Source organism: Cotesia glomerata, linkage group LG7 (genome assembly GCF_020080835.1).
Source record: "Cotesia glomerata isolate CgM1 linkage group LG7, MPM_Cglom_v2.3, whole genome shotgun sequence".
NCBI classification, from domain to species: domain Eukaryota; kingdom Metazoa; phylum Arthropoda; class Insecta; order Hymenoptera; family Braconidae; genus Cotesia; species Cotesia glomerata.
This window is the reverse complement of record NC_058164.1, coordinates 26813789-26955692: the sequence shown is the minus strand read 5'-3', so window position 1 is coordinate 26955692 and position 141904 is coordinate 26813789. Positions and strand designations below refer to the sequence as shown.

Below are 141904 nucleotides of genomic sequence, written 5' to 3'. Positions count from 1 at the left end.
TCGGAAATCATGCAAGCTATGTTTATACCGTGATTTCTATCAATATAATACTCAAAATAATGTTCTTTAAAAAATAAAGTCGATTCGAATATTTTGAAAAAGTACCCTCACTCGGAAAATCAATTATTTCCGTTTCAACCGCAATAAACCCAAAGTTATCTGTAATTCTGTAAATACAAAATGGTAGCCACACTTATTCGTCCAAATCCGCGCTTTTTGGTATTTTCCTGTTTTACTGACTGATGGTAAAACAGGTATCTGTTTTACCGACTGATGGTAAAACAGTGTTATAACCATCAGAAATCGTACAAGCTATGTTTATACAGTGATTTCTATCAAAATAATACTCAAGATAATGTTCTTTAAGAAATAAAGTCGATTCAAATATTTTGAAAAAGTACCCTCACTCGGAAAATCAATTATTTCCGTTTCAACCGCAATAAACCCAAAGTTATCTGTAATTCTGTAAATACAAAATGGTAGCCACACTTATTCGTCCAAATCCGCGCTTTTCGGTATTTTCCTGTTTTACCGACCGATGGTAAAACAGGTATCTGTTTTACCGACTGATGGTAAAACAGTGGTTTAACCATCGGAAATCATGCAAGCTATGTTTATACCGTGATTTCTATCAATATAATACTCAAAATAATGTTCTTTAAAAAATAAAGTCGATTCGAATATTTTGAAAAAGTACCCTCACTCGGAAAATCAATTATTTCCGTTTCAACCGCAATAAACCCAAAGTTATCTGTAATTCTGTAAATACAAAATGGTAGCCACACTTATTCGTCCAAATCCGCGCTTTTCGGTATTTTCCTGTTTTACCGACTGATGGTAAAACAGGTATCTGTTTTACCGACTGGTGGTAAAACAGTGGTTTAACCATCGGAAATCGTGCAAGCTATGTTTATACAGTGATTTCTATCAAAATAATACTCAAAATAATGTTCTTTAAGAAATAAAGTCGATTCAAATATTTTGAAAAAGTACCCTCACTCGGAAAATCAATTATTTCCGTTTCAACCGCAATAAACCCAAAGTTATCTGTAATTCTGTAAATACAAAATGGTAGCCACACTTATTCGTCCAAATCCGCGATTTTCGGTATTTTCCTGTTTTACCGACTGATGGTAAAACAGGTATCTGTTTTACCGACTGATGGTAAAACAGTGGTATAACCATCAGAAATCGTGCAAGCTTTGTTTATACAGTGATTTCTATCAAAATAATACTCAAAATAATGTTTTTTAAAAAATAAAGTCGATTCGAATATTTTGAAAAAGTACCCTCACTCGGAAAATCGATTATTTCCGTTTCAACCGCAATAAACCCAAAGTTATCTGTAATTTTGTAAATACAAAATAGTAGCCACACTTATTCGTCCAAATCCGCGCTTTTCGGTATTTTCCTGTTTTACCGACTGATGGTAAAACAGGTATCTGCTTTACCGACTGATGATAAAACAGTGGTATAACCATCAGAAATCGTGCAAGCTTTGTTTATACAGTGATTTCTATGAAAATAATACTTAAAATAATGTTCTTCTAAAAATAAAGTCTATTAGAATACTTGAAGGAAGTACATTCACTTGGAAAATCTCCGATTTTCGGTCCAAACGCAATGAATCCAAAATAATCTGTAATTTCTCGAATATAACCATCAGAATTCGTGCAAGCCATATTTATACAGTGATTCCTGTGAAAAAATGACTTAAAATAATGTTCTTTCAAAAATAAAGTCGATTTAATACTTTAAGGAAGTACCTTCACTCGGAAATTCGTCGATTTTCGGTCCGGACGCAATAAATCCAAAATAATCAGTAGGTTCTGGAATATAACCATCAGAATTTGTGCAAGCTATGTTTATATCGTGATTTCTGAGAAGAAATCATTTAAAATAATGTTTTCTAAAAAATAAAGTCGATTTGAATACTTTTAGAAAGTACCCTCACTCGGAAATTCGTCGATTTTCGGTCCAACCGCAATACATCCAAAGTCATCTGTAATTCTTCGATTATAACTATTAGAATTTGTGCAAGCCATGTTTATATCTTGGTTCCTAAGAAGATATCATTTAAAATAATGTTTTTTAAAAAATAAAGTCGATTTGAATACTTTACGATAGCACCCTCACTCAGAAAATCGTCGATTTTCGGTCCGAACGCAATAAATTCGAAATAATCTCTAATTTCTCGAATATCGTCATGAGAATTTGTGCAAGCCATGTTTATACTGTGATTCCTGAGAAGAAATCATTTAAAATAATGTTTTGCAAAAAATAAAGTCGATTTGAACACTTTACGATAGCACCCTCACTCGGAAAATAGTCGCTTTTCGGTCCAAACGCAATAAATACAAAGTTATCGGTAATTCCTCGAATATAACCATTAGAATTCGTGCAAGCCATGTTTATACTGTGATTTCTGTGAAAAAATTACTCAAAATAATGTTCTTTAGAAAATAAAGTCGATTTGAATACTTTAAGGAAGTACCCTCTTTCGGAAAATCGTCGATTTTCGGTCCAGACCCAATGAATTCAAAATAATCAGTAATTTCTCAAATATTACCATGAGAATTAGTGCAAGTCATGTTTATACAGTGATTTCTGTGAAAAAATTACTTAGAATAATATTCTTTAAAAAAAAAAGTCGATTTGAATACTTTACGATAGTACCCTTACCTGGAAAATCGTCGATTTACGGTCCGAACGCAATGAATCCAAAATAATCAGTAATTTCTCGAATATAACCATCAGAATTCGTACAAGCCATGTTTATACAGTAAATTCTGTGAAAAAATTACTCAAAATAATGTTTTTCAAAAAATAAAGTCGGTTTGAATAATTTAAGGAAGTACCCTTCTTCGGAAAATCGTCGATTTTCCGTCCAAACGCAATAAATCCAAGGTAATCAGTAATTTCTCGAATATTACCATGAGAATTAGTGCAAGCCATGTTTATACAGTGATTTCTGTAAATAAATTACTTAAAATAATGTTCCTTGAAAAATAAAGTCGATTTGAATGCTTTAAGGAAGTACCCTCTTTCGAAAAATCGTCGATTTTCGGTCCAGACCCAATGAATCCAAAATAATCAGTAGTTTCTCGAATATTACCATGAGAATTAGTGCAAGCCATGTTCATACAGTGATTTCTGTGAAAAAATTACTTAGAATAATGTTTTTTGAAAAATAAAGTCGATTAGAATACTTTACGATAGTACCCTTACCTGGAAAATCGTCGATTTTTGGTCCAGACCCAATGAATCCAAAATAATCTGTAATTTCTCGAATATAACCATCAGAATTGGTGCAAGCCATGTTTATACAGTGATTTTTGTCGAAACATTACTTGAAATAATGTTCTTCAAAAATAAAGTCGATTTGAATAGTTTAAGGAAGTACTCTCACTCGGAAATTCGTCGATTTTCGGTCCAAACGCAATAAATCCAAAGTCATCTGTAATTCTTTGACTATAACCATCAGAATTTGTGCAAGCCATGTTTATATCATGATTCCTAAGAAGAAATCATTTAAAATAATGTTTTTTAAATAATAAAGTTGATTTGAATAATTTACGATAGCACCCTCACTCGGAAAATCGTCGATTTTCGGTCCAAACGCAATAAATCCAAAATTATCAGTAATTTCTCGAATATTACCATCAGAATTCGTGCAAGCCATGTTTTCTACAGTGATTTTATAAAAAAATTACTTAAAATAATGTTCTTCAAAAAATAAAGTCGATTTGAATACTTTACGATAGCACCCTCACTCGCTAAATCGTCGATTTTTGCTCCAAAAGCAACGAATCCAAAATAATCAGTAATTCTTTGAATATAACCATCAGAATTTGTGCAAGCCATGTTTATACAGTGATTTCTGTGAAAAAATTACTTAAAACAATGTTCTTTAAAAAATTAAGTCGATTTGAATACTTTATCGTAGTACCCTTACCTGGAAAATCGTCGATTTTTGGTCCAAACGCAATGAATCGAAAATAATCAGAAATTTCTCAAATATTACCATCATAATTTGTGCAAGCCATATTTATACAGTGATTTCTGTGAAAAAATGACTTAAAATAATGTTATTTAAGAAATAAAGTCGATTTGAATACTTTAAGGAAGTACCCCTACCTGGAAAATCGTCGATTTTTGGTCCAAACGCAATGAATTTGAAATAATCAGTAATTTCGTGAATATTACCATCAGAATTCGTGCAAGCCATGTTTATACAGTGATTTCTGTGAAAAAATTACTCAAAATAATGTTTTTCTAAAAATAAAGTCGATTTGAATACTTTAAGGAAGTACCCTCACTCGGAAAATAGTCGATTTTCGGTCAAAACGCAATGAATCCAAAATAATCAGTAGGTTCTCAAATATAACCATCAGAATCGGTGCAAGCCATGTTTATACAGTGATTTCTGTGAAAAAATTACTTAAAATAATGTTCTTCCAAAAATAAAGTCGATTTAAATACTTTAAGGAAGTACCCTCACTCGGAAAATCGTCGATTTTCGGTCCGATCGCAATAAATCCAAAGTTATCTATAATTCTTCGAATATAACCGTCAGAATTCGTGCATGCCATGTTTATACAGTTATTTCTGTGAAAAAATAACTTAAAATAATGTTCTATAAAAAATAAAGTCGATTTGAATACTTTACGATAGTACCCTTACCTTGAAAATCATCGATTTTTTGTCCAAACTCAATGAATCCAAAATAATCAGTAATTTATCGAATATAACTATCAGAATTCATGAAAGCCATGTTTATACAGTGATTTCTATGAAAATAATACTTAAAATAACGTTCTTTAAGAAATAAAGTCGATTCAAATACTTTCAAAAAGTACCCTCACTCGGAAAATCGATTATTTCCGTTTCAACCGCAATAAACCCAAAGTCATGTGTAATTCTGTAAATACAATATGGTATTTACACTTATTCGTCCAAATCCGCGCTTTTCGGTATTTTCCTGTTTTACCGACTGATGGTAAAACAGGAATCTGTTTTACCGACTGATGGTAAAACAGGAATCTGTTTTACCGACTGATGGTAAAACAGTGGTATAACCATTAGAAATCGTGCAAGCTATGTTTATACAGTGATTTCTATGAAAATAATACTCAAAATAATGTTCTTTAAAAAATAAAGTCGATTCAAATACTTTCAAAAAATACCCTCACTCGGAAAATCGATTATTTCCGTTTCAACCGCAATAAACCCAAAGTCATGTGTAATTCTGTAAATACAATATGATAGCCACACTTATTCGTCCAAATACGCGCTTTTCGGTATTTTCCTGTTTTACCGACTGATGGTAAAACAGGAATCTGTTTTACCGACTGATGGTAAAACAGTGGTATAACCATCAGAAATCGTGCAAGCTATGTTTATACAGTGATTTCTATGAAAATAATACTCAAAATAATGTTCTTTAAGAAATAAAGTCGATTCAAATACTTTCAAAAAGTACCCTCACTCGGAAAATCGATTATTTCCGTTTCATCCGCAATAAACCCAAAGTCATGTGTAATTCTGTAAATACAATATGGTAGCTACACTTATTCGTCCAAATCCGCGCTTTTCGGTATTTTCCTGTTTTACCGACTGATGGTAAAACAGGAATCTGTTTTACCGACTGATGGTAAAACAGTGGTATAACCATTAGAAATCGTGCAAGCTATGTTTATACAGTGATTTCTATGAAAATAATACTCAAAATAATGTTCTTTAAGAAATAAAGTCGATTCGAATATTTTGAAAAAGTACCCTCACTCGGAAAATCAATTATTTCCGTTTCAACCGCAATAAACCCAAAGTTATCTGTAATTCTGTAAATACAAAATGGTAGCCACACTTATTCGTCCAAATCCGCGCTTTTCGGTATTTTCCTGTTTTACCGACCGATGGTAAAACAGGTATCTGTTTTACCGACTGATGGTAAAACAGTGGTTTAACCATCGGAAATCATGCAAGCTATGTTTATACCGTGATTTCTATCAATATAATACTCAAAATAATGTTCTTTAAAAAATAAAGTCGATTCGAATATTTTGAAAAAGTACCCTCACTCGGAAAATCAATTATTTCCGTTTCAACCGCAATAAACCCAAAGTTATCTGTAATTCTGTAAATACAAAATGGTAGCCACACTTATTCGTCCAAATCCGCGCTTTTCGGTATTTTCCTGTTTTACCGACTGATGGTAAAACAGGTATCTGTTTTACCGACTGGTGGTAAAACAGTGGTTTAACCATCGGAAATCGTGCAAGCTATGTTTATACAGTGATTTCTATCAAAATAATACTCAAAATAATGTTCTTTAAGAAATAAAGTCGATTCAAATATTTTGAAAAAGTACCCTCACTCAGAAAATCGATTATTTCCGTTTCAACCGCAATAAACCCAAAGTTATCTGTAATTCTGTAAATACAAAATGGTAGCCACACTTATTCGTCCAAATCCGCGCTTTTCGGTATTTTCCTGTTTTACCGACTGATGGTAAAACAGGTATCTGTTTTACCGACTGGTGGTAAAACAGTGTTATAACCATCAGAAATCGTACAAGCTTTGTTTATACAGTGATTTCTATCAAAATAATACTCAAAATAATGTTCTTTAAAAAATAAAGTCGATTCAAATACTTTCAAAAAGTACCCTCACTCAGAAAATCGATTATTTCCGTTTCAACCGCAATAAAATCAAAGTTATCTGTAATTCTGTAAGTACAAAATGGTAGCCACACTTATTCGTCCAAATCCGCGCTTTTCGGTATTTTCCTGTTTTACCGACCGATGGTAAAACAGGTATCTGTTTTACCGACTGATGGTAAAACAGTGGTTTAACCATCGGAAATCATGCAAGCTATGTTTATACCGTGATTTCTATCAATATAATACTCAAAATAATGTTCTTTAAAAAATAAAGTCGATTCGAATATTTTGAAAAAGTACCCTCACTCGGAAAATCAATTATTTCCGTTTCAACCGCAATAAACCCAAAGTTATCTGTAATTCTGTAAATACAAAATGGTAGCCACACTTATTCGTCCAAATCCGCGATTTTCGGTATTTTCCTGTTTTACCGACTGATGGAAAAACAGTGATATAACCATTAGAAATCGTGCAAGCTATGTTTATACAGTGATTTCTATCAAAATAATACTCAAAATAATGTTCTTTAAAAAATAAAGTCGATTCGAATATTTTGAAAAAGTACCCTCACTCGGAAAATCAATTATTTCCGTTTCAACCGCAATAAACCCAAAGTTATCTGTAATTCTGTAAATACAAAATGGTAGCCACACTTATTCGTCCAAATCCGCGATTTTCGGTATTTTCCTGTTTTACCGACTGATGGTAAAACAGGTATCTGTTTTACCGACTGGTGGTAAAACAGTGTTATAACCATCAGAAATCGTGCAAGCTTTGTTTATACAGTGATTTCTATCAAAATAATACTCAAAATAATGTTCTTTAAAAAATAAAGTCGATTCAAATATTTTGAAAAAGTACCCTCACTCGGAAAATCAATTATTTCCGTTTCAACCGCAATAAACCCAAAGTTATCTGTAATTCTGTAAATACAAAATGGTAGCCACACTTATTCGTCCAAATCCGCGCTTTTCGGTATTTTCCTGTTTTACCGACTGATGGTAAAACAGGTATCTGTTTTACCGACTGATGGTAAAACAGTGTTATAACCATCAGAAATCGTACAAGCTATGTTTATACAGTGATTTCTATCAAAATAATACTCAAGATAATGTTCTTTAAGAAATAAAGTCGATTCAAATATTTTGAAAAAGTACCCTCACTCGGAAAATCAATTATTTCCGTTTCAACCGCAATAAACCCAAAGTTATCTGTAATTCTGTAAATACAAAATGGTAGCCACACTTATTCGTCCAAATCCGCGCTTTTCGGTATTTTCCTGTTTTACCGACCGATGGTAAAACAGGTATCTGTTTTACCGACTGATGGTAAAACAGTGGTTTAACCATCGGAAATCATGCAAGCTATGTTTATACCGTGATTTCTATCAATATAATACTCAAAATAATGTTCTTTAAAAAATAAAGTCGATTCAAATATTTTGAAAAAGTACCCTCACTCGGAAAATCGATTATTTCCGTTTCAACCGCAATAAACCCAAAGTTATCTGTAATTCTGTAAATACAAAATGGTAGCCACACTTATTCGTCCAAATACGCGCTTTTCGGTATTTTCCTGTTTTACCGACTGATGGTAAAACAGGTATCTGTTTTACCGACTGGTGGTAAAACAGTGTTATAACCATCAGAAATCGTGCAAGCTATGTTTATACAGTGATCTCTATTAAAATAATACTCAAAATAATGTTCTTTAAGAAATAAAGTCGATTCAAATATTTTGAAAAAGTACCCTCACTCAGAAAATCGATTATTTCCGTTTCAACCGCAATAAACCCAAAGTTATCTGTAATTCTGTAAATACAAAATGGTAGCCACACTTATTCGTCCAAATCCGCGCTTTTCGGTATTTTCCTGTTTTACCGACCGATGGTAAAACAGGTATCTGTTTTACCGACTGATGGTAAAACAGTGGTTTAACCATCGGAAATCATGCAAGCTATGTTTATACCGTGATTTCTATCAATATAATACTCAAAATAATGTTCTTTAAAAAATAAAGTCGATTCAAATATTTTGAAAAAGTACCCTCACTCGGAAAATCAATTATTTCCGTTTCAACCGCAATAAACCTAAAGTTATCTGTAATTCTGTAAATACAAAATGGTAGCCACACTTATTCGTCCAAATCCGCGCTTTTCGGTATTTTCCTGTTTTACCAACTGATGGTAAAACAGGTATCTGTTTTACCGACTGATGGTCAAACAGTAGTTTAACCATCGGAAATCATGCAAGCTATGTTTATACCGTGATTTCTATCAATATAATACTCAAAATAATGTTCTTTAAAAAATAAAGTCGATTGAAATATTTTGAAAAAGTACCCTCACTCGGAAAATCGATTATTTCCGTTATAACCGCAATAAACCCAAAGTTATCTGTAATTTTGTAAATACAAAATGGTAGCCACACTTATTCGTCCAAATCCACGCTTTTCGGTATTTTCCTGTTTTACCGACTGATGGTAAAACAGTGGTATAACCATCAGAAATCGTGCAAGCTATGTTTATATAGTGATTTCTATGAAAAAAATACTTAAAATAATGTTCTTATAAAAATAAAGTCGATTTCAATACTTTCAGAAAGTACCCTCAATCGGAAAATCGTAGATTTCCGTTTCAAACGCAATAAATCCAAAGTTATTTGTAATTCTTTGAATATAACCATCGGAATTTGTACAAGCCATGTTTATACAGTGACTCCAATTGAAGAATCACTTAAAATAATATTCTTAAGAAAATAATGTCGATTTGAATACTTTAAGGAAGTACCCTCTATCTGAAAATCGTCGATTTTCGGTCTAAACGCAATGAATCCAAAATAATCTGTAATTTTTCGAATGTAATCATCAGAATTGGTGCAAGCCATGTTTATACAGTGATTTCTGTAGAAAAATTACTTAAAATGACCGAAATTATGTGAAATTACATGTTTATCTGTTAAACAAATCGATTGAAATTATGTGAAATTACATGAAATTATGTGAAATTATGTGAAGTTTCTGTGAAAAAATTCTTTACAAATTTTTTTCTCACAAGAAGATTTCTGTGAAAAAATTACTAAAAATAATTCTCTCTGAAAAATAAAGTCGATTTAAATACTTGAAGGAAGTACCCTCTTTCGGAAAATCGTCGATTTTGCGTCCAAACGCAATAAATCCAAACTAATCAGTAATTTCTCGAATATAACCATCGGAATTCGTGCAAGCCATGTTTATAGAGTATTTTCTGTGATAAAATTACTAAAAATAATGTTCTTAAGAAAATAAAGTCGATTTGAATACTTTACGATAGCACCCTCACCTGGAAAACCGTCGATTTTCGGTCCAATCGCAATAAATCCAAAGTAATCTAAAATTCTTCGAATATAACCATCAGAATTTGTTCAAGCCATGTTTATACAGTGATTTCTGTGAAAAAATTACTTCAGATAATGTTCTTTAAAAAATAAAGTCGATTCAAATACTTTTAAAAAGCACCCTTACTCGGACAATCGATTATTTCCGTTTCAAACGCAATAAACCCAAAGTTATCTGTAATTCTGTAAATACACAATGGTAGCCATACTTATTCGTCCAAATCCGCGCTCTTCGATATTGTCCTGTTTTACCGACTGATGGTAAAACAGGTATCTGTTTTACCGACTAATGGTAAAACAGTGGTATTACCATAAGAATTCGTGCAAGCCATGTTTATACAGTGATTTCTATGAAAATAATACTCAAAATAATGTTCTTTGAAGAATAAAGTCGATTCAAATACTTTCAAAAAGTACCCTCACTCGAAAAATCGATTATTTCCGTTTCAAACGCAATAAACCCAAAGTTATCTGTAATTCAGTAAATACAAAATGGTAGCCATACTTATTCGACTAAATCTGCGCTCTTCGGTATTTTCCTGTTTTACCGACTGATGGTAAAACAGTAGTATAACCATCAGAAATCGTGCAAGCTATGTTTATACAGTGATTTCTATGAAAATAATACTCAAAAAAATGTTCTTTAAAAAATAAAGTCGATTCAAATACTTTCAAAAAGTACCCTCACTCGGAAAATCGATGATTTCCGTTTCAACCGCAATAAACCCAAAGTTTTCTGTAATTCTGTAAATACAAAATGGTAGCCACACTTATTCGTCCAAATCCGCGCTTTTCGGTATTTTCCTGTTTTACCGACTGATGGTAAAACAGTGTTATAACCATCAGAAATCGTGCGAGCTATGTTTATACAGTGGTTTCTATCGAAATAATACTCAAAATAATGTTCTTCAAAAAATAAAGTCGATTCAAATACTTTCAAAAAGTACCCTCACTCGGAAAATCGATTATTTCCGTTTCAACCGCAATAAACCCAAAGTTATCTGTAATTCTGTAAATACAAAATGGTAGCCACACTTATTCGTCCAAATTCGCGCTTTTCGGTATTGTCCTGTTTTACCGACTGATGGTAAAACAGTGGTATAATCATTAGAAATCGTGGAAGCTATGTTTATACAGTGATTTCTATGAAAATAATACTCAAAATAATGTTCTTATAAAAATAAAGTCGATTTCAATACTTTCAGAAAGTACCCTCAATCGGAAAATCGTAGATTTCCGTTTCAAACGCAATAAATCCAACGTTATTTGTAATTGTTTGAATATAACCATCGGAATTTGTACAAGCCATGTTTATACAGTGATTCCTATTGAAGAATCACTTAAAATAATATTCTTAAGAAAATAATGTCGATTTGAATACTTTAAGGAAGTACCCTCTATCTGAAAATCGTCGATTTTCGGTCCAAACGCGATAAATCAAAAATAATCAGTAGGTTCTCAGATATAACCGTCAGAATTTGTGCAAGCCATGTTTACATCGTGATTTCTAAAAAGTAATCATGTAAAATAATGTTCTTTAAAAAATAAAGTCGATTTGAATACTTTACAATAGTACCCTAACCTGGAAAATCGTCGATTTTCGGTCCAAACGCAATGAATCCAAAATAATCTGTAATTTTTCGAATATAATCATCAGAATTGGTGCAAGCTATGTTTATACAGTGATTCCTATTGAAGAATCACTTAAAATAATATTCTTAAGAAAATAATGTCGATTTGAATACTTGAAGGAAGTACCCTCGTTCGGAAAATCGTCGATTTTGCGTCCAAACGCAATAAATCCAAACTAATCAGTAATTTCTCGAATATAACCATCGGAATTCGTGCAAACCATGTTTATAGAGTGTTTTCTGTGAAAAAATTACTAAAAATAATGTTCTTAAGAAAATAAAGTCGATTTGAATACTTTACGATAGCACCCTCACCTGGAAAACCGTCGATTTTCGGTCCAATCGCAATAAATCCAAAGTAATCTAAAATTCTTCGAATATAACCATCAGAATTTGTTCAAGCCATGTTTATACAGTGATTTTTGTGAACAAAATAATCAAAATAATGTTCTTTGAAAAATAACGTCGATTTAAATACTTTACGATAGTACCCTTACTTGGAAAATTGTCGATTTTCGGTCCACACGCTATGAATCAAAAATAATCAGTATCTTCTTGAATATAACCATCAGAATTCGTGCAAGCCATGTTTATACAGTGATTTCTGTGAAAAAATTACTTCAGATAATGTTCTTTGAAAAATAAAGTCGATTCAAATACTTTCAAAAAGTACCTTCACTCGGAAAATCGATTATTTCCGTTTCAACCGCAATAAACCCAAAGTTATCTGTAATTCTGTAAATACAAAATGGTAGCCACACTTATTCGTCCAAATCTGCGCTCTCCAGCATTTTCCTGTTTTACCGACCGATGGTTAAACAGGTATCTGTTTTACCGACTAATGGTAAACACATTGTATAACCATCAGAATCCGTGCAAGCCATGTTTATACAGTGATTTCTATGAAAAAAATACTTAAAATAATGTTTTTTAAAAAATAAAGTCGATTTGAATACTTTACGGTGTAACGGGGTGGTTAGCCCTGTCCAATTGGTCACCCCTTTCCTCTTTGAAAAGGGCGCCACTGAGATTTTATACTCGGTGTCCCAGAAACCGGGGAGCATGAGAAGGAAAGATCGGGTCGTGAGAAGTTGAGAAAGGCTGAAAAATTAATACTGAGAAACAATTATTAACAATTTAATTATTTATTCAATATAAACAATTTTATTTTAACAAAATTCCTTAATAATATTACCCTTAAAATTAACCTATCAATTACTTAATTGTGAGGACCTCTCACCTACGCAGGCACTTGCCAAAACTTATAACTAAATATCCTTAAATTCTTTCAACTATAGATCATTACGCATCTATCTTCTTAAATTCTAAATTTAATCATAGACCATTACGCATCTAGATTCCTAATTTCTTAAACCCTCGTCCAACTGACGGAATAACAAACAACATATTTTACCCAATAAAAACTTCTTAATTATTCAATTATCTGAACTAATTTCACATAAACAACCTCGTCTACCTGACGGAATACCATATAATCTTATTCAATTCCATATAAAATCATCCACCGGACGTTAACTTGATTTCTCAAATTTTCTTAAATAAAATTTTAACCAATTTTCCTTAAATAAATTTAATCTCCAGATTAACTAAATTTACCAAATTCACCAAATTTTCTTATCGAATTTATCTAATAAATTTTCCTTAATTCAATCAATTATTTAATAATTGATTTAGCACTTTTCTAACTTAAACAATTCAATTACATTTATCCACCGGCCTAAATTTAATTTTCCAAAACTTTACAATACTATCGTAATCTACTAAATTTTACGTCAACACTTGTTTACTGCAAATAAATCTTACTACATTACATAATCACTAAATTTCTGTACTAGTTCACTTACTAAATTTTCTACTAATATTTTCAATTAATAAATTCTACTGAACTCATTACAGGATTTACTAAATTTAATCTTCCTAGACAAAATTCTAAACATCAACTATTCGAATCCTAAGCGTCTCAATACAACTCTTAACTACATACATTCTAGAATGACCTTCACTGACTTAATTACGCATTTTCATTTCTTATTCAAATTTACTTTTCTTTATATCCCGAAAATTATTAACTAAATTAATTTATTATAGCCAGCAGGCCTATAATAAATTACTGATTAAATTATCTACAGTAAATTCACAAATAAACTATTAATCTCATTCTTTTAAAATAAATATCCAATAACAAAACTAGCTAAATGACCTTGGCGCATGAATCTCTAAAGTACAAAACTTGCTAATATAAAAATGACCGCTCGAGAAATTAATTTAAATTATTTCAGCCTCTTAATTAAATTAATAATCAATTTTGGCCTAAATTAATCGAAAATACCTAGAGACTCAATTATTGTTTTATCCAACGACGACTGATACTCCGGTCCAACTTGGCTCCGCCGCTTGACGTCTTGTCGTCTCAAACCACTATGTTAGCTTCCGGTCAGGGCTTGTCCAATTCCAAATACCGTAATAAACTCCTCAGTAGTTGCTTTCTATCGTCGGCGTTCAAAACTGCACTCTCTTGACTTATCTAATCTCAACAAGGTCACTGATTCACAAAAGGCAAAAGGCCACTGGCTTCCAGAAGGGAAAAAGCCTCGATGTTTTTCGTGCTCGCTCTTTTATAACCCTCAGCTCAGGCTCTCGAACTTTCCTATTGTTACGCCCCGCTTCATTTTCCGGGAACAGTAGTGGGGAATCTTGATTAGCACGCCCGGTGACAAGTCGAAACTCTTGTCAAAAATCGAAAAGTAAGGGAAAACCCTTACCTACCGTGCGTCAATTATCGGGGTCGATAATGACCCCGGGAAGTTCGATTTTCCCTGTTACAACGGAAGTACTCTCACTTGGTAAATCGTCGATTTTCGCTCCAAACGCAATGAATCCAAAATAATTAGTAATTTCTCGAATATTACCATTAGAATTCGTGCAAGCCATGTTTATACAGTGATTTCTGTAAAAAAATTACTTAAAATGATGATCTTTAAAAAATAAAGTCGATTTGAATACTTTACGATAGTACCCTTACCTTGAAAATCGTCGATTTTCGGTCCAAACTCAATGAATCCAAAATAATCAGTAATTTCTCGAATATAACCATCAGAATTCTTGCATACCATGTTTATACAGTGATTTCTGTGAAAAAATAACTTAAAATAATGTTCTTTAAAAAATAAAGTCGATTTGAATACTTTACGATAGCACCCTTACCTTGAAAATCGTCGATTTTTTGTCCAAACTCAATGAATCCAAAATAATCAGTAATTACTCGAATATTACGATCAGAATTCGTGCAAGCCATGTTTATACAGTGATTTCTGTGAAAAAATGACTTAAAATAAAGTTCTTTAAAAAATAAAGTCGATTTGAATACCTTAAGGAAGTACCCTTTCTCGGAAAATCGTCGATTTTCGGTCCAAACGCAATGAATCTAAAATAATCTGTAATATCTCGAATATAACCATCAGAATTCGTGCAAGCCATGTTTTTACAGTGATTTCTGTGAGAAAATTACTTAAAATAATGTTCTTTGAAAAATAAAGTCGATTTGAATACTTTAAGGAAGTACCCTTACTCGGAATATCGGCGATTTTCGGTCCAAACGCAATGAATTTAAAATAATCAGTAATTCTTCGAATATAACCATCGGAATTCCTGCAAGCCATGTTTATACAGTGATTTCTGTTGAAAAGTTACTCAAAATAATGTTCTTTCAAAAATAAAGTCGATTTGAATACTTTAAGAAAGTACTCTCATTCGGAAAATCGTCGATTTTCGGTCTAAACTCAATGAATCCAAAATAATCAGTAATTTCTTGAATATAACTATCAGAATTCGTGCAAGCCATGTTTATACAGTGATTTCTGTGAAAAAATTACTCAAAATAATGTTCTATAAAAAATAAAGTCGATTTAAATACTTTACGATAGTACCCTAACCTTGAAAATCGTCAATTTTCGGTCCAAACTCAATGAATCCAAAATAATCAGTAATTTCTCGAATATTACCATTAGAATTCGTGCAAGCCATGTTTATACAGTGATTTCTGTAAAAAAATTACTTAAAATAATGTTCAAAAAAAATAAAGTCGATTTGAATACTTTACGATAGTACCCTTACTCGGAAAATCGTCGATTTCCGTTTCAAACGCAATAAACCCAAACTTATCTGTAATTCTGTAAATACAAAATGGTAGTCATACTTATTCGTCCAAATCTGCACTCTCCAGCATTTTCCTGTTTTACCGACCGATGGTAAAACAGGTATCTGTTTTACCGACTGATGGTAAACACATGGTATAACCATCCGAATCCGTGCAAGCAATGTTTATACAGTGATTTCTATGAAAAAAATACTTAAAATAATGTTTTTTAAAAAATAAAGTCGATTTGAATACTTTACGGAAGTACCCTCACTCGGTAAATCGTCGATTTTCGCTCCAAACGCAATGAATCCAAAATAATTAGTAATTTCTCGAATATTACCATTAGAATTCGTGCAAGCCATGTTTATACAGTGATTTCTGTAAAAAAATTACTTAAAATGATGATCTTTAAAAAATAAAGTCGATTTGAATACTTTACGATAGTACCCTTACCTTGAAAATCGTCGATTTTCGGTCCAAACTCAATGAATCCAAAATAATCAGTAATTTCTTGAATATAACCATCAGAATTCTTGCATACCATGTTTATACATTGATTTCTGTGAAAAAAAAACTTAAAATAATGTTCTTTAAAAAATAAAGTCGATTTGAATACTTTACGATAGCACCCTCACCTAGAAAACCGTCGATTTTCGGTCCAATCGCAATAAATCCAAAGTAATCTAAAAATTTTCGAATATAACCATCAGAATTTGTTCAAGCCGAGTTTATACAGTGATTTCTGTGAAAGAATTACTCAAAATAATGTTCTTTGAAAAATAACGTCGATTTAAATACTTTACGATAGTACCCTCCCTGATAGCCACAGTTTCAGACCAACCAAGTTGGTGTCAGATAGTTGCCACCAACTTAGCGACAACTTGCGGTCAACTTCCGAATTTGTAACTGTTGGCGCCAAGTTGGCTACAAGTTTCTGAGAAAAAAGAGACCAATCTACTGCCGCAATATGTCGCCAAATTTCTTGAGAAACTTATCGTCAACTTGGTGTGAAAAAGTTTCAGAGCAACTTTTGCCGACAACTTGGTGACAACTTGGTGAACAAGTTGACACCAACCGAGTTACTTTCCAAGAGTTGCCGCCAAGTTGGTGACAAGTTGCGGCAGTAGATTGACAGAAAGTTGCGGCCAACTTGGCTATCAGGGCTTACTTGGAAAATTGTCGATTTTCGGTCCACACGCTATGAATCAAAAATAATCAGTATCTTCTTGAATATAACCATCAGTATTCGTGCAAGCCATGTTTATACAGTGATTTCTGTGAAAAAATTACTTCAGATAATGTTCTTTAAAAAATAAAGTCGATTCAAATACTTTCAAAAAATACCCTTACTCGGACAATCGATTATTTCCGTTTCAAACGCAATAAACCCAAAGTTATCTGTAATTCTGTAAATACAAAATGGTAGCCATACTTATTCGTCCAAATCCGCGCTCTTCGATATTTTCCTGTTTTACCGACTGATGGTAAAACAGGTAAAACAGGTATTACCATAAGAATTCGTGCAAGCCATGTTTATTCAGTGATTTCTGTAAAAAAATTACTTAAAATAATGTTCTTTAAAAATTAAAGTCGATTTGAATACTTTAAGGAAGTACCCTCACTAGGAAAATCGTCGATTTTCGCTCCAAATGCAATGAATCCAAAAAAATCAGTAATTTCTTGAATATTACAATTAGAATTCGTGCAAGCCATGTTTATGGAGTGTTTTCTGTGAAAAAATTACTAAAAATTATGTTCTTCCAAAAATAAAGTCGATTTGAATAATTTAAGGAAGTACACTTTTTCGGAAAATCGTCGATTTTCGGTCCAAATGCAATGAATCCAAAATAATCAGTAATTTCTCGAATATAACCATTAGAATTTGTGCAAGCCATGTTTATACAGTGATTTTTGTGAAAAAATTACTTAAAATCATGTTCTTTATAAAATAAAGTCGATTTGAATACTTGAAAGAAGTACCTTCACTCTAAAATTTGTCGATTTTCAGTCCAATCGCAATAAATCAACATTTATCCGTAATTCTCCAAATATAACCGTCAGAATTTGTGCAAGCCATGTTTATACAGTGATTTCTGTGAAAAAATTACTTAAAACAATGTTCTTTAAAAATTAAAGTCGATTTGAATACTTTAAGGAAGTACCCTCTTTCGGAAAATCGTCAATTTTTCGTCCAAACGCGATAAATCCAAAGTAATCAGTAATTTCTCGATTATAACCATCAGAATTCGTGCAAACCATGTATATACAGTGATTTCTGTGGAAAAATTACTTAAAATAATGTTCCTTGAAAAATAAAGTCGATTTGAATACTTTAAGGAAGTACCCTCACTCGAAAAATCGTCGATTTTCGGTCCAGACCCAATGAATCCAAAATAATTAGTAATTTCTCGAATATTACCATGAGAATCAGTGCAAGCCATGTTCATACAGTGATTTCTGTAAAAAAATTACTTAAAATGACTGAAATCATGTGAAATTATGTGGAATTACATGTTTATCTCTTAAACAAATCGATTGAAATTATGTGAAATTACACGAAATTATGTGAAATTATGTGAAGTTTCTGTGAAAAAATTCTTTACAAATTTTTTTCTCACAAAAAGATTTCTGTGAAAAAATTACTAAAAATAATTTTCTCTGAAAAATAAAGTCGATTTGAATACTTGAAGGAAGTACCCTCTTTCTGAAAATCGTCGATTTTCGGTCCAAACGCAATAAATCAAAAATAATCAGTAGGTTCTCGAATATAACCATCAGAATTTGTGCAAACCGTGTTTATATCTTGATTTCTAACAAGTAATCATGTAAAATAATGTTTTTTAAAAAATAAAGTCGATTTGAATACTTTACGGAAGTACCCTCACTCGGTAAATCGTCGATTTTCGCTCCAAACGCAATGAATCCAAAGTAATTAGTAATTTCTCGAATATTACCATTAGAATTCGTGCAAGCCATGTTTATACAGTGATTTCTGTAAAAAAATTACTTAAAATGATGATCTTTAAACAATAAAGTCGATTTGAATACTTTACGATAGTACTCTTACCTTGAACATTGTTGATTTTCGGTCCAAACTCAATGAATCCAAAATAATCAGTAATTACTCGAATATTACGATCAGAATTCGTGCAAGCCATGTTTATACAGTGATTTCTGTGAAAAAATGACTTAAAATAATGTTCTTTAAAAAATAAAGTCGATTTGAATACCTTAAGGAAGTACCCTTTCTCGGAAAATCGTCGATTTTCGGTCCAAACGCAATGAATCTAAAATAATCTGTAATTTCTCGAATATAACCATCAGAATTCGTGCAAGCCATGTTTTTACAGTGATTTCTGTGAGAAAATTACTTAAAATAATGTTCTTTGAAAAATAAAGTCGATTTGAATACTTTAAGGAAGTACCTTCACTTGGAAAATCGTCGATTTTCCGTCCAAACGCTATGAATCCAAAATAATCAGTAATTTCTTAAATATAACTATCATAATTCGTGCAAGCCATGTTTATACAAAAATTTCTGTGAAAAAATTACTTAAAATAATGTTCTTTGAAAAATAAAGTCGATTTGAATACTTAAAGGAAGTACCCTCACTCGAAAAACCGTCGATTTTCTGTCTTAACGCAATGAATCCAAAATAATTAGTAATTTCTCGAATATAACCATCAGAATTCGTGCAAGCCATGTTTATAGAGTGTTTTCTGTGAAAAAACTACTAAAAACAATGTTCTTTAGAAAAGAAAGTCGTTTTGAATACTTCACGATAGTACCCTCACTCGGAATATCGTCGATTTACGGTCTAAACGCAATGAATCCAAAGTTATCTGTAATTTCTCGAATATAACCATCAGAATTCGTGCAAGCCATGTTTATAGAGTGTTTTCTGTGAAAAAACTACTAAAAACAATGTTCTTTAGAAAAGAAAGTCGTTTTGAATACTTTAAGGAAGTACCCCTATCTGGAAAATCGTCGATTTTTGGTCCAAATGCAATGAATCCAAAATAATCAGTAATTTGTCGAAAATTACCATCAGAATTTGTGAAAACTATATTTATACAGTGATTCCTGTGAAAAAATTACCTAAAATAATGTTCTTTAAAAAGTAAAGTCGATTTGAATACTTTAATAAAGTATTCTTACTCGGAAAATCGTCGATTTTCGGTCCAATCGCAATGAATCCAAAATAATCTGTAATTTCTCGAATATAACCATCAGAATTTTTGCAAGCTATGTTTATACAGTGATTTCTGTGAAAAAATTACTTCAAATAAAGTCGATTTGAATACTTTAAGGAAGTACCCTCACTCGGAAAATCGTCGATTTTCGGTCCAAACGCAATGAATCCGAAATAATCAGTAGGTTCTCGAATGAAAATATCAGAATTTGTGCAAGCCATGTCTATACAGTGATTTCTGTATAAAAATTACTTAAAATAATGTTCTTTTAAAAATAAAGTCGATTTGAATACTTTAAGGAAGTACCCTCACTTAGAAAATCGTCGATTTCCGCTCCAACCGCGACCAACTCGAAATAATTGGCAATTCCATCAAGATAACCATTAAAATTTGTTTAATCTATGTCTATACAGTGATTCTTGTGTAAAAAGTGGAGACAATTATTCAATTATCCAAATTAAGTCGATTTGAATATGTTACAGTGGCTACACAAACCCGAAAAATAGTCGATTTTTGCTCTAAACGCGACCAACTTAAAATAATTGGCAATTCCATCAGGATTACCATCAAAATTCGTTTAATTTATGTTCATACAGTGATTCTTGTGGAAAAAGTGTAGACAATTATTCAATCGCAAGAATTAAGTCGATTTGAATACTTTAAAATGGAGACCCTCACCCTAAAAATAGTCGATTTTTGCTCCAAACGCGACCATCTTGAAATAATTGGCAATTTCTTTAGGATTACCATTAAAATTTGTTTAATCTATGTTTATACAGTGATTCTTGTGGAAAAAGTAAAGAAAATTATTCAATTATCCAAATTAAGGCGATTTGAATATGTTACAATGGGTACCCTCACCCAAAATATGGTCGATTTCAGCTCTGAGCGCGACCAACTCGAAATAATTGGCGCAATTCCATCAGGATTACTATTAAAATTTTTTTCATTTATGTTTATACAGTGATTGTTGTGGAAAAAGTGGAGACATTTGTTCCATTATCCGAATTAAGTCGATTTGAATATGTTACAATGGGTACCCTCACCCGAAAAATGGTCGATTTTCGCTCCAATTGCGACCAACTCGGAATAATTGGCAATTCCATCAGGATTACCATCAAAATTCGTCCAATCTATGTTTAGACAGTGATTCTTGTGGATAAAGTGGATAAAATAGGTTTTCAATTATCTAAATTAAGTCGATTTGAATATGTTACAGTGGGTACCCTCGGCCGAAAAATAGTCGATTTCCGCTCCAATCTCGACCAACTCGAAATAATTGGCAATTCCATCTGGATTACCATTAAAATTCGTTCAATCTATGTTTATACAGTGATTCTTGTGGTTAAAATTGAAGACAGGTATTCAATTATCCAAATTAAGTCAAGTTATGTGAAGTTATCTCTTGAACGAATTGACTGAAATTATGTTAAATTACCCTGACTTGGAAAATCGTCGATTTTCGGTTCAAACGCAGTAAATCCAAAGCAATCGGTAATTTCTCGAATATAACCATCAGGATTCGCGCAAGCTATGTTTATATAGTGATTTCTGTGAAAAAATTACTAAAAATAATGTTCTTTAAAAAATAAGAATTTTTCGTGTCTATCGAATTTTTAGTGTCTTATCTTGACTATATTTTAGCCTCCTTTTCAATAATTTAACTATATTTAAGCTTACTTTTTAGCATTTCGGGTACATTGCTCAATAATTCGACCATATTTATGACTTTTTTTTTTTTTTTAACTTTTTACGTTCATTTTAACCATAACGGTATTGAAAAGTAATTAGATGCCAATTTTACGGTTGATTAATTTTGATTAATTCTTCAATGATCTCATAATGTTATTAGCATTTTTAACCTCGTCTTCACTATATCTAGACCTATTTTACATTAATTAAAGATTAATCAATTGATTAATCATCAATTAATTAATTAATGATTTTGCGCAATTTTGAGCTCAGTTTTAACATTTCCCCAATTATTGACATACTTTCATAGCGTTTTGGATGTTTCGACTAACGGTTTAAATAATACGCGCAACCGAGTTCTTGATTCCTCAGTTTTAATTATTTATGTGGCGCAGCTTTTTGACGGACGAATTTGCCACACCTTTGTTGCAGACTAAGCACGGATTTACATTGAGAATAAATGCACTTTGATACCAAAGTGGTGTTCGATTGAAACTTAGAAAAAGTGAATATTCACTTATTCCAGTGAATTTCTACTAATTCATGTTTAGAGAGTGCATCCGTGAATCCGTGGGGCCTCTGTTAACACCTTTTTCTTTGATGGTCCCTTTGATTGCTCCTTATATGTAAAAAATGGAGTTGGGTGGGGATTCGGGCTGCTTATTATTATTCTAAAAGGGCTTCTTATTTTATTAAATTAACTAACTCCAACAAATCTTGACTTTTTTTTTTTATATTCATTTTTATAAACGCCGAAACTTTAAACTTTCACAAATTTTATTTTAACGTAATTAATATTCATGAATTTTATTTATTTTAGCTAACGTCATCCAGTCCCTCGTAGGGTAAAGTGCGTAAAATTAGCTTTTAAGAGATTTTAATAAACTTACTTATTGAGTGAATTCTCGCGTAAGTACACAGCAAATTAAAATTTTGAGATTTCGGTTCTCATCTATGATTATAATAATTGATAACGACGAATAAGGTAGTACGAATAATAACGAATAAGCGACTTTTACAATAAGGCATAGGACCGTAAAATTAAAGGCCAAATACGAATAAAATAACAAAGACCAGGAGTTATTGGCTTATTCGTTCCTCGTGTTTAAATTTTTGCGGTAGTGAGTTTGCAGGAGTCCCAGCTATAGCTAACCAACGGTCACGTAGATTACATTTTATTGTGGCTTTCGCGCGTAGACAAATCTTTCATCTGCACAGATGATTTAAATTAATAGATAAAAATTACGGTGGGCATAAAATTAATAATTGAAAAATATAATTATATAAGATAGTTTAATAAAAATTAGAAAGTAATTTCTGTAGAAAATTTACGAGAAAATTATGTGATTTTTAAAAGCAGAAAGTCGATTTAAATACTTTACGATGGGTACGCTCACCTGTAAAATCATCAATTATCCCAGTTCTAACGCGATAAATTTACCATAATCAGTAATTCCTCGGCGAATATTACCATCAGAATTTGTGTAATCTATGGTTATCCAGTAATTTATTTAGTAAACATGGAGAAAACTAGGTAATTTGAAGAGTTAAATCATCGATTTGAATATTCTACGATCGGTACTCTTACCTTTGTTTGTTTGTTGGCGATTAGGTCTGGCCTTTTTTATGCGAAGACCATGTGCTTTGCACGATCTTTTTTGACGTCATGTGCTCGAAGTTTACCACTTCTAGGCCGATATTTCAATTACAATTGACTTATTAATTATTGATTAATAATTAACTATTTGCTAATTAATTGATTTATTGGTCATTTAATTATACTAATTAATTGATTGATTATCAAATGGTCGATTTTCTATTTATACTATTTTTATTTGGGTTGAAATAATTTTTATTGATTAAAATTTTTTACAAAAATTACATTGACATGGCATCATCTTTATCATCACTGTGAGGTGCTGTATCCGTACTAGCTTCGCTATTTATACTTTCATTGTAAGAGGTATCAAGTTTTTTATTATTTGACGTTAGTGAATCATTCATTTCACGCATAAGTCCGGCAACATCATCATCTGGATCTACTTCACCATTTTCTTGTTGAATAGTATCTATTTCCATTAGTGGGATAGCAGAATTAAATTTCATCGGTTCTACTTTACAAAATGATGGCAAATCCATATGAAATACACAATTTGAATCGAAAATAACAGGTACTGGTTCATGACATTCGATATCTGCTCGTATTGCTCCACAAGCTTTGAATAATACTTGATTTTGATCCTTGTAAAAAAATTAATATTTTTTATTTAGTTATTATTTTACCATGTTTTATAAATAATAATCAGAGAAATAATGTAAATGACAAACCTTTAAAATATGTTTTCTACAGTGTTTAGCGGAAGGTAATGTTCTTTCTCCACACTTGACACCACCTTCAGTGAAAATGCATTTTGGAATATTTGGTGTTTTTAATACCGCCCCTTCGGTTGATTTTGACCTACGATCTATTGATTTTTTATATAAAATAGCTTCAACACCGCTTCTCCGATGATAACGATTTAATGCCTTTAATTTTTCATATATTTTTTTTTCTCTAGCCGTTTCTTTTCCTTGATCGTGAACACTACCTAAAAATAATAATAATAATAATAATAATAGTAATTATTGTTATTGTTATCATCAATTATGGTATTTTTTTATTTCACATTTTAATTATATATATATACTCACATAGAGTTTCCTTTTCTTTTTTCAAAGCATGCAAGTATTTTCTACGTTTTTCTCGTAATGTATATTGCAGTCGTTTAAATTGATCTATGTAAAGTGCTTGTAATCTTATCAATTTTTCTCTTGCGATGTAAATAACTTCTTCAGCTGTAAATACGCCAGCATGCCTTAAAAAATTAATGCTAAAATTTAATCGGCAGGTAACAAGATTGTTCGTAAAATAAATAGCTTTTAAAGCAACTACAAATACAGAAAAATTAAAAAAAAAATATATATTTTACAGTCTAGCGATTGCTTAGCTCAAGCCAATTAGCAGCAACTATTTTTTTTATAACTATCATTTAATGTTACAATAAAAAAAATTATTTATAATTTTTTTTTATTTTATTTCAAATTAAAAAATGGTACTTACTTTAAGGGGTCTTCTTGTGGACTGTGAAAACTTTCATTATCGCTATCATCCAAGTATGTTCCACGTAAAGATTCACTTGGTACAGTTGGTTCAACGTCGCTGTCTGATGAGCTACCATAATCTAAAATATCACAGCCACTTGCATTAACTTTCATTGCATCAACATCAGCTGAAAAAAAAAAAAAAAAAAAAAAAAATATCAATTATTGTTACTATTGCAGGCATTATGAATTTTATTAAAACTTACTAAAAGGGTCTAAAAATTCTGATTTTTCTGTTATTTCACCATTTACAATAGTTCCATTATTTAAATTTTGTTTAGTATAATGCTGTAAATTAAGCAATAATCCTTCGGGTGTTTGGGGAAACATATGTTTTGATGTTGACTTTATTCTCGCCAATTGTGCTCTTCTGGTATGCTCACTACAATAAGCCGTATCAACACTGTTAGGATTACAACACTTACGGCCATTAGCATTATAGATAAATGCACATTGTTTGTACGGTGCATTTGGATCCTCTAAAATATGCCGAAGGCAATAATTATAGTTATCCAAGCATTGCTGTGTACAATCATAAGGACCATAACAGCATTTTTTTTTTATTTTATTATTTGATAAAGATGATGTCATTAATAGTTGTGGTGATGATGATGATGATGATAATGAGGATGTTGAAGATGACGATGATGATGAGGATGACGATGACAACGATGATGATAATGATGATGATGATGATGACGATGATGAAAATAGTGATGATGAGGATGATAATGATGATGACACAATGGACGTTGTTGTTACCGTTGGCATTGTTTTAGGAACTCGAAACATTCCTAAAAATTTAATTCAATTAAATAGAAATATAATTAATTAAATATTTTAATAGTAAACTTACCAAAACAACACAATAACTTAAATATAACCACTCAATATTCAAGTTATTTTACATTGAGAATTATTTGTAAATCCGAATCAAGGGAGAGAGTTCGTCGGGTTGTATATACATATACAATAAATATAAATATATTGTACAGAATTGTATAACTAAAAGACTATAAACAATTATAAACAATATTATTGAATGATATTGTGGTAATTACGTATATAGGCTATGTTTTGTTGTTTTGTGTTTTCGTATTTACAGAGATAATCGTAAGATGTCATTAAACGTTATTTCCAATCAACACATGTATTACAGTACCCTATGTACAGTTATAAAAAAAAAAAAAAAAGTGGCAGTCCATGTTATTTCTTAAATTCTCACAAGTTTAGTTTACAGTGTGTGTGATATATATATATATTTATTATTATAAATATAATAAAAAAAATTTGTAACCTAAAACCAAACTAAAATTCTAAAAATACAACAAGTGTATATATTAATTTATATAAAAGTACATATTTGTAAAATAAGCTTAGTTATTTTTAATAAAGGAATAGTTTTTATAAAAATGATGACTGACATTGGAGAAGCTGCTGCTGCGAAAGTTCAACACAATATCAACGAATTGTAAGTTTTTTTACTTATTGTCAATTAACTATTTCTCTATTTATTTAATCAATGTATTTTTAGCGACAAAGTTATTAAAGTGTCAGTGGATGTTGACAATTTAGCTCAGGGCTTACTGGATACCTACAAACCGCCATTAGAACAAATAGGAAAAGAATTACAAGAAATATTGCAAGTATTTTTACTTAGTATTCTTTTGATTAGTTATAGTTGAACATTATTTTATTGATATTAATATTAAATAATAATTTTTTTTTTTCCAATAGAAATAAACAAGAAATACTTGACAATAAAATGCAAGTTGAAAATCAACATCTTACAGCCACTGCTGAAGATGATGAATGTGCTGCTATGGTAATTTTATTATTGACAATTAGGTAAATATTATTATACATTTTAATTCAGTTGGAAAAAATTACTTGTTTTTTAGTACATAACAGTACAAGCTTATCAAGAAAAATTGAGCCGAATAAAGAGAGAAATGGCTTTAATCCATGACAGAACGACAAAACTAAAAGTAGGTAGTTGAATTATTTATAAATGATTAATGTTTAATTTTTTTTTTTTTTTTCTTTTGTCTTTTAAGAAACGTGCTATTTATTTACAACAAGTAAAACAAAAGCAAGCTTTAGCCAAAGAACAAAAACGTGAAGAAGAACTTCGTAGAGAGCAAGAACTTATTGGTAAACCTCCGTCAATTTAATATATAATTCGAGTGAATAAAAATATTTTTTATATAAAAGAATATTGTAAATTTTTATTCATAAATAATTGTCCATTGGCTAGATTTCGGGCACTTTTTTTTTCCACAAAACGTATTAAATGTCGATTTTATAGGTAATCCCAATATTTCTCGATCCTCTTGAATACGAAACGTAAAAGTTGATTCATATGTTCCTATAAAATATCTTAAAAAAAAAAAAATGTATTTATTATTATTACTAATAAATTAAATTAAATTATTTATATAGTTTTGAAAAAATAACTAAGAGTGTACTTTGCGTGTGAACTAATTATTTGATCAATTATAGCAATTCCACCGTCTTTAAATTTATTTTTGTGATATTCAGTGGGTAGATATTTGTAAACATTGTATCCAGTCAAGTGTTTTGTTAACTCAATATATTCTAAAAAAAAAAAAAATTTATCTGTGTATTTAATATTTTAGATGTTTTAAATTATTTAAAAATTTATTACCAGAATTTTCTGCATCAGTAGCCACAAAAACGGTTTTTAATTCAAGTTTTTTCAGTTTTTTTATTACTTGATTAGCAGCATTTTTTATTGTCGGTACTGTATCTGATCTGCCTATTAAAAAATCACCTCTACGAAGATGAATTGCCAAGTAGGGGCCTCCTACAGCATTTCTTTTACTCTAAATAAATATATTAATCATTAGTGTTTATTTATAATGTAAAACAAAAAAATAATAAAAAATTTTAACCTTTTCATCTTTCCAATCAGGTGGTCTTATTGTTTTATCGTTTTTGTCAGTAGAATTAAGATATTTTTTTCTAAATTCATTGGCTATTTCATATAATTCCTTATTGTATCGCATACTACGTCTTGCCAACCAAAAATCAACAGAACCATAATAATCATGCAATGGAATTTCCATATGATCAAACATGAAAGATCTGCAAATAATAATGTTAATACACTACATTATCTACTACTATTATGATTAATAGTTAATATTAATAATATTAACTTATCAACTGAAGGATTCAAGTTAACGACTAGCTGTGAAGCGGTTCCATGAAATTCAATACAAATAATTTCATTAGCAGTAATATTGTTATATCCCCAAAATAATTCCCTATTTAATCTCACTTTATTGCACTCGACAATTTTATTTTTATCTTTAAAATCTCCAGTTTCAAACATTTTTGGATCGTTTTGTAGAACAAATACTTTATCCACAGTGCTTCCATTATACTCTGTAATAATGATAAAATAAATACATTTTTTTTTTTTTTCTTTTAATAATTTAAATAATGAATATTATATTACATAACTTACCTTCAATAAATTCATATAATTCAATAACTTTTACATATTTATTTAAACTTTCAATATCAAAAAATAAACTCCAGGGTAATTGTTTTTGTTTAATAGTATTGCTTTTCCAATGGTATAGATTTGCTTAAAAAAAAATAATAATAATAATAATAATAATGATGATGATTAGTTAAATTTTAAAATAAAAGAATATTATAATAATGAAGAATAAATACACCAAGGAGGTAAAACCAAATGCCATTGATATTTATGATCATGGTTTATTAAACTTTTAATAAACACTGCTATCCTGATGTAAACATCTCTCCTAAGATTAAATCCTTCTGGTTGATTGACGTCATATAAAATATATCTTTAATAAATAATAAAATATTTTCATATCTTTATTGTTATATTGTATTTTAATATTAATTTTTAAGATAAATAAATGTTAAAATATAAAAATAAAACCTTTTATTGTTAATATATTTATTTCCACAACTCTCTATATCTTTCGAACAAAATTCTACCTCATTTGTATTTACAAAATTTATTAAAATAATGATAAATAATAATAAATTAACTAATAGTACCATTTTATTCTCTTTATAAAAAAAAATTTCAATTCATGAATTAATATATAAAATAAAACTCTCTGATATGATGATAAATAGCCGCAGTAAAGTTCTATTTTATCAACAGTAGATAAATTTGGATTTAGGTACCCTACCTGATAGCCACCTTACCTATAATAACTTACTGTCAATCTACGTCCGCAATTTGAAGCAAACTTGACGGAAAAAGTTGGCAAAGCGAGAGATAACTTATTAAGTAAAGTTGAAAGGAAATTTAACTACAAGTTTGATTGTTAACTTGTATTGAAGTTGCGGCCGTAGATTTCCGTAAATTTGCTTACAACTGTTGTTGAGTGAAGAATTACCAACTTGCCAACTTGATGTATAAATTATATACGTATAACTGCTGGAAGTCAACACTTACTGAGAAAGCGCTGGCTATCAGGGTAGAAGCCTGAAATTTTTCAAGTTTTAAATTTTATTTTTAAATCAACTATTACATAAATACTTAATCTTAATCTTGATAAATATATCATGATCATATTATTATTCTTATTGTTATAATTTTATCTAAAGATTAAAAATATGTTAAATACGAAATCTGTTATATATAAAAATTATTTTTTTAGTTATAAAACTTTTATGTTAATGTTCGCAAACTGTTAATCCAATTGAAGAAAAAAACCATACTTATTACCGCGACATTGCAAGAAAAGGCTTTTAATAAAATCTATCGTAAAATTAAAAGTATTTTAGACATGCAAAAGAAACCATACAAGATGAAAATAACAAAAAAAAAAAAAAAAAAAAAAATAACAGAAAAAAAGGTTGATTTACCTGTGTAAGCGCAGACGCATCCAATTTTCTAAGCATTTTTATGTTTGTCAATCTCTTATTTTTTTCTGGTACTGTAGTCACTGAACCAGTTTTAATTTACTTTTGCTATTGTATAATATTATCTGATTTCGCTAAAGCAAATGTTAAGTTTATCAATTATAATAATAAAATTATCAATTAACAGAAAATATATATTAAATTTTTTTTCTTCTTTTCATTACTATATTATATAGATAAATATTTTATTCAAATTAATCTCAACAACAAAGAGTGATAAAGTCTGGGTCATGTTATATAAATAATTTAAAACCCAAGTGTGAAGTGCAAGGTATTAAAATGAGGAAATCTGTTATTAATAATTAATAAAAAATAAAAGAGTTGTTTTTCGTCTTTTAGATATAAATGACGTCACAATAAAATGATATCTTAACGATTATCATTATTGTTATTATACACATATTGTATTTATATAAAAAAAGTAAAATATTAATAATAATAACGACTGTTATCTTAATAATAAAAACCGGGGAAATAATTAATTGCATTATTACGTTATCTCTCTCAAGAACTCAGCTTCCATCAACGATTCCAAGAAGACCATACATAGTCCCCTACATTTGTAATCCATCAGTCGTTAATTAAAACTCGTACCGATCGAATCTCATTTTAGATTTGAATTTATTTTTTATTTATAATAAATAAAAATAGAAAAAAAAAAATTTACTTTCTAATTTTGACAGTTGATTTTAAGATTTTTTTTTTCTATACATATATCAAAATGGAAACACTGGAACTTAAAGAACTGAAGGTATATACTTAAAAAATATTATTATTGGGTATAAATAATATTTTGATAATTGTTATTTACTTATTTATTAGATTGTAGCTGTATCAGATGAAGAAATAAAAAAACAACAAAAGAGAGGAGTCATTTATCAGGTTTGTAAATTTTGTTCTTTTATATTTCTATCAAATAAAAGGTTTAATTTTGTTAATATAATGTATACTTAGTAATTAAAATAATAATTATTTGTAATGGTAATGAGTAATGAGTAATGAGTAATGAGATATTATGGTCATTGGAAGTTGTCGACTCGGTTTCCCCAGTAACGACTACTACTCGCATGTCTTCTTGTTTAACCGGTTTTAGTATATCATCACATCATATCAGTTTTGTTCAAAATTTTTATAATATTAACCGTGTTTTCTGTTTTCTCCCTCTATATTTTATTGTCTACGCACGTTTATATGTCTATAGATAAATAAATATTGTAATCATGTAAAATATTAAAAAATATAATAATTATCATGATAATATTAATCATCATCAATTTGTTATGACTTATGACTAATAATTTGTGAGAATGATGATTTTTAGTACATATTACGCAAATTTAATTTTATTTTGTTTTAAAGATAATTACTTGAATTTTTTTTTTTTAGTAGGTTATCATATGATATGCCACTTTTTGAAATAAAAAAAAAATTGTTAAACTTTATTCTACATTATTTAGTTGTATTTTAATTCAATGATAATTTTAATGCTTTTTATTTATGGCTAATATCACCAAATTTGATAATAAAATTTAAATATTATTGAATAATCCCATAAATTATAAAACAATGGTTAAATAAAAAAATTAATTAATGAGCATATATATATAATATTAATGGTTGATGATGATGTAACACCCAAACAATTAAATCTTAATTTTTTCCAATTCCAAATAATTACAATTAGTTAATAATGTTGAATATATTTATATTTTTTTTTCTATATGTATTAAAATATAATTTAAGATGTCGATGAGTTTGCTGGCAAATTTCACAATACTTGGTCCAGCGATGTCTTTGGGGTACAGCGCGGTAATCCTCCCGACACTTCGATCTGCAAATAGTGACTTACCAATAACCGAGGATCAAGCTTCATGGATTGGTAATAATAATAATAATAATAATAATAATAATGTTAGATATAAAAATGATTATGTTATTTTAATGAATATTTATGATTTTATTAGCTGGATCGGCGGCATTTGGTACCCCAATAGGTTGTATGTTGTCTAGTTTAATAATGCGTCGAGGTCGGCGACTAAGCTTGATGGTGACATCGACCTTCTCCCTGATTGGATGGGTTTTAATTTACATGTCTACGAATTACGAGAAGCTTGTAGTCGGAAGAATAATCGCCGGGATTGCGACTGGTTTAGCTTCCGTTCCAGCTACTGTTTATACCGCTGAAGTTGCTGATCCTCTATGGCGAAGTGTTATGGTAACTTGGAGTAGCATCGCTATCGCCTTAGGCATACTTTTGGTCTACGTATTTGGTTACTTTCTTCAGGTAATAATAATAATTATTATTATTATTATTATTTATATTATGTTAATTATTATTTATTATTATTTTCAGGACAATTGGCGTCTATTAGCATTAATTTGTGGCCTTTTTCCTGCTATTTCTATAATAATGATGCTACTGGCACTTCCAGAATCCCCACTTTGGCTTCGAGACAAGGGTCGAATTGACGAGGCTCGCATTTTAATGAAAAAATTTCGCGGACTATCTAAAGATAACGCAACAACGCCTGCTATTGAACAAGAATTGAATAATCGTCCTCGTATTAGTAATAATAATAATAATAATATTATGATTAATAGTGATAAACAATCAGTTTTCAAGTATTTAACAAAAAAAAGTTCACTAAAACCTTTTGGAATAATGATAGGTTATTTCTTTTTTCAACAATTTTCGGGTATTTTTGTCGTTGTATTTTACGCCGTAGATATTATTGAAGAAGCTGGTATACAAATAAATGGTTACTTTGGGGCAATTTTAATAGGAATAACACGACTTGCAGGATCTATTATTGTAGCTTGTGCGTCAAAAAAATGGGGAAGACGGATTCCATCAATAATATCAGGTGTTGGAATGACTGTATTTATGGGATTACTTTCAGTATATCTTTATCTTATTGACCGCGGAATAAATATTGGTGACACTGGTATAATACCAGCTATTTGCATTCTTGCGTACATTTTCATAAGTACAATTGGATTTTTGACTCTTCCATTTGCAATGGTGGGGGAAATATTTCCTACCAAGGTTAAGGACATTCTCTCTGGTTTAACCGTCTGTTTGGCTTACATATTTAGTTTTATAATTGTTAAATGTTATCCAGATATGATTTTAGTAATGGGTAAACATTCGGTATTTATATTTTTTTCATTGATATCTCTTTTGGGGACTGTTTTTGTTTTTCTTTGTCTGCCAGAGACCAAGGGTAAAACTCTTAGAGAAATAGATCAACTTTTTTCAAGTAAAAAAAATAGTTTAGAGTTGATTCCAGAAAAAGAAAAGATTGTTATTGACAAAAATAAACACACATCAGATGTTTAAATAATATATTTTATAAAAAATAAATTTTATTAAATAAAATAAAATAAAGTTGTGGTACTATAGTGCCACGTTGTTCGCGGTGGTCAGACACCTGATACTTAATGATTAACGTGAGATAGCTGTTGCCTAAAAATTATATTCATTGAATATGCGATTTAAGACACGCAATATGTTAACGAAATATGATTAAGTACTCAATGTACATATTCATAAGCAACCACCAACCACAGACAATCCAATCAGAAGGCACATTCATCGTGTATTTCGTTTTTTGGCTGCTCTTTTAATAGTCATATTTCAACTCAACTTTTTTAAACGTCCCCGTCATTATCACCACCATCACCTTCGCGAAAGGTCCCAAGTTATATATATTTATTTTTATACCTACCCAAGGCCAAGGATTCCTCCAAGGACTTGTGGTACAAATTACCAATGTGTTCATAATAATATTACTAAAAGACTTTTAATTATTCACTTAATATTTATAAATAAACAACAATTTTATATTTTTATTTTGTAATAATTTTTTTTTTTTTTTTTTTTTTTTTTTTTTATTATTATTATTAAAATGTTTCTTAAATAATAAATTAACTATGATAACAATGTATTAATAATTAAATAATAAAATTATAATGTACAACAAATAAATCATATAAAATTAGAAAAAAAAAAAAATCTAATAGCATTTGTTTTAGTCAACAATCAACAATTATTAAATACTTAAGATGTAAGGCAGATTTTTTTATACATCATATTTATCATTTTTAAAATTTTTACATATTTTTTATAACATAAATAAAAAAAAAAAAAAAAAATCTTCATTTTCAATAATATGAAAAGTTTAATATGCTTAACATAAAAAAATTAATTTGTTCAGAAAAAGTTTAACTAAAAATAACAAATAAAAATAACAAAAGCTTAAAATTATATATCAAACTAAATTAAGTTCATTCTTTTTTCTCTCATTTCTGAAGAAATAAATTATTAAGTAATTCACGATGACGGTGAAAATTATTAATGATGAATTATTTGAATGTATGAATGAATCATTTAAAAGTATCATTACTATTATTATTATTAATATTATTACTATTGTTATTTTTTTTTTTTTTTTTTTTTTTTTATTATCAGTATTATGATAAGAAAATTAACCTAACAGTCTATATCAATGCCAAACATTGATAATAAAATTGACTAATTAACAATCTAATAATTTCATTAAAAATTTGAGCCATTTTCTTTTTTTTTCTTTTATCTATTCCTTTTTTTAGTAAATGCATCAATCATTTTAGTAGGATTAATCAAGTTATTTATTTATTATCTATCGTCGCTCAAACCTAAAGTTGAAAGTTACTTCAGGTAACGCTAATTTACCAATTGGTACTTTGTAAACTTGATTTTCTGACGGAAGAATTGTAAAATTTTTGAGTAAACTTGCAAGTACCGAAAAACTTACGTAAAGTACAAGTTTGTAGCCCATACAGGATCTTCTGCCTCCTCCGAATGGAAGGAAAAAGTCTGGTTTTAAAATTTTATTCTCAGACGTTATGAATCTTGTAGGGTCGAAGGCTTCAGGATTTTTCCATAATTCATTAGACATGCTTAGCTGATAATTATTTAAGAATATAAATGTATCTTTTTCAATTCTGTATCCTGTAACATAAATGGGAAAAGAAACAATTAATATTTAAATAATTTTGGTAATAAAAACAAAATATATAAATAAATTAAAAAAAAAAAAAAAAAAAAACATACCAGCAACAGAACTATCCTTGTTGGCAACGTGAGGGACTATTGGACTTGCAATTAATCTTATTGCTTCTAAAATAATTCCCTCAATATATGGTAAGCTTTTTTTGTACTCCAATCCAACAGTATTATCATTAATATTTAAAGAATCAATATCCTTTTGGGCTTGTTTTTGTATGTGCTGATGGGTGACCAAGTATCCAAATATTTTAACGAGAAAATTTCCAATAGCCGCGTGACCACCAATAATATCTTCAAGAGCGTAAAGAGCATTATCCCAAGTCATTTGGGGAGAACCATTGGTCTGTATATGTTCAATAAGATTATCCAAATAGCAGCCTTGCTCTTGGTTAACAAATCCCCCCGACTCAGACTCATCTGTATTTTTCGGAATCCAATTTTGTTTTCTATCAGCAACAATACGTTGAACGACAAATTTACGAATATCGTGAGTAGCTTGAACTATTTTTTTAATATTATTACGGTGGAAGGGTAGAAGCATTGGTATAAAATCGGCAGCATATCCTTCATTAACTTCCCAGAATATCATATCAAAATTTTTAACCATCTGACGGAAACAATTGTCGGACCAATCAAATGTTTGTCCACATAAGTAACCGGTGAATATATTAGCGCATGTATTAAGTACAAGCGGTTTGACCGCGACCTTCATTGGATCCACTGGTCTGTCAAGGTGAGCCAACAGGTTTTCCACTTCCGAAGCAATCATTACATTCAACTCGTGATACCTATAAGTGAAGGCACGAGGGAATGTATGGTTGCGGAGCATCTCGCGACGAGATTTCTGCAACTCTGTCCAATCTGAGAACGCAAATGCTACCGAAAAAAATAACAAATAATAACAAATAATCACACCGACTATTAATTTTTATAATAATAGAAAAATAAAATAAATACTTACAGTTGCCTTTATCACCACCAAAAAGTCTGTTGTATCTCACAAAATTAGGACGTGAATCAAAATCATAATTTTTCGTAAAAAGTACTTCTTTAATGTTATCTAATCCGTTAATAATAACACACGGAAGTCTTCCTAAAGTTATTTTAATCACTTGACTGTTGTAATAGGTGGCCAGTTCACTAAATGACTTGTAAGGAAAATCGTGTTTACCAAGAATATGAAGCGAGCCTATAATAGGAAAGGGTCTCGGTCCAGGAGCCTCAATAAGATTTTCTATTTTGTTATTATTTAATTTTTCACCCCGATCCACGACTACGCGACTAAGTCTTTTTTGTTTTTTACCATTAGCTTTACGGTCCTTAATGATAAGGGCTATCAACGAAAAGACCACAATAAGGATCAAGTATGTAGTAGCACTAAACATTTTTCCAATTTTCTTTTTTATTATTTAATAAAAAAAATTAAAAACAAAAAAAAAAAACAATTTTTTTCAAATTTTGTGATTTAATTTTTTTTTTCTTTTAAATATTTTTATTTTATTGGAATTATTTTAAAACAATAATAATAATAATAATTATTATTATTAGTTTTATCGATTTAGTGGGTGATGAGGAACGAGCCTCCAAACTGTTTGACGAACGAAGACCGTATGAGGATAGCATAGCCATCGGCTTCTTTTATATACCGCTGTTACCGGGCTGAATGTAGTCAGCACATTTACGCCGAGCACCCTATACATATGGATTCGTGAGAAGACAAGACAGGACACAGAGAGACTACTGACTTAATATTTAATACTTAATACTTAATATATTACATAAAAAGTGTATGTCATTTGTTGTACACGGAATTTAAAACCAATTCTTGAGATGTAACACGGACAATCTAGTAATAATGGGTGCACTAATTACACCAATACGATAATTATTTTTTTTTTTTTTTCTAAACTCTTTAATTGTCATTTAATAATAATAATAATAATAATAATAATACGTTAAACCGATAAAATTAATTTTCAAAAAAATGTTCCAGGAGTAGCATTTGTTACGAGAAACATGTTTTTCTTGTTAAAAACTTAAAACTGAAAATTCTGCCCCCCTCCCCCCCCCCCCGGTATTTATTTTAATGCATTTAGTATTTAGTACTTTGTATTCTGTAAGTATGTATAGTGTATGAGAGGCTTTTTCGGACACGTCTCGGCATGTACCGAGTATTACAATAATAATGTGATTTAAAAAAAAAAGTGAATTGACAAGAAGGGTGGCCTGTCACTGGTGACTGGACACTGGAGACTGGAGACTGGGCACTGGGTAATCTTGTAAGCAGTCTTTAAGGAACAAACTTCTTGTCCTTGACATCTACTTAAGGTCTTGCTTAGTCCACTTTGGGAAGCTGGATGCTGGATCCTGTTAACGTACTTGTCGCTTGTCGTATTATTTATTCTTTATTACATATTGCAGGTGCAGATACCCAATCCTCTGTACGCTTATATTATTATTATTATTATTCACAGACTGACTTACCACATATAGAGGTGATATAAACATAAACGTTTTTATTTTTATCAGTTTTTATTACTTTTTAAGTAAATTAAACTCCAATGATTAATGTTACGTTAAATAATGAAAAAATTATATTTATATATTATTGTTACAATTATTGAGTAATGCAATAACGGTATTTATATTTGTGTATTTATATAAATTTATATAAATGAGTATAGAAAGAGACTAGAATCGAGAAGCTTCGATGAGACCCGGAACTTCAAAGAATGTATAGTGATCTGATAATAATTGACGTGCTGCGACGCACGGATCGACCCACTTTTAGACAAGACGTAAATGTATTCCTCGAATTTACTCTTTATATACTTGTTTCTTTCTCAGTAACGTCATATCAACACTGTTATCGTATCTTATAACACGTGGAAAACTGTTAAATCACCATAAATCACTTAATTTAACATTTAACTCTACAATGTGTAAACTTTCCACTGTTATTCGGGTCTAACGGGTTAGAAAAACCCTACCCTATCCTCCTCCTCCTCCTCTTTCTCTAATGGGACTATAACAACCTGCATTCGTATCTATTTATATATTTACATAAGATAACAATTTTCTATCATGTTGCAATTATGCAGACTTATATATTTTACGAATTAACTAATAAATACCTTTTTTTTTTTTTTTTTTTTTTTTTTTTTTTTTTTTAATTTCTTTATTTCTTTATTTCGATTATGATGACACCACCGAAATTTGATATTTGATATAATATGCCTAACTAGAAAGAAGATCATGTTCACTTGATTATGTGAACATTAAATGTTGATATTCATATCCCCACATATCGGTTTTATTCTGAAAACTACAAATAATTTAAATTACATTCTCAACTTTTTTTTTCTTCTTTTTCTTGTTAATATTCATTAACCTAATTTTCATTTATTTTTTGTAATTAATCATCTCAGATTATATCATTCTCAAAATAATAAAAAAGTTTTTAATTTGAGTATAGTTTTAATTGATATCGTCTAATTGTATGAAACATAATTATGCAAGCTTTTGATTTAGAGAAAAAAAAAAAAAAAAAAAAAAAAAAAAAAATGAACAGAAAAATGGAGAGCAAAACAGAGCAGAATTGATATAAAACAACAGATTTTAAGTATTGACTCAAGATTACTTCATTCGCATCGAGAGTCAATTTCTGAGAAGTTAGCGGTATCCAAACGCCCCTGTAACAAGCCAGACATAACGGGAAAGCACTCACTTTTGCTGCTATACCTTTTATACACGTTTCATATATATATAAAAGAGTGGATATATAAGTGGTTGTTTGTTGATGATGATGTTTTGTATCTCATCAGATTCACCGGTATCGGAAAAGAAAGGGAGAGGAGGCAAGCGAGACCACGCATCTTGTTCCATTTGCTTGATTTTCCCTTTCTTTAACTCCATATATACATATAAACATGTGTACAACATAGTATCTTTTTTTTTTTTTTTTTTTTTTTTTTTTTATTTTATTAATTAATCTTGTTACTTTAATTAAAAAATTTTATTATTTTAGATCAAATGATTTATTTCCTCCGATATCCGGTTAGTGTTTTAATTATTATCAACTAATTTTGTCTATACATTAATAAAGAATTGCTTTATCAAAAAATATTAAATTTTTTTTTTAGATTTTAATATCTGAAATAAAAAAAAAGTTGTATTATTATAAATAATTTTATCTATGTGGATTAAACTTAAAAAAAAAAAAAAAAAAAAAAAAAAAAGTAAAAGAATGGTCACTATAAATTTTAAAGCGTGCAAGGTCATTTTTAATAATATCGATACAAACAAAAGTAATTACGACTTAATCATTACTAAAATTGAACAATGTAATCACCATTGCTTAGATAAAAAATATAACAACGCTTGTTAACGTAACTCTTTAATAATTGGGAGAATCTTTTGATTTCTATCTAAAAGAAAAAAAAAAAAAAATAATTTTTATTACTCAATAATAATTGTCTCAAGTTTTTAAATAATTGCTATAAAAATAAATGGCCTTGAAGAAAAAGTAATAACAATTTAAAAATACCCTAGCCTTGTAGAAATTTTTCGAGTAATTAAAAAACTATATAATATGTAATAATCAGAAGAACAAACAAAATATAATGAATCGTTATCGTTATCAAAGGAAGCATTTAAAATAAAAATTTAATAACCTATTACCGCTCATTGATAACAGCCATTAATAATTAAAGTATAGTTACAAAAAAAATCAACTAAAAAACTGAGGAAATGCGAGACACCGAAAAAAAAAAAAAAAATACAATAAATGGTTTTTAAAATTTATTTTGAATTGGTCGTTAAAATTATTTTTAAAATAGGCTTAATTGGTAATAGCGACCTTAAGGTATTCCGTTAATGAAAATAAAACTACAAAAATTAATAAATTTATTTGTATGTTATGTATATATATATATATAATTAATCTGATTATTGAGGAGTTAAATATTAAAATATTAAAAAGATCAATAGCAAATTATTAACAAAAATATATATATAAATATATACATATAATATTTGTTAATATGATTTTCAGGGTTATTATTTCGGCCTTATCTTGTGGTGGTTTGGATTTACGCAAGGGACCTTGTCTTTAGAGAATGACCTCTTTTCTGCGTAATTTAGCGCTAGTTCTCCGAATGTATATGTACAACCTCGGGAACCAGACGTGTAACATGTTAGACATTTATATAAATATATATACTTGTGTGGTGGTTCATTCTGATGATTATATATGGCAAGTCAACCCAGAAACAGATACAGATACAGAAGCAGAAACAGAAGCAGAAGCAGAAACAGAGACATAAAAGTATTTATCAATAGAGATAAAGATTGAGAGGCTGATGATCGATTGTAAGTCACCGATTTTAAGCAAGGTTTAAGCTACCAAAATCAAGGTTGTCCCGTACCAACAACCATTATCAAACAGATAGAAAAAAGAAAAAAAAAAGAAGAAAAAGAAAAAATAAAGATGGTTAAATGCAGTATAGGTATATGCTAATGTAATAGATAATAAATGTCTGATGGGAGATAAACATTTCCGTTGGTCCCTGCAGGTATGTCTACACATATATATATATATTTTTAGATTTCATTTTTCTAACTCGTATTATTATATAAGATTTTTTTTTATTTTTTTTAGCATTTATAATTTATTAAAAATAAGGGCACTCTTAAATGTCTAGACACAGAGAATGAATAGACTTGGAAAGATATTTAGATTGGTAACGGTAGTGCGTTTATATAACACAATAAAATTATAGCTGATAGTTATGCGGTATATATTGAAATGCTAGTTTACTTTCGACTTTTTAACCATTTATTTCATTATCAAATGATTTACTGAATTGAATTTTCTTATCTTGTACGTCGAGTGTCTCTCATTGAGACAGAGCTTCGGCCTGAATTTTTTATAGCGAAAAATAATCATTGTAACGGAAAATTTATTCATTTTATCCCATTTATCTCATCAAAAGGATCACAAATGTTTTTTACAATTGAAATAAACCTCATAAATGTCATATTGCTTTATGTACTTGATTATTATGGTCCTTATAGGGATCATTTGCTCTAGGATCAAAATTTTATAAATAAATAAATTGCTGTAAAAAATTTTAGTTTAGCACAGATTGAAAAAAATATTATGAGTAAATTTTGCCAAAGTAAAAAAAATTTTTTTTCAAGTCAAAAATCAATTTGAAAAATTCACAGTTAATGTATTAAAATAAAATTCTTATATAGTCCTGCGAGCAGGAGCATTTAAACAATTTATTAGAACAATGAATAAAATATAGTTGTATAAATTTTGAATAGTGTAGGCGTCTAATGCTATAAGGAGCTGGTTAAGGACACTGATACTGATAATATACTGTTGTATCAACGGAATTTCGGAATTTAGTCTAAGGATATAGACGGATTTGATTAACGATACGCGATACGGAATACGCGATACCATCTTTCGTTATTTATTTTTTATTTTTTATGTCAGTAAAGGATCGATGCATTTGTCTGACGGTAGTTGTTCGGTAGTTTTGGTAGGCTGTCCGAGCTTAAACGGATTCGGTTGCAAATTTATTTAACAAAATCTTTTTACCGATCTTTAATTTTGGTAAACTAAACGGGCTAGATGTTTAGTGACAATATATATTATATATACACTACCGAAACTCATATATAAATGAGTAAATAAACAATAAATAAAAGATTTTTTATCATCCAGTTTTTTATATTTTTTTAATAATTGAAATATTGTAATTATGAATGGATGATTGAAATTATGATGATATCATTCTTAATATAATGATGATAGTATTTAAAAAAAAAATTGCATCAGTAATTGGGATAAATAAATAATTATCAATAAAATAAACGATTAAATAGTATAAATATAAAATGATAGCAGCCAAAGGAAATTAATATTGATGATTTTTTTTTTTTTTTTCATTTTTTCTTTATTTTATTGATTTTCTTTAGATAATTAACCTAGTTTCTTAACTAATATAATATACGACAATTCCAAAAGAAAAACAAAAAAGAAAAAGGGTCCTAATACATGCTCTGTACTATTAGTCTACTAATAATTATCATTTTACATATTATCTTTGGGGATTACATAATAAAAGTATAACCTGGCAACGAAGAGAAATCGTTGATGATCTTCTGGTACCCTCACATCATAACTACTCAAACCACATTCCTCTTTTATATATATATATATTTATATTCATGCATGGATGGGTGTATCAGCGACAGCAGTGATCGTAAATTTTTATTCTGAGGTAATCGTCCGAGCTACTGTACCAATACTGTAACTTGGACAATATATAAATATACACAATATCACGGTTACGTCTCAAATATATATATATATATTATAAGAAAGTCCCCCTTTCGCTGGTCATCATATAGATATTAACAAAACTCCGGTACCGAGCAACTTCCCAGCCGGCCTTGACCGACGATCGACCAACGATTATTATTATTTACGTTTTTTTACTCTTAATTTTATGTTTTTCTTTCTTTTGATCGTTAATCTTGAGACAATATTATTAACAATATATACCTGTAATTTAATAATATTTTTTTTAAAAGTAATTTGTTGTATTTTTCAGAGTCTGAGAAATTAATCGATAAAAATAAATATAAATACGTTTTTTTGTTTAGAGTAATTTTTGAATAAAATTATTAAGATTATTGAAAATAACAAAATAATAAAATCGGGTCACTAACCCTGAATATGCTAACGGTAAAATTGAGCGGCAATAACAACATTATAAAATAATAAATAATAGTAAAAAAGGCGTAGATATTATATTTATAACTTAAAAAAGGTATTCAATATAAATATAAATTTAAGACAGATGTATATTTTTTAAGTTGTTTGTAATTTTGATTACCAATTGACGCAGAGTGTAGTAGATTAACATAGCTATTATTAATGTCTTCTGACACAAACAACTACAAACAACTTGATCTAAACGTGCCTGATCTAGTTAAACACGTTTTAACGATTTTTTTTTTTTAATTTTTTTACTATCAAAACAAAAAGAAAATAAAAAAGATTGTTGACGTACTATGCCTTTCAATGATTCGTACCGGTAAAGAATTTTACGAAAAATGGAAACATCAAAATTTGGTCAACTCTAAATAAAGAAATCACTAAGTAAAAAATTTATATAAATATTATATTAGAAATAATAAAAAAATTATTTGTCTTAATAAGGATAATTCAAAATTTCGATAATAATAAAGGTAGTAATGTAAAAATTTAGTTACCAAAAAAATTGGAATTATTTTAAAAAAGATAAGCATAAAATTATAAAATTTATTACAGATATTACAGATATTTAAAAAAATAGAGAATAATAAATTTAGAAAAGTCAATAAAAAGACAATTGAAAATTTAGAAATATAAAAAAATTGACAGTTTTATTAATTATTCGTAAACTTAAAAAATAGCCATATCTAAATATAGACCAGTAAATTTAGATATATGTTTAATTTTGGACATCTCTAAATATTTACAAATATAAATTTTTACAATTGATAACAAAGACGATTAAAAACATAGTAATCATAAAAAATAAGTATTAAGAAATTTAAAATACAAAAGATAGCTAAAAATTAATTAATTTTCCTGTGTGACCGCTGCTCCAGGAAGTTATTAAGTTATTTGCGATCAATTGTCCTGTTATTTTTAAAACACACCAAGATTTTGCTTTTAATCTTGGTAAAAAAATATTTATGTAGACCCGAAACTACCAACAGCTCCTGTGACCGCTGCCCTAGGAAGTTGTTAAGTTATTTGCGATCGATTTTCCTGTAATTTTAAAAACCAACAGAGATTTTACTCTGTCTATTAAAAGAGATTGTCTAAAAGACAATCGATCAAAAATAACCTACAACTTCTTGGAACAGCGGTCACAGGAGCTGTTGGCAGTTTTGGGTTTACGTAATTATTTTTTACCAAGATTAAAAGCAAAATCTTGGTATGTTTTCAAAATGACAGGACAATCGAACGGAAATAACTTTACAACCTCCTAGGGCAGCGGTCACAGGAGCTGTTGGCAATTCTGGGTCCTCGAAAATATTTTTCACCAAGATTAAAAGCAAAGTCTCTGTGGATTTTTTAAATTAAAAGACAATCGATCGCAAATAACTTTACAACTTCCTGGGGCAGCGGTCACACAGGAAAATTAATTAATTTTTAGCTATCTTTTGTATTTTAAATTTCTTAGTACTTATTTTTTATGATTACTATGTTTTTAATCGTCTTTGTTATCAATTGTAAAAATTTATATTTTTAAATATTTAGAGATGTCCAAAATTAAACATATATCTAAATTTACTGGTCTATATTTAGATATGGCTATTTTTTAAGTTTACGAATAATTAATAAAACTGTCAATTTTTTTTATATTTCTAAATTTTCAATTGTCTTTTTATTGACTTGTCTAAATTTATTCTTCTCCATTTTTTTAAATATCTGTCATTTCACTTGTTTGTTTTTATTATTTGTCGAATTTCATATAGATATCTTATTTTTAAATTTTATAATTTTATGCTTATCTTTTTAAAAATAATTCCAATTTTTTTGGTGACTAAATTTTTACATTACTACATTTATTGTTATCGAAATTTTGAATTATCCTTATTTAGACAAATAATTTTTTTATTATTTCTAATATAATATTTATATAAATTTTTTACTTAGTGATTTCTTTATTTAGAGTTGGCCAAATTTTGATGTTTCCATTTTCCGTAAAATTCTTTACCGGTACGAATCATTGAAAGGCATTGTATAAATAATTATAATTAATTTAATAAATTAAAACTTTTCGAATAAATTTTTGTTATTTATTTTTTAACCTAAAAACATAGTGATCGATTGATCAATTGAACCGATTTATCAGATTTATCTCGACTTATATTGTTAGTGATAACATCATATGCATAAAATTGTAATATATGTATGACTTCCGTCAATACATTAGACGAAAAATAGACAGTATGTACTTTTATAGTATAATAATTCAAACAAGTATAATATGCATACCCATCTGCATCGCATATATCGTGGTTGTACATAGTATATCTCGTTGCATTTAAAATTTTATGATTCAAGCTCGAGATATTGCAGTCGTTTAACATGACGACAAGTCTTTGTCTCTTGTTTTTTCATTTTTTCATTTTTTCATTTTTTCGTCTTTTCGTCTTTTCGTCTTCTCGCCAGATCGTCCCTGTCCATCAATGAATGTCGTATGTTTATTTCATTTTCTTTGCCTCTGCAATTACCCAACAAAACCCATAATTTACCTCTTATCAAAAATTTACATTTTGATCCTGCTATTACCATTAAATTAATATAAAAATACAAATATAAATAAATAAATAAAAAAAAAAACATCCTGTATATTATATTTTTTTTTTTTATTATCGATTAGATAACGAAATCTGCGTTAGTTTATAGAGGCCGCCGTCACTCAATAAATAATTAATTGTAATAAATTATTTAAATTATCTGGATTAAATAACAACGAAATTGAATTACAAAGTCTTAAAATTAGTACACAGTCTATTTACATCACTTTTATAATAATAACATTTTATTGTTATTATTTTAAAATTTATCAATTATTATTGTAGGTAGTTAAAATGGAAGAAGAAGAAGAAGAGGAAGAAAAAAAAAGTGACATTGTTTAAAGTGAGAGTAATGGGAAAAAAATAAACCTGATAAGTGATAAGGATCTATGTTGATGCGATGGTATTGAATTATAATTTGAATTGGGATACATGAATAAAATTGTCTGGATGTAAATTAAAGTCATGGAATAATTTTATAAAAATTTTCCCAGCAGGTACACTGGTGTTTTGTAAAAAGAAGAAAAAATTTAAGGAAAAAAAAAAAAATTAGAGTGTAAGATGGAAGACATATCTGATGATTGATCAGTGATCAGTGATCAGAATAGCGTATTGGGTGGTGACTTGCTGACCGGATTGTTGCACCAGCTACATACAAAATCAGTTAAATCATTTTAGGGCTGTCTGAATATTTATAGGTCAATTTAGTGTCCCTGAATGAATTATTAATGAACCTTTTGTTATCATTTCGCATTGTATCGAGTCTTGTGTCTCGTCACTAGTCACTAGTCACTATGTGAGAACAGAGGACAACTTTGTGTTATGCTTTTAGTTAAAAATTAAATACTAATTGTGAGTCATAGTCATAGTATAGCTTTTGATATATTTGGAAATGTAAGTGTTATCATATATGACAGTTATATAACAGTTGAATTCAGGTGAAAAAATAGGATATAGTTATAAAATAAGTATCTAGCCGACTTAATAGACTTGATAAATAAAATATATATACCAGTTGAATGAAAAATCAAGGCCAAGGAGTCTAATCTAGTTGGTTAATTCCGCAAACTCTTTCATAATACAACTCTTTCGACACCTATATGTATCCTAAACAACCGTTCCTACTTTTAATTATGTTGGCCCCTAATTAATTATCCTCCTGATTTTAAATATCATTCTAGTATCGAGTGTCGTGTCTCGTGTCTCGAGTCTCGAGTCTCGAGTCTCGAGTACCGAGTAGAGTTTTGCCTTGAGAAAAAAAAATTACATAATCCTGTTACGTGGTAAAAGTTTAGAGGTAAAAGATTCGTTAAAATTAAAATCGGATTAGCAACGCTAATACCCCATACCAGATCAAAATATCAAATTACAAATTACATTACTAAATAAATTAATCAATTAAATAATTAAAAAAAAAAAAAAAAAAAAAAAAAAAAAAATACAATACTTTTAAATCTATTATCAGGAAAAAAACTTGTCTACATAACTTTCTTCAGCGCGTGTCTGTAAATCGCGAAAGTATGTAAATAAATAAATATATATTATAATAATTTTTAGTTTTTAATTGATTAGTAAAATACAAATAAATAATTTTCAGACTAAATAAATGACAGATCTGTTAAATGAGGTCGAGCTTGATGCTCCAGAAATTAAAGCATATGCGTTTAACGTAAAAGGATAAATAAAACAAAATATCGAAAAGTGTACCAGCCACGCGCGACTACCGACCAGTAAGTGACCAGCTACCAAAACCAAAATAATGTATATGAAAGGATCAAGGATCTACGTTTAAAGATGTATACATGTTTATATATATATATATATATATAATTGACCGATAAAAATTTATGAAAACAAAAGGAAAGTACCGCTATTCTTAGTCAGAATTTAAGCTTGTCCTGATGCCTGTCCTGGACCGAGTAGACATTTAGCCACTTGGTGCCTGTCGAGACTCAAGGCTCAAAGAAGATCAATATCATATCAAGTGTTGGAGAACTTTTTACATTGCTAATTTATTTTTTTTTAACCGAAAAAATTCCAAAATAATATTCGTTTGAGTAAATCCAAAATAGCTATCTATAATGCTCGAGTTTTTAGTAAAATTTTTTTAAAAAGCTTACTAAAAAAATTTGATGTTTTTCAGATATTTAGATACCGATTATCTGTTCTACTTTTCAATTTGTTTACAAACAACTCAGACGTATAAATTGTGTGAATGTGTCATGTGAAAGTATTACTTGTTTGCTTGTAAAATAAAATACTTATTAAATATAACCTACCATCCTAGATTTTAAATCAACTGGTGACTAGAAATTTGAATAGCGCGCCTAAATTTTAACCAATAATGAATCGTGGCCCGTTTTTTGCGAGTTTCAACCTTTGACTAACTTCAAGACTTTCATCTATTGCACGCCTCATAGCGCGAAGCGCGTGAGGTTGTGCTTTATACTCGACTCGTCAAGGTCAAGCAATTTTGTGATCTTTAAATGTCTCTATCACAACCATATTACACTTATACAATAATATAAGTAGATGTACACGGAGAAAACACTTAAATTAAACCATCTTTTACTTTCTAAAATCATTTCATGTAGCTATTTTGAAAAAAAAAAAAAAAAAAAAAAACGTTTTGAAAAAAATTTTACGTGGACGTCCAGATGTCACCCCATTTTGGATGTACCAATGATTACTCCCGAACAAATTGATATTTCAAGACCGAACTTTTTTTATTAGTTTACGAATGCGATGAACTGGGTCCGTATTTCATATCAGTAGCCTAGTTTACGTATTTTGTTTTTTTAAATTGAATTTTTATTAAAATTTATTATGATATAACCGTACAAAGACAAACGAATTTTTCTTATTTGTCACGCGAAAACTATGACGCCACTTGATAAAGCTAGATTTTTTTAGACTGCGTGCGCATATAACAAGAAAAAAGGGCGCTGATATTTAAAAAAAAAAAAAAAAATACTCTGTAAGAAATTACTTAATTATAATTTTTTTTTTTTTTTTTTTTTTTTTTTTTTTTTTATGGGTTGGCAATAGCCTAGTCGGCTCGGTGCCCGCTTTTCGAAAGAGTGGGACCCGGGTTCGATCCCGGCACGCACCAATATTTTTCAGTGATTATAGATAAAAATATGTGCGTTAAGTTGCCAGCCTCTGAACGTGGCAGAGATAGCCGGGCGGCACACATCTGACTTGAGCGATCACCCATTTTAAGCAACAACTTGAATGAGTGACCGCTCTAGTCAGCGTTGGCTAGCGCGAGGGATCTCTGTACACTAGGAGAAGGGCCTAATGCTTCAGTGGTCGATAAAGAAGAGTTTCTTATCAATCACTGTAGACTTAGCCCAGCTCCAACTGTACTATCATGGGTTTTCTCTGTGGTTTCCCCATGATTCTGTTCCAACAGCCTGAGAGGCAAGGTGCAGGGTAAATACGGTACAGAAAGCACAAGTCGGACCACAGCCGCAAAAATAAAAGCAGGAAATTCGATAATAAAGCAGGAAATACAGGTTGAGGATATAAACAATTGTAAAATGTAACAGAGTTATTAAAATAACTGTACATCTGGAAACAATAAAAAAAAAAAAAAAAAAAAAAAAAAAAAAAAATTTTCTTTTTTTTTATCAGTTACACAATTTATTTTTTCTTAAAAAATGAATGAGCGTTATGAGGCGTGCACTTTTGGATTTTCCAAACTTTTTTATAATATAGGATTATATTATATAATAATCTTAATAAAAAATAAAAGTTTGTTAATTTTTTTTTTTTTTTTTTTTTTTTCCAGGAATATTAAAAAAAAAAAAAAAATTCAATTTTTAATTTAATGCGAAATAAAATATTTTCAACTTATGTTAATTTTTTAGGTGAATTATATCCTTATATATATTATAATAGAAATTATATTAAGTCAATAATAATAATGATGATACAAAAGTTGGCTTTAAATAAATTCGATCGACAAAAATGAATTTGCATTTAAGCGAGCCGTATAGTAGTGACCGTGACCTCCAGATTTGTCTCATAAATGAAGTTTAATATTTCACAAGAATATTTACCCGGAAGAGCATCTTTAAATTTTATTATTTAAACTTGCCATCTGATTTTATATAATATAAAAAATAAAAAAAGCTGATATAATAAAGAACAGGGATTATACAAATATACAAATAAAAATTTAAAAGATACGATAATTTGTAATGCATTATGTAATTGAAGACGCATTGGATAGTCTATCGATTGCGAATGCTGAAACTGAAGGATAAAAAAATAAAAAAAATTTTAAGAGACTTGAGACTGCTTTTTGAATAGCAAATTCAGCGTAGGTGCCCTCCAACGGAGAATTAATCATTATTTTTATTTTTTTTTCTTCTTCTTCTTTTCCTTTTTTATTGTATCTTTGTATCTCTTTTATTTTACAAAAAAAGTTTGCAAGTCACGTGAACAGAGCGCCCGAAAAGATGAATTACATTTAAATATTGAATTTTTTATTTTAACATTTGAATTGTCTCTAGTTCATCGTTTGACCATGAAATTGATAAAAAAATTTTTTTTTTTTATTTTACTTTTATTTTAAGTTACACATTTTACTTTGTAATTTCAGCATATATTTTTTTTGATTTTGATTTTGATTTTGACGAAGAAAAAAAAAAACGAAAAAAAAAACGACAATCAGTGTAAGTAAAATTTAAAATCAAGAAAAATTAAATAAAAATGATTCCTCTATTTCTCTGTTTCACTCTTGTTATATATCGACCAAACACGCGATTCGCGGTTACCATGACAAGACTCGCGACTTGCTTGTAGTCTGACTCGTATCGGCATTGTCACTTGTTTACGGTCAATATTTATTTTATTTATTTGGACAAACCATCACTACTATTATTATTTTTTTATAACAAATTAGACTTTGATGAGTTGGTTGTTTGAGTAAAAGTAGATTTTGTCAGCAGTTAAAAGACTTTTTAAATGGAAACCAATGGTGCTCTTGATTTACAATCGCTCGACCAAATAGATCTTGATGATCTTGAAAAAGTTTATAAACAAGATAATTTAATTGATATAAAAAGTTTTACCAACGTCGAAAAAAGTATTGACAAAAATAATTCTCAAGTAAAAATTATTATTAATAATAATAATAAAGAGTTTATCAGCAAAAACATTGATGGTGAAATAAATGATAAAGCTCCTGAGCTTATTGGAGAAATAATAAAAAATAATTATTGTTTTGATCAACATATTTCGGATGATAATAATAAAATAATAAAAGATAAAGTTTATCAATTCAACGAAAAAGAACATGGAATGAGGTAATTATTGTGTATTAATATAAATCGTTAATGTTTATAATAAAATTTTGATTTAAGGATGACAGAAAATTTAATAAAAAATCACTGTAAAAAAGAGGGTTTATATGTTACGCCTCATCTCAATGACGTCCTCTATCTCCATTATAAAGGATTTTCATACATTGAAAATCTGAGCAAATACACGGGTCTTAAGTGCCTGTGGCTGGAGAATAATGGAATACGGGAAATCGCTAATCTCAGTAATCAAGCTAAATTAAAATCTCTCTATTTACATCATAATTTAATCAGTAGAATTGAAAATCTTGAACATCTTACGGAGCTTGATACGCTAAATTTAGCTCACAATACTATAAAAAAAATTGAAAATTTAGGCAAGTATAATATTTCAATAAAAATACTTAAAAGTATTTCTTACCTATTTATAAAATTATAAAATTATTTATAGATTGTCTAAAAGTTCTCAATACCTTAAACTTATCCTACAATTATCTCAAGAGCGTTGAAGATATTGACCATCTGAAATATATTAATTCACTGTCAGTTGTTGACGTGTCGCATAATCAAATCGAGTCACCAGAAGTTATTGAGGTATGCATCTACCTACACATTTAAATAATAATAATAATGATTTGTGTAAAAAATAAATTGACACAGATTCAAAATTATTATTTTTTTTTTTTATCTAGATTTTTAGCGCTATGAAATCTTTACGAGTACTGACATTAATGGGAAATCCGGTTGTAAGAACCATTAAGCCCTACCGTAAACTAATCATTTTAAAATGTAAAAATCTTTGTTATCTTGACGACCGTCCGGTATTTCCCATCGACAGAGCCTGTGCACTAGCTTGGTATTTATTTTTTAAATTTACATTTTAATAAATATTCATAAATATTTATTTGACTTAGGGAACGCGGGGGTGCTCAACAAGAAAATCAAGAACGTCAACGGTTGACTAAAGAGGAGCACAAAAAATTAACAAATAGTATATGTGCTTTAATTAATATTAAAAGTATTGAAGAAAAAAATTTTTTTCAATTAAACAATTAAAACTTGGCAAGTAATGTTTATTATCTATCTTCCGAAATAATTTCAATTAATAAAATTTCTTTGATTATTTATAAATTAATTATGATTTGGTAAAACACAAATATAATTAAAAAAAAGGTAAATTTTTTTTTTTTAATTATTAAAATAATCAACTAAAATTCACACAACCAACTAATAAACTTTAACCAAAATTTTCAGAGGTCAAGGTAACACAAAATAAATCAAACAATTATAATTATTATTCATATTATTATTATTTTTCTTTAAATACCTACATACATTATTGTTATTATTATTATTATTATTATTATTTTTTTTTTTTTTTTTTTTTCATTATCCACATTCACATTAAATATACTGACGTTTGATGGCAATGAATGAGCCTCGGTGAAGTAATGATAAGGTTATTAACTTATTATCATTATTATTATTATTATTATTATCATCACTATAATAAACAATAATAAAAATAATAATTTATAATTGTTGTTAATTTGAGATTACAACGCCAATGATGAATGAATATAAATAATTTCGCCAGTATCAGAAATTTATACGTTACTTATTTTAATATTATTATTATTATTATTATTATTAAAACACGGTACAAGTTAATTGTTTCCCATTCATACTAAAGAGATAAGAAAAGTTTTTTTTTTTTATGCAATGGGCGCTGACGCTGTCGTAATTATTGCGTCCATATATTACTATTTGTATATATTTAATTATTATTATAATTATCATCCACTTAATTGGCTTGTTTTGTGAATATTAAAAGCCGTAGACAAAATTATTCGTGTAATATCACGCTCATTCTATTTTATTTATTTATTATTTTTTTCTCATTAATAATATATTAATTAAAGTTTAAATTAAAATAACAAACTAACAAAAAGAAATTAAAGCGCGAGTTTTATTCACTTGGACCATTTAATTATTATTATTATTATTATTATTATTAACAAAATGATAGACCTATAATTACTACACCCCTTTGTCATTTTTTATTTTATCGCTCTTGATTGGATCAATTTGATATTGTTTATTTAATATATTATTAGATTATTATTATTACCAAGCTTATATTTTTAAGTAAATTATAATGTTTATACTTATATAATTGATAATAAATAAATAAAAAACTAAAAATTTAATTCAGTATCAAATCCTTGAAAAACCTAATCTTGTCAGTTTAAAATGCAGTACTTGGGGTTAAAAAATTTAAAAAAGCAAGAAAATTATTACATATGTAGATTGTTATTATAGTGTTGTACCACTTTAGATAAATCAAGCGTTAAATATCAATTATTAAATATTCATTTATAATCGATAATGTTTGTCCGTTAACTATAGTAGCTGATAATCCCGTATAATACGTATATAATAATAGTTTAAATGTTATATAAAAAATTGTTGAAACCGTCTTGTCTATCTACCGTTTAACAGTAAAGACACGTACCCTCCATACATCATTATTATTATTATTATTATTATTATTTATATTATTATTTTGTTAGTTAATATACACATTAATTATTTTTTTGGCTTGTACTCCTCATTCGCTTAACTCATTCATATTTTTTCGTATTCGGTAATTTTTTTAAAAATCGTTTGCTTGAAATTTTAAACTCGAAAGAGGCAGTTGTTACTGACGTCGAGCGTCATTTTGCAATTTTAGAAAAAAATAAATAAATATTTGGCGTATAAATATGTGTGATATATAATTACTTGGTGCGTTAGTCAATGAAATAGGACTCAATTAATAAAAATTTTACTTAATTAAATAAAAAAAAAAAAAAAAAGTAAAAGGTATTTAATTAAATAACAAGTTTGTTTATTTATCTTTTTCACTTTTTTTTTCTTTTTATTTTTACTATGACTAGATTTATAAATTTAGTAATTTTTACTCAAATTTTAATAAACATTACTTAGTTAAATGATAAATTAAAGGACCAAATGTGAATGAAGCTCGCGGATAACGCGTTAGTACAAAAGGGTTTACAAGATCTAGATACAAAAAATCGCAGATCATACTTGTGCTTTTGCAGTTATTATTATTATTATTATTATTAATATTATTTTTAATTATTATTATTATTATTATTATATAGATAAATTATTTATTGTTTACATAATAATAACAATATGATCTTAATTACGGAAAGGCAAGATTTGATTGAAAAACGCAGGAGTAAATTGACCGAATTACAATCTTGTAATTAAAATTATTTTAACAAAGTTTATTTATAATTTTAAAATTTAAGATTGATTTCAAATTATCTAGCCCCTGTCGTAAATAATTAAATACCTTACATACTAATTTATTATTATTAGTTACTTATTAATTAATAACTTACATTATTATTATTTTAAATGCAGTCACTAAAAATAAATTTTCGAGTCCTATTTCATTAATTATAACTGTAAATAGTGGGGAAAAAAAAAAAATAATGAATTTTAAAAAAATGTCAAAGTTTAGTATGATTTATTTTTTTCTATTTAATTATTAATATGAATTTATTATTATCTGGACTATTTTTGTTAAAGATTTAGCTTATGGCAAAGGTCTATACAAAATAAATAACATATTAAAATAATTAACACCGTAATTAATAGTAATCATAGTATTAATATTATTAATATTTATTGTAAAAATGAATGTTTTTAATTAATATATTTTATTGTTTTGTTATTTTGTGTGATCGTATGTGCGCGAGGTTGCGTGATTTAAAGTGCTCTCGATTTATTAAACGTTAAGACGTTTTTAATCGATACGGATATTGCCAACAACATTTCGAGATTATTCGAGAACAGTATATTTGTTAATATTATGTATATATATAATATATATATATATATATATATTTAATATTTTTATCCTTAAGTCACGTGTGTATTGAACACAAAAAATTGATTTATTATCTATTAAATAAATGTTAATACCAACAAAATCCAGTGACTTATAGAGCTTTTTTCCAGCGGCACATGCAGACGAACTGATACTGTTGGTTCTGTTTACACTTTTTTTTTCTTTTTTCTTTTTTTTTTTTTTTTTTTTTTTTTGTTTGTTTGTTCTTTTTCTTTTATATACTTGAATTAATTAAAAACTCACAAATTCTAATTCCAAATACGTAAAAATGAGTCCCATGATCCCGTTGCCACTGCCATTCCATCCTCGGTTACTCCAAGACAAGAAACACGATTATCATGCCCCGCAAGTATTCCTGAATTTTAAAAATATTATTCAATAAAATCCTATTTAATTGTATTAAATATACACTAAGAAAAATAATTTATATTTTAAAAATATAATAAACAATATATAATTAGTTTATTATTTTTGTTAGTGTAATTGAGAAGGACTAATAAATATAAATAATTCACTTCTCAAGATAATTAATAAAAAAATAATTGATATAAAAATGACTACCTGCACGTTCACTTTTCATAGAATCCCAAACATTACAATTAAAATCATCGTAACCAGCTAACAAAAGTCTACCACTTTTGCTAAATGCTACACTTGTAATACCACAAATAATGTTATCGTGACTGTACATTGCTAATTCTTGATCAGCACGTATATCAAAAAGTCTGCAAGTTGCATCATCAGATCCAGTAGCAAATGCATAACCATTGGGGAAAAACTAAAAAATATATAAATATTATTTAACAGAAACTTTTAATAATAAATAAATATTATTAATTACCGTAACGGCATTTATATCACTTTCATGACCAGGGAAAGTTTGTTTGCAGGAACCTTCACGTATATCCCATAATTTAGCGCTAGCGTCACAAGCACCAGAAACAAAAGTTCTCATGTCTGGTGCTAATGATAATGACATTACATCCCCGGTATGACCAATAAAAGATGTGCACTGTTGGCCAGTTTCTATGTCCCAGAGTGCACAAGACATGTCTCCAGAACTGGTGACTATTTGATTATCATCGATAAATCGACAACAGGATAAATATCCGGTGTGTCCAGGTAGCTCACGGCTAACACGTACGTTACCCTCTCGAGTTTTCAGACTGTATATAGAGCAAATGTTGTCAAGACCTCCGCAAGCAACATAGCTTCCAGAAGGAGCGTACGCGCAGGTCATTACCCAGGATGACCTAAGTGGAATTGCGTGGACCTTATTCGTGGTATAACTGTCCCAAACAATTAATTTACCATCCTGGGATGCTGATACCAAATTCCTGTTGGTGTAATTGCTATTATTATTATTGATATTAAAACTTGTAGAGAGTTGATTAATACATACCTTGAATCACTTCCCCAATGCATAGCGTAGATTTTTGCCAAGTGACCACGTAACGTACGTCTTGTTCGCATTTGTATTCGACCAATTGGTTCCATTCCTGCTGTTGCTTGGACCAAACTTGTGTCACACGCCACTTTTCTTGCATCCTAAAAAATTTTTATTATTTAATGCCTATTTATTTTTAAAAATAGATTAGCTTTAACAGTAATAATGTTAATTTAAAAGTGATATTCATTGTTTAATTTTTTTTTTTTTTTACAACAATCAAGTGTCGCCGGTACTAGTATGATATATCAGAGTTGTAATAACTCACAAAAGCACAAAAGCACAAAAGCACAAGAATACAAGAATACAAGAATACGAAAACGAAGAGGGATGATGGTGGTATTGATCAGTGTTTTATGCCGCGCCCTACTACAAGCTCCCTCTTTACCCTAACATTTTTCAATGATATAAAAACTAAAATTAATAAATTTACCAACTTACTCGAATAGCATTTTTCAAAGTTTCCGCCTCCTGGCGAAGGCTATCTAATTCATTCATGTTGTTTTTTTTTTTTTTTTTCTGATTAAATTCACCAAAATAAGTTTTTTAAATTATTTTTCTTCTTCTTCTTCTTGTCGTGCTTTTATTTTAGTTTATCTTCTTCGGAAGCTCCAATAAATTAAAGCCTGTTTATTCTAAACGGCTGGCGTCCTCTTTTCCTTTGCCAGTTAATATTCTTCTGTCTGTAATTTCTCCAACACAGTCACCTGCTGACGCCAGCCGAAGTCGTTACCAGCTACCACTTTTTCAGCCTTTTCCGCCCCTGTAAAAAAAAAAAAAAAATAGCAAATGTATTCGATATCTTATGATGATAATAATAATTATAGTATAATGAAAATAAATGTATTGTTATTTATTTTATAACAGATAATAAAATTATAAGATTTTTGGGCAATCGTCCAGTGGATTTTTTTTTTTTCCAAGCAATAACCTGTTGATTCTTTAAAATTATATGGCGAATTGCCACAAGCCTACGTCCGTGACCTAGTAAGAACAGAACCTTTATAAGGTCCACGCCCACTCTCTCTTTCTTTTGCTAATATATGTTGCAGTTGTTGTTATTATTAACTATCAAAAATAAAAAAATCAAAGTCTCTTTTAAGAAATTTAAGTATTTTTAAAAATTTTGCGAATGCGTTTCCAAAAAAAAACTTTTAAAAGTGAGAATTGTGTAATTATAGAACGATAAATATAATAATTAATATTAATATTTTTTTTTTTTATTTCTCACATAAAATTGTCACTTACTGGACACCTCGTATCGTCACGATATCATTTCCACCTCTTCATAACTAACCTCTTGACGTCAATTAGCACGCCCTCAGAACCGGACACACTTTTTATTATTACTCAAAAATGATAATAAAAAACTTAATAGTTAAATTTTATTGAATATTTTAGGTGAGTTATGTAAAATCCACATGATTGATTCATTTAAATATATGTAAAAATTAAAAGATGTAAGTATGTAATCCAATATTTAATTTTTTGTAAAATATAAAAATATTAGCAACACATTTAAATCGGTTTATTGGAATTAACAATGAGGAACGACGGAAGCACACGAGGAAGAGAATGAACCAGAGAATATGCCTATGGAGGGAGTGCTAAGAAGAAAAAAAAAGTGACTTTGGTGGTGGTGGTGGTGGTGGTGGAGGTGGAGGTGGATGAAGAGGAAGAGTGACGTCGGTTGCGTACTGGCTCGGGTTGTACGACTCGAAATCGATGAGGGAAACAGCTCAACGCCCCACTCGAGACTACTGCGGTCGTCCAAGTTCTCTATTGTCTCGTTTTTATTTTTTTATTCATTTCTTTTTTTCCTTACTAATTTAAAAAATAAATACATTTGAATTATAGACATACAATCTATATATATTTATTAATAAACAAAAGAAATTGTTATAAAAAAAAAATAAGCAAATGATAATAATAAAATAATTGTAATAAATAAATAAATAAATAATATATAAAAATAACGACCACACCCAGTATTTACGATGAGATTACGTCCGATTAAGCAGGATTGTCAAGACTTTAAACGGTTGTTGCTAATATTGAACCTAGACTAGATTTTTACTGTATATTTATCCATACATATATATACATGATGCTACTGGATAATACTTGTTCATCAGTTGATTACGCTTCGGCTCTTACATTACGGGTCATTAGCCTACAATTCTTACAACTCTTTTAATATTTATTTAAGTTATAAAAAATAATAAGAAAAAAATTCTAGGGTTGATTATTTGTATTGGCTACCGCGGAAATTAGCAAACATTGATGGCAGATGCTCAAGACGGTTGGATGACACCTGCTGTATACATTATTACATACTTGTAAAAAATTTTTTTTTCTTTTCAATATTAATTATACTAAAAATTTTTCTGTATCGATATGAATGACGTCAAACTCTGACGTTACACATATAATAGAGTAAGTAAATTCATTGCGTCGACGCGGGTCGCGAGCATTTTTTTAAACTTATTCTTTATGCAAGTTTATAGAGATTGTTTATCAGATCAAAGAGCTGGATGCTAAAAAATTATTCCCGATTTTTCTCTTTTGTTATAAATATTTTTTATACTTGGGATAAATTTATTGACCTAATTTCAACTTTTCTCGGTGATTTATTTTCCGTATCAATCACCGGATAATATTCATTTATGATTTAATTTTATTAATTAAAAAAATTTTTTTCTTATTTTAGTAAAAATAAAAAAAAAAAACTTTTCTCTTTAATTGGTAAATAAGTGACGAAATCGTGGGATTGTCATTTAGGATGAAAGAAAAAAATTTACTTTTAAAATAAAAAAATTATTTATGTAAAAAAAATGATTAATTAAAAAAAAAAAAATAGAGTTACGCGTGCGCATTTAAAACACGCGCGTACGCATTACGCAAGAGAGATGACGCTTGTGCGTATTCTCACTAGATTAATTTCATTTAATAATTCAAATACGTGGGATTCTTAATACCAGCTCATAAAATAATTAGGTCGCAGAAATAAAATTTTTTCATTGACAACAAAAACAAATCTGTGACCCCCTCCCCTCCTGACCCCTCCAACGACCTGATGATCATCATTATTATCTACCCAATACTATCTAATCAATTAATAATTAACTAAAGAAAAAATAATATTAAAAGAATATCAATAAATAAAAAATAAAAACAGTAATAGTAACATGGTTAAATTTCAATCTTAAACGCTATTGATAAAGATACACCGTAAAAACACTGTATTTGACAGAATGGTCGCCATCTTTACGACTCACCCAAAACACAATCTCTCCTTTACTCTGTCAAACAATTAATCAACCAACAATCACTATAAAAAAAAAATAATTTAATTTAAAAAAAATTACCTGATTATTTAATTATTATTATTATTGATATTTTTTCAAAAACGATTTTTACTGCGGCTTGCGTTCATTTATTATTACAACAAAACACAAGCACGAGTCATATATTAAACATATCAACAGAATTTAAGAAAAGATGTTTTTTTTTTTTGTTTTTTTTTTTCTCACAGTAAATATATATATCTTTAAACTCTAGATAATATGAAAAAAAAATTTTATATATGTTTACTCAACACATATGACACAAACATGTAGGATAAATATAACACTGTGTCAGGTGTTTAAACAGAAGTAGCAGCGAGAACAGTAATAACAGCAACAGTCTTATCACCGGTAATATTTTTTAAAACACAATTTATAGTATTTTATTATTTATTAAATTTATTAAATTTATTGGATTTATTCAGCTTAAAGCTCGCGTCTACCGTCTACCGTCTACCAGACGTGTTAAGATGGTGTCCGATAGGTGGAGGTAATTATTATTATGATTATATTTTTTTTTTTTTTTTTTATATACTTCAGTACTTAATTGTTTTATATATAGATAGAGTTAAAGAACGCGGGATTATTACCGTCGCACAATTGTTTATTATTTTAATCAATTAAGCGCACCGTAAAATAATTACTTTTGTTTTATTTAAATATAATACTTTTATTAATATTTTTTATTTAAGTTAATCTCAATACTAGGAGCTCCTTTTACCAACGACATCGGCTTGCTGGCGAGCGGCAGGGTGGGGCTCCTTGAATGGACTCCCGTGGACCCCGTAGATACACGATTGTTAACGAATCAAACCGAAATTTATCGAGTTTAAACGATTTATAACGAAGATATCTGCGCAGCTTTTAAGCGGTAAATTTAAATTTTTGTTTTCTTATTGTGTCTTTTTTATCAACTAGTAGTAAGTAATTTTAATTATATATATATATATTTTAGATAATATTAGTGTTATCGACGGTTGATTTATGTTTTAATTATTTTGAATGTATTCATATATTATTATAGTTAAAACTACAAGGAATTATTCCACATGAAAGTAATTCAAATTAAATGTAAGAGTGATATTGGATATTAAAGTGTATTTTTCAATCAAACAATTGCTTCCCAATTGACATAAAATAACAATAATAATAATAATAGTAATTAAAATTATTAGGTAAAAGAATTAGAAAAAAAATTATCAACCACGATTATTGAAAAGATGATGATATAAAATAATATAAAATGAAAGTTTGATTAAAAAAAAATAGTGTTGATGTATTATAAATTTAGTTGGACAAATAAGTTAACTGATTAATAAAATAAGAGCAAGTTTAAACTATTGATTGATAAATAAATAAATGTATGTAAGTATGTACAGAAAGCAATGTCAGTCATCAGCATGCAATTAACTCATGAAATGTCGTGTGGAATGCAAAATTAAAGGGACGGTACTGTCTGATCGTACTTGACGATCTGAACACGCGATAATCCACTACAATGCATCGTCGCATTTAGTATGCAATTTAAAACTCCTGAAAGCCTCGTCATTATATTATATTATAAACCTTCTTCTACCTATATATATATAGATAGATATATAACACCAGATTACGACTGCTCACGTTCCTCAAATCTTTTTAACTATACTGAATAATCGTCCTCATTAACATTCGAGGCCATTAATATCCAATAAATCAACACTTGTGTCTCTATAAACATATATATGATTATTGATCAACAAATATCATTTATTTATTATTATTTATTATTTATTTATTTAAACATTTAAACATTTAATCCAAGGCTGTATCACTCTTATCAATCATGTTTTTTACCAACTGAAATATTAATGTATACAAATAACAAAAAAATTTTTAAAGATTTTAAGCTCATAGATTTTTACAACATCCAGAATAGTTCCGAACATAAAAACTTATAGCTTTTACTTATCTAAAATCCGAAAATCCGTTCTACTTTTCTGCTATCATAAATTTTTTTTTTCTATTTTCTACCAGAACGAAAACTCACCGAAAGGCTAACAAAATATTATCACCTAAATAAAAATAACAACCGTGTTAATTGTTTGTTATATAAATTTATCAAAATATAACTATGTTGTATTTATTTTTTCTTAATAGCATAGAATAGTTAAAGTTACAATGTTTTATCTAAGTTGTTAAATTCTTTTTTTTTTTTTTTTTTTTTCTGTCTCATTGTTTAATCTCTAGACTTTTTGTTTTTTACTTTTCCCGCCGGTGGGGGATTTAAATCTGCGGCTGCGTTGGTATTTTTACGCATGCGCAACTGTTCGCGCAACGCACAAAATATGTAGACAAACGAGAGCAAGTTAGGACTCGAAGTAAGACTCGGGCTCAGGATTCGCGTTAGCTGTTCCGTCGTCGCACTTGAGCCGTCAAGCCGATATAATCGGCATTATAATCTTACGTTGACGGCTTAACTTTTTAAGTAAAATTTTTATTATTAATTAATAGATTACTTAAAAAATTAATAGAAAAATATGTCGACAGTTGAGTGAAAATTTTTAAGTGGTCATTTTGTTTTGTTTTTTTTTTTTTTCGTTTCGTTTCGTTACGTTTATTATTATTTTTAGTCTACAATTATTAATAAAATAACAATGAGAGACAAAGTGTTGAAGAAAAACGGAAATAAACTGATTGTTGATGGTACTGAAAATCAAGTACAAAAATAAAACATGCCCCTGAGAGGCTGCCGATAGTAATGCACAGCTGACCAAGCGGTCACTTGAACATCGAATCTAAATAATAAAAAAAATTTATAAATAAAATAATTAATTAATTAACTTAACGTTACTTTGTTATTTAAAAAGCCACACGTGCCTCAGGTTTGTCACGTATCAATTTATAAATTTGTTGGTTTTTATTTTAAAGAAAAAGATATAAAAATAATTAAAAATAAAATAAAATAAAAAAAATAAGCAACGAACAAGTGGAGGATTATATACAACAAACAAACAAAAAAGAAAAAAAAAATTCTTAAAATGACGAGGCAAGTCATCATTTTAAATCACGTTTCAATCTTTCAAGACTACAAACCTACATTGTGGATCGATTTACATGTGGAGGTTTATTTAAACTCTCTTGATTATAAATCAAATCTCATAAGCAAAAGGGTCCAGAACCTAGTAAAAGAGACGACATATACAGTCCTAGATTCCTAGACTGAACATTTTATTTATTATTTATGATCAAAATAACAACTAAAATAAATAATAATATTTACAATAAACCGACAATCACACAGTGCATTTATTTTTCCGTATTAATAATAATTACTATCGGATTAGACAATTACTAAATTACACTAGTTGAATTAAACAGTAAAGGTAAACTAACCGAAAAATAAAAAATATTAAATATTAAATAAAAAATAAACGGGTTGTCGAATAGATAAAAATTATTATTTACTAATTATCGAAAAAAAATAGCTGATTATTAGAAGATTTGTGGAAAAAAAAATCTTGGCAACGGATAATACTAAAAATTCCCTGCGACGCTTTTTCGAATACACGCATTCACATCGGCCTTCAGCTATTAAATTTTATTTTTCAGCAAATGCTTTTTAACTATTTGCTCTATATACGTGTCTTTTATATAAAAAAATTTAAATTTATTAATAATAATAATAATAATATAAATAATAATTTTAATTATTAAGTGTAAATAAGTAATTATTATGCTCAATTCGTGCTGTGCTTTTTTATATACTCTTGACAGTGAGTGTTTATTTTGGTAGTGCGTAGTGCCGAAACTCTTGTTATTCATATTTATATTTAAATATTTGAATATTTAAATATTCAATTATTGTTTACGACTGTTGTTGATAGTGCCAGTTATTGTTAGGTAATAGTGGTCCAAAAGGACATAAAAATAAGGGATGCCTGTCAGAAGGGGCCACGTTGCACCAAGGACCACCATTATCGAAACCATCATTAGAAAATTTGATACTCATGGTAACCCATTATTATATTTATTATTTTCAATTTATACTTTAACCTTTTTATTTATAAACAATAATTATTATTACATTACAATGACTTTATTATTATATCTCAAATTTTAAGTTTTAATAACTATAAATTAGAGCTTCAATTCCCAGTAACAATAATTTTCACATTTTATTGAGTATTTATAAAATTTAGATTTTAATTATAAAAAATCTAGATTTAAATCTAGAAATCGTATTTTTTCATGTGATAAATCAATTTAAAAAGAAAAAACAAAATAGGTACTAATAATTTACAATTATCTTTAAAAATAAATCATTTAAGGTAAAAGCCCCAATATATGATCATGTACCAGTATATGATCACTCCATGTATTTGTATACCTATATTTGTGAATATAGATATACAAATACATGGAGTGATCATATACTGGTACATGATCATATATTGGGGCTTTTACCTTACTTGTAGAAATTTTAGACTGTCAAAAAAAAAAAATATTTCACAATATTTACTGACAGTAATTCATCAAAATAAAATTGAAAAATTATGTACACGTACGCAACATAAATTACCTGTAAAAATTTAAACATATTTTTTAATAAAAAAAGTAACATCATGAAAGACAAAATCGATTATCAATAAATATACAAATAAATGAATGGAATAATTTAAAAAATTGTATGGTTGATATAAATCAATTTTAACCTATCATGAATCTTGATACACCGTATTAACATTTAGTGGCCTTGACCGTGTAATTCTCTTGTTAGATTATAAAATTTCTAATGACAAAAATAATCGTTATTTATATCACAAACTGTAATTTATCTAAATAGTCCTTACTATAAATTATTACTTTGTACCAACACCGTCTATATAATAATAATAATAATAATAATATATTATAATAGCGAAATCACGAATTGATTATCTAAAATTAATTTATCAATCACATCAATTAAATAAAAAGAAATATGAAAATAAAAAAAAAAAACAATCCGGATTAGTCGGAAGCTAATCGAAATAGACAGACGGATAGATTTCACTGCATCCGTACAAGTTTTAACGTAACATATGTACCGACTCTAATACCTTAAAATTTATATTCTAAATGACAATTGTCCTCTTTTTTTTTTTCTTTCTCTCTTTCTTTCTTTCTTTTTATATCCCTTTTCTTAATGTTAATTTCAACTAATGGCTTCTAATCCGACATTTATTAAACTGAAAATAAAATATTTTATCCCTCGGCTAAGGCTTCGACTTTGCCGCTATAATAATTAATAATTATATAGATAGATACCTGAAGGTTTATTATTTCCATAATATTAAAGCTGATTAACATGAATAATGATATCTATTTTGGGCAATACCGGAAGGATATTTTCAGTAGGTAGTACAAATTCGTCCTCGTTGGTGAGTACTATGTCCGCATGATTTTCCCGCATCGTGGCAAATACGTGACCTCGGAACCGCCAACACGCTCGCCCCTGCCCGCAAATCTACGACCCACTTATCATTATTATTATTATTATTATTATCATCAATATCGGTATTATAATATTAAAAACAAACAATTGTTTAATATACACCTGAGTCGGTGTGTCAGTAATAATATACATAATCGTGAATTTGAAATCTAGCGAGACTTTGACCGTTTTATTCAGGGCCTCATCAAATAAAAAGTTGGAGAGGTAGAGGTAAAGAACAAAAAAACAAAAATGTGCCAGGACTTAAGAATAATGGTAATGGCCTTTTTTCATCTACGAATAATCTTCACATGTCACTTTAATTTAAGCTTTATTATTATTATTATTATTATTATTTTTGATATTTTAAAGATAGAGATAGAGGTTTTCAATTTTGTGGCGAAAAACCACAATGAAATATATAGCCAACGGGCTGCATAGAGAGGAAGGTAGCTCTAAAATGTAATGGAACCCAATACAGATATTAGAAATATCGTTGGTGATATGAAAATATGAGAATATGAGTAGAAGAGCTCATGAGCAGTCGACGAGCTCATTGCGGCTCGACTACGATAAATTTATCCTGTGTACTGCTGACGATGAGTTTGGCAACAAGCCAAACTTTTTAAATTTCATTTTTAAGCTACTTCTACTATAATGTCAGTTTACTTTTTTTTTTATATAATATTACTAACCAGAGAATCCAATTGATTTGCATTTTTCTTTGATTCTCCGTCTAACGTTAAATTTAAATTAATTTATAAATAATATCTTTTTATTGATGAAAATTATTTTATTAAATAAATTAATAACCAAAAATTTATTTAAAGTTATATTTTTTTTTTTTTACAAAGATATAATAACGTTTAGTACGAAATAAATATTTAATTCATAGAACTTTCACTTACGTATACTTCCGTTTCATATATATGTATTATAATTCTTTAAGTAAATATAGAACAAAATTTTCAAGGTCTCATTGTAAATAATTATTTAAATTTTAATTTAAAAAATTTTCTTAAAATTTTTTAATAAAAAAAAAAAAAAAAAAAAAAAATTAATGTTAGAATAAAAGCATGTGTGCAGACATTACACGGGTTTATGTTACCAAAAATATTTAATAGCTGTTCTGGCAGTATTATTTAGGGCGAAGGTCATACAACCATTCAACCGGAAGTTTTTCAGAGTCTGTAAAAATATAAAAATAAATTTTGATTATTTTGAAATTTTATTTACATTATAACAAATTTTGCTATAAATATAGGTCAATATAAGTAACAACAAAATAATTGTATTTAATATTTACAGATAGAAGTTTTTTGGTAGCCAACGCTCAACAAGGACTATGTCACATTATTTATTGTTCGGATGGATTTTGCCGGCTTACCGGATTTTCGAGGGCGGAGGTGATGCAACGACCAGCCGTTTGCGATTTTCTTCATGGACCAATGACCTCACCTCATGCTATTGCTGCATTACGCGAAGCATTGATTGCAGGCGCTGAAAAACATTTTGAAATTCTTTATTACAGAAAAGACGGTGAGTTTTTTTTTTTCGTTTAAAAACTTACAATATATAAAAATATTGTGTAATTATTTTTTAAGCATAAAAAAGTATTGTTTAGTTTTTAATATCATTATAATCATCATCTCTTTGATGGTTATGGGATGAATAAATAAAAAAATTTTATTATCCGGTTGTAAATATTTAAATAATTATTCACATAAATATTATCAGCAGTTATGATTAATCAAAAAATTATAATTGTTTTAATATTAATATTTAAAAAAAAAAAACCATCACGATTTAGCCGTAGTGACCTTAAGAATGATGAGATCGATAGCCACTGTATAATTTATTATCCGTGTATATATGTGTCCAAGTTGCCTTTGCTTGTCAGTACTGTCTGTTATTACACGTGACCCATGACCCTTTATCCCTTTAATATACTTTTTTTATATTATTATTATTATTATTATTATTATTTGTATCTGGGAAAAAAAATGAGCCAATATCACACCCAAAACTAAAACAATCTATACACCGACGACAATCTGACGACAACTCGAATCATTCATGTTATATATGTATATATAACGTTATCTCATTTTACCCAATCTCACTCACACGACATTCAAGCTTTTCTCGCTACTTATTTATTCAGAGTAAAGTCGGTCTCTATAAGCCACCCGCTTAACCGTTTAACCGTTTAACCGTTTAACCGTCGCGACCAATATAACCGAATTACCATCGGGATTATAAGCAATAGAAAATATAAAATTTATCCCGGGGCTTTTTTTTCAATATTATTAAATAATAAAAAACGTGCAAATAGATAAAGGAGTAATTAAACTATAGTTACATTGCTAAAAGTAATTGAAAAGTAACTAGATTTATTTAATTTTAAAAATGAATTTCTTATCTAACGATTGGTAATTTGCATACACAATACATAAAAGAAAATTCAACCACCTGTTACCTACACTGTTTTTCACACATTATTTACATACATTTTATGTACATATATAAACACTGGCGTAATTTGTTAGTGAATTCCTTTGAATAAAGATTTACTTTGGAAATTTAATCTTTCGACATTTATAGCTCGATATGTATATATATTTACTGATAGGTCGTCTATAATGTATTTACTCTTGATGATAATTTTTAAAATTTTTTAAATTCTACTGTATATTTAATTTTTAAAAGTTTTAAAGCATTCTATAATTTGAAATTTAAATTATGATAAATATTTAAATTAAAAGTTAGTTTAAAAAAATTAAAAAAATGTGGTCTCTGATCACTTATTATTATTGAGTAAAATTTCAAGTACGCATATAATTTAGCTAATACCGGAACTCGAGCACTAAAAATAACCCAATCTTTCACTGATGAGTAAACAAAAATAACCGGATGGAAATTAAAAATAATAAATTAGTAATTCTATTCCATCGTTGAGTTTTACTATTCAGTACATTATTATTTATTTTTTTCTTTTTTCTTTTTCATTCTCATTGACAGTAAAAATAATATGAAACAAATAACTAAATGAACAATATCTTGTTCAAACAAAAGTTTTAATGAGAGATATAGTCGGCAAGTCGAAGAGCATGCATATATAGCTTAGTAACACAATTCAAAAGGAGGACACACGCGCGTTATGTCTCTTATAATCTTTGATACTTTTTTAAACCAGTCTTAACACGTGTTATGAAAAAAAAAAAAAAAAAAAAAAAAAAAACAATAATAGTATATGATCTGTATTTTGATCGACCCAGATACTTTACCAATTTAGTATATATGTGCTATTAAATAGTAAGTATGGTGTATGAAGAATATATTAGTATAGATGAAACAAAACGTATATTATATACATACATACCAATAAAACGTCACTGGGGCAATGCACTCACGTGGTAGTGACGTCACGAGGCCGATAGCACCGTCATCGACCAATTGGGGAAGCAGCCGTTGACCCAAACTACTGCTCTCGGATTTACTGTGTAGTCTTTTAACTATTTACATTAATTTTACAAAATCATTGCCTTATTCTAAATCATTAATTTTTTTATAAATACATTATTTTATCCGAGTATTATTGTTTTGTTCGCTCGCCAAACCCTAGTGATAACGATAATATTTGTAGCAGCCTTACCTGTGCTAGGTGGCTGGTTTGCTCAGACTCCCACGCATTCCTCTAATCTACGCAAAACAACAGTGTGTGCCTGTTATTTTTTTATAAGCCAATCGAGATTCAATATTTAACAATTAATGTTAAAATTGTATTTTTTCAGATGAAAATACAGATTTTTTTTGTCTGTTTTATTTTTAAAAAGCCAAAAAAATATTATAGTGTAAATATATGTATATAAAGTACTTAAATAGAGTATGTAAAAGCCTGTTGCTTATTCTTATTAAATTACATAAAGTTGTTGGATTTTTTTTTTTTTTTTTTTTTTTTTTTAAATAAAACAAGTCTAATATCGGTGTTGATCCTTGATCCTCAGTCAAAAGTAGTTAGAAGTAGTAAGAAAAAGTCTTGGTTGGGCGTCGACACAAGCTTCTAGCACAAGCACCCTCTACTTTACTCTTTTCGGATCGATGAACGTATTCCACAGCTTCCATTCCATGGAGCATCGCACCAGCAGCTCTCTGTCCTCTACCCTTACTTAAAATTTACACAACCTCCGTACACTCACTTTATTTTCAATACTTGATTTTATATTTATTTTTTCTATAAAATTTTAACTTGCAGAAACTTTATTTTTATATTGTAAAATATTTCTTATGGAAATAACAATAAACGTAAATAAGAAATTACCCGTTGAAAAAAATTTATTTATAATTTACCGATATGTACAATTTGACACTATACGAAATAATTAAAAAAGTAGGATTTAATTAAATGTATGTATTTATAAAAAATAGTGGTTAAATTATTTAGGTTGGGAAAGGCTATTCATGTATGTATTTATTTTATTTTTTATTTTTTTTCCATCCATTGATTTTTTGCTGCATATCGTGTTCTATAAACGGAAGTCTATCGACAAGAATTTCCAGGTTGCTATTATTCTCTCATCTACTCTTTCTCCGACGCTATTAACTACCATTCTCATCTAATTACTCTGTATTATGAATTATTACACAATATGGATATTTAAATATGTATAGGAGAGTAATTATTTAATTATATATCTATACTGTTATCATACATTGATATTTCATTAGTTAATTGTGACAGATATAATTTGTTTTTTTTTTAATAATTGAATTTAATAAGTGTATTAAATATTTTGAAATCAGTAAAATAAGTGAATAAAAATAAATTTCAGGTACAAAATTCTTGTGTAGCGAGGTTATTGCTCCAATAAGAAGCGAGGTAGATGACATCTGCCTGCAGATTATCAACTTTGAAGATCTTAGTGCTCAGCCACCCCCGCCACCAGCTGTGCCTCCCCCTTCAACAACTAATAATCGTCTTGCTACCCGATGTAAGTTAATATTATCTATATTATTATCATAAATTGATAGATATACTACTGTAATGGTATATTATATAATTTAAGGAAATAAATAATGAAAAATGGTTAAGGGTAAAAATTCTTAAAAAAATAAATAATAGATAAACTAACACATATTTTTGTTGATCGCGTTTTCGTTTTCGTCTTCGTCTTCGTCTTCGTATTTGTATTCGTACTTGTTCGCACGGCAGACTATTTTTAGAGTTACCTCCGCAACGTTGTCGGCTAGTTGGTAAACGCGTTTAAATCGTTAACCCTGACCTGGTAATAAATGTTACAGTTGTTACTGTTATTATTGTTGTTGTAAAATTGTAAATTCGTAAATGTACTTTGAAAATTTTTTTTATCATTGTCAATTATAGTATAATTTATTTATTATTTATATTTCTTTACGACCAACCGGTATTAAAATTTAACCGCGCTCTATTTGTTTATCAGAAAATTTAATATACTTTGTTATTTTCTCAGCCAACACGTGTATTACGGATAACTTTGGTGTAAACAACCGAGGTATTCGGGGATCACGTGTTGTTGATATTAAAACTTTGTCTTTTTTTATCTAATTGAGATCAAGCGGAATATTCTTTTTTTATACATATATAATCAACAATATTTTAATATAGTTAATCCTTTTGATAATAATTATATCAGTGTTAATTTATTCAATCGAAATCAGTTGATAGATAGATAGATATTACTTATTAGTTATTATTATTATTATTATCATTTATTAATGGCGAATTAATTGTTTAAATGATGACTGTGACAGTTGATAGAGCCAGAGCATCCTTTCGAGCTGGATTGTCTAGAACTGGAGTAGTTGGTCCTCCGAGAGTTAGAAATAGACCGAGAACTGCTTCAAATGTGCCACAGAGACAGCTTGCTGATGGGACCATTTTAGATGAAGAGGCTTCTGAAAATTGGTAAGTATATTTTATATTTATGCTTTTAAATTTACCATTAAATTTATATTTTTATTACAAAATGCGTGGGTATCTTAATATAATATAATATATGCTTGCATAAATTTCAGTTTTAAAGAGATTTCGTCATTTTATTACAAAAATTTTTAAGTTATTAATTTATCAAAAAAACAATTCTTGAATTTTCTAATCTTCTTCAAGTCCAAATATTACCCAAAATCTCAATAAATAATTTAAAAAAAAAAAAAAAACTCTCTGGTTATCTATTTATATACAAAAGTACCGAATTCTTTGGAATATACTTTATACAAATCTATTTATTTTTTTTTTTTGTGTTGAAATCGGTAGCAATAATTTATCAGAATTATTACATTCAGCCGGTAGCGCCAAGCACTTGATAAAGGTGTCTTTTTTTTTTTTTTATTTATTTAATAATTTTAATTTTGCAAAAAATTTTATGATTAAATTTAAAAAATTAAGACTTATTTTAAAAATTTTTAGTGATTTAAAATTTTTTTTATTTGCAAGCACTTAAAATGACCAACTCCTAAATGGAGATATACATCTATATACTTTTTTTTCTTTTCATATTTCTTTACTTAACTGAGTGTTCGCCAGAATATTACAAAAAAAAAAAAGTTTCATTTAAAAGTAAACAAGGACACGGTTCCAATCTGAGTAGACAGTTATTTTAAGTTTGATAAAACAATGAATTTACTGTATATATACATATTATCGGTTATTTTTTTTATCTCTTTTCATTTTGAGCTTATCATTATCAATCGTTACAAATATTGATTGAAAATAAACAAACTACAAAATACTTTTCGTGATAGTATGCTTTTTGAAACCTCATTGTATTCTTTAATAATGATTTTATTTTATTATAGTCATTTATTATATTAAGTTTATCGAGCGTTTTTGAGCATTACTGAATCAATTAAACACAAGTAACACCTGTGCAAACTGTTTACTTTTTTTTTTTTTCTTCCTAACTTTAATTGTAATGAAACCAACAGTATTTCCTTATTTTTAACGTTTACATCCCCTACCACTCCTACCCGATTTAAACGGGTCGTGAGATCTCGATTTCCACGGTCTCTTTTCCAACACGCGATCGATCCGACAACTAAAAACTACGACATTTTTCTTTGCTTGTGAATAGAAAATAAAAAGTCATATAAATTACTCTTTACCACGCATTTGTTATTCTCTTTTTCAGACACTATTTTCTTTTTCTTTCTTTCTTTATTCATTTTCATTTATTAAAATTCACTCTGTTTTTCTTCTCCTCAAATATTTATATTTTCTCAAAGTTTAATTTATTTAATTGTGAGGCAAATAGTAGGTCTTTTTAAATATATATTTTAATTATTACAAAAGAAAAAAATTTTAATTTCAATTTTTTTTTATTTCATTCAAATTGCAATATTCTCAAGTTAATTGAATATAGACAAATGACGTAAAATTGTTAATTTAATAATATTTTTGCTGATTTTTTTGCGAATCGATTCAAAAATTATTTTATTTATTATATAAAGTTTAATATTGACACATTGAAAGTTTGAAAAAATTAGAGTCATTTTATTTATATTAATTTCTGATAAAATAACGTATAATTTTCTAAATTCTTGATTAATAAATTAAATTTTATATAATAAAATCTCGCGTTGACCCAGATAATAAACTATCTGACCTGAATAGACCCTTAAAGTAAAACCACCGACATATATCATCAGATTTCTCTGTTAGATTAAAATTTTTTAAAATAAATATTAAAAAATGTAACATATGCCGAGTGATCTAGCCATTATTACAATTAACACACTATAATAAAGTTAATATCTGAATGATTGATAAAGATAAGAAAAAGAAAAAGAAAAAAAATATAAAATTTATCATCTGACATATACAATAGATTCCTTAGTTGGTTACTGAATGTTATGAGAACAGCAGGGGTTTATTAAACTCCAACAGATCGTAAAAATAAAATTTCATCTCATCAACTTGTTAAATAAATTGATATATTCAAGTAGCTAATTAACAGCAATGTCATTTAATTCAATTCATGCCAATTTATTGTATTTTTTAGGAGATTCTCCTATAAATAAGAAACGGGTGGAGAGATAAAAAATAAAAAATTGGGTACATTATTGTCTGGTAACTAATAAACATTAAATGAAATTTATTTGCTCTAAAAATAGCCAGGCATTTAGATATTATAATTAAAATTATATATTTGTTTAAATTTGACACTGGTGATAAAAACGAATGCGAGCTCTGGGGAAATTAATTCGTTCATCATTATTTTTTCAATTGATTAAATAGTCCTTTTTACAGAGCACACTAACACATACAAACTAAATAAAAGTTTGAGTATATTTTATTGAACAATGATAATGATGATGGTGATAATAATAATAACAATGTAAAAAGTATTGCACATAGTATTATATTAAGTATATAAGTATAGTAAGTAGTACGTAAAGTTACAAGTCAGACATGCAAGTAAAGCAAGTAAAACAAGTAAAGCAAGTTAGTGTAGTGTTAACCCTCGCTGACACTGACATCAAGTACAATAGCTACAAAACAACTCGCTATAGATAATACCGACGCATATTATATAGATATAGATATAGATAGGTCATGTGACATGAGAAATCAGTAACAAAGAAAAAAAGAAAAAAAGAAAAAAAGAAAAAAAGAAAAAAAGAAAAAAAGAAATTTCTTGGAGAATACTACTGAAATAGTAGTACAGCTAAAGAGTGGATCACGCAACGATTAAATAATGAAGACCCTGAATAAACTTCCTATTATATAAATGTTAACCGGACGTGTCGTTGACAGGAGAAACTACTGTCCAGATGACAGACACACTAACCAGTTAAAGTTAAACTTTAAACCATAACTTATTTCCCCAGAGCTTTGTTCAAGGTCTCACAAATAATCAAGTAAATAAATAAATACAAGCTATTTATCGTTTTAATCACGCAAACAAATTTATTAAATAGCACATAGTGTTAAATTTTAAAATTAAAAATGTCATCGAGTATTTAGCTGATAAACTTTTTTTAGTTAATTATTTATAATTAAATCGACACTGAGTATATAAAATATAGTTTTAGTATTAGTAGTATGAGGCTCTAGGAAACTCTAGCATGATTAACGATATCTGAAGGCTAAAAGTTTCTGTTTCAAAGACGTAAAAATTAAATTTAGTATAACTGTGTAACTGTGAAACAAAGAAATTCTCAACAAACTTTTGACTAAACATTGCAGTTAATGTTGTACGTCATGTAATGTATATATATATATATATATCGATTGATATGGACTCTGACCTAACACTGACACACTTGGCGATCCCGAGACCGGCTGACCTCCGACCTCATGGCGTCTCTTTATCGATCATTTTCTATCATTGTTCTGTTTTTTATCACTATCATTATTATTTTTTGTCCTTTTTTTTCTTTTTTAACACAATTTCAATCTACTAAAACCAAATCTTGATAATAAATATAGTTATATAGTTAAATATTATTATTATATTAAAATTTTAGCCCATTAACATGCGGGTCGCCGACGATGTTAGAATCCTGGGGATCTGCGCGAATAGGAACCCCACCACCATCAACAATAGCTCCATTACCATTGCCAGCGAGTAACAGCAGCCATGGATTGTCAACAGGCCTTGGAGCTACAACTCGTCCAACAACAACAACGACCGTTGCTACCGCGCCAATCGCCAGCCCCGAAGGAGTAAGCGACGTCAGTAAATCTTATATATAATAATAACAAAAACAACCTAAATTTATATAATAATAATATTATTATTAGTATATGTAGATATAGATGTATTAGATATATATATATATAATATACTAAAATAAAGGAATTTTCAACAGATTTCACCAAAGTCTGGTATCTGGGATGGCACGAATTGCTCACCAGGAAACGGTAATGATGGACCGTCAAGAAGTGTATCACATGCTGCAAGTCTGGATGCCATTTCAAGGAGGATGGTCAAGTCCGACATGTCACGAATACCATGTAGGAGTCTCACTTGCAGTGTTCGTAAGTCCCCTGTGTGTTTTCCTTTCGTAAATATCCTACATATCCTATACTACATATATTCATATATCTATAAAAGGTATATTTCCTGTCTAAGTATTATAATGTTGTTAATATGTGGGCTTGTGATGATGATCTTTTTTACCGTAGTTAGTCGTCACGATCCTTCTCGTTTCGTATTCGATGTCACCTATTTTTATTTTTCTTCCCTTTTTTTTTTCTTTTCTTTTCTTTTTCTTTTTCGTTTTCTCTATCCAGTGTCACTTTCCCTTTGTTTGCATTTGTATTTGTTGTTATTGTAAACATTACCGCTTATTAATTTCAGATAGTAAGTAAAAATAGATAAAATCATAAATATATTGTCAACAAATCTAGAGGTTACTTTTTTATCATGTTTTCCTGATAACAATTCTAGCCTTGAACGATGTATGGAAATATATTCTTTTTTTTTTTTTTTCTATTTTCAACCTCAATCAAATTGAAAAACAGAAATTGGTAATTTTTTAATTACAAATTGAAGTTTTGTTATTATTATTTTTCTTTAATGTATTAAGAGTTACTCGAAAATAATTGTAAATAATAATTATTATAATAAATTTTAATATCAATTTATATTAGTAGTTTTGATGAGAAATGAATAAGCGGTAATAAAACTGTGTATCGTTAAATCAAATGGAGTAAAATGTTAAATAAACAGCATTAGATATTATGGTGTTATTGTAGAAAAATGAAAAAAAAAAAAAAAAAAAATAATTGAAATCGGTATAAATCTAGGGTGACCTCGAATCGATTTTAGAAAATAGTCAAAAATAAAAAATAATAAACTGGATTTATAAGATTAAATAAATAAAAGTAGGATCTCGATTAAAATTGAATGAAAACTGAGATAAAATATTCTAGTACCTAATCGAGGAAGTGAATGCGCAACCGGGCTCGAGCGGTGGCCAGCAACGGTCGATAATCTCATGGAAGGTAAAAATTAAACACAAAACAAAATCGACACAATTAATAATAAATACTAAACTATCCAATAAATTTACATTCGATTCCATAACAATTTTATCACTTTTATTTTTTTTAATTCCAAGTAACAAATTGCTAAACAATATATTAAAAAAAAAAAAAAAAAAAAAAAAAACTACCCTTATTGTTTGATATATACATATATTTCTATTGTAAACTCAAGATACTATAGAATCGCGTGTCGGTAAATTACCATCGACTGCACTCTTACATTTCTTCGTTTTATTATCAACGTACAGGGTAACTTAATCCTAAGCAGGCTTTTATAGTACAATTTTTTTTATTTTATTATCGCTAAACTTAAAAATTTAATTAATTTTAATATTAACGACCAATATTCAACAAATTATTTTCTGTACAGAAAAATTTACACTATTAATATTATTTATTTATTGTAAATTTATTTAGATATCTGCAGGATAAAAGAGCTTTAGACAAAAAATTTTTACCATCCTACAGATCTTCAATCATTGTATTATAAACCATATATTGTAATAACAATAATAATAATAATAATAATAAATTATCACTGGATGCAGCTTATAGAGAACGACATTAACACTGGCCACCACTAATTAAATAATAATATCCGCTTTATACATAAATAAAGCCAAATAACAGCCTACCGTAGTGTAGATGCCTTTTTTCCTTATTTGTTTGATGTTAAATTATTACTAAGACTATCAGAGAAAAAAAAAGTTAATAAATGAAATGATTTCAGCAACAAAGCACTCTAAAATATTTCCTGGAGTGGCGTCAGAGAGTGATTTGCAGCGATGGCGAGCTTCAAAAGAAAGAAAATCCCCGTCTCTTAGTCAAATGGGCTCAGATTCTGTTAAACACAAAGTAAGTAAGTCATATGTTAGCAATGTTAGTAATATATAAACAGAATAGAGCTGATTCTTTTTTTAACACAATTCAGCTAGTCTACAATTAAATATAGACATGCCCCGGTTGTCTATTATTGCCATTGTTTTTTCTTTGCCATTGATTAATTAATTCCCTCCTACTTGTGAGTAAATTAAAACTTTCATTAGTGAATAAACTTTTTAATTTGTTAAATTTAACCATACAATTAGCTGTTAAATATACAATTATACTGTAAGATTTAAAAATTCAACCACGCAGAGATTATGACAATTCCATTAATTGCTATCTATTTTTTTTTTTTTAACTTAATCTTTTGTTGTGTATCTTGTTGTATACAATCAACCCTTATTGTTGTTCTCTTGTGACACAGTTCTCTCTTCAGGACAACGGCTCGGCTAAGTACTTTCAAGGAGTCATGCATACACCTAATATGGGAGAAAAAGTTGCTCAAGTAAGTTTTTAAGTTTTTATTTTCTTAAAAACAATAAAATTACGTATATTAATTAATTAATTTATTGAATATATAAAAAAAAAAAAACATATTTTAATTGCTCGAAAATTTGAATCTAAATTCCAAATAATTACCAACAACTAATCCACGTGATGAAATCATTGAAAGCACATAAAAATTATATTATCTATTATATCACGAGATTCATGAGTAATTGATAGATTTGAGTTTAATGTAGCATTTAGTCTGTTAAATCTTCCGGAAGATTTCGATCAGAGTGAAAAATAAAATAAAGTTAAGTGACTCGGTGAACTATACAGCGTTGTTATTATTATTATTACTATTTTTTTTTTCTTGAAATAAATTGTGCGACTAACAAGTGGTGGTGCATCATAGGTATGTGTCATATCGGTATCATGTATGAATGTATGGGTATATATAGTATAGTAAGGTACATACTACATATATAGAGGATAAAACGAATAGGGTGGTTTAGGGGAGGGTTCGTGGCGGCTCCGACAGACAGCGTATCAGTCAGTGCTGCAGTGTCCGCCGATTCGTGTGGTGGCTCACACACTCCTCTTATCTGTTTATCTATCTATCTATTTATCTATTTTACACTATTTTACACTATTTTCGATTATTTCTTACTCGATCTATTTATTTAATTATTTATTTATTGTTTATAATTTTGTAACTGTTATCAGTGACAATAAATCACTCTCGGAACCAAAAATTTTCAAAACATTTTCATCTCTCTCATTTTTATCGTTATTATTTTTTTCAAGTTATCATTTTGTTTAATTAAAAAATTTTAATTAAAATCCAGCTGATTAATGTCAAAGCTCGTTATATTTTTCTTTGATGTCGACACGATCGAATAAAAGTTTCAAGTTTTTTTTTTTTAATTTACCTATTTGTCACGTGCTAAAAAAAAAAAAAAAAACAAAATAAAAACAATTAATCGATAAATTTGATTGATTATTTTTTTGATACTCAACGATCAAATCAACATTAAATAAAAAATGATGAAAAAATAAAAATAATGGGTTTGTTTGTCAGCTTTACTCTCTTCCTGACCTGTTTCGATAACTGCAGATAAACTTGAAGGCTTTGGCTCTAGGCTAGGATCCATGCCAAACCCATTGATCTCAACTGTAGAGATTTTGTCACCTAGATTGTCTTTTTATTGTTATATTTTTTTTTTATTCGAGTGGTAAAAACCTTTGAAATATGTAGTTAATATTGTTGCTAATAGCGACGTTGATCAATGCTTTGCGTCCTTGTGTCGTTATTTTACACACAATATTTATGTATCCAGACCTAGGTCTCAACTATTATGCATATAAATATTTTATTTTATTTAATATATTGACTTTAAATAAAATAAATAAAATAATTTTTTTATCGAATTATTTTCGGTTCATTTGAACACGTGTCAATAACCTGTTAGTGAGTTTTGAAAAAAATTTATCCAGTGAAAATTTATTATTATTATTCAATATTATAAAATGTGAGAAAACAGTTTTTAAGATAAAATTTTTTTTTTCGAAATAATTTTGCTGCGTTATTTAAAAATCTAAAAGCTAATAAAAAATTAATAGTATTTTTGAAAATTTTAGGTAAAATAAAATAGTGTAAATAATAATTAAAAAAGAAAAATGAAAAAACTTTAAATATTGAATGAGAGTTAAATGAGCGATGAGGAATTAAGACGGTTGACCGAGGGTGGAAAATTAACTAACAGCTGGGCCAGTTGGCCTGACTGGAAACTAAAAGAGGAAGAAGTTGACCAGGAATCGTGCGATTACGACGATTACCCCGAATACGATTACAATCAGTGTCAGGCAAATAGTGCTAGTGGTAGCGGTAGTAGTGATAGTGCCAGTGGTAAAGTTGAAAAAAAAAAACTTATTGTTGACGAGAGCAAAGGATTATGTGAACTGGCGCCTCATAGTGCGATGAACGCGGGGGCTGGTCGGGTGTCTGATCCCCCCAGCCCCCAGGACATTAGACTTTTGCATGAGTTTGTTGAAGATATCGAAAAACATGACGAACATTGTAAACCACGCGAAGAGAGGGTAAGACAATTTAGACTAATTAGTCTAATTAGTCAATTAGGTATTGACAAAAAAATATTATAGAATTAAAAAACTCATTTAAAACTTTTTTTATAGTAATTGATAAAATAATTGCAATTATTATTTTTTAAAGATCAATTTATTAAATTAAATTACAGATATTTATTTTTAGATTATTTTAAATTTTTAAAATAATACAAAATTAACCTTTTTGTTAAATAAATCCCGGTCAAGTTGATGTACTCGTACGGGGATTTCAATGAATGTTTAAATTAAAATCGATTTTTATCAAAATGGCATTAATATAGACAGATAGGTGATTATCATCGGGTGTATTTATTAAAAATTGACTTAATATTGATTTTCCATGACTATGAATAATAGTATTATTCGAACTTTAATAATCACTTTAATCATTAATTAAAATAATATTGTAAATAAAAAATTCTACTATTTTTAAAAACAAAGGTATTGTTAAAATAAATTATAGGTCGTTAAAAATAAATTAGTATTGACTCAATTAATAATAAAAAATACATAGTACAATTATAAATAAATTCTATAATCTGAATAGTTGTTGTTAAATAAATGTGATCTTTAAAAATGAGAAAAAAAAAATTATTTCGTCGTTTGTATTAGGTATAAAAGAGCGTCTAATTAATAAGAAAATAGTAAAAGAAGAATAAAAAATAATAAAAATCCCAACGAGCTCTCATTTAGTAATCGTCCCAAATTCCGTCGCTTTTTAAACTTTTTTTATTTTTCTCTATTCACTAAATCTCCAAAGTAGACCCTTACACAATCACAAAAATATATATATATATAGATGAAAATGAGATATGTATATAAAATTTGAGTAGCGCTTGCGCATATCACTCTAGTTTCAGTTAGCAGTGCTCTCATTCGGTGGAATGGAACATATCAAAATCAATATAGGTTCTCTGAGCGCAGGTGGCGGTTTTTCCTCGTAGTTTCTGTCTAGGATTTACTCCAGAAACGGCGCAGTAGCTTTCATGCACGAGGTGCACTATCATCATCAATAAGTGTTATTATGTTCTTAGTCCAACTAAACAATAATCTGACAATTAAATATAATAACATCAAGAGATCAAAATAACAATATTAAAAAATTCTCTGATATGCTGGCTAACAGGCTAATTTATATTCAAAAATTAACTATTTATTATTTAATATTATTATTAGTTTATTCCTGTCTCTATTGTTTATAATTTTTTATAATTGTGATATAATAATATTTTTACAGTGAATTTTATATAAAAAGTTTATAAAATGATATTTGTCAAATTTTTTGTGTATTAAAGTTAATTCAAAAGTCACGGCTCAGAAAAAGAGATCGGAAAAAAATTTTAAATAAAAATTAATATAATAATAATAATAATAATAATAATAATAACGCACAAAAATTAAGAAAAACCTGTCGACTGATTTGTAATGTCCATCCAATAATTATTATTATTAAAACATAATTACACCTGACTACACCTCAATGCCTTAGTTTACCTTTACGTGATTAATAAAAAAAAAAAAAAAAAAAAAAACACAAGTTGAATACTAAAAATGATAAAATGAAAATTCAATATTATTAATATAAAAAAAAAAAAAAAAAAAAAAAATAAAATAAGTGATGGTAATAATAATAATAATAAATCCGAAAGTAATTATAATTTAAAATTGATCTGTACGAGAAAAACAAGAACGTGGAGCGAAACAAGGAAAAACGTTGGGGGTGGTGTGACCAGGGGAGCAAAAGAGTCGGGAATATCAGTGTATCTGATGATGAACAAGAGGCCTCTAACTATTTGATTGAAACGATTGATCGTTTACCGCCGCCAGTTGTGATTCGGAGAAAGAAATTCCCGGGAGCAGCCGGAGAAAATCGTGTCATTGGTAAATATTCATACAACAGACCGACCTCAGACACCACCAGTGACTCTGCCGGTTCGGATCTTGCGAGGATAATTGAGACTGACCGTATTAATTATAAAAATCCTTCAAATGTATATAATAAATTACGGGGATCGGTATCTTGCAATGGAGAACAACAAGTTGGATCCGCTTCAACTACATTTTCAAGTCGCTCTTCCTTGAATAACAAACAGGAACAAGTACACTATAAAAATTCATCTAATCCGTCTGAACAGATAACAAAAACACAAGATAATATTACACAAGATAAAAATCCGTTTATAACTACTACAGGACGAAAAAAAAGATACTCTCATCACTCTCATCATTCTCATCATTCATCTTCACTGACATCATCGACGTCCTCGTCGGTGTCTTTGTCGTTCGCGCTGTCAAAAAAATGGTCTTGTTTAAAATCATCCGGTGGGAAAAACGAACCAGGCATTGTAAAAACTCAAGTCCCGATTGAGGCTGAGGAAATATTTCCCGATGAGCTTGAATTTGAGTCTGAATCATTAGAAAAAATAAAAGATAAATTAAATAACGATAATAAATTTATTAATAATATTAATATCAATAATAATAATAATATTAATCAGAAGGGAAGTGTTATAAGGGAGACAATTTTTAGTATTGAGTGGCCTAAAAGATCATTTACCTATCCGTTGGGCAGAAAACTTGCAGCTTGGGGTCGCGAGAGTAAAAATTTGTTGGTAAAGTCAGTATCGTCAGCCAACACGTTTGTTCCAACGACAATGACGTGTATAAAGTCCCCAAGGGCCATGTCGGAGAACCTTCTGGGACAAAATGAGGAACCGATTATTACTAGCCGTACTGGTGACAGTTCACCTCGTAGAATGTCTTCTTTTGAGAAGCACTGACAGGTACGGGTTAACGAGAATCGAAATAGATCCTCCTGGGAGTCCCAATTCCCACCAGGTATCCAAACAAAAGTGGACTAGTGTTAGAGTTAAAGGCGGAAGCACTAAAAGTCTTTTGATTGAGAATGGTGGTCCTCAAGTTATTAAAGCCTCCGTCAACAAAGAGGTATTTAACTAATCTATACAATATAATTTAATTTAATATTTTTTCATTTTAATATTTATCGTTTATCATCTATCAGTTTATTGATTACTATTTATTAGACCTGTAATTTTGTCTTGACTTATCCATTTAGTTTAATGTTTCAACTAACTTTTACTAATAATTTACATACATATATGTGTCAGAAAAAAGAAAAAAAGTTGATCAATAATGAATTTTTTTTTTTTTTTTTTTTTTTTTTTTTTTATATAAAAATAAAAACTTTAAACTTTTATTCTCGACTTTGGATAAACATCGCAATTTAAATTGCTCCAAAAATAACAAAACATAAATTATATAATTGTTTACAAGTTTTATTTTGTGGATTAAGTGCCCGGAGTTGGAATAAGTTTATGTTTTATTTAAAGACGCGTCAATAGAAATATTTGATGATTTTTATTTTTGTGATGATGAAAGTGAGAAATTATGACTAGTGGCAAAGTTTAAAGTTAAATTCTATTTTAGAATTCTTAATAAGAAAAATAAATATAGAGAAATTTTAAGAGAAGCAGTCTATGCTGGCTCTTGATAACAACTGTAACATTAATGCACTACTATAGAGGTTTATTATTATATTTTTTTGACTTTTATTTTTATTTTCAACGATATATTATTAAACATAAAGCAAAGATGAAGAGGAAGAAAAAGAAAAAGAAAAAAAAATAAAAAGAGAGTTAAATAAAATGTAAGAGGGGGAGGGAGAGAAAAGTGCTCAGCTCAACCAGGACCGACCTCGCTTTGGTGAACTCGTGGTCTTATGGTTTAGTTTACTCGCGTGTCTTTAGGCGCAAGTAGGTCTCGACAAACTTGGCAATAAAAAGTTAAATAAAAAGTGCAGCCTCAATCGTTTTTTTTTTCTCTTTTCTCTTTATATTTCTTGTATTAAAAATTGTATATATGTGTATAAACAATAACAATCAAAGAAAATCACAATATGTGTAAAACTCTTTGTTTGTTTTTATTTTTCCTTAATAATTAAAATTTAATTAAATATGTGAAAGAGGAAAAAATTATTTTTATTAATTATTTGATTGTTGATAATGTATTTTAAGTTTTTCATTATGCCGGCTAAAATTTTACGTTCTTATTTTAGAAAATGCAATAAAAAACAAAAGTTTGGATCTACTTTGTCAACGGTATTATTTTATTATTTTATTTTTTATTGTCTGTAATTTAAATATACTTATCTCATTGGAATTTATCGTAAATTTATTAATATCGTCGTTTTTCAATGAATATTTGTACATTTTATTTAAATTAAATAATTGGACGAAAAAAAATAAGAATATTATCATAATTAAATTATATATTATTGACCGGCAAATAAATAAATAATATGGCAGTGAGTTGGTGGTATTGGTATAAATATACATGATAAGTAGAAGCTGGATGATTCAATAAAGTAGATGAGGGTGATGGAAAATAATACATTTAGACATATCCGTTTATGCAGACGTACAGTTTAGTATTTTTATCCATGTAAATAAATGTATATGTATGTTGATAGTAGTTGGGGTAGTTTTCTCTTGTAAGAGGGTGCGCGCCTGACCTACACCCGGTTATGCCTCTTACCCGTTACCCATTACCCGTTACAAGTGATTGTTTGAGCTCAGTGTACGATCAAACACCTGAGGCACAACATCGCGTTTAGTAACTTGAAAATATTTTAATTTTTATTATTCAGTAAATAATAAACAAATGTTTTTAATAATCAATGGAAAGTTCAAATAACCGAGCTAATAATTTTAAAAAAGAGGTTAAAAAATATAATAAATAATATATAATTAATATAATAATATTAATGTTGTTAAATAATATGTCAACAGGTATTATCACTGGGCGCAGATGTACTGCCGGAATACAAATTACAGTCGCCACGTATCCACAAGTGGACGGTTCTACATTATTCACCATTTAAAGCCGTTTGGGATTGGATTATCCTACTTCTTGTTATGTACACCGCTATATTTACACCTTATGTTGCCGCTTTTTTGCTCAGTGAACCTGATTATAACAGCAGAAAGGCGAAAAAATACAGCGATGATCCCATTGTCATTATCGATCTTATTGGTAACATTATTAATATTTATTTTAATTTTTATTTTTATAATAATTTAAATAATAATTTTTCATTTTTGTTAAATAGTGGACGTAACATTTGTGATAGACATATTGATAAATTTTCGCACGACATTTGTCAACACCAACGACGAAGTAGTATCCGGACCGTGGAAAATAGCCGTCCATTATCTCAGGGGATGGTTCATCATAGACCTGGTTGCTGCCATACCCTTTGACCTCCTCCTCTACGGCTACAACACTGACGAAGTAAATACATAAATATTTATTTTAAATATTACATTTTGGTTTTTTAGTTATATATATATATTTTATATAAATAATTCTCTTGTCCTCAACCCCTCTACTCCCCAACAGATTACAATTATTATTATTATTATTATTATTATTATTATTATTATTACTCAACTGATTTCATTATCACGTTTGTTATCAGTTTTAATGTGAGGCTAATAAGAGTAGTCTTATACGATCGATACGATGGTGTCGTCGGTGCAATATCCCTTCAGTTAATAACTCTATTTATAGGCATTTTCATTTTATGATTTTATTAGTATGTAATATCGTAGTAGTAGTAGTAGTAGTAATGGTAGGAGTAGTAGTAGTATTACACGAGTTTAATTCTGACCTCACCACCTATTATTTTCAAATTTTGTCAATGATTCAATATAACTATACTGCTCTGTTATAAATTCTTTTAACCTTTAATTTAAAAGTATTCAAGAAATAATTATTATAATAATAATAATAATTATTTTTTTTTTTTTAATATTCATGCTGTAAGAGATCATTAAATATCTCCAGTGAACCGCAAATAATAATAATAATAATAATAATAAAAAAAAATGGCAACTTTCATAAAAGAAAAAAAGTTTTCACTTAAAAAATTAAAACTTAAAAAGAGCAGTATGTATTATGTAGGAAACTTCATATGAATAAAAATAGACCAGAGGACAGAGTAACAGAATGTGTGACTCCGAGGTTTTAAATCTCAATAATAATAATAATCTATTTATTTATTTATTTATTTATTTATAAATACAGTAGTTTAGAAAAAAAAAAAAGAAAAGAAAAAAATAAAACACCAACATAAATAAAATTTAATTAACATTTCTGTAGCTCGGCTTGGATAAAGACGAGGTCAGTTTTACTAAATTCCATGGCAATAAGACTTATTATTAAAGCATATATATTTATTTTAAAAAATATATATGGTGTGGCGGTGTGACACCTATTAAATAAAGACAACATATTTATATGTTTATATCGCACACGTTGCAATTATTTTTTATTAATTTATTATATATATATATATAATAATATAATAATATCACCATATCATACTACTCGTTACACACATGTGTCTTTCTCTTCCTCGAATCTTTTTTTATCATAATTTAAATAACAAAATAGTATACTTAACTATACTATGTATATTATCTTAAAAAACTTTTAAACATTATCATTTGCTTTTTTTTTTTTAATAGATTCCCACGCAATATTCTTAAATAAATAAATTGCAAGCTTAAATAGTTAATATTTAATATTTTACATATTTATCGGATATGCTAAATTAAAATTTGTTTATTTTAAATTACTTATTGGTATCGATAAAATCATATTCGCTTACGACAACCATCGTCTGCTTATATACTCAATGCATCGTTTTCTTATCACTATATCTTTTCTTTCTCTCTTGATATTATCAATTATCACTCAAGATTCATTCCATTATCCCATAATTGATTATTATTATTATTATTATTATTACGTAACCTAGATATTTCCTTATTACCTAGGTATATCCAATTATTCCTACAACAATTAATTATTACATTAGATTAAATGTGAACGTCTTTGAAATAGAATTGAAAAAATAAACAGAAAAAAAAATCACAAATAAAATTACACTTTAGAGCTTTGTAGATACTAAAGGCTTTAAATTTGTGTTTTAATCTTATTATTCACAAAACACTTGAAAAAATTAAAAAAAAAAAAAAAAAAAAACATGAGAAGAAAAGAAAAACAATAATTGAAGAGATTTTTTTTTTCTTTCTTAAAAAAAGCATTATTAAATAAAATAAAATGAAAATTTGTTAAAATATAAATAAAAAATAAGTGGTTTATTTTCAGACAACTACACTCATGGGATTGTTAAAGACTGCGCGGCTGTTGCGATTAGTCAGAGTGGCGAGAAAAATAGATCGTTACAGTGAATATGGGGCGGCGGTTCTTCTTTTGCTTATGGCAACCTTTGCGTTGATCGCTCACTGGATGGCTTGCATCTGGTAAGACAATAAATAATATAATAAATAACATATACAGTAGACAATTGATCTTTTCACTAGTAAATGATTAATCGATTAATCATTATTCTATTCGAGGTATGCTATCGGAAATGCTGAAAGGCCGCTTTTGAAAAGCAAAGTTGGCTGGTTGGATATACTAGCAAATGACACTCATCAGTTCTATTATCACAACAACACTGGTGGACCCAGTATAAAGGTATTATAGTATTAAATATTTTTATTATAATAAATACTTATTGTTTTTTTTTTTTTTTTTTTTTAATTACTGTTACAGAGTCGTTATATTACTGCTTTGTATTTTACCTTCAGTAGTCTTACCTCAGTAGGTTTTGGTAATGTCGCTCCAAATACGGATACCGAAAAAATTTTTACTATCGTCGTTATGTTAATTGGATGTAAGTAGTATATTTATATGATAATAATAATTATTTATACTATATTGAATGAATAAATTTCAGCGCTTATGTATGCCAGTATTTTCGGAAATGTATCAGCAATAATACAACGACTGTACAGTGGAACAGCACGTTATCATACGCAAATGTTAAGAGTACGTGAGTTTATTAGGTTTCATCAGATACCAAACCCTTTAAGACAGCGACTGGAGGAATATTTTCAACATGCTTGGACTTACACGAATGGTATTGATATGAATAGCGTGCTAAAAGGGTTTCCAGAGTGCCTCCAGGCGGATATTTGTCTTCATCTTAACCGGCAACTACTAAACAACTGCAAAGCTTTTGAAAAGGCCAGTCCAGGCTGTTTAAGGTAAACTAAACTTTAAACTCTAAACTTTTAATCCCTCAGTTAAATTATAACGTTGTGTACTATATACTTTACAGAGCACTGTCGCTCAAGTTCAAGACAACTCATGCTCCGCCTGGAGACACGTTGGTACATCGTGGAGACGTTCTTACCTCTCTATATTTTATTTCCCGCGGTAGTATCGAAATTCTTAAAAACGATATAGTTATGGCTATATTGAATCCTCCTGACATATTTGGAGAAAATCCTTGTGAGCATCCAACCGTTGGAAAGTCTTCCTGCAACGTACGGGCACTTACTTACTGTGATTTACATAAAATACATCGAGATGATCTTTTAGATGTCCTTGCACTCTATCCGGAATTTCATCAGCATTTTATTGAAAATTTAGAGATAACATTCAACATGAGAGATGTAAGATAAACAATATAAATAATAACAATATTAATATATATATATATATTTTACAAGTAAAATTTATTTTTAGGATGAACAAGCAGGAGTTGATCCAATATCTGCAAGATTTCCCGTAAGCACTCCTACAGACATTGATGGAGATACAAGAAGATTTGCATTCCGTCCTCCGCGTTATCGATTTGGGCCAGGTATTATTGGGGCTCCAAATACCCATCTAGTACCGACAGGTCGTCAAGATTCTTTCCAAGATGACCCTGATGACTAGTAAGCATCATCTTCCCTTATTTTTAAGTCATAAAAACTATAATGCAGTTTATTGACACGTTATTTTTTCTATTTAGCGACAAGTCAAGTGGCCACGGCATTTTGGAATTCAGTACCGACAAAGCAGGTCAAGATGTCACTCCAATGAACTTGGAGTTTGATGAACCTAAGCAACGAAGCTCGACCCTCAACTCTATCACTGGTAAAAATTTCATTAATTATTCATATTTATCAGTTTAATTTAAATAAATATAAATATATATTATGTATTTAATTGCAAGTTTCTTGCACGATAATAGTGTGTTAACAGTTGTTAAAATGAATTTTAAGTCGTTTATTTTGTTTAAATTTTGAGCTAGCGTGGGTCTGTCATTTTAGCAATCATCCATCATTTTTAAACGTTATTTTATTTAAATTATTTATCATATTTAAAACATGATCGCGTTTATTTCAACTTTAACATAAAACGTAAGTAGTCGATACATATACAACATAATTATTTTCGCGCTTTGCGTGTTAACATTACCAATTATTAATTATTAATTATTAATTATTATTACTATCATCAATCATAAATTAAGTAGGTCCGATTGCTGTTGAATTAAAATAAATTTATCATCAATCATCAGGATTTGTTTAAAAAATAAAAATAATATGATCGGTTTGATACGACTGAAAGTCGTGTTTTAAATTTTAACGCCTATCAAACCTGGTTGTTCAGGCATGCTAACCCATCTCAAGCGCAGTATACCGGATCTTCGCCAGCAGACAAAAATTCATCTACAGCCGCTAACTAGCCACGACTATTTGGCCAAACAAGGTAAAAATTAGCGTATGCATTAACAAAAAAAAAAAATTATATTTCAAAAATTTATTTATTTTATTATATAAATAATAATAATAATAATAATAATAATAAATTGGGCACCGTCAACATCTACATTTGCACTTACATCTTAATTTATAAATTTAGTTATTATTAAAGTCATAAATAAATGAGTTGATTTAATAAACTGACAAATCATTTGTTGTTTGTTGTTGTTTGTTTTAAATGACAGTGACTACGCCACTGACGAGGCCGCCGCGAAAAAGTTCTACCACTGGTGATACAACTCACAGTATTATCCAACCAGTTTCAAATACATCTAGTCATTACACAACACCATCACCACCTCAGCAACAACTTCAGCTTCTTCAGCAACATTCGCATGGTTAGAAATTTATAAATTATATAATATTTTTTAATTATATAAATAACTAATATTTCTTTTTTGTTTTTGTTTTTTATTAATAATTAGGTGACTTTCAAAGTGGACCAGGACGGCCTCTGGAGGAAATAAATATCAGAATCGACGATCTGTCACGTCAGGTCTCTTCTTTGGAGCGAACAATGGCCGGAGATCTTAGATTAATTTTAGCGATGCTTCAGCAAACGCTGGACACATCAAAAGACAGCTCCAGTACGGACATGATGCCTGGTACAGCTCCAGCAGCCCCAATAACAACCATTAGATCATCCCGAGCACCCGCTTTAGCACAAAGATCTGCCAGCGAGCCACAGCCATCATCTTTGCCCGGTTCTTCCTCAACAAATGGAAATGGAGCAAAGATACAGTCCAGCGCCTCACACAGTCTCTTCCGGTAATTACTACTATTAATAATAACAATCATTAATCCAATAAAAGCCATTAAAAAAATTAAAAAAAAAAAAAAGTTATATATTAATAATAATAATAATAATTGTTATCGCATGTACCCCTTTTTTAATACGAGTATAATAGATGTCTTCTTCTTCTTCTTGTTATTGTCCACCAACGATAGCTTTCTTTCCAAATCCCTGGATCAATTGCATTTGATTTCGGCGCGTTTTGTTTTGGAAAATTTGGATAAGCTCCGAAGGTGACGTCATCTAATGAACTGAATAAATATAAATATAATACATATATATATACATATATTTATGTATATATTGTGAGAAGCTAATATATACAATAATATCTATCTACATCTTCTAATTCTTCAGCTCGTAATAAAATAGTTTAGAGCATCGTCACTTTTCTCCAATAAATTAATTATTGTCATTTTATTTTTTTAAATTTAATAACAAAATTTTTACTAAAAAATATTTTTATAAAATTATACATCTAAGGAGACAAGTGAGGTTGTTTTATAACTTGATTTAATATTTTAATTAGAAATTGTAATAATTAATAATACTTACTATTAATATAGAGGCGCATATACACATATCCACTGTAAATAAAGTCACCGGCTTGCTCGGGTATCGGCTAATGGCAGTAAATTATTGCTTGAGTAAAAATAAATAAAAACCTAGATAAATCAGGCAATTGTAATAAAAAATAAAAAAAAATACAATTGTATAAAAATAAAGAAAAAGTAGAATTGATATTTTAAAATAAAATAAATATGATTGATTGATTGCCCGGGAATAGGCCACCAACTCGCGAACCAACCTCAACGTCATCGGGAACCTCACGACTTACATTAACATCAGACACATCAGCCCTAGCCACTGCCTTGCAGAGTGCCCTTAATGGTGGCTCGCGTACAGCCCCAACGAGGTCACAGAGTCAGCCTGTCGATTTAACGGGCCCACCAATCACCTCCCAAGCCCATCATCACCATCACCAGCTTCATGGATGGCACAGTCAGCCCGCAGCATTTAGACGCGGAGAATTTAGAACCGGGTACACTTGAATAAATATGTTTTTTTTTTTTTTTTTTCTCATTATTTTCCTTATTATTTTATTTATAATTATCATCAATGTTTAATATTAAATTATCATTTGTTTATTTATTTATTCTTTAGTTACAGTTCTTTTAATAAAAGATCAGAACCAGAGACTGAAGATCCGTGGACAGCGATACCAACAGTGGGTGTGACCACTAGTGTTACAGTTTCGGGAACTGGAACTGGAAGTCTTCAACGACCAAGGTCCAGTGACTTGAGAAAAGATGCAAATGGAAAATCAGAAAACAGACTTGCTCAGCAAACTCCAGTGATAACATCATCATCATCATCATCATCATCGGTAGCAACAGCCGCAACCGCAGCCGCAGCCGCAGCCGCAGCCGTATCTGAGATAAGACCTGAAACATCTCGTCAAACAAGCGAAGAAATGTCCTGGGAGTTTACTATCAACGAAGCCCCTATCGCCAGATTAGAGTCTCTAGACGAACTCGATCAAGATCATGGTAGTTAGGTTAATAATTATTTATAAAATTAAAATTAAAATAATAATAATAATAAAAATATTCCACGCGACATATAATAAGCATATCATTATGTGTTTATGATGTGTGTATGTCGTTTATATTGGCTGTGCTTTTAATTAACGCATCTTATCGTTTTCAAAAGGCTTTTATTTATTTATTAAAGCTTTATATTATGGTATTTAATGATAAACGTCCATATTATTTAATAGATAATAAAAATTTTTAATTAAAAATTAAAAAAATACTATTTGTACACAGCCTGAGAGCATTTTGACGCGAAATTATATTTTTATTTTTTTTTTTTTTTTTTTTGATTTATTGCATACTTATTAATACATATATATTTAATTATATTATCTAGTCATATTTACAAAAATAAAGAGCTGGCTTCTCCTACCACTCGATTATTATTATGCACGTGTTAGAGCAGGCTGGTACTGGATTGGAAGGAGTCATTTTTTTTCTCCTATCTGTTATTATTTATTTATCATAATATTCAAATAATTTTTATAAATTTAAGTACGCTTCTTTATTATATTGTTTTATAATTATTCATTTAGTGATTAATTGAATTATAGTGATAAGATTTATTAAACGAATGTCAGATGATATTTCTCATTGATACATCCTATTTAATTGGATTTTAGCTGTGCTAATGATTAATAATAATAACTAAAAATATGTTATTACATTTTATACGAGAAACGAAGAAAATATTGAAGAAAAAAAATAAATAAATAAAATAAAAGATTTATTCTCACGCGTACCGATCTCTTTGTCTTCACTCATTGAAGCTTTTTTTAAAAATTAATTATTAATTATATATAAATATATTAATTATCCGATATATGGTGTGTATATTAATTTGCTCAGTATTTATAATAGATTATTATTAAATTAGATAAATTTTGATGCACTGTGTAGCCAAATTTTTACAACAACAATTATTTTATTGAATTGAAAAAAAAAAAAAAAACAAAAAAAAACGTTATAAAATATTTACATTAGAAAATTAAAATTTGTATTAAATGTAGTAAATTTTTTGAATTTTTAATAATTGAAAATGGATAATTTAGTATGGTGCTAAATATATATATATATATATATATATATATATATATATATATATATATATATATATATATATATATATATGTAGATGTAATAGAATTAGTTGTTTAAATAATATGCAATTATCAATTACAATAATAAAAATAATAATAGTGTAAGATTTTATTAAATTTTAAATCCGTTTTCAATTATTGAACCTTCTATCGATCCGCATTCGAGCAATATGTATTTATTAAAAATACTCTCACTGAATATTTATTATTATTATTATTATTATTTATTTACACACAGATTATAAACTGACCGAATTACAATAACGAATAAATGATATGACACTAAAGAGAATTTTTATTTGAAATATCCGCCATATGTTTAAGTCTAATGTCAAAAGCTTTATCAATTATCAATAACTATTATTATTATTATTATTATGATCAATGTCCATAATAAAAAATCAAGTTTTGACATTAATTTTAAATAATTGAATATTTTTTCATTTATCAAATTAATTTTTATTTTTATTCTTTATAAATATTTGATAGATATGTATTTCTGGTGTTTTTTTTTTAATATTAAAAAAAAAAAAAATGGTATTTTAATTTAATTTTAATAAATCATATAATTCCGTTTATTGTATAATAAATTTATCTTATAAAAACCAGTGATATTTATCAAATAAAAGAAATTACACCAATTATCAAATTAATATTTAGAAAAAATAATAATAATTAAATTCGCGTTAATCAATATTATTATTATTATTATTTACAACGTTAACGATATATACCTGTAAATATCATCAATAATAACACGTTCCGCCGATATATTTATAAATATATATGATATTTAAAATAAATAAAAAAATCATAATGATACAAATAATATATACAAAAAAGAAAAAATAATAATAATAATAGAAATAATGTATATGGACGTGTAATAATAATGTATATACATATGGATGTAATTGTTAAAAATATTAAACGGCGCAATTTATATTGTATGACGTTGAAAAAAAAAAAAAAAAAAAAAAAAAAAAAAAAAAAAAATTAAAAAAAAATTAAAAAATTAAACTTTTAAATTCCACAATTAATATCTTTAAATAAAAATTTTTATAAATATTCGTTTCAGTCGCTTACGAAAGTATTCTCGTACTTGTATGTTATAATAATAATAAATATACCAATTATTAATAGTAACCTATCACCTACATATTTCAATTATTGTTACTATACTATTACTATTATTAATTACAATAATATTTATTTTTATTTTATTTAAATAAAATTTTATTTAAAATTATGTACATAATGTAATTCGTTAAAACTTACAAATAAAAAATTATCCTTTAACATACTATTACTATTTAATTTAACTAAAATTACCACTAATTCTATTGTATTAAAAATTAATTTTTTTTTTTTTTTCACTTTTTATAGTATTTCTTTTTTTTTTTTTTTTTTTTTTTTTTTACAGTTTAAATAGTAGTATTTGGTATTAATTAAAACAATTTAAAATTAATTATAAATTTAAATAACGCGCGCTATAATCCTAACCAATAAGGGCGCGTTCCGCTAAGCGCTAAAAACGACCAAAATCTTATTTAAAATCTAAATACACGCAGCGCGATCGTTTGAGCATTTAGTGGAACGCACGTTAAGAAGAGATAAAGGATTATAATTTTTTTTTCGATAGTTTGATATATATTTTGACACTAAACTGATCACTGAGTTTAATTATAAATCGGAAAGTTAATATTGACAGGATTAAACATAAAAATTGATAAATTAAATAATAATTTGTAAAATTTACTGTGAGTGATTATACCAAAAAGAAGATCTAGATGGTTGTTGAAACCCGTTTGACGTGTAGCCAGTGAAAGATTGATGATGCCCAGTGTAAGTTTGATGGTGGATCCCCGAGGGAGAGTGAAGTCGTCCATTAATAGTAGGATGTTGATTCCAAGTGGGTGGGGACTCATTCTGACTTCCTGGCTGTTGTTGAAGTCTTTGGTGGTGTTCTGTTGGCGAGACTGATCCGATCGAGGTGAGATCAGTCGAAGGTGACAATTGTTCGGATATAATGTTTGAAATGGAGTTTGGGGTAGGTGGAAGTTGGTGTGAATGCTGGTGATAAGATTGAACCTGTTGAGATGGTTCGTTGCTCGGGACCAGTGTTGATGGGGGGTAACTTGATGGTAAGATATATGATGAGGAGGATGTGTTGCAGGTTAAACGTAAATTTTGTTCCATTGTAATATCAGGAAGCGCTGAATATAAATCTGTAAGTTAAATATTATTATTTTATATTTTTAATTTTTTAATTTTTTAATTTTTTAATTTTTTAATTTTAGTTTTACTGACCTTGTGAGAATGAAGATTCTTGCAAGTGAGCCTGCGTTGGATGTGTGGGAAGATTGGCGACTGGCGCAGCACCTGTAGTAGCTGCTCCGTGCCCAGGATATACATGATGTCCATGAGGATGTCCTGAATGAAGGTAACCATTTGTTGGATAACTGGGCATGTATCCAGGTGGTGGTGGGGCTGGTGGTGGTGCAGAATTTTGGGTTTTTCTAAGTCTAGCTCGCCTGTTGCTGAACCAGACTTGAATTCTCGCCTCGGTGAGCTTGGTCCTCTGAGCGAGTTCTTCCCGAGTGTAAATGTCCGGGTACTGAGTCCGTTTAAATGAGGCCTCTAATTCATCAAGCTGATGAGCGGTGAATGTCGTCCGACTTCTTCTTTGCTTGCGCTTCAGCGGAATTCCCGGTTCACTCTCGCAGTCAGACCCAGAGTTGATTTTTCCTGTTAACACATTATTAACAAAATATTTCATTAATACCGCGTCCAATCGTTCAACGACGCCTGACGCGTCGTTTAATTCGACACGGCTACAACTCTATTTTTGGTTCTATAAAAAAAGTTAAAAACAAATTATTTCAACGTTATGTTTAAATTTAATTTTTTAAATTTGTTTATAATTATTAAAGCAGTCACCCTCTGGGAATTTTTTTTTATTAAGGGAGTCTTGAATATACTCTGTAGGCGCCAAAGATTGCTTGTATACTGGTGATGTTGATGAGCCGAGAAAAGTTGGTAAAGAGCAGCCGGTGAGGCGTCAAACCCTCAAGAATGACCCTGCTTATCCGTGTATCGGCTTACAACACCATCCAGACAGACGTTTTTTTTATTTTATTTTCTTTTTAATTTCTTTGATCTGCCGCGTGTTTAAAAACATTCAACTTGATTGAGGAGATTTTAAAAACCACCAGTTGAACCACAAAATACATAAATATAAATATTGATCCGTCAACACTATCGATCTTAATGAAATAAACTAAAAAATAATATAAAGCGGAAGAGAATTGATGAAACAGGAATAATATAATAATAATAATAATAATAATACAAGATATTGTATCGAATGAAGAAGCGAATGGTAGCTATTTAAAAAGACTCCCCATGGCGAGCGGCGAGAAAATTACAGAGCTGATCATCATAAGGTATAAACCGTTAATCTTTTGCGAGCAGTACCCGTAAATTTATCAGATGATGTACATATATCGCTTAATTCACCGTTTTCTCGATCATTTTTATTTCTTTTTTAATTTAAATAATAATAATAATAAAAAGTTATAGTTGTAGAGAGTTTGTATTGAACTTACCGTCGGGTAATGATGCCATGGTACTCTCATTTTGCTCGGGATCACGATTCCTCAGGAGTCTTGAGAGTGCTGAAAGACTTGGTACTGTAGTGCGATCGCAAAGACCATCTTCGATCAGACGATCGCGTACTTCATACGAAAATATTGAAGGGTTCTTACGTTTGTATTCTTCTACTCGGGCCTCTATTTCCGGAGTCGCCACACGGGGTTTGCTTCCACCAATAACTCCTGGACGAATGCTACCGGTCTCTTGGTATCGGTTCAATATCTTTGACACGCATCCATGTGATACTCGTAGTTGTCTATTTAAAAATAATAATTATTATCATTTATAAAATAATATTAATAATTATTATTAAATATTTACCTAGATATTGAACAAGGTCGGATTCCAGCTGCTGCCAATTGAACAATTTTTAACCGTATGTGAGTAGGTAATGGTCTTCCATTGATAAAAACACCTCCCAATTGATTATATCGCCCTTGCCCGGGAATTGATCCAAGATCTACTAAATAATTATTTTATTTAATCTTTAAATCAATTTAATGTTATTTTACAATTCGAGTTATTTAACGCACTAATAAAATTCAAACAATTTCAAGGACAGCTAAAGGGACACTTGAGTGAGTTATGATGCCCAATAAAATTCTATTGTTAATCAATCTTCAGCCCTTCAAGTATATATACTACGGCAATTTAATTTTTTGAATTGATGCTTACTATTTAATAAACAATAGACAAAAAAAAACAATACTTTTAGTTGTTTCCAGGAGTGATGAGTATAAAACGAACAATAAAATTTTATTTTAAATTTATGAGTTATCAATAGATTTATGGTATACGTGGTGAATATAATTCTTACCTTGATAAGGGTATGTAGATATGCACGGTTTCATCATTGAATAATTCGAATTAGTAACCGTCATCTCACGTGGTAAAACTAATAATTAAAAAAAAATAATTCCACTGATAAAACCAAACAAAACAAATCACTGATATCCACTTTTATTATTATATTAATGATAAAACAACACTGACTATTAAATATATAATAATGAGTTATATCCAAATTTTGACTACTGATGATGATCAAGCTTTGGCTTGGATCGATTCGGTTGAGAATCTCGACAAGAACTGAAGTAACAAGCTTGATGATCTCGAGTTAAACAGACCTTGAAGACCCGCCCACCTTGGTTTGGATCTCAGATGCTGGCAACACCAAGCATTTACCAAGCAAGCCTCTTTATTTGTCGTACCCAGGTTTTAAAGATCTGGAGGGGAGATCTAAAACTTACCTGGAGTATGTTACCAATCAGGACTCAGGGTTCAGGACAAGCTCCGCCTGCCTTATTCTACTCATTCATCATTTATATTCCACTAATTTTAATATATTCATTTTCATTATTCACCATTCGCCATTTTATTTAAATTCAAATATTATAATATATTTTTTATCATCCATGAAAATTTAATTATCAATTACCGTCAACGTTAAACAACAATTGTGACTAAAAACATTTTTTTTGGTATATAGATTTAATCCGAAAAACTAAAATTATCATGGTCAATTGGTTGATTGGTTCAACATGCAAGGTACCAAAATTTTTTTATTGTGATATCTTAATTAAAAACTCAACCAATAATTACTTTAATCATATAGAATAATTTTTCAAATTTAATCTCCAATTTATTATAAATATAATGTTCAAATTTTATAATATATTTATTTTTATTTAATACTTAGATGAAAATTCTTTTATAATTTATAATTGACTATTAGCAGAGTAATTTTCTATTTTAGTAGCAATAATTTGAAACTTTAAGAAAAAAATAAGGATTTGCTGATGATGATGATGAGGATATAGATTTAAAGTCAACGTAACGGAAAATTTAACGACCTCAGGAGGTCCTTTGGTCACACAGAACCCAAAATAACGCTCTTGGCATTCACCATGTGAATTGAATAATTGTTTACCGTCTTATTCTAAACTTTAAAACATGAAATATAGATAGATAGAGTAAGAGATTTTAAATAACAAGCAGCAGCATCATACACTACTGTATTGATACGGTTTTGTTAAAACTGATTTTTCACGGGATTGTTCAATTTTGATTTTGGATTGTGTTGAGTAGTGACTTATGGATACGATAATAAACATTGATGGGAGCTAGTTTTTAGACTAGTGTTGATCATTTCCAGGTATATCCTCCAGTCTGATGCTAGATTTTTAAGTTTATTTTTAAGAAATTGCAGGTTTTTCACTCCCCGACACCTCTTTCGATTCGCTTTATTTACTCACAGTTATTTTTCTTTATTTTTTTTTTTCTTCTTTTACGCTTCTGCTAGTATTTTTAAAAAATTTGTTAAGCCCTATCCGGCTACCAAAGAAAATCAGATACATATACATGTATATTTAAATAATAAGATTCTTTAGATGGTTTTTCAGGAACCCAACCAGGGACAATAAATATTTTGAAGTATTTTGTCTAACATGCACTTGAAAATTTCCCAACTATATATAAGTAATAAAATATTTTATTTTCTGCAAAACAAAAATATAAGATTTTTAATTACAGGAAAAGTCGAGACGGCAATAAATTATACTATCTTAAGAATAGGTTGTACCTTATTGTCGACTAATCCTCATAATAGAAAGTTAATTACTATTCTTCTCCATTGACATTTTCATAAATGAGAAAATATTTAAATCAGTTAATTTTAAAATTTATCTTTATTTTAGTTAACAATAAGACAGCTGCATTGCGAAATTCCCCGTAGTAAATAATCATTATTTTCTTAAGATGAGCGCTTTCAATTGTATTTTTATCTTAAATGAAGATTTCAAAATTTTGTCTATTGAATTCTGAATGACCCTTAATTTCAAGTTATAAAACAAGTTTTCTAAGAATTATAAACTCATTAGCAGGAAAAATCCCCTATTTTATAATGCGGGTTAAAAAAAAAATCCAAAACTTTTTTGTTCCCAAATAATTTTGGGATTTCTCTACAGAATTAATTTTAATACACTTGTCACAATAAGTAAGAGAGCAAGAAAAAAATCAAAATTTTTGGGGATTTTTCAATAGGCTGTAACTTGAAGAAAAATAGTCGTACAGAAAATACAAAAAAAAAAAAGCAAATTGTAACTCCAAATGTCTAGTTTTTGAATCTGAAAAACCCCCAAGAATTTAGATTGTTTTTCTTTCTTCCTTAATTTTTGTTAAAAGTATGTATTTTAAGATCATGAATAAATTTAAAAGGTCAATAAGTTTTTTTTTTTATTTTCCCTAGAATTTGGTTTAGTCTGATAGAAAGTTATCTTTTTAAATATGTAAATATTATGTACGATAGAAAAAGAGAATAAAAGTAAAAAAGGAAATAAAGTTAATGATGAAAAAATTATAAATGAAACTGACTATTGTGGTATTATAGTATTACCTATACTGTTGGTTTTGTCAAAAATCTAAAATGATTTTTTTTAAAGGAAAAACCACAGAGGTAACTACCGCATGCTGTAAAGAAGATAATAATATAATATACAAGTATCCAGAAGCTGTTGGAAACAAGTATTATATTATCTGTGTGATCTTTAACAGCGTACTGAACGTTTTTGAAACCGCAATTTCCGTGGTAATCTATGCAAAAGAGATGATTTATGATTGTATCGGCATCAGATACGATCTGTCCAAGATTTTTACACAACCTATCGACAGCTTTCTTATGAACAGAAAATATATTATAGATTATTGTTGTTATTATTATTATTATTATTATTATTATTATTATTATTATATTATACATAGTAACTAAAATACAGAAACAGAAGTAAGAAATTCAATAGTCTGTTTAGTCTGTCTAGTCTATTAGTTGAGGGTGGATTATTTACGGTTTATTTTTGAATACTTGAATAATAAAAAATGAAACAAATAATAAGACAGTAATTATTTCCAGTCAATCTTGTTTTAAAAGTAACTTCCGCGTTTTTTATTTAAGAGAAATCGTCATCTTAAATACATATTATTATTTATATTATGTATATCCATACCAGTGAAAATTTTCTGATGGATAGATGATAGATGGGTAAATTGAATCGTGAGTAATTTTGAAGAGCGTGTTGACGCATCACACTGCGACGGCGACGGGGTGCCAGGTGCCCAAACTCATAGTTTTTTCACTGTCATTTTACTCTCGATAAATACACTAAAATAAAGCAATAGCCAGTACAGATAGAGATTTTCTTTAAAAATTATTTTCATCTGTATTTTCTAGCTTTGTAACTTTGTAACACCCAGCAGGCAGGGAAACAGGCAAACAGGCAAACAGGCAGGGAAACATATTTCAAATGCTGTGTGATAATAAGAGAGATAGAAAAAGGTCCAGTAGTTGGTTCGAGCCTCAAGTTTGGCCACCAAGTTCTTGGTTTTTTGGGTTCTGGATTCTTGGTTGGCAAAATCGTTTGGTCTCGGGACTCATCCACCTATACACATAGTCTAACACAGCCAAAAACCGGAAACCCAAAACCAGCGGCCTCGAGTTACCCAAGTTACCTATACTACCTATACTACCACGCTAGCTATAGCTTCTTCTTCTTCATCCAGTCTTCAGGCTTGAGAGAAGACTTGAGCTTCAGGTAGTTTTGGTGATGTCCACAGGAAACAACTTCATCTTTCCTTCCTTCCTTCCTCTACAAATTATAAATTTTTTTCTTTTTCCTTTTCTACCAACGAGCAGAGTTTTGTCCTTTAAAGTTATAAATCTTAAACTCAAGCTATTGTTCTCTTACGTGCTTGTAAATTTACTGACAAGATGGTATGATGGGAACATGAGCCCATACCAATAAACTCATCATGCTTGATACATCATACAATTGATATAGTGCTAAAAATAATATTTATTATTGATAATTTACCATTTAATTATTCATTATTATTTTATTATTTTTTATCTTAATTACACACTACATTGATAATTTTTAAATCCTTTAAACTGTTTTTTTTTTTTTTTTTTTTTTTTTCTACATTATGATGACATTTTTTGAATTCTTCAAGAGAAACCAAATCATTACTTGGAATTGTTTTTTTATTTTTTTTGGAATTTCAGCAAAACTCTCAGCTCAGGAATTTTTTCAGTCTCAATAAAATTACTTATATTATTTTTATAATAAAATGAATTTTAAAAAACAAAATTTAGAAAAAAAAAAAAAAACTAAATAAATAAGTAAAAATAAAATACAACAGAGAAGAAGAAAAATTTCTATGAATTTGTAAAGTCAAAAATTCTTAAGGACGAAAATAAAGGAAGTAACAAGGACTTATATTGTGTAAATGTTAGGTAATAAAGTCTGTCATAAATCCGTAACATCATAAACTCATAAATATTCGTCATCATCGACCATAATATATACTGTTTGTATGCGCATGTTGTTGTCCACCTAAATTTTCTAGTTAAATAGTAACTTAAAGTTTGGCTTGGCTGATGGATATGAACCAACTGCAACAAAACATGTAAACCAATTGTCTGCAAATGTCGCTCACCCTTTTTGTTCTTACAGTTTTACCATCTTACAGTCTTACGGTATGGTTATGCTACTATATATTTCCAGTTAACTAAAAGACATTGAGAGTCAAAATCACTTAAAATTTTATTCTTTTGTATTCTATATTTCACGCGTAATATTTTTCACTAAATAAATATAATATATTCTTCCTCGAAATGTTGTTAAAATTGAGGCTTTACTTACAGACACATTATTATTTTTTTTTTTTTTTTTTTTTTTTTCTACTGGTTTTTTATTGACTCTAGGAAATTTTCAAATTGATTTATATCACTTAAATAGATTCAAGTTTCAAATTTTTACGAATTCTCTTCAGAATAATCAACAAAATCATTTACAAAAATTATTTTAAAAGTTATTTTAATAACAGTAAAATTTAGTACAATAATTAAAAAAAAAAAAAAGAAAATAAATAAAAAAAGCTCGTGAATAAGAGAGTGGAAGGATTCTCACGATGCCCAAGCAATTGAGACGGATAATCTGTGACCCTTAACAGAGTCACGATACAAAATTGTGATACTTTTTTGCCCGATTTAAGATCAAACAAAATAAAATTTTATTGTCAAGCTGAATTGGTGAATTCTTAGGATAAAAACGCAAAGTCATTAAAAAAAACACTTAAATTTTCTTGTTGTTTTATATTAATTATATATAATATTTTTAGTTAGATACATGCTAACTGTATCTAACGGTTGTTGGAATTTTAAAAAGTTAATTTTAATTTTTAAGTAATAATTGGAAAAAGAAATAGAGAAATACATAATGACTATATCGATTCTCGTCCAAGGTGGTGCAGCAATAAGCCAATCCAAAAATGAACAAATAAAAAAAAAAAATAATAGAAGCCAATCTATCAGGAATAATGTATGGAATACGGTAAGGGTATGGGTATGCGTATGCGGTAGGTCCTTAGTCCTTATATTATTATTCTTTCACTCTTTTGCTTCTTCACGTATTACAATACAGCAAACAGCAACAACTTGATTCATTCTTCCTACATTCTTATCCGCTCCCCATAATCCACATATGTATCCACATATTGTATGTGTACGTGTACGGGCTACCGGGCACCGCATTCACATTCGATCATCATCAAGTGTAATAACACCTGACTCGGACTCACGAACTTGTATTATTAATTTCTTTGCATCATTTTTTTATTTTTATTATTGTTATTATTATTATTATTATTATTATTACTATTTACTTTCATTCATCTCTTACTTTGTTTAAAATAAAAAAATAGTTTTCTTAAAACAAGACATATTCTACTGTGTAATAAAATACAGAGGAAATGAAACAAATTTTTTTATTAATCTTATTAATAAAAATTAATAAAATAAAAGTTAGCAAGTCACTAATAGCTGTAATGAAAATTAGTAAATTAGTTTCGGTTATTCTGGAATATTTATAACAATTGAAAAATATTCATGTCATCATTAGTAAAATGATCTCTATTTAGTATATATATAGAATACATAGATGTGGGTTTAATGTACTTAATATTGTATATTATAAAATAGTTTACTGCAAAGTATATATAATTTAATAGTGTTGGAAGATGATATATAATAATAATATGTATGTATATATATATATATATATATATATATATATATATGTATCTCTCACCTCACACCTGCGGTTTCTCCTCTTAAGACCAAAAGATATAGAGACCGGTAGCTTTAAATTAAACGATGACGAAGCGGTGTGCCGACCATCACGACCATCACGTCCTCAGGATATTGTTCTTCGTCCTTTGATCATTCCAATAGCCGCATCAGTAGTCCAATGTCGATCGAAGCTACTTTTGTTTAAAAAAAAATATATATATATCTATATAGTTGAGCAATTTATAATTTATATAGAAAAGAAACAAAAGTTCATTAAATTTCTCAATATAATTTATTATTTTTTAAATAATAAATTAGGAGGGGAGGGCGTGGGACATGATCGTCGATTGGTTGCCAAGAACGCCGGCTTTTTATCTCAACATTAACCGCGGACAGTGACTCTGCAACTATTTCTCATTATCCGGGGTGATATTTGTTGTAAAATTGGATTTTTCGTCTTTGGCGTTTAGTGTGAGAAAATCTTTAGTTTGTTCTATCACCAGGATAAAACATAATAAATAAAATTGTTTAAAATTTATTTATATAGTTACATCACATGTATAAATATTGATCATGTCTATTACTGATTTAATACGCTCCAGGATACTTGAGCATTTGTCATTACGGTCAAAAATAAAACTATATATGTAATATAATTTTATTGAGCAAAAAGATGATCGAGACCTCGTCCTCGACGTGACCCTGACGGGTTAATATACATCAGATCTATACAAATCTTTTAAATTTATATTTATATATTATTTTTTTTTTTTTAATAATTTAATTGACTAATTGATTGGAATAAAAATAAAACCCCATCAGTTATATATAATATTTATACATATACGGGGGTCGAAAACCAGACAGCAAACACACACACACATACACAGGTGGGCTTTGGGTGGCGGTTGTGTTTGTAACCCGAAACTTAACAGCTCCTGTTATTCTAGTTACTATAAAAACAATTGCTTCAATAAATAATACCACCAATATTTTGACTAAATAAATTTAAAAAATTGACAAAGCTGACAGATATGATAAAATGAATAATAAAAATTTTTTTTTGCTACCAGAAGCCGTCAGAGGGGTAGTTTAAAAAAAAAAAAAAAATAATAAAATAAATGGTTTTTAAAAAAAGTTAAGAGTAAGTAGAGACATGTGTGGTCCCTCTTTACTCTATTCATCACGGTGTCTCTTCGCGGTCGCTTAACCATCGTCATCAAGAGAAGTCATACGTACTTATATATATTTATATGTTATATGTACAGTAGGAGTAGAAATGGGAAATGATCCCTCAAATTGCTACGTGGTAGGTCATTGCAACTCAACTCTTAATACATATACACTATAGTTTTACAGTTTACAGCTGCTAATAAGTAAAAACAATATTAAAATTATAATCATCAACAATTATTTTATTTTTTTAACTAAAATATATACTTGTTTATAATTTTTTAAGATCAATAATAATAATAATAATGATTAACAACAACAATAACAATAACGATCAATAATTGACAAAGATTTAATTGTTGTTGCGATGGCTATTGCTCGTATTCTTTTACAGCCTCGTTAAAAATCATCGTAAAATTATTCCATACTATGAGGGTGGATATCAAAGTATTAAATGATATAATAATAACAACAAAATTTATTGTTTAAACTAATTGAAACAGCGGATAGCCATGAAAAATATTATACATATACAAACATATAATGGCTTTATTAACTTAATCTTTAATTATATAAATAATAACAATTTAAAAAAAAAAATAAGATATATTAGTTGCAAAAAAAAAAAAAAATGGGCGTGAGCGAGGGAATTTTTGAAAAATTTATACGATGATTCAGCCAATAATCGACAAATATTTCAACTATTTAAAGTTTACGGTTTTATTGTTGAGAATTTGAGTTATGGTTTTAAAAATATGTTTAACAATACAAATTGTCAAGAGGTAAAGGATTAACACCCAAGGGAACGAGCATTTGTTTTCATTTTTGGACTTTTCATGTAAATTTAACCATTATGAGTGTTATAACTGGTGTGTAGAGTGTTGTCTACCACTGTATAATGTATGTAGCGTCATTCTTAGGGATAGTTTTACTTAAAGTTATATGTCAATGTGTTCATTTTTGTCGCCCAACTACTCCTCCCATAATAATTTTAACAAAAAGAGTTTAAGAGTTTTTAAAGTTATTTAAATAACTAAACTAAAAGTACACTGTTGTAAATTCATCCTCAAGGATTAGGCGGACTGTTGGTGGTTATGAATGTCATAAATTGGCAAAACTTGGGGATAATCTTGTGGTAATTCCGTTAACTATCCTTAAAACGTTCAAATCTATTCAAAATATTTGTTAACAACTGAGTTATTCAAAATATTATTTATTTTTTTTCGTCTTTTTCAAATGAGAAACAAAGGATTAATAAATTATCGATTTATGTAATAAATTTTAGCCATCTTGGCACAAGTTTAGCATAATTATATTGAATAAAATGATGTAACAAAGGTGATTTGACAAAAATTATAGTTTTATTAATATAGTAGGTTACGTAATTAGTAGATATAATATAATAAAATAAAAAAGCCGGTCGGTAGTAGTGGACAGTAGCGGCCATTTTGGATCGAGTTTGCAAGTTGATTGAATAAAAAATAAATGTATATATAATTAAAAATAATAAAACAAAGAGGGAGAAAGTGAGGATTGATGAAGGCGGGTCAAGATAAAATCACGCGAGAAGGTGCGAATAAGTAAAAATTGGGCCTCTATCGGAACGGGCATACAAAAGAGATAAAAAAGAAGAGATACAAGAGGTACTGGTTTAATTTGTCAGCAAAAAATATTTCTGCTGGTAATTTTGGTATCTTCGTTTGTTACTTTTTTTACTCTCGCGTTTACTCGTTTTTACTCAACATCCTACACACATCAAAAGCATCAGGTACCAACAAGTTATAACCTGGAACCTGCTGCTACTCTGATAAATTAATTTTCACCGGAAATTTCTGACGCGAAAATTGCGCAATTTGCTACTGAACAAGACCACCCTGATGTTACTCCTGATAACAACACTGCCTCTCATTAATATATTTTTTAAAATATATATTAATAAATTAATAAATAAATTTTTTGGAGTATGCCGATATTGATGATAGCTCCTCGTATTACCAGTTATTGCCACAGGATTGTTGATGTTATTTTATAATTTTATTTGTAGTGATGAATCAGCTAGTGGGCTGTTGTAGCATGATGATGATGATGATGATGATGATGATGATGATTATGATGAAGATCATCAGCGAGTCACTTGGGCATTGTTGTATGCGGAAAAACTGTTGGCTAGCTGTCGGATCTCGGGATACCTTCTTTCATTGAGGAGAGAAGTATAAAAAATATATAAAGCCTACATGATAGAGAGTAGTAAGTAAAAAAACGTTAAAAAATTGAGAGAAACGCCGCGGGACAGACGGCGATCACGTCGTTTGAGGTAGCCGCCACAGACTCATTCACCTTTCGAAATTAGATTCCTTATTCCTTGCTCCTTATTTCTTATTTCTTATTTATTTTCTCTCCTCTTTTATCATCATCACGTCGAGATACAATCTCCTTTTAAATAAAATAATAATATCTACTTGTTATACTTGCATTCATTTTTAAATTTACTTTATTCAATAAAAATAATTCTCTTTAATTGTTGTTTTTTTTTTTTTTTGTTTTAGTATTTGGATTATTTTGGCGGGATAAACTTATGTCAGCCTTGGGTGGAGATGGAGAAAAAAAAAAGTAAAATGCGTCTTATTGGAGAGTAATGATTTACAGCAGAAAAATTGGTAAGCACGTTCCCATTGGGGTACAATAATATTTTATGATCTCCAGGCTTTTCTTATCCTGTATAGAGTATATAGTTTTATGGAGGGTTCTGGATGTATATGTACGGTCTCAATGGTGGCCGGCGTGTGGCCGTCGTTCGACCAGAGGAAATCGGCTTGAGTTTTAAATTATTTTATCTACATTACACAGATATATTTTAGTACAATGAAAATGACTTTAGCACCAAGTAAGTGACCTCGAACCCTCGCCCCTTCAGGTAATTTACAATCTACAATGTGCTAGCTCACTATTATATACAAGTACTTACAGTTTTTGTAAGGACTAGAAACTTTTACTGGAAAGCATGTTTTTTTTTTTTTTTTTTTTTTTTTTACAACTCACAAATACTTGACCAAAAACTTGTTTCTCTTTTTTTTTTTATTAAAAAAAAATGAAGTTTAATTTTTTTAAACATACAATAAATTAAAACAAAATATTTTAAAATAAATGTTAATACATTCTAAGAAGTGAATTTAATTAGGAGAATAGTTGAAAAAAAAAGTAATATAAGAAGCACACAGAAATTTGTATTTATTTATTTTTAGTTTATTGTTATTGTGAGGAAAAATAGTCTATTGCTCTATTGGTTATGAGAAAAAAATGTAGAGTATGATAAATGGAAGTAAAAAGAATAATTTTGAAAAGATGTTGCTCACTGGGTCACTCGGACAATTCATTCTCAATAGTGTCAAGTCGTTTTGTCGTTTCAAGGGCAACTTTTCACCAGGTAAAAAAACAAAGCTATCAACTATACCGTCCCTAGAAATTGGCCAAACGGTAGCACCCTACTTTTCCTTTATTACCCTTATTTTCTCTTTTTATTTTTTCGAAAATTTATTACGGTATACAAAATATACAATATCTAACTCTTTTATTTAGTAACTTTTAAAAATTTTTCTCTAGTTAGATCTTGGAGTAAATATTAAATAAAATACAGAAAGTAAAATTTAGTAAAAATATTTCAATGATCAACTACTGTAAATTCTTTAAAAGTAAGTCACTGAGTCAGTAAGTCATCAAAGGACCCCCCATAGTTGCTTCCGAATTCCGTTTGGAGCATATCTCTGTATCGCTTCTGGCAAGGTCCTGGCGTGCGCGAGCCGTCGTCACTTTTACCGTGTTATTTTGTTAATCTCCTGCCGAGCCAGTTGCCATTCCAACAAACGTTTATATATCTATATGAATGTCAGCTACCAGAAAAACCAGACAGCCCAATAGTTAAATAGTTAAATAGTTAAATAGTTAAATAGTTAAATAGTTAAATAGTTAAATAGTTAAATAGAAAATACTCCATTTTCTATTTAAACGTTTTCTCATTTTTTTTTTTATCTTTTTCACTGACAGCAGTCGCGTGACCTTTTTTTCCTACCTATCCCTACAATTTTAAAATTTTAAGAGCTTACAATATCTGTAATTTACTTGCTGATAAATTGCTACAGCAATTATCTTAAATTTACTCACTTAAATCCTTTCTCAAGCACCTCAAGTAAATAATATACCAGTAGATTTCATCACTAGTTGTGAAATTTGTTCAAAAAAAAAAAAAAAAATATATACAATATTAATTAACTCTTAATAATTATCCAACAGACAGCTATATTAATTAATCATCTATAACATATTTTATTTTTTTATTATTAATCGGGTATACGGGTAGTGTCAGATGGCCGGAAAATTTAACGTCAATCTTCTCTTTGAATTATATGACATATGGTCAATATTCCTGCTAATAATATATTTATTATATTTATAAAATAAAATCAATTTAATTTTTAATTTAGTTGAATTTAAAAATAAAAAAAAAAGTGATTAAGTTGTTAGAAAGAAATATCTAAAGACCTATTGATGGTATAGTAAATTTTGTCGAAAAGTGTGTCACGACTTGACAATTGTTGGGTCTGAAAGTTAAAATTTCACGGTTAGCTACTGTTTGAAAAACTCAACACACAGTTAATTTATTTATATTGTCACTAAATATATACCTACTCTGTATACTTCTGACTCTGATTCTGGGTTTTAAAGCTTTAAATAATTTAAATATACGTACAGATATATATTTATATTAATGTTGACCTATTGAAATAAATCGGTAAATATATGTTATAAACGGCATAAGTCCAAGTCCAGTATTTAGATAATATTATTGTAGAAAAGGTCAAAAGTTTATTCTCTAATACTCTCAACCGCGATAATTATCCATTCGTTCTGGAACTCTCACGCTTTGATATTATAGATTTTAAAATCAATTCAATTATTATTACTGTTGTTTATTTTTTTGTAATTACAAATTTACATTTAAATATTTTTAACAACAATTAATCAGTTTCATCAATATCAGGAACAGAGGTCAGTATGAGGCTGCACCTTGATATACTTTTAATTTTAGAATCTTTTGGTGCACCAATAATCCGATTTGTGCGGCACTCAACTCCATAATGCTCTCCTGCTCGAGATGATAATTTTTCTATAGTAGGAATCGTTTTACAACACAAATTATCATCTGAACACTAAAGTCCAAAAGATTATAAACATTTTAATAGACATATATAAAAGCAGTTTAATAAATAAATTCTTTTCATATTAAATATTATATAAGTATACCTCTTGGTACAACTTTATGCAGTTTTCACCAACAGTTAATGCGATTACAAAACAACATACACCAATTATTTTAAACAAGGAAGTTTTCATTGTTATTTGATAAAAAAAAATTAAATCCAAGTAACACTGACACTGGTTTAATCGATACTAATTACAAATACGTTACATATTCAATGTTTATAAATATCATATCTTATCAGACATTATTCATATATAAATAAATAACTTATAGAGTTTACTTTCTTAAAAGTTTTAATACTTTTTAATATTTTTACTGTCGTTTGATATTGTATACAAGACTAAAAACAGCTGCACGATGAAAAATAACATTAAATATTTTAATAATACTCAATAAAATAAATTTAAAAATAATAACAACAGTATAGAGTAATTTTTCAAAAAATTTTCATAAATAATTTGATAGTGATAACCCAGTTGTTCATAATCTGTTTACATTGCCATACATATTTTAAGATTTATTTATCGTTTTTTTTTTTTTTTTTTTTTTTTTTTTTTTTTGTAAATATTCAATCTTACCAAAAAATATTTATAACAATATTTCTCAGCCTCAAATTCGAAATAATCTATTTTTGCAAGCGCAAATCCAAACTAATAAATAAAAAATGTGTTTACAGATTTTATTTATTTTTTCACATAAATAATTTATACACAGATACATATACTCATCCACTTAAATATATAAACATTTAAAAATTTAACAAATAAATGCTTCCTCTAACCTACTCCAGTACTAACACACATTATTGACAACTATATATATATATATTTTTTTTTTTTGTATTATTGATATTTATAACCATAGATTAAATATATTTGTTTTACCAACGGACATTTATACTTAAATAAATATAAAATATTACTTGTGATATGTTTAAGCTGGAGTGATAATTAACATTTAATATTTAAAATGTGTGTGTTCTAATTTGATTTAGTTGAAAACTGTTTAATGGAAACTGGGAGTTAGAGATTGAGATTGATGGTTTAATAGCATAAATGAAGCTGTCATGCCCACCTGGAACAAATAATTGTTTATAAAATCGATTCACGCGTAACATAAGTGACTACTATTTAACAAGTTTGTCAATTGAATCAATCCGTAATTGTTTGCGCTTTTCAAGTCCATATATGTATAAACCATTTAAACTTATGTTAAGTTAATTAGAATATTTGATTTGAGAGTTATGTAATAAAATATATTGTAAGGAAAATGAGTAGTACTTACCTAACACTTGTAGTTCTAGTTTGACTGAGACTGGGGTGTCGTTTAACCGGGGGTGTATAGACTTTTCTTCGGCAACAACACCACCAGCCCCCGCAAGCTGCTGCAAGAAAGCTCTCACGAAAGTGTTTCGACATGAATCCATACACTATTGGATTGATACAGCTAAATATAAAATAATATTTAAATTATTAAAATAATTAAAATAATAGAGATAATTGAATATTTAATTAAATAATTAACTTGGGTAATGAGTTATCGATTATTTAATTAAAGAGGAATTAAGGGATTAAAAGGTTTTGAAAATAAAGCAAAACTCGACGCCGGTGGGGATTAGCGGGATGACGGAGATAGAAAGATAATACCTGTTGAAGTAGGCCATCAACTGAAATGCGGTATTCATGTGCTTTATAGGGCCATGTTTAACCCGCGGAAGGTACTCGTACGCTGTAAGAACGTTGTCAATTAACAGTGGGCTCCAGCAGATTGCAAACAGGACTACCACAGCTACCAGCATCTTTACCACCTAAATAAATAATTTATTATTCACAATCATAAATTTTTTAAATTAATATAAAAAAATTTACCACCAGTATTATCGATTTATATTTCAACTCTGTCATTTAAATTATCCACTCTGGGTTCAGATTATCTCGTTAAATTATCGAGTTTCTTATCTAATAATAAAAACCAACTAATATTTCTTTAAGAAAACTCAATATAGATAATGCAATAATTCAAAATAATTAACATTGAAATGTTTTTAGGAAAAAAATAAAAAAAAAAAAAAAAAAAAAAACAAAACCTGTTTAATGGTCCTGGATTCACCCTCAGTTCTGGTACTTCCACGCTTGGTTCTAGATCGCCGTGAGCTTTCTCGTCCCCTGTCTGTCATAAGAATACACTCTCCATTATTTGAGGGTATCGTTGGACTCAATCTGTAAAAATATCACAGTCAGTAAAAAAGCACATTCGTCTCCTCGAAACTACTCCAATACTAAAAAAAAATCTAAAGAATTTATTCAGAGAAACGAAAAAAATTTATACTATTCAAATAATATCGGATTGAGGTTTTTGAGGGGGAAAAAAAAAAATATACAAATATATGTTACAAGGATGACGATAAAATTTAGTATATATAGGCTTATAGGAGTATTGGTGGTGCATGTTTACCGACCCTATATGCTACCAACGCAAATTTATTTAATCTCGAGTGGCTTTTCATGTTATCTGTTGATCATATGTTCAAAATACGGTAATCCTTATAACAGCACCTATCCCTATTTCTCTCTTCCTCTCTTCCTCTATTCCCCTATTTCTCTCCCTATCTCTATTGCTAATTTATTAGTAAATGTATATACGGGTATTGCCTACGAATTATCATCATTGTCTACTAGATTACTCAGCACAATTGTTTACATTACACTTTATCTATATTTTATGCACTTACCAATTCTAATAAACTTTACAGCAATTGACTTGTTATAGATACACCCAATAAATTTATCATAAATAAACTTTTGTTTTTTTTTTTTTTAGATCAACAATTATTTCAATTTTATAATCAAGTGTTAAATTTATAAAATTTGTCTATGTCAAAAATTGTTTATTATTACCGGGTGTAATTTTTTGAATTGCCAATAAAATAAAAAATATTAAGGTCAAAGAGCTCAACCGATTTACTAGTGATATAGTTAACTTTTATAACCGGTAAAACGCGGGATTTAAGACTATTATCCTGAATAAAGTTTACCATAATATCAGCAGCACATATATTACATTATTACTTGTATATAAATCATATTTATAAGTCTAAAAGAAAAATCAAGAGATCTAAATCATTTGTGATTTTTTTTTCCCAGATAGTCTTTATTGTCTATCGGAAAAGTTTGAAAAGCTAATCCACTTAGTGAAAAAAAAAAAAAAAAACTAATTCCTTACTCTGTTAAATTTATTAGCTTGTCTATCTGATAGAGTATATGGGGGTATAAAATATCATGTAGATATGTGGTAAATATGGTTTATACTGAGGTGTCAGACAGAGTGTATATTATATCTTTTATATTTATTGAATATAAGATAGTAAAAATAATAAATACTGACGCAGATCTGGACGTCATGTGATATCTTCGGTTCATAACGCGCCAAATTTCCCAGCATATAGCGGTGTAGCAAAACCCCATAACCGCGAGGGGAATCACCAACACTAACAGGAGCATGTAAAGCTCGTGTATCCGCCAGAGGAGTTTAGAATCCGAGTCACGTACGCACCAAAAAGACGGAACCCGAACTCCCACTGGCTTATGAATCTAACAACATTTTAATTACAAATTATTAAAAATTAATAATAATTATTATTATTATAATATAGAATATTTACATACTTGAGTAAGTGTTATTGGAATGGCCAAAAAAAATGATGCGGTCCAAGTGGCAATGACAATCCGTCTTGCTTGGCTGATGGTGCAAGTGTATTGAGCTCTCATCGGATGTACTATTGCGTAATATCTGACAAAAAGGAATTGCCATTGATTAAAAATAACAATAATAATATCAAGATCAAGTATAAAATTGAGATGCTTGATATATAACCTGGATTCCAATTTGATAATGATTTATATAACTCATAAAGGCCTAACAATTGGGATCTAGGGATAGTCAAAAGTTTAAACCTTTTCGGTGTATGCTTTATATTATCTATCTTTATAGTACGATTGGGAGTAAATAAATTTATAAAAAAAAAAAGATATTTACTGTGTTATATCTTACTCTAGGGTTAAATTTTTCTACCAATCAAAAATCCGACATTTTATAACGAAATACCGAGATCAATTTCATTTTTTTATATCTACAGTAAACATTCATTTTTGATAATATAAAAAATTAAAAAAAAAAAAGACACAGGATTAAAAGATTGAATAAAGTTTAGATAGATTTTTAAAAAATAAAAAAATTAAAATGCGCCGGACGTTTGGATCGAAATGAATTCTCTGGGGTGTTAGGTACTGTGGGTGGTATACCTGGTGCACTCGTGTCACCAACCAACTCATGAATATAAATTGACAACTTGTACACACTTTATTCACACGTTGAATTTTGGATCATCGGTGACAACAGCTCACTTTGGTTTATCCCAGATTGTCAATACATGTACAATTGATTTGAATGAGCAATGATAAATTAGTATATTTCTAACCTAGGGCAGGAAAATGAGAAATGTCTCAGATTACATGTAATTGTTGACTGAGGCGAAGCCGAGGTCGACAAACATATGATCTGAGACTTTCTTATTTCCTGCCCGTGGTGAGAATACTATGTTTCTCCTCGACGGAGTAGAGGCGGAAAGCGGCATTTTCATTTAGCACAGCGGGCGGAAAATTGACGCTTTCCACCCGGAGGGGAGAAAAATTTATTTTTTATTTACCTTTCAATAGACATTGCAGTGAGTGTAAGAACTGAAGATATTGCAGCGACACTTTGAACATAGTGTACTGATTTGCAGATAAATGCTCCCATAGTCCAAGTAAAAGAAAATAATTTGGCTATCTATAAATAAATAATAATAGTTATTATTATTATTAATTAAAGCGACATAAATGGTCATGTCAACAATTTGTAATTACAAGTGCCTTAAAGGGTTTACATTAACACGTACACTGAATTTAATTGCGTATTTATTGGTTTGTATTATAGATTGAGAGGCGAGTATATATATATAATACCATTATTAGACCAGAAAATTATCATCGATTACCGTAAATTCTCTAATATACATAATATATTTATCAATTACACTTGACCTGTTATTAATTAATGTTATTAATGCGGTTATAGTTAAATAAATTTAAATTTAAATTTAGAATGTTGAATTAAAGGGATGAAAAGAAGGAGAAGAAAAATTTAATTATTTAGGAAGAATATGGGTTATAATAAAATAACGGGCGATGTACCTGGGATGAATTCAAATAGCGGATTGTGGAGGGCTGTCTGCTCGTCGTCGTCAATTGTGAGCACCAGAGAGACGGTTATTAAGTTAAAATACGTCAAGACGCTCGTTACTCGGTTTATTAACTATCTAACGAACGGATAAATTCTATCTAATGATTACTATTTACAGAATCTAATGCTTCTGATAATTATTTTATTAAAAAAAACGAAAAAAAAAATAATAATAATAATAATAATATGATACTTAATATTCAATTAAAATAAGTACAATAGTAATATTTATTACCAACCGGTTGAGTTAAGGCAGTAATAGTATTTAGATTCATCTCGATTGATACGCATCAAATATCAAATATTATTAATTCTGATATTGTGATCGAGTATATCGGCATTGAATAGGATTGTTAATCCGACCCTTTTGTAATTCTAAATCCCTCTTGATCTATTGAGTTGGGTTGGGATTTTTTAATCAACGCCACGGACGGTGAATTAACGCAAAGATATATGATTTTATTATTACCCTCGAAAATTCAACGATCGATTTTGTGAGCAGATGAAACAGGAAAGAACAAAACTTTTACTTTTATTGTCGCGGATAGTTTCAGAAAATGAGTAATTTTTTTCAAAGTAGATACTTTGTTCTATTCATCTAACATACAAAGGCTTTGAGGTGGAAGTGATTCGCAAATATTTTTCCTCAGCACTGCAAAGATAGACAAGACACCAAACATCTATATAATATTCCAACTCGGGAATTTGAAAATGAATCAATTTGTTTTATGGCAAATCACATTTTTTTTTTTTTTTTTCTCAACAATTTTTATACAAGCTCATTTTTGCATATTGAAATTTCACGAGTCTTATTAAATTTTTATTCTTAAATTTATATTAAAAAATTTTTATGAATTACCAGAAGCTTTCATTATTTTTATTAAAAAAATTCATCCTTTCATTTTAAAACCAGTCAGTTAAAATTTTTCAACACAAACAATATCAATTAAGCTAAAAGAATATTTTCAATTAGTAAAAAAAAAGAAAAAACCTGAGACATTCAAGATTAAAAGTTTCAATTAAATTTTAGAAAAACAAAGAGATTTAATTTAAATCTCCTTGTAGGTATAAACGCGCATCAATCTTTAATACATATATTTTATAAAGTTTAAAAAATAAAAAAGTAAAGTAATATATATCGAATTTCAGATTGTACATAACATATATTCCTGGTCTTGTAGTTCTTTTGTCTTTTGCCGTTTCGGAAAATTGGAAACAAACTTTAAAAGTAAAAACTAATTGGAATACTGTCTAGGTCAATTCGGGGTATATATATATATATATATGAAACCTGATGGAATCCAATTTAAGTAAAATTATTCACTTGGAAACGTGTCACGCAGGCACCGATTTAAAATTAATTATTTTAAAAGTATATATAGTAAAAATGATAATGATAATAATAAAAATGTTAAATTCCAGTGGAATAATAATAGCCGACGGCGGCATTAAATCGTCTAATAATATCTTCTGAATGTACTCTTTTAATGCACCTAATGTAATCATGCATATACATTGCATTAAGAATATCAAGATGAAGATGTTTTAGTTTAATAAACGTTTTAAAACATTTACGCATTCGTTCAATCGACACCCATTATGTAAATATATATATATATATATATCGATATGTATAAACGTTTTCCGTTTTCTGTCAACACATGGTGACTCTGGTTTTCTGGTAATATTATTAATTTTAGACCTTGTGGATTTGGCACGGACTTGGACTTTATTTTCAGTCAGGTCTTTCCCCCTCTTACTTTATATACTTTATATATGTACTTAAATATCACACAAGTATACATAAAATACATGCAATTATTATTTTTTTTTTATTCTTTACCTTTACGGGTATGCAGAAAATAATTAAAATAAGATCCGCGGTGGCCAATCCACCGAGAAAAATATTTGTCGGTGTCGATGGTAGTGGACGTAATTTTGGGCATAATGTTGACGCTATTATAACTATATTTCCTATTAAAATCATTAATAATAATTATTATTATCATTGTTAATATAAAATATAAAAATATACTAACCAGTCAATCCAAGACAAAAGGTAATAGAGTAAATAACAAGTGCAGGAGCTAATTCCGACCAATCATAATAATTCCAGGACTCTTCAATATCATAATCCTCCCACATTTCCCCAGTCTCATTTGTATCGTTCATTTTTAATACAGAGAGGAATAATATAGTCGGTTTATAATTAAATAAACTCGAGTAAACTAACTCTCGAATTTTGATTAGTAGAGTAACAATGCCGGTAATGAGGACTTGTTTCTGATAATCCCCATTTCAATCTGTAACAATACCAACCTACTTTTTAATAATTTACAACAGTATAATAATCCTTTTTCGATAATTAAAATTGCCAACGGCAACTAGACACTAAACCCATTTATATATAAAACAGTTGTTATTTTTTTTTTTTATTATTAAAATAAAAGTAAAAGGTAGTGTAAAAGTGTAAAAGTGATTTAAATCAAGTAATAAAATAAATTGTGTAAAAAATAAGTAACAACATAGTTTAGATCAGGATCAGGATCAGGTTTAATGGTTTTGTGGGTGGAGTGATAAACTAACGAGACACGATAGATATGGAACGTTATCGCTTATCAAGATATGCTAATAGGATCCTCGGGTCTCTGTCGTAATACATCATCAAGTTAAATAAAAAATTAAAAAATTTTTTATATCAATATTGATAAATGGTCAGTGTATATTTTATAATATAAAATATAAAAGGATAATTTTATTGGCAACAGGGTAATTTATAAGGTTAATTTGTCAGTAAGCATTCCAGGATGTCTCTATAGACATTTCAATTGAGATTATTGATAAAATTCATAGAAATAAAAGAGATGATTAATACCTACTTATTAAATTAGCCGATAGATAAACGATCAAGATGATAGAATGTGCAAGGATGCATTGATGTTTACAAGTTACAACAACCGTATAAGGAATTGACATGATGATGATTGCTCGAGATTATACTCGACATCAATAACGTCACTATAAACACATAAACGAATGAATAGTTTTCTATTCAATGTCTATATATATATATATATTAACATTGCAAAAGTAAAAAATATCTTTATTGCACTTTTGACTGTAGTGTTGTAATAATAACGTTTGTTTTTATACGATAATTTGTTTACATAATTAAGCAAAAAATAAAAAAGAATATAAAAAACTCGTTAACTCAGTTGGTCCAGTAGGTAATTAATTTAAAAATAGTAAAACATCTTCAGGGCCACTGGCATCAGGTGTTTCAAACTATCAACTATCAGCATTAGCGTCAGGATATTATAAATTGATATTTATCATATGTCTTCTCACTATTGACATTTGTTATTTTTCAATGTTATTATAAGTTAAATAATTACACCTTTCTTACCTGATATTTAATTTCATAGTACAAAAATATTGATTAATGTTATCAATAAACCGCAAGAGAGCAATTTTTATTTAAAAGTTATTAACAGAGAGGAAAAAAAAAAAAGAACTCTCAAGTATCCGATGAAAATAGAAGTTATTCGCGCGCGGGATGCCGCAACACTGAGTGAGTACCGGCGAACAATGAGGATGGTAGACGCGATGTGGTGTGGGCCAAACGCAGAGACTCAGAGCGAGTTGTCTCAATCAGAGTCTGCTCAATTCAATTATTCGATTAAAAGTTTATAAGAGAAAGAGAGAGGAACGCCAGTTATATGTTAAATATTTTATGGTTTACCTTTTACGGAGGTATAAGGTCATTAATTCTTTAAATCATTAAAAACAAGTTATATTATTTGTGAGAAGACATTTTTAGGCTGGATTCTATCATAAGTTAGAAAAATTCTCAAATTGTTTCGTTTCTATTTTTAACTTAATAAATCCGTGATTCACGATCCTCTTTCTTTAAATTTATTACACACAGATCGAGATATGTAAATACTTTGTTACAAAATTTATTATTTTTTTTTTTATTATTTAACTAGACCGAGTGGTAATTTATATCGTCTCAACGTTTTTAACATTATTACTGACGACCATTTCAATTCAACTAATAAATAAACTTTATTTTTATTTATTAAATTTTTTAATGGTTTTTTTTTCCTATTTTTATTGTTATCTAATAACTGATTGAAAGTTTCATATATTAGTTGATTGATGTCTGACCAAATAAAGGACTTTTCTACTACCCGTCTTATTCAATTTAATAAGAAAAAAATAACAATAAATTATAAATTTTGCATAATTTTCATTTGGGATGGCAATAATTAAAAATTATTGCATTAATAAATTTTAAAAATAAATAAAGTTTTAAAAGTCCTTGATAAGTACTTAACAAATCAATAACATCTACTACTATTAATTCATACAACAATAGAGTAATTTTCATCAATTGTGATATTGTCTTCAGTATTTCTCTTAACAAGTTTAACCGTTTCTAAGTATTGAATAACTTGTCGGCAACAGGAATTATATATAATAATTAAAGTATACTCATGTTCAGAACTCTGTTTATGAAAAATTCGACCCCAAAAACTGTTGATAAATCCTTGTTTCTTTTCAGTAATAATTTTACTTTTTAACTATCACTCATAAATTTGTATTATTAAATTAAAATAGTAGATTTTCTTAATCGCAAAATTCAATAAATCTATATCCTTTAGTTTTCTTCTTTTAAAATAAAATCTCTTTCATATCTTTATTATTGGCATATTTCCAAGATAATTATGACTAGATTATACGATGTGAATTATGCAAAGATAATATTTTATCGGTTTACACTGTTTATAAAATTTTTATTATTATTAAATAATAAATTGAATAAAATATTATTTAACTTTATACCTGGTAAACATAGAAAACATTTTGACATGTGTGTACCATAGTTAGGTAATAAGAGCTTTGAAAAAATAAAATTTTCAACACCAGATGGAGGCATATATATATATATAGCATTCTATCCCCAATCCATGAATATGCCAGTCATTCAATCAACCGCATCATCACATTGAGTACAATTGAATATTTTAAATCAAAGTTTAATAATTAAAAAAATAAAATAATAATAAAAATGGGTTTAGTACGTGGATTGGAGCATGATCGAAATTTCCAAACTGAATTAGCCAGTGCTGGAACAAAACTTGTGATTGTCGATTTTACAGCAACTTGGTAAGTTTAACTTAACCTCTCATTAAATTAATTAAAAAATTTAATTTTTTTTTGTGATAAATTAAAAAATTAAAATATAAAATATTCAGGTGTGGACCGTGTCAGAGAATAGCTCCAGCCTTTCAGCAGTTATCAACGAAATATCCGAATGCAGTATTTTTGAAAGTAGATGTTGATAAGTGCGCTGAGACAGCGGCTAGCCAGAATGTCAGCTCGATGCCAACATTTATATTTTATCGCAACCGGACTAAAATTGACATGTGCCAGGGTGCTAATGCAACCGAATTAGAGGCTAAAATAGTTGAACACTATGGAAGCGGTGGTGCTGGTGGTGCTGGTGATGATGATGACGACACTGAAGCTGTTGCTGGACATGTACGGAATACTAATAATTTATATTATAATATCATTGGCATGATTATTCTTGCATTATTTTTGTATTATTACAGACACAACAGTAATAATGATTATAATTACGATCTTTAAAAAATTTTTAATAAACAATAAATATCTAATATGTGTGGATTTTTATTTCTAATTTAATAAACAAACTATATTGTATTTTTTTAATTACAGATGGACTTATCCTCATTTATAATTAAGAGCCAATGTGAATGCTTGAATGAATCAGACGACCATAATCTAGAGCACGGTTTAACTGCCGAAGGTTCTGGTTATCTTGAAAGCGATTGCGACGAACAGTTGATTATTTCAATAACATTCAGACAAGCGGTCAAAATTCATTCATTGAAAATAAAAGCCCCAACTGATAAAGGCCCTAAAAATTTAAAGCTCTTCATCAACCAACCGAGGACTATTGATTTTGATATGGCTGATTCAAATACTTCAATACAAGATTTAACGTAAGTTTTATTTAAATAATTAATACCATTCAAAGTATTTTTCTTTTATATTTATAAAAATAAAGTTGGCTGACATTTCAAAATTTTTAGAAATTTTTTATTGAAAAAATTTTTTCAATTAAACAATTAAAAAAAAAATTGAAAAACTACAAGTGCAATTTTTTAAAAATATCTTTTTAATTGTAATTTAATTAATAAAAAAAAATCAAAAATTTTTGGACTGCATCTGCTAACTATATTTATAATATTTTTTATGCAGGTTAACACCTAAAGATCTCGAAGAAGGGTCTCCAGTACCACTGCGTTATGTTAAATTCCAAAATGTAATGAATTTACAGATATTTATTAAAGATAATCAAGGTGGTTGTGAAACAACCCAAATAAATCATTTAGCAATTTACGGTTCACCGATTGTGACAACAAATATGGGAGATTTCAAGCGTGTAGCCGGAAAGAAAGGAGAAAGCCATTGATCATCATAAATGTATTTTAATTTTTTTTTTTATAAATTATCCGTTTCGTCAATAATATCATCACAATTATTAAATTTACTAAATTTTTTAGTTACAATTAGTTGAAACAAAAAAAAAAAAAAAATTCATTCTTTGTTGCATTTTAATATTAATTAATTTAAAAAAAAAAAAAAAAAAATGATGATTTTACAATGATGTATTTTTAATGATTTATAAAATAAAAATGGTAATAAAAAAAAAAATAAATTATTACGATGATACTACTTTATGTATCCTCCATATTCCACCGCAGCGACACGAACGTGCCCAACGCAAGTCCCAGGCTCTTATTGCAGCAGTGCGAGTCATATTTAGTACTTGAGCTTTTCCTCCGCATCTTTAAATTATATAAAATTATTATCATTATCTATTGTTGATACTGTAAAATATTAATATAAATAATTAACCTGGTACACTGTTTAACAACAAGCGGTTGTTTACCCAAATAAACATGCCGAATAATATCAACACTTTGGCCACTATGCATACACCCCTCAATTTGATTTAATTCTGGTACAAATAACAAATTTTCCGGCTCAGTATTGAATTCTAATTGCAATGGAAGACTTTGATAAAATAACACTGGTGATGCGATTGCTGTTATACTGTTGGCCTGGTGTAATTGTGGGATCATTATTTGATTTGGTAGTAAACAGCAGTCATCTAAAAATTATCAATTTATTATTATTCTATTTACTATAAATCACTTAATAGATATTTACTTGTTAAATATTTTTAATTATTTTTATCAATACTGATATTTATAAAAACTTGAGACTTTTCAATTTTATTATTTGTAACATGAGCTATAAAAAATTCAGATTCTATTTTTTCATCACTTTCAGTATTTAATTTTTCTTCAATTTTATTTATTTCATTATCAGATTTGGATAATTTTTTTTCCGCAGAATTACGTTTAAATTTTCTTTGATAATTATCTACAGTAGTAACAGGTCGCGTTTTACAATTTTTTTCATCTTCGTTAACATTACGATATAAATCACGAAAAAAAAATTCCCGCGGTGATATTGATTCACTTGAGGGCGATAAATTGAATTTATTATCATGAATTTCATCTTTCGGCGATGGTGTTTCAATAGTTACAATTTTCAAATATTCTTTTATTGAATTTCTATTCAATTCACGTGAAATATAATCATCAACTTCATTGTCACCATTGATATCACTTTTTAAAATTTTTAATTCATTATTTTTTACAACAGCTAATTTTTTATCACGGTTACTTTTGATAATTCTTAAAAAAATTAATATTAAATTTATAAATAGCCAAATAATAAAAGCGATTATCCAAAATACATAAATTAAATATTTATTGGTTTTATTAAGATAATTGTAATAAATAAACGTCCAAATAAGTGGACAAATAATAATCCAGTAGCAGAAAAAAATTCCCCAAATAATTAATGAAAAAACTGGCAATTTTAATTTATAATTATCATCGCGTTTGTTAATTACAATATCATCACAGTATTTTTTTTTATTAAAAGATTTAATTGGCGATTTAACAGTATTTTTGTTCATTATATTTAGAAAGTTAAAACTTTAATAACCAACTTGAAATAATTAAAGTAACGTATGATAAAAAAAATAAACACCAGGAAGTGGTTGTGTTATCAAATACTTGCACATGAATAATTAACCACTTAACTATGTAATAATAATGATTAAAACTTACCAATAAGACCGTCGTCTATTCGTGATGTATCACCACTAGATTGTACGAGTTTTGATAACAAACGAAACAATAATACCAATACATCAAGATTATCAGCACTGCGAAAGAATACGGGCAAGCAAGATGGTCTCAATAATCCCCAAATTCTTATCAATACCAACAATTCTCTGACAGTATTTAAAGCTTTGTAATCTTTTAAAAGTTCATACTGTAAATAATAAAATTATTAATTAAATTAAATAAATTTTAAATTTTAAATAAAAATACTTACACCACCGGGTTTGGTTTGCATTCTCTGTTCAGGAAGCCTAGCAAGTAAATTAAGAGTTAAATCAGCTACCCACTGTATCAACTGTCTCAATGATTGTAAAGTACTCGGTTCAACAGTAAATTCTTTTTTAGGATCTAGTATGCATAAAACTTTATCAATATCAATAGTTGTTTCATTGATAACAGCAGCCAAACATTCAACAGGTCCTTTTTCATTCAAAGATGTTAAATCAGACGGTCTTAATAGAGATTTAAATGCAGTAGCAATGCTGTGTATCATTAATAAAGATGATAAATCAGCAGCTCGGTTCTGACCGGTAACTAACATTCTGTAAAGTGATGTTTTAATACACAAAAATTGTATATAGTGATATTGTTGAGTTTGTTGAGATTGACGATTAAATGACGCATCAAATCTTTCACAGAGAGTTTCAATCATTGACGATCTCAAGCAAAACAATAAATCCAACCAATCTGTTCCGGTGATTAAACAATACTCCAGCATTGTACAAGCATAACTCAAAGTTATTGTCGTACCACCATCGGGCATCAGTCTGTAAACATAAATATTACCCTGAGTATCACAAGCAAGCAATACAAATCCCAGCCAGGATATATCAATGTGTGATATTGTTACAGATGTTTTTAAATATTTGGCACATGGTTGTTGTTGCTGTTGCTGTTGCTGTTGTTGCTGCTGCTGTTGTTGATCATCTTGGCGCCAACACGCTGGAGAGGCCATATTTAATGATGACAGTGCCACTTGTTTCAAGGAATCACGTGTCAAATAATGAATTGTTGAATCAGCCAGAGCTATTATAACAGAACTCGGTGGTGGCAGTGTAGTTACAATAGATACTTTTGTTGTTGCGATTGCTATTACCGGTGATTGACAGCGATACTGTGATTGATGTTGCCAGACAACTGTTTTAAATGACTCTAAATTTTTCGGCTGAAATGATTTGTGAACAGGCTGAGATTTTTCACGCAATTCCCAAACGTCAACAAATGACTCTGTTTCACCGCTTGCTGCGACAACCAATGAATCAGCATCCTCACGTACGACAAATTTAATGTGAGTTATATCTGTACAGTTATCTTTCAATGCGCCATCTTGTAGAAAAAAACTTGGCAGTGCTTGTGATGTTATACTGCATTTATCATCAGAACTTTTACGAACTAATACGCGATAACATCGTATTGGATAGCTAGAAATTCCGCTAGTTACGGCTATTAAAAAGTGACCATTTTTTCCGTAACAAATGTCGACTTTTTTTATTTTTTGTCGAATATTTCCCAAGCTCTCAGTCGCGTGACATACTGGATTTTGTAGATCTTTGGTTATCATAACAGAAGCTACCATTCCTGTACTTGATACTACTAAAACACCTTCTGCGGCTTTACCACCAAATTGACGTACCGAAGGGGCAAATGGAAGATTATTAAATTTTTCATTATAATGAATACTGTCTTTTTTTTCAGTGACCAATGCCGTCTGTTGAAATATTTAAAAAAATACAATTATTGTTTTGATAAAATAAAAAATAAATAAACTTGACACTTAAGTTGACAGACATTGGAAATTTTTGTTAGAATTTTATAACAATTAAATTGTTATGGAAAAAAATTTAATAAAAATTAAAGAAAATTGATAGCTAACTTCAGTATCACAAATAAACACTACCTTTTTGCCATTATGAAACCAAACAGCACCAAGAATGTGTTCTCCAGCAAATGATGCTGATCCAATTAAAACTAAATCATTTAAAATGTATTCTTTAAACATCCATAATTCTACATTGCCAGCACGATCAGCTATTACTAACTTATCTCCCGATAAATCCCATTCGATGGCAGTTATCGGATTAAATCGGAATGAAGTGACTCTGTTACAACAAAAATCTCATAAATAAATATTCAAAAAATAATATTATTTTATATTTAAAAAATAACTAACTTGTGAGCATGAGTTGGCATGTTAATATCACAAACATAAATATGAGAACCCCATGTTTTTCCATTAACATCATCAAACAGTACGGTTGTTGTATAAGCAGCAATATTGCGGCTTGATATTGTACATAAACAATTCCCATCTAAAAGGCTGATTAAATAAAATTATTTTATAGGATATTAATTTTTTAATTTTTTAATTTTTATTCTTACCTTTCATTGTTGAAAAATGATTTTGCTGATGATTTACGAGTGACATTATACAAGAGATCCATGATAAGGTTATATTTTTTAAATAATAATATTAACGCGTATATAAAAATTTTACCACAATATTACTACTTATATTTAATTATTAAATTAATCATATTTATAATTTTTTCATTTTATTTACTAAATAAATAGTATAAATAACAACAAAGATTCTTTACTCCATATTTCATTAAAAAAAATTATGTATATACACAATTATGTGCGTCAGGATAAACAATAAACTTCGGATACTTTCGTATATTTTCCGATAAATTGATGCGAAAATTACTGTTATTGCGCAACTCCCTCTGATGGTACAGTGTCTAATAATTTCAGTTGAAAATAATTTTTATAATAGTAATTATTAAGGTTAATTTTTATTTTATTTATTAATATTGTAGTTTATAATAATTTTAAAAAATGCAGAACGAAGAAAAAATGTTAAACACAGCATTGGAAGCAATGATAATGCGAGTATATGATTTAAAAAATTCAATAGCAGCAATGTTGTTGAAATTAGAGCACGAATATGAAACATTAAATTGGCCAACTTTTCTTGATAATTTTGCATTAATTGCCGGTCATGTAAGTCAATAAAAATTATTTTACTTTTTTAATTAAATAATTTAATTAATTTAATTATTTTTTAATTAGTTAACAAGTTTGTCAAAGCTGTTGTCGCATGATAAAGCTCCAAATTTAAGAAACTTGACAGTACTCCCGTTATTACTGAGCCCAGAAAAAGATGACGATTTAATAAAAATGACTGAAGGAAGAATCACAACATTTGCTCATGATTTGGTACCCAATTATTTAAGAACAAAACCAGAGCCCCAAGCTGAACAAAAAATGATTCAATTGGAGCACAAAGCTGCCAATTTAGCTTTTGACGCTTCTCAAGTAAGTTTATTTTATTATTTTCATAAATAATAAATAAATAAATAAATATATATATATATATATAGATTAATTCAAGTAATAATTATACTTGTTTGAAATTTTTTTGTTAAAACGCTAAACTCTTCTGTGACTACTAGGACTGCAATGTAAGCTGTTAGAGGCTGCAAATAATATTTAAAGATAAATAAAAATAAATAAATAACTATTTTACAGAAACAAATCGCGCAATACACTAAATGTATCACTCAAGTTTATGATATTGCTGAAAAAGCTCGAGAGGAATGGGAAAGTGAAGCTACTTCACGAACAAATCAAACTCAAACCAGTAATAATAATGATACTCAAGCATTAGTAGCTGCTGTTGGATTGGGAAAAGGACTTAAGGTAATTATTTTAATAAAATAATTAATTTATAAATATCTTAAATAAAAATTATCACTGCTATTGTATCTCATTTTTTTTTTATTAATTTAATTTTAATTTAATTTAAAGAATGAGACTGTACAAATGGTTCAATCCGGTGTTAATCCTGGTTCTTCAAATATGATGGTTGGAAGACCTGGTAGTCAACCTGGAGCTGGTGGCCAAGGTTTGTATAATAAATTTCTATTTAATTAATTACTTATTTATTTAAAAAATTATTTCAAATTTTTCAGTTGGACAAATGGGAAAAGCTCCAAGTACAATAAAAACAAATATAAAAGCCGCGTCACAACAACAAATTCATCCTTACGCTCGATAATAATAATAAAGGACACCGTCATTTAACAGCAACAGTAGCATAACATCTTGGAGAAATGATATTACTTAAAACGGCAATTATTTCTGCTGAGTAATTTTGCTCAATTAACCAATAATACCGATCATATAAAACCAATGATTCCGCTGGGGCTTGTAATAATAATTGTAATCCAGTGTAAATTTCTACAATACTCAATTTCGATTCATTAAACTTCCATAAATTTTTTATATTATTCTTAAATTCTTCATCATTCGACATTTTATTTCCATTAAAATAATATCGCTCCAATGTATCTTGTAAATAACTTTCAAAATTTTTACACTGAGATTTTCTGGTTGCTTTCCTGACACATTTTGTTAATTTTATATTGTCTAAAATAAAAGTTTTTTATTAATAAATAATTTAAAAAATTTATATATTTATTATAACTTACTTTGGTGAGTAAATAACTCAATAACTGCGCGTGATAAAACATAAAATGCATGTTTGTCGTGTAAATCCTTAGACATATTATCCCACCGTTTGGCTGGTTCCTGACAAGCAAGTCTTAAAAAAGGTCTTCGTAAAATTTCTTTATACCTATCATTGTCAGTAATACATTTTAGTTTTTGCGATACGGGAAAATTGATCAAAGTTTCATTATCTGTTTCTTCCAACTTGTGATAACAACAAGAAACCATTATTAATAATTTAGCTGTTGGAATAATTGAAAATAATTTACTGGCATTGACACTTAAATCCGCGCATGCATGTAAACCAATAAGACAAAATTCTTGACCGTTTGTTAAATTTTTAATTGTACTTTCCATTTCTGTATAATCATTATTCGTTACTTTAATGTGAAAAAATTTAACTTTATTCACAGATTCTGGATATAATAAATTTTGTCTTTTTTCAGCTATTTTAATATTGTCTAGACTCGATTCTAACCCGATTACCTCATAGTCATATGAATAATTTAATAATTGACCAATGTAACCCTGGAAAAAAAAAAAATAAAAAATTGTATATAAAAATTTGAATAATTTAAAAACTTTAATCTTACCAAACCAGATCCAAAATCTACAATCGTCCGTACATTATGTTTCAAACATTTATCGTTAATTAATTCAGCGAGGTAATAAATTTCATGCTGTTTCTTTTGACTTAATCCAAGTTTAAATGTTTTCGGAAGTTGACAATCGGATTTTAATTTCAGCGATGGTAATATGTTAAGTGTTTTACATTTATTAACAAACGATAGAAGCGACGATGGCCAATTTTCATTTACTAATTCACCATTTGCAAATTTATTTAATTCTTCAGTAGACAATTTTTGTAAAACATCCAACCAATCATCCGGAAATTCATTTAAACAATTTTCAACTAAAATTTTAGTAATTGAGTACTTAAAAATCCATTGATATTGATCAAAAAAGTCTGTAGAGTCTTTAAAATAATTTTCAAATTCATGAAACATTTTTTTTTTTTTTTTTTTTTTTTTTTTTTATTCTGTAACAAATTACAATATTACAATATTAACGTCTATACACAAATATTTTGTACAAAAATTATAATTATTAATGACAATAATAATAGTTTAACAATCTTGTTGAATAACTCTCCAATTTTGAGTTTTTCTATCAACTAAATCGGTATTAGCCGGTCCAATAATAGCTCTGGCAATTTTAACACCATCAGCACCAGGCTTCAAATATTTTTGAGCAACTCTGATAATATCGTCCTTGGTAACATTTTTCAATCTAATCCTTTGAGTTTGTACATCATCATCAGTAAGATTCATCAAAAATTTCTTCAGTCCCCGGTCGCTGGGAGCAACAGGCGTGTCTATTTTTTGAAAAACTCCCAATTTTGATTCATCAAGATCAGTTTGTTTCAGATCAAAGTTCATCAAAAACTCGTAGGTATTATCAAAAGTGTCAAATGTTTTAGTACTATTAGGATCACGGAATGAAAAGAAAGAAAACACTCCATCAGGTGATATATTTGCTCCAGAGCCATACGCGCCCTCCTTTTCCCTTACTTCGCGCAATAAATATACTGAACTTATTAATTTCGCTAAAACACGCAACGGTGCATAATCTGGATCATTGTACGGCACAGTCAACAATGTTTTGGATGTGTAATTAGTATCATACGGCATAATATAATGAATTCCTTTTTCAAAAGCATCACTGCTCGATAATACTAAATTACTATGAGTTAATTTTATTAAATTACCACCCGGCTGTCCATCAATACTATCATAAAATCCTTCCAAGCCTTTGATTATTTGTTTTCTCTCACTATCACTGCCAGATAAGTTAATAGCCGTTCGTAAATTTGATTTATTTAAAATTTCATCTTTAATAGATTTTATTTTATTCAAAATTGTTAAAAATTCTTTTTCCTGAGCTATTTTTTTCATTCGACCAACATACTCAAGACCAGAAATGTTTTCTTTGAATTTAGCAACAGGCGATATCAAACTAGCAGCACAGCTCATCGCATAAAAATGACCGGAATCAGCAATACCAGTTGACAAATTGCTGGCTTCTATTTTAACGAGAGTTTCAAACCGTTTAATGTCTTGTAAGTCAACTTTATTAAACAATTCCTTCCACAAGTCCCACATGTTACTTGCATTGCGGTCCAAACAATATGAACTGATAACTATACCTTCCTCATACTTATCAATCGAGTCTTTTTCCTCAGCAATGTGACTTGAAAAATGTAATCCTCCAGTTTTTAATTGACACAACCGATCAAAGCTACGGTAGTCATGAATTTTAGTCCCCATTCTGGCAATAACAGTATTGAACAATGGAATTAATTGTTTTGAATCATCATCAAGTTTATTTGTATTCAATACACCGCGATAATAAGAAATTCCATTGGTTGGCTGTACAGATAATTGAAGTGGTACATTAGAAATAAATATATCCTCCGTGATATAACGATCAGTGTCTTCTTTTAAATCGTTTATTTTTAAAGTTGGTAACACCTCTAAATTCTCGGTTTTTTCTTGATCTTTGCGTAATATCAAACCATTGTCATAAATTTTATCTAATTCATCTTTTGAACACTGTTTTAATTTGTCTTCAAGTAACTTGTCTTCTTCTTTCTGTAAATTTATTTGATAATTACTGTCCGGTGACATTGTCAACACCAAACGATGTTTATTGTTTTTAATATATTTTTCAACAAGTTTATTCAAATACTTTGGATCCTCTTGTAATTTAATATTAAAATTTTTAATCAATCCATTTATCCTCATTGATTCTATTAAATTACCACCATGATTCCAGAGCGGTGTGATGCCAAATAATAAATTCATACCGAAATTAGATACTTGATGCTTTATTCTTATTTCCATACCATGCAAGACAGCTTGAACGTGATCTTTTTCAAAGCCAGATTCAATAATACTGTCGACTGTTTGATCAAATACCTTTTCAATAGCATCAAAATCGTCTGATTTAACTCCTTGTAGACTTACTGCAAAAATAGTGTCCTTGCATTGCGGATCATAACCAGTAAAAGGTCCAAACCCAGTTGACAAATTAGATTCAATCAAACTTTTGTAAAAAGCCGCTGTTGGTCCTTTTAAAAGCAACTCTGCTAAGATATTCAACTCGAGGGTAGTTTGTGAGTCAGTTATATCATTGCAGAGATATCCAATGGCAAAAGCGCTTTGTCGATTAGGATCCGGAGCAAGAGGATCATTCTTACATGTTATATGCTTGCACCTAGGTGATGTCCAGCGAATTTCAGATGGTACAGCAGACATACTTGCGTCTATTTTTTCTACATTATTCAGATAATTATCATTTAAAAATTTAAGATTATTCTGAAATTCAAAGTTACCGTAAGAATAAATTCTCGTGTTTGAAGGATGATAATACTTGGAGTGAAAATTTTTTAACGCGTCGTACGTTAACTTTGGAATGTCCAATGGATACCCACCAGAGCATACCGAGTATGTGTGACTTGGTAAAATATTATTTAATAATTTTTCACCAAAAATAGACTGATTTTCATTAAACACTCCTTTCATTTCATTAAAAACAACTCCTTTTATAATTATCGGGCTATTTTTGTCATTTAAATCGTTGTGCTCAAGTCGCCAGCCCTCTTGGCTGAAATCAAGCTGTCTTAGACGAGGTCTGAATACCGCATCAGTGTAAATAGACTGTAAATTGTGGTAATCTTTTAGATTTTGGGTTGAAAATGGATACATGGTGTAATCAGGGCCAGTCATTGCATTCATAAATGTTGCCAGTGATCGCCGTAACATTTTCATAAATGGATCTCGTACGGGATAAAGTTTGCTTCCGCACAATGTCATGTGCTCGAGAATATGTGGTAGTCCCGTAGAATCCATTGGAGTTGTACGGAAATTTATTGAAAAAACATTATTGCTATCGTCTCGATTTAAATGAAGATATTGTGCTCCGGTTTTCACGTGTGTTAGACGTATTGCATCCAAATACATTTCATCAATTCGGCTAATTTCATTCACCACAAAACCATGTAATTCATCTCCTTTTTTGCAATTTTGTTTATTATTATTATTATTATTGTTATTAATAAGTGGCATTTGTGCTGCACGAGTTGAATAATACATACGTGGAGCGGCAAGAAGCGCACGCTTGGCAATATTAAATTGATGAAACATCTTTATTTATTTATTTATCTGCAAATAAAAATAAATTATATTAGCGCAAGCTATACGTATTCTTATCGATCCTCGTATTGTTTATTTTTAATAAAATAATTTTAAAGTGAGATTATATTTATAAATATTTTTTTTTTTACTTACATGAATAATAATAATTGTTGATGTTTAAATATTTTATTGATCTTGTTTGAAATAATTAAAAAGATTGTTAGTTAAATAAATTGTTTTTTCATATTTATGACTTTTAGATAAAACGTGTGTAAGCCGAAAAAAAAAACTACTTTTTCTATTTTAAAGTAACAAAAAATCTAGATATATGCCTAGGGAATTTTATAAGAGTTCCCCTAGATGCTCATGCTGCGTAGTTTATTCTGCGCACTTGTTGTGTGGCGCCGTCTAATGCGTCATAAAACTTGCAATGTCATTTTCTACAGTATCAGTAACAACTAAAACAGTCCCATCATTTTTATTGTAATATTTTATTAAAATAATTTAACTAAATGAAAAAAGTACATTTCTTTTTGATAAATATAAATTTCCAGTAATAATAAAACTAAAAATTAACCGAAAAAGATTAGAATAAAAATTACACTTAATATTTCGAATTAGTTATTTATAAATATTTTACTTAAGCAACGACCATTTGAGTTGCTCTTTGGCTGATTGGAGTACCTTAAAAAAATAAAGTAACATTTTAATTAATATTACGGGTCAAAAATAAAAATTTTAAAATACTTACCTGAGCGACTGTTTGCTCTCCCAGTGGAATGTCATCAGTTCTGAGCGCGACTCGTCCAACGACACTGGCAGCATCAGCATCTAGGATGATTCTAAATAGAAAAACATCAACAATAAGTGACTTTTAAGAGCAAAGTGTCAAGTAACGTACCCTCCATCACAAATCTCGTCCATGGCGAGCAAGGCGATGTCCAAGCTGTCCAAGACAGCCCGTTTTTCAACGTTCCTTCTCAGGATCTGGCTGATTGAATCATACAGACAGTTCAACACCGTCATCAGGATCAGCTGTGAGTAATGAGTTTTTATATTTAAAACTATCCGTTAGTTTCATTGATAAAAATAAAATTCAGTGGTGTGAAAGACAAGACTTACTTCGTTCTCGTAAGAACTTCCCATGACATAAAAATACAAATCAACATTGCTACGATAAACGCACGTTAATCCATCAAGCATTATTATTTCAGTATTAGACCTGTGAGTTTTGTTGAATAAATTTTTTTCAAAGGCCTTCTGCTCCTTAGAGGTTGGGAATATATTTTTATCGTAGTACTTTGCTAAGATTCGGTGGCCATCGTTGTCCAAGATTACCATTCCCTTGATGGTGTACAGAGATGGTTCCTATTCATTTTTATAATAAAGTTTTATAAACAATTAGGTTATAGTTGTGATAAATTAGAATATTTTCATGATGTTGGTTAAAATTCCGTAAGCAGCAAACAAACTTGCGAAAATTCAAAAATCAAGAAAAGAAATAAATTAATAATTAATATATAATTACCAATAGTTGCCCGTCCATATTAATGCTATTTTATAAACGTGTCAACACAATCGAATATGTCATCAGACACTATAACGGGTGACGTGAATTGTTGGATTGATTTATTTTTACTGTCCCATGGTATATGGTATATATGGTATACAAGAGTAGTGAAGATTTTAATATTTAACAACAGATAGCGCTGAGTGGAGTGAAACTAGCTTAATCTTTTGATACGGAAGAACAGGATGATATTATTATTAGAACGGTTCAAATGATTAATGTCCAAAAATTTAATTTTTTTCAAGACTGATAAAAGTCATTAATTTTTGTATTATCATTAAATATGCAATCTTTCATGAACGATTGTTATCAAGCGCTCAAAAAATTCCAAAAGGTATAAAATAAAATTTTGAAATTTGAATTCTAGAAATAACAGGCTAGTTAAAAAAACTAAATTTTTAACATATATGGTTCTTTTTTTAAATTTAAAAGCTTTTTTACTGTTTTTATTAACTTTTTTAAGCTAATAAGAGGTCAATAAGGTTTGTAAATGAATAATGTCAAAATTAAAAAATATGAGATTGACGGGCTTGCTTATTGTATTTAACAACTCGGGAGCAGTACACTCATTCACAATGTGAATGTTAATCACCTGTTGTCATCAGCATTCTACTGCTTGTAAAGTTTATGATGACCGTAATTTTATGAAAACAATAGGACAGACTTGAAGAATTGGTTTTTGCAAAGAGGAGCCATTATGAATGATTAAGATTTGAAGCATATAAGATCCAAAGCTCCGTGAAGATATTAACTTATTGTGATAGCTGAAAATCTAAATAAATTCGGAGCGGAATAATAATCCAGGTGATGAAAGGTGAAAAGAAAGATTGTTGATATAAATGTAGCATCTGGTTTGGTTTATCTTTCGCCAGATAAGATATAGCCTTTGTGATATGTTATAACATATGTCGTCGCATAATAGCACTGTGGTAGCGGTAGAAAGGTATATCGTATATAGTATAGGATAGAGTAGCGGGAGATTCAACCCTACTCTTGTACCACCATCACCGCCTGGAGTATCCACGTGGGAACGAGACACACAAGAGGAGGCGATTAAGTGTATGACATGGGTTATCAAACGTTTTATCGTTCATAACTAATCAGGCGTTGCTAACGAGACCCTTACTTTTCATTTTTTAATAATGTTTTTATTTTCACCGTTTCAATTAAATCCTCTCAGTTTTCCGCTTTACTCTGAATAATTTTTATTTTCATTTTTATTCTCTGTAGTAAAAGGATAAAACCAATTCGAGTTGAAAAAAAAAAACAAAAATTTATGCGCTTAAAAGGGAAAAGATGCGGTAGCTGATGCTAAAATTACATTTGATCTTTTCGAGTAGCAGATTTTTTATATAGATAAATTTTATTGCCCAGTGTCGGATTATCAAATAGTAATTCAAGACTATTTAGTTTTTGTTATTTATCGAGTTCTGGAATCTCTCGGAGATTTTATATCCTATCTTTGATCCTTTAAACAAATTAAAAAAAAAAAAAATAAATTTTATAAAATTTAATCATTTTTGTATTCTCTATCAATACCCATATGCGGAGTATAAATAGAAAAAAATAACAAAAAAAAAAAATGATCTGACAATGACAACAAGGATAATTATTTATTAAAAGTGTGTGTTGGCGAGTGTGTCTGACCTAAAGGAATCGATCGGGTTGCGCAACCAATGACACAGTCGGTGCCCACGCAGTGAGAGCCCATAAATACTACTCAGACGGCTGTCACTGGTGAAGCTTGTTCTTTTATTCTCTATCTTACTATTCGTTATTTTAGCCCCTCACCCTCTGGGTGACTAAATAACGTATAGGTCTATAGGTGTGACGCCAACGAGTCGGAGACTGAGAAAATTCGTGTTTGCATCGCAATAAGCCGGCCCGCCCGTAGCTACACTGATCCAGGAGGGTTGACATTTAGACACATCCGTATTGGGACGGGATCGAAATCGAGTCGGGGTGTTACACATGGAAAAGACGTCGGACACCTTGGATTGATATGAGGTAGACTTAGACGTGAAGACGATGGTGATATGGACACCCGTGATGCTGTCCAACGACCTCCTGTGTGTTGCTCGGAGGTAATTGTTGGTGGCTCAAGCTATATAGTGTATATATATACACTATTATAGTATCCCTTTTGCTATAACATATCTACTTACCACCCGGCGTTTCAGTTTCCCGGCTCCGTCCTCCATCTATCTGTTTAGATCTCTCCCTGCTCTTGCTACTGTTACTGGCTCTTGCCCAGACACTTGGTATCTTGGACTCCAGGTCGATCTGTGTCTATGTGTGAATTGCGTGTCTCCTCTACGGCCTAATTGAATTGATTGTGATCGGGACGCCGACTGATCATTGATCACATACCGCCTGCTGATCATCTCGAGTCTTCTCTGTCGACTTGAATTAATTGGAATTAAATTACATACACATATATACCCATATATAGATTGATGTATCTCGATATTCATGCGGGTCTATCACACTTGTTTATTTATTTATTTATTTATTTGTTTGTTATTTCAATTTCAATTAATTTGTTGAGAAATTTGTCCGCTAGAGAGCAATAAAATTTTATATTTAGCCGGATAAAATTAATAATGAAAAAGTAATAAAGTATTTTTAGGGTCTTGATATAATAATTGAACGAATGTTTGAAAACGTCGATATATACGAGGTTAAATAATTGGGGGAGAATATCTACAGTGAGCTGTTGATTATAACAACGTATGCGCACCTGGAGTGTAAGGCAAATAGTAGATAAGCGAGCTGCCCGAACATTTATTAAACATACCCCTGGAATAGATGGGAAAGTGCTTTTACACACACCAGACAAATGTGTCAGAACTAACCCTTAATCGACACTAAACTGTCTTTTATTTTTTATTCCATTTTTCTTCATATTCTACTTTTTATTTTGTTAATTAGTTTTGTTATTAGATGATATGTTTGTCGGTATTTTTAGGAAGTTGGATCGTTTTTTGGTTTAAATGATCGTTTGCGTTGGATTTTATTAAAAGTTGGTACATATTTGAACGATGGACGTTCCTTGGGGCTAAATCCAAATTCCGAATTTTCAGTTTCATGTCACTGGTGAGGTAAAGCCTGATTGCAAATGACAGCTTGCTAAACAAATTTGTTATACGGTATATGTGTAATACTATATTATCGCTATAACTTTAGAAACTGTAATTATCCTGTTTGTCTGGATAATAGTTATTATTATATATTTTTAGAATTCATTTTTAATTGATTAACGAAAAATAATAAATTTTAATGATTTCAAACTCTCTATTATCGATCATTGTCGTATGTTTTTTTTTTTTCTAAGATAAAAATCTTGTCGCAGGGAGACTTTTAACGTTAATAATTTTAGCTTTGCCCTCATCTATTAGTATTCATCGGCATACTCGTAAGTCTGAACAAGTATAGTTAGTATTTATAAGATATAAAATAGTGTACGGTATAGATCGAAACATCTGTGGGTACTATATCAGCCAAGAGATCTTAGATAATGCTTCGTTAAATTTAACTTTAGTTGACGCGGTAGCGATGACGTTAACACATCTACCAGAAAGATAATGTCCCATTTTTTCCTCTTTGTTTGCAATTATCCTTTGTTTGCTTCTATTCATTTTATCATACATTATTTTAAAATAACAGTTATTCTTTAACACATTTTTTTAATACAAACTTTTCCGGTAAATTATCCTCTAAATTTTTATTATGCAATCCTGAATATTTTTCCCAACGTAACTGAAAATGAATTTATATTGAAATAACTTACCAAATACGTATATAATATGTAACTCAATTGATTTATGTATATATATGTATCTTCTTTCAACTACCCACAATCTACTTAAAATTGACTTTTGATTTTAATTAGCGGCTTACTGAAATTCTCTCGATTTCTATCAAGAAGGATTAACTCTATTCATTAAATTAATTGATTTAAGTAGCTAATTAATATAAAATCTCAAATGCTTGGTGGTTTCTTATCTTAAAATTATTTGACAAAAAAAGTATACAAAAAATAAATATCTTTATTTTAAACAAAATTATTCTATAAACAATTTAATTAAAGAATAATAATAGTAAAATTTTGGCTCTAAATCATTTGAAGTAACTTAGCAGTATCAGTTTTTTTTTTTTTCATAGCACAGATTGAACAGGATTCGAGTCCGGTCCTGGGTAAAATTTATAAAAAGTTTTAATTGGTCAAATTTCAATATAAAATCAAATAAATGAAACTTGTTGATAGAAAAAGATTTTTGTTTTTTTTCAAAAATTTTCTTGTTTAAAATTTTATTTGTGAGTACATAAATAGTTTATTTTTTGAGTTGTAATTCGGACCCTCTGACAACAGTGACCAAGCATTAAAAGGATCTGTCGACTAGACGGAGAAGTTTAACTGGAGAATGTATAATAGTTAAGCGGCTAGAAAATTGTTCAAACGACCGTGCAATGAATAATTTAACTATTGACGTATGCATGATGTTGTGACACGATTAAATTTATTTAAATTTCTCCCCCTTGGCACTGTCAAAACTCCCTAACAGTGATAATAGTTTTGACAGAATCTCGAATAAAAATTCATACGCCGGAACTAAATCTGGTTCTACTACTGATCTCATTATTTATTTTTATTTTTTCCCTTTAAATGAATAAGTAATAACGAATTTCATTATCAAAGCCCGAGTTATTACAAAGGACAAAGGTATAAAATTATACGCAATTACAAATAGGTCTATTGTGACATGTGAAATCAATGGGACGGTTAGTAATTAGAAATGAATACACATCTAACAAGATTATTTGACAAATTATACACACAGGTGGGTATGTATATATGTACATGACACCGCTATCATCAAATAGGCTCACAAATAACCATAGTGGTTTCTCTTCTCTATAGATATATATATATATATATATATATATATATCTATATATATTTACTATTCTGTCAATGGGGCTGTAACTTGTATGTGCTGTGGAACGGCATATTTGATGCTCGTTCGTTCCTCTATACTCCTATATATATTCCTACATTCGTCATTACGGTGTATTATACTATGAATATTTCGGATATACATCCTACCCTACTAAATATACTATATATACCTACTATTACGTACAATCTAGGGCTTTATATAATCATTTTTAAAAAACTTTTTAAAATTATCCCCTATTTAAAATCTATATTAATTTTATGTTTAATTATTTCGAATAATTTCCTCGGAATGATCAATTGTCTTTGTAATTTATATCGAGGGTAAAAAGGAAAATTCATTTTGACATCCCATCCAGAGGATCGAATAAAAATTTAAATTTATTCATGTGTCCAGAGCACGGTACAACATCACTTAGTCAATCGACTGTGAATTAAAGTAAAAATTCATTCGACCTTTTTTATTATGCATACCAAAATTTTATTCTATAATATTCTTTATTATTATTAAAAATTTGAAATAACTAGAGTTAGATAACTTAAAATACTAGAGTTAGCCTATATAAAAATTTTTTGTAGGAAATTTTGTAAGCTACAATTTTGCTCTCTTATGATTATTTGATAAAATCATTACTTCAGAAGTTACAGCCATTTTCATAGTGACTAGATAAAATTTTGGTAATTATTATGTAATATAAAATTAAAAAAATAATTAATGCTTATGATTATTTATTAATATTTAATAAATATGTATCTCTGAGCAAAGATAGAACAAAATTTAAATCTTAGTTATAATGACGTGGAAAAGGGGTGAAATATCATTAAGAGAGGGATGAAATGAAATAAAAAATAAGTGGGGGAGGAGGGACGGAGGTAGGGGGACATATAATATTAAGAGTGGGAAAAAATGTCCTTACTGCTGGATAGTTATAAATAGATACGCATGCGTAAGGAAGAGGAAATATTCAGAGAGCCACTCCCGATGATCGGCGCACAAGCATCCCCTTGGAAGATTACGTGCGTGCGATTCTTGGACACATCAGTCTCACGTCCGCAGCCGCACAGTCGACAATCCGCCGTCTCTTCACTCTCAACTTTGGCGGTTAATCCGCCGGTACGATTTCAAACAAACTTTTTCATTCAATTTTTTTTTTCTTTTTTTTTTCACTATTTGCTGCAACTTTTTATTTTCAAAGCTTATGCTTAAATTTTTATTTGTAATTATTTTTAAGCAATAAAGATTTTTATTTTTTTCAAACACGTGAGTCGAAAGTTTTTCTAAGTAACTATATAAAAGTCACCCAGAGATTTAGGATTAAAAAAATAAAAATAATTTATCGAGCCTTGGGGGGAAAATTTAAAGTAAATATTTATTGAAGCCAGAATAAATCTAAAAATTAGAATTAGTGGTGGACTGAATAGATTACGAGGAAATACTGGCTCTGACGATTTAATTCGGTAGATAGAGACAACTGGCAGACACCTGTCCATCGTACATGCGGGTACGGGCGAGAAGACGTCACGTTGAACTTGATTTGAGGCTACGATACACATCAAATTACTCCTACGTGATACATGTTTTATTGCGATAGTTCAGTGGACGAATAAACCCGTGTCACCTTCATTATTATTTACAGATAAATTTTTTTTTTTTTTTCATTTTATTAATTTAACATTTATTTTTGTTTTTTTTTTTTTTTTTTTTTTTTTTTTTTTTTTTTAAGGCAGTGCACAAAGACAATTTATTTTTTCCGGGCGTCAGTGAATTAAAACGAGTGCGACCACAAGTCACCCGCAGATAAGGTAAGAAAACTTAATATTTTTTTAAAAATTACACTGAAAAAAAAAAAAAGTAACAGAAATTTTAAGGAAAATCTTTCGGGAACCCAGAGCGGGAATTGAACCTGAGACTTTTAGATTACGCTCTTCCATAGTTAAGCTATTCGAAAAACTGCAATGTAATAATTTTCTCTTGAATCAAGTTAATTTTTTTTTTTCAGTTTAATGATAATAATTAATTTCGCCAGAGGGTAAACCACGAGGAACCTTGTTGCCGGTTTAGTTGTGGGTGGTTGGCGTCGGACATAACCACTACAACTTAACTTTCTCTCACTTACACTTAGACTCGTCAACTTGTAGCTTCTTGTATATAGATGTAGCAAAGCTCTCGACACTAGAAGCAACAGCTGTAGAGTGGAGAGTGGTACATGTATTTAAAGTGATAGAAGGGCTCTCGATGCAGCAAGCTTCTATTCCCGATCGCTAATCGAATAAACCAAGACTTTCCCCTTAGTGAACCGGGTGGTTCATTTAAATAATTGCTTGTTAAGATGATCCGTTATGCAAAACCGATTAAATCAAACTCTCGGCAGTTCGCCAGTACCGTTAAACTTTTAAATTCAATTTCGCTTTATTTAATCCTCAATATTAACTTAAATGCCCTTGTACACCTACATCACTCATTTTTAAAAATATTTAAATAATTGATAAATAATAATTGAGTGGAATAAGCAGAAGGAAAAATAAAAAATAAATAATTTATTGCCAGAGGAAATGAATGCAGCAAATATAAATTATTAAAAAAAAATGAGAGTAAAGCTCAGCCTAATTATTTTATACAACGATAAAAATAATAAAAAAAAAAAGAGCTCACGAAATGTAAACCTGAAATTGAAACTCGGCTAGATAGAAAAGAACTTGACTCTACAATTTCTTTTTCAATTATCTCTAGTCTGTTATGAGTATTTGCTTCATGTATTCATCTTACTTGCTTTGAAGATAAGAGAAGAGAAGAGAATTTTGCCCTCGGTCTTCTTGTTGAATTACCTCCAATGTCTTTTCTCTTATTTTTCCCTCCGGTCAAATTATATTTAAAAGAATATTTACAATTACATTTATTCGATAATTTAACGGTTCGCCGTCTCGTACACTCTGTTGATAGTTGGAAAAAATTGAGTGCCTCTCAAAAGCTTTTCACTTGACATTACTTTTTTATTTATCATAAGTTTATCGCGCTCTTAAACAACAACAACAACAATAACAATAATTATATTTGTATAGAGCTTTCCACCGCGTTATTTTAAATAATTATTCAATAATAATGTTAAATATTTAGATTTTTTTTTTTTAATTAAAACAATACAGCATTTATTATTGTGTGTGTCTGAGTATGAATAGGTTATCTATACTTTTGAGCAGAACCGACTTATCCACTCTTGAGCATTTTGTATTACGATATCGTTCATTGGCACAACCTAGCTGGGGTTAATCTATATTGCGAAAGCTGCTTTCCGATCCCTCGCTGTGGAAATTGGTTTACGCTTGGCCCACCGGGCATCAACCATCAAGCTTTTCTGATTTTTGTTGTACCCGCGAGATAACACGCTCCGTGAATTTCAACAGATTTCAACCGAAGGTTATTTAATGTCAACTTTTCCCCCAAGATTATTATTATATTTTTTATCTAAATATTCTCACACATAATTTAATTATTATATCACAACAATATTATATTTCTCAATAATTATTTTAATA

General features: G+C 28.9%; 16 protein-coding genes and 3 long non-coding RNA genes across 46 annotated transcripts; 8 read left to right on the top strand and 11 right to left on the bottom strand.

Moving 5' to 3' along the window:
• Positions 1-23530: 23530 nt before the first annotated feature.
• Positions 23531-25918, bottom strand: LOC123269424 (KAT8 regulatory NSL complex subunit 2). Of its 2 annotated transcripts, none has more exons than XM_044735123.1 (6): positions 25710-25918; positions 25060-25647; positions 24813-24981; positions 24404-24582; positions 24041-24300; positions 23531-23953 (listed from the first exon to the last, which is right to left on the bottom strand). In XM_044735123.1, the coding sequence occupies exons 2-6, from the start codon at positions 25643-25645 to the stop codon at positions 23591-23593; spliced, it is 1557 nt and encodes a 518-aa protein (XP_044591058.1). In that variant the 5' UTR covers positions 25646-25647; positions 25710-25918; the 3' UTR covers positions 23531-23590. The 2 variants fall into 2 exon arrangements, with proteins under 2 accessions (XP_044591058.1, XP_044591059.1); XM_044735124.1 differs by having other exon boundaries at positions 24404-24567; positions 25710-25916.
• A 240-nt stretch (positions 25919-26158) lies between these two features.
• On the top strand, positions 26159-27069 carry LOC123269431 (biogenesis of lysosome-related organelles complex 1 subunit 6). Its single transcript, XM_044735135.1, has 5 exons — positions 26159-26324; positions 26388-26495; positions 26591-26678; positions 26755-26841; positions 26911-27069. The coding sequence occupies exons 1-5, from the start codon at positions 26266-26268 to the stop codon at positions 27025-27027; spliced, it is 459 nt and encodes a 152-aa protein (XP_044591070.1). The 5' UTR covers positions 26159-26265; the 3' UTR covers positions 27028-27069.
• Positions 26909-28939, bottom strand: LOC123269426 (GDP-fucose protein O-fucosyltransferase 2). 2 transcript variants are annotated; one of them, XM_044735126.1, is made up of 8 exons: positions 28797-28937; positions 28562-28698; positions 28347-28469; positions 28036-28264; positions 27769-27961; positions 27522-27699; positions 27322-27451; positions 26909-27232 (listed from the first exon to the last, which is right to left on the bottom strand). In XM_044735126.1, the coding sequence occupies exons 1-8, from the start codon at positions 28919-28921 to the stop codon at positions 27082-27084; spliced, it is 1266 nt and encodes a 421-aa protein (XP_044591061.1). In that variant the 5' UTR covers positions 28922-28937; the 3' UTR covers positions 26909-27081. The 2 variants fall into 2 exon arrangements, with proteins under 2 accessions (XP_044591061.1, XP_044591062.1); XM_044735127.1 differs by lacking the exon at positions 27322-27451 and having other exon boundaries at positions 27062-27232; positions 28797-28939.
• A 1322-nt stretch (positions 28940-30261) lies between these two features.
• LOC123269425 (facilitated trehalose transporter Tret1-2 homolog) lies at positions 30262-33643 on the top strand. Its single transcript, XM_044735125.1, has 5 exons — positions 30262-30545; positions 30617-30676; positions 31538-31673; positions 31759-32078; positions 32148-33643. The coding sequence occupies exons 1-5, from the start codon at positions 30516-30518 to the stop codon at positions 33132-33134; spliced, it is 1533 nt and encodes a 510-aa protein (XP_044591060.1). The 5' UTR covers positions 30262-30515; the 3' UTR covers positions 33135-33643.
• A 622-nt stretch (positions 33644-34265) lies between these two features.
• On the bottom strand, positions 34266-36284 carry LOC123269423 (cytochrome P450 307a1-like). The gene is made up of 3 exons (XM_044735122.1): positions 35806-36284; positions 34890-35720; positions 34266-34787 (listed from the first exon to the last, which is right to left on the bottom strand). The coding sequence occupies exons 1-3, from the start codon at positions 36227-36229 to the stop codon at positions 34456-34458; spliced, it is 1587 nt and encodes a 528-aa protein (XP_044591057.1). The 5' UTR covers positions 36230-36284; the 3' UTR covers positions 34266-34455.
• Positions 36285-44801: 8517 nt separating this feature from the next.
• Positions 44802-59935, bottom strand: LOC123269429 (guanine nucleotide-binding protein G(I)/G(S)/G(T) subunit beta-1). Of its 6 annotated transcripts, XM_044735132.1 has the most exons (7): positions 59497-59935; positions 56344-56665; positions 55858-56003; positions 55297-55807; positions 55017-55233; positions 54699-54810; positions 44802-45145 (listed from the first exon to the last, which is right to left on the bottom strand). In XM_044735132.1, exons 2-6 carry the CDS (start codon positions 56398-56400, stop codon positions 54704-54706), a joined length of 1038 nt encoding a protein of 345 aa, XP_044591067.1. In that variant the 5' UTR covers positions 56401-56665; positions 59497-59935; the 3' UTR covers positions 44802-45145; positions 54699-54703. The 6 variants fall into 6 exon arrangements, with proteins under 6 accessions (XP_044591067.1, XP_044591064.1, XP_044591069.1 ...); XM_044735129.1 differs by lacking the exon at positions 44802-45145 and having other exon boundaries at positions 54662-54810; XM_044735134.1 differs by lacking the exon at positions 44802-45145 and having other exon boundaries at positions 54662-54810; positions 55297-55792.
• LOC123269432 lies at positions 46015-47592 on the top strand. Its single transcript, XR_006510408.1, has 3 exons — positions 46015-46115; positions 46687-46739; positions 46819-47592. It is a non-coding gene; the product is annotated as an uncharacterized LOC123269432 (long non-coding RNA).
• LOC123269428 (dynein axonemal assembly factor 1) lies at positions 49873-52532 on the top strand. Its single transcript, XM_044735128.1, has 5 exons — positions 49873-50536; positions 50594-50907; positions 50982-51124; positions 51223-51386; positions 51445-52532. The coding sequence occupies exons 1-5, from the start codon at positions 50196-50198 to the stop codon at positions 51584-51586; spliced, it is 1104 nt and encodes a 367-aa protein (XP_044591063.1). The 5' UTR covers positions 49873-50195; the 3' UTR covers positions 51587-52532.
• Positions 59936-62927: 2992 nt separating the features above from the next.
• On the top strand, positions 62928-91446 carry LOC123269422 (potassium voltage-gated channel subfamily H member 6). Of its 16 annotated transcripts, none has more exons than XM_044735108.1 (25): positions 62929-63241; positions 66013-66243; positions 69537-69695; positions 70495-70648; positions 74209-74416; positions 74554-74722; positions 75620-75691; positions 76464-76588; positions 76995-77063; positions 83980-84223; positions 84300-84481; positions 85352-85372; positions 86366-86520; positions 86617-86737; positions 86816-86936; positions 87000-87309; positions 87384-87720; positions 87794-87987; positions 88065-88189; positions 88709-88807; positions 89046-89198; positions 89286-89628; positions 89809-89886; positions 90441-90695; positions 90818-91446. In XM_044735108.1, the coding sequence occupies exons 1-25, from the start codon at positions 63166-63168 to the stop codon at positions 91209-91211; spliced, it is 4395 nt and encodes a 1464-aa protein (XP_044591043.1). In that variant the 5' UTR covers positions 62929-63165; the 3' UTR covers positions 91212-91446. The 16 variants fall into 16 exon arrangements, with proteins under 16 accessions (XP_044591050.1, XP_044591051.1, XP_044591043.1 ...); XM_044735105.1 differs by having other exon boundaries at positions 76983-77063; positions 90824-91446; XM_044735107.1 differs by having other exon boundaries at positions 62930-63241; positions 74209-74407; positions 76983-77063.
• Positions 91447-93781: 2335 nt separating this feature from the next.
• LOC123269328 (protein gooseberry-like) lies at positions 93782-97187 on the bottom strand. 3 transcript variants are annotated; one of them, XM_044734939.1, is made up of 6 exons: positions 96820-97184; positions 96324-96465; positions 96116-96258; positions 95957-96025; positions 94659-95096; positions 93782-94576 (listed from the first exon to the last, which is right to left on the bottom strand). In XM_044734939.1, exons 1-6 carry the CDS (start codon positions 96881-96883, stop codon positions 94104-94106), a joined length of 1329 nt encoding a protein of 442 aa, XP_044590874.1. In that variant the 5' UTR covers positions 96884-97184; the 3' UTR covers positions 93782-94103. The 3 variants fall into 3 exon arrangements, with proteins under 3 accessions (XP_044590874.1, XP_044590872.1, XP_044590873.1); XM_044734937.1 differs by having other exon boundaries at positions 95957-96258; positions 96820-97187; XM_044734938.1 differs by having other exon boundaries at positions 95957-96258; positions 96324-96462; positions 96820-97186.
• LOC123269329 lies at positions 94541-107340 on the top strand. The gene is made up of 4 exons (XR_006510382.1): positions 94541-94578; positions 94649-94791; positions 106845-106955; positions 107022-107340. It is a non-coding gene; the product is annotated as an uncharacterized LOC123269329 (long non-coding RNA).
• Positions 107341-109246: 1906 nt separating this feature from the next.
• LOC123269063 lies at positions 109247-109972 on the bottom strand. Its single transcript, XR_006510348.1, has 2 exons — positions 109597-109972; positions 109247-109502 (listed from the first exon to the last, which is right to left on the bottom strand). It is a non-coding gene; the product is annotated as an uncharacterized LOC123269063 (long non-coding RNA).
• Positions 109973-110220: 248 nt separating this feature from the next.
• On the bottom strand, positions 110221-118420 carry LOC123269062 (pyroglutamylated RF-amide peptide receptor-like). Of its 2 annotated transcripts, XM_044734560.1 has the most exons (11): positions 118242-118420; positions 117715-117853; positions 116875-117138; positions 116679-116809; positions 114261-114382; positions 113221-113344; positions 112940-113145; positions 111642-111774; positions 111202-111362; positions 110840-111001; positions 110221-110629 (listed from the first exon to the last, which is right to left on the bottom strand). In XM_044734560.1, exons 3-11 carry the CDS (start codon positions 117005-117007, stop codon positions 110620-110622), a joined length of 1182 nt encoding a protein of 393 aa, XP_044590495.1. In that variant the 5' UTR covers positions 117008-117138; positions 117715-117853; positions 118242-118420; the 3' UTR covers positions 110221-110619. The 2 variants fall into 2 exon arrangements, with proteins under 2 accessions (XP_044590495.1, XP_044590496.1); XM_044734561.1 differs by lacking the exon at positions 117715-117853.
• Positions 118421-119808: 1388 nt separating this feature from the next.
• On the top strand, positions 119809-121498 carry LOC123269946 (thioredoxin-like protein 1). The gene is made up of 4 exons (XM_044735892.1): positions 119809-120007; positions 120097-120382; positions 120584-120870; positions 121130-121498. The coding sequence occupies exons 1-4, from the start codon at positions 119910-119912 to the stop codon at positions 121341-121343; spliced, it is 885 nt and encodes a 294-aa protein (XP_044591827.1). The 5' UTR covers positions 119809-119909; the 3' UTR covers positions 121344-121498.
• Positions 121499-121505: 7 nt separating this feature from the next.
• LOC123269944 (mediator of RNA polymerase II transcription subunit 16) lies at positions 121506-125673 on the bottom strand. The gene is made up of 7 exons (XM_044735890.1): positions 125515-125673; positions 125306-125452; positions 125033-125234; positions 123350-124843; positions 123079-123286; positions 121790-122045; positions 121506-121719 (listed from the first exon to the last, which is right to left on the bottom strand). Exons 1-7 carry the CDS (start codon positions 125574-125576, stop codon positions 121593-121595), a joined length of 2496 nt encoding a protein of 831 aa, XP_044591825.1. The 5' UTR covers positions 125577-125673; the 3' UTR covers positions 121506-121592.
• Positions 125674-125920: 247 nt separating this feature from the next.
• On the top strand, positions 125921-127420 carry LOC123269947 (mediator of RNA polymerase II transcription subunit 8). Of its 2 annotated transcripts, XM_044735893.1 has the most exons (6): positions 125921-126138; positions 126208-126453; positions 126591-126599; positions 126667-126837; positions 126946-127042; positions 127110-127420. In XM_044735893.1, exons 1-6 carry the CDS (start codon positions 125974-125976, stop codon positions 127193-127195), a joined length of 774 nt encoding a protein of 257 aa, XP_044591828.1. In that variant the 5' UTR covers positions 125921-125973; the 3' UTR covers positions 127196-127420. The 2 variants fall into 2 exon arrangements, with proteins under 2 accessions (XP_044591828.1, XP_044591829.1); XM_044735894.1 differs by lacking the exon at positions 126591-126599 and having other exon boundaries at positions 125924-126138.
• On the bottom strand, positions 127071-128654 carry LOC123269945 (methyltransferase-like protein 25). Its single transcript, XM_044735891.1, has 3 exons — positions 128241-128654; positions 127629-128175; positions 127071-127566 (listed from the first exon to the last, which is right to left on the bottom strand). Exons 1-3 carry the CDS (start codon positions 128652-128654, stop codon positions 127214-127216), a joined length of 1314 nt encoding a protein of 437 aa, XP_044591826.1. The 3' UTR covers positions 127071-127213.
• Positions 128655-128751: 97 nt separating this feature from the next.
• On the bottom strand, positions 128752-132066 carry LOC123269943 (presequence protease, mitochondrial). Of its 2 annotated transcripts, none has more exons than XM_044735888.1 (2): positions 132001-132066; positions 128752-131866 (listed from the first exon to the last, which is right to left on the bottom strand). In XM_044735888.1, the coding sequence occupies exon 2, from the start codon at positions 131850-131852 to the stop codon at positions 128775-128777; it is 3078 nt and encodes a 1025-aa protein (XP_044591823.1). In that variant the 5' UTR covers positions 131853-131866; positions 132001-132066; the 3' UTR covers positions 128752-128774. The 2 variants fall into 2 exon arrangements, with proteins under 2 accessions (XP_044591823.1, XP_044591824.1); XM_044735889.1 differs by having other exon boundaries at positions 128752-131870; positions 131997-132040.
• Positions 132067-132399: 333 nt separating this feature from the next.
• On the bottom strand, positions 132400-133507 carry LOC123268599 (coatomer subunit zeta-1). The gene is made up of 5 exons (XM_044733817.1): positions 133372-133507; positions 132966-133211; positions 132745-132878; positions 132595-132685; positions 132400-132527 (listed from the first exon to the last, which is right to left on the bottom strand). The coding sequence occupies exons 1-5, from the start codon at positions 133387-133389 to the stop codon at positions 132480-132482; spliced, it is 537 nt and encodes a 178-aa protein (XP_044589752.1). The 5' UTR covers positions 133390-133507; the 3' UTR covers positions 132400-132479.
• Between the last annotated feature and the right edge of the window lie 8397 nt (positions 133508-141904).

What these genes read in the sequence shown, in the direction of transcription:
- LOC123269424 (XM_044735123.1), bottom strand. Translation starts at nt 25,645, where the DNA reads ATGTTTCGAGTTCCTAAAACAATGCCAACGGTAACAACAACGTCCATT. An exon ending in AGAATTTTTAGACCCTTTTA is followed by an intron (nt 24,982 to 25,059) that starts GTAAGTTTTAAT and finishes TTTTTTTTTCAG; the next exon opens with CTGATGTTGATGCAATGAAA. An exon ending in GTAGAAAACATATTTTAAAG is followed by an intron (nt 23,954 to 24,040) that starts GTTTGTCATTTA and finishes TTTTTTTACAAG; the next exon opens with GATCAAAATCAAGTATTATT.
- LOC123269431 (XM_044735135.1), top strand. Translation starts at nt 26,266, where the DNA reads ATGATGACTGACATTGGAGAAGCTGCTGCTGCGAAAGTTCAACACAAT. An exon ending in AAAGAATTACAAGAAATATT is followed by an intron (nt 26,496 to 26,590) that starts GCAAGTATTTTT and finishes TTTTTCCAATAG; the next exon opens with AAATAAACAAGAAATACTTG. An exon ending in ATGATGAATGTGCTGCTATG is followed by an intron (nt 26,679 to 26,754) that starts GTAATTTTATTA and finishes CTTGTTTTTTAG; the next exon opens with TACATAACAGTACAAGCTTA.
- LOC123269426 (XM_044735126.1), bottom strand. Translation starts at nt 28,921, where the DNA reads ATGGTACTATTAGTTAATTTATTATTATTTATCATTATTTTAATAAAT. An exon ending in TTGAATCCTTCAGTTGATAA is followed by an intron (nt 27,962 to 28,035) that starts GTTAATATTATT and finishes TATTATTTGCAG; the next exon opens with ATCTTTCATGTTTGATCATA. An exon ending in ATAATTAGTTCACACGCAAA is followed by an intron (nt 27,233 to 27,321) that starts GTACACTCTTAG and finishes TTTTTTTTTAAG; the next exon opens with ATATTTTATAGGAACATATG.
- LOC123269425 (XM_044735125.1), top strand. Translation starts at nt 30,516, where the DNA reads ATGGAAACACTGGAACTTAAAGAACTGAAG. An exon ending in TGGAACTTAAAGAACTGAAG is followed by an intron (nt 30,546 to 30,616) that starts GTATATACTTAA and finishes CTTATTTATTAG; the next exon opens with ATTGTAGCTGTATCAGATGA. An exon ending in AGAGAGGAGTCATTTATCAG is followed by an intron (nt 30,677 to 31,537) that starts GTTTGTAAATTT and finishes ATATAATTTAAG; the next exon opens with ATGTCGATGAGTTTGCTGGC.
- LOC123269423 (XM_044735122.1), bottom strand. Translation starts at nt 36,229, where the DNA reads ATGTTTAGTGCTACTACATACTTGATCCTTATTGTGGTCTTTTCGTTG. An exon ending in TGGTGGTGATAAAGGCAACT is followed by an intron (nt 35,721 to 35,805) that starts GTAAGTATTTAT and finishes TTTTTTCGGTAG; the next exon opens with CATTTGCGTTCTCAGATTGG. An exon ending in CAAGGATAGTTCTGTTGCTG is followed by an intron (nt 34,788 to 34,889) that starts GTATGTTTTTTT and finishes TTTATGTTACAG; the next exon opens with GATACAGAATTGAAAAAGAT.
- LOC123269428 (XM_044735128.1), top strand. Translation starts at nt 50,196, where the DNA reads ATGGAAACCAATGGTGCTCTTGATTTACAATCGCTCGACCAAATAGAT. An exon ending in AAAAAAAATTGAAAATTTAG is followed by an intron (nt 50,908 to 50,981) that starts GCAAGTATAATA and finishes AATTATTTATAG; the next exon opens with ATTGTCTAAAAGTTCTCAAT. An exon ending in AGAGCCTGTGCACTAGCTTG is followed by an intron (nt 51,387 to 51,444) that starts GTATTTATTTTT and finishes TATTTGACTTAG; the next exon opens with GGAACGCGGGGGTGCTCAAC.
- LOC123269429 (XM_044735132.1), bottom strand. Translation starts at nt 56,400, where the DNA reads ATGAATGAATTAGATAGCCTTCGCCAGGAGGCGGAAACTTTGAAAAAT. An exon ending in CTTTGAAAAATGCTATTCGA is followed by an intron (nt 56,004 to 56,343) that starts GTAAGTTGGTAA and finishes AAAATTTTTTAG; the next exon opens with GATGCAAGAAAAGTGGCGTG. An exon ending in TATGAAAAGTGAACGTGCAG is followed by an intron (nt 54,811 to 55,016) that starts GTAGTCATTTTT and finishes TTTAAAATTCAG; the next exon opens with GAATACTTGCGGGGCATGAT.
- LOC123269422 (XM_044735104.1), top strand. Translation starts at nt 63,166, where the DNA reads ATGCCTGTCAGAAGGGGCCACGTTGCACCAAGGACCACCATTATCGAA. An exon ending in GAGTCTCACTTGCAGTGTTC is followed by an intron (nt 74,723 to 75,619) that starts GTAAGTCCCCTG and finishes AAAATATTCTAG; the next exon opens with TACCTAATCGAGGAAGTGAA. An exon ending in CACTGGATGGCTTGCATCTG is followed by an intron (nt 86,521 to 86,616) that starts GTAAGACAATAA and finishes ATTCTATTCGAG; the next exon opens with GTATGCTATCGGAAATGCTG.
- LOC123269328 (XM_044734937.1), bottom strand. Translation starts at nt 96,883, where the DNA reads ATGACGGTTACTAATTCGAATTATTCAATGATGAAACCGTGCATATCT. An exon ending in CATGGCATCATTACCCGACG is followed by an intron (nt 95,097 to 95,956) that starts GTAAGTTCAATA and finishes ATGTGTTAACAG; the next exon opens with GAAAAATCAACTCTGGGTCT. An exon ending in AGAATCTTCATTCTCACAAG is followed by an intron (nt 94,577 to 94,658) that starts GTCAGTAAAACT and finishes TTTAACTTACAG; the next exon opens with ATTTATATTCAGCGCTTCCT.
- LOC123269062 (XM_044734560.1), bottom strand. Translation starts at nt 117,007, where the DNA reads ATGAACGATACAAATGAGACTGGGGAAATGTGGGAGGATTATGATATT. An exon ending in CACATGACGTCCAGATCTGC is followed by an intron (nt 111,775 to 112,939) that starts GTCAGTATTTAT and finishes ATATTTTTACAG; the next exon opens with ATTGAGTCCAACGATACCCT. An exon ending in AATCCAGGACCATTAAACAG is followed by an intron (nt 111,363 to 111,641) that starts GTTTTGTTTTTT and finishes TTATTTATTTAG; the next exon opens with GTGGTAAAGATGCTGGTAGC.
- LOC123269946 (XM_044735892.1), top strand. Translation starts at nt 119,910, where the DNA reads ATGGGTTTAGTACGTGGATTGGAGCATGATCGAAATTTCCAAACTGAA. An exon ending in CTGAAGCTGTTGCTGGACAT is followed by an intron (nt 120,383 to 120,583) that starts GTACGGAATACT and finishes TTTTAATTACAG; the next exon opens with ATGGACTTATCCTCATTTAT. An exon ending in ACTTCAATACAAGATTTAAC is followed by an intron (nt 120,871 to 121,129) that starts GTAAGTTTTATT and finishes TTTTTTATGCAG; the next exon opens with GTTAACACCTAAAGATCTCG.
- LOC123269944 (XM_044735890.1), bottom strand. Translation starts at nt 125,576, where the DNA reads ATGGATCTCTTGTATAATGTCACTCGTAAATCATCAGCAAAATCATTT. An exon ending in TCATTTTTCAACAATGAAAG is followed by an intron (nt 125,453 to 125,514) that starts GTAAGAATAAAA and finishes TTATTTAATCAG; the next exon opens with CCTTTTAGATGGGAATTGTT. An exon ending in AATAGACGACGGTCTTATTG is followed by an intron (nt 122,046 to 123,078) that starts GTAAGTTTTAAT and finishes GATAATTTTTAG; the next exon opens with ATGACTGCTGTTTACTACCA.
- LOC123269947 (XM_044735893.1), top strand. Translation starts at nt 125,974, where the DNA reads ATGCAGAACGAAGAAAAAATGTTAAACACAGCATTGGAAGCAATGATA. An exon ending in GATTGGGAAAAGGACTTAAG is followed by an intron (nt 126,838 to 126,945) that starts GTAATTATTTTA and finishes TTTAATTTAAAG; the next exon opens with AATGAGACTGTACAAATGGT. An exon ending in ACCTGGAGCTGGTGGCCAAG is followed by an intron (nt 127,043 to 127,109) that starts GTTTGTATAATA and finishes CAAATTTTTCAG; the next exon opens with TTGGACAAATGGGAAAAGCT.
- LOC123269945 (XM_044735891.1), bottom strand. Translation starts at nt 128,654, where the DNA reads ATGTTTCATGAATTTGAAAATTATTTTAAAGACTCTACAGACTTTTTT. An exon ending in TAGATTTTGGATCTGGTTTG is followed by an intron (nt 128,176 to 128,240) that starts GTAAGATTAAAG and finishes TTTTTTTTCCAG; the next exon opens with GGTTACATTGGTCAATTATT. An exon ending in TGAGTTATTTACTCACCAAA is followed by an intron (nt 127,567 to 127,628) that starts GTAAGTTATAAT and finishes CTTTTATTTTAG; the next exon opens with ACAATATAAAATTAACAAAA.
- LOC123269943 (XM_044735888.1), bottom strand. Translation starts at nt 131,852, where the DNA reads ATGTTTCATCAATTTAATATTGCCAAGCGTGCGCTTCTTGCCGCTCCA.
- LOC123268599 (XM_044733817.1), bottom strand. An exon ending in GAAGTTCTTACGAGAACGAA is followed by an intron (nt 132,879 to 132,965) that starts GTAAGTCTTGTC and finishes CATTACTCACAG; the next exon opens with CTGATCCTGATGACGGTGTT. An exon ending in GACGAGATTTGTGATGGAGG is followed by an intron (nt 132,686 to 132,744) that starts GTACGTTACTTG and finishes TTTTCTATTTAG; the next exon opens with AATCATCCTAGATGCTGATG.